This window comes from Canis lupus, chromosome 5 (assembly GCF_048164855.1).
Source record: "Canis lupus baileyi chromosome 5, mCanLup2.hap1, whole genome shotgun sequence".
NCBI lineage: Eukaryota > Metazoa > Chordata > Mammalia > Carnivora > Canidae > Canis > Canis lupus.
In genome coordinates this window covers 82,706,924-82,810,708 of record NC_132842.1, presented here as the reverse complement: position 1 = coordinate 82,810,708, position 103,785 = coordinate 82,706,924, and the positions used below count along the sequence as shown (strand labels likewise).

The following is a 103,785-nucleotide window of genomic DNA, read 5'->3' as shown; positions in this document are numbered from 1 at the left end:
AGCCCAGGGCCCAGAACACGCGGGGGAACACCTGCTGCCCCCCCAGCAGGGAGCTCCAGCGGTGCTGAGCAGGGTCTAACCTCTGCAGCTGCAGCCCAAGCACAGGGTCTGTGCACGGCAGGTGCTCAGCGAATGCGGGAGGGAGGGATGGCGGGCCGGCCGGCTGCTAGCTCCACGACGTGTCAGCACCTCACAGACTGCGCAAGCAAAATAGTCAAGTCTTTAATCAAGTTAATCCAAGGGGCCCCTGGGTGGCTCAGTGGTTGAGCATCTGCCTTTGGCTCAAGTCGTGACCAAGGGGTCCCGGGATCGAGTCCTGCGTCGGGCTCCCTGCAGGGAGCCTGCTTCTCCCTTTGCCTGTGTCTCTCATGAATAAATAAATAAAATGCTTAAAAAAGAAAAAAGAAGTTAATCCGGGAAATCCACTCCACAAGGCTCCCCTCTGCAGATATCGACAACCTCCACTCTCACCCCATGGCGGCGTCTTTAGCTTTGGTTACCAGCACCAGAAAATCAGGTGAGCCACCCACATGTCACGGCCGTAACTTAGGCAGTTTGGACCACCGGAGTCACAGCGTCCGCTGCATCAGCACCCAGCCAGCGGGGGCTGGCACTAGCCACACACACACCCAGAGGGAGCACCCACTTCGGCCCAGTTGCTCCCAGTGAGAATGCAGTTTTGTCCCTGGCTACCCCTGGGCACAGCTAGAGATGCCTCCAAGGCCCAGAGAAGGCTCCTATGAGCCACAGAACATTCCCCAAAGTCTCACTCCGTCACTCAGCGTCACAGAACCTGACAGAGGATGGGCCACAGCCAGGGCTGATGGATCCATCCACACCGCAGCCACAGTGCTGGAGCCCACGAGACCTTTAGGGCCTGCAAGAATCTTTTGTTTCTTATAAAATCAGCAGGGAAAGAATGAATACAATCCAGGCTTATATTACGTGATACCAGCTTCGATTATATTAGCCTTTATACCTATGCGGTCCTAAAACAGGCTTTTACATATTTTTTAATTTAAATTAAAAATTAATTTAAAAATTTAAAAGCCCACAAAGGCCAAAGGGCCCAGTGACGTCCGGACTCCAGCTTTGTCGTGAGAACCGGACAACAGGAAAGAATAGCAGCTCCCTTACGTAGAGCTTGGCGTATGCCAGGCACTCCCTGCAATAAGAGGCAGACGGCATTTTTTTAAAAAGATTTTATTTATTTATTCATGAGAGACACAGAGAGAGGCAGAGTGAGAGAGAGAGAATGAGAGAGAGAGGCAGAGGGAGAAGCAGGCTCCATGCAGGGAGCCCGACGTGGGACTCGATCCCGGGGCTCCAGGATCAGGCCCTGGGCTGAAGGCAGCGCTAAACCCCTGAGCCACCCGGGCTGCCCCACCCCCCGCTTTTTTTTTTTTTCTTTTTTTTGCCCTCATTTTATCGATGAAGGCACAGAAGCACAGAGAAGTTGAGTCATTAACACAAGGTCACACAGCCAGGAAGCTATGGCCCTGGGTTTTCCCTCCTTCAAGAGTGTGGCCCAAGAGTGGGCAAAGCACACAACTTCCCGTCTTCAGCATGTGAGGCCGATTAGGGTGACCTCGGCTCTCTCCACGTGCCATTGCTGGTACTGCCTCGCATCCAAGGCCCCCGGTACAGGCCTCGAAAAGAGGAAGCGCCCCTAAAGCGGATGCTGTCTACGCCTCCAGAGCAGCTGGCTACTTCCCTCCAAAAAAGGGTCAGTTTCTCTGTGAACATTCCAAAAAAGAGAAAAGAAAAAAAAAAAAAAAAACAACGACCTTTCCCCTTGGAACCTCACCGCTCGTGTGCCTGAGTGTTTGTGGCCATTTCTGTGTCTGGGCACGTGTTTGAACGTGGGGCGCGTGGCTCTGCAGGTGGCCCTGTGCTTTATCCATATGACATCGGTGCGTGCGTGTCTGTGGATGCGGAGGGGCGTGTGTGTGTGCGTGTCTGTCTGTCCCTGCGTGCTGGCGTAGCTACGCGCCCGTGACTGAGATGGGCGCCGGGAGGTTGCTGTATCTCTGAGTGCAAACCAGCAAATTCCCACACGTAGATGCCCAGTGAATCATTTCCCCCAGGTTGCTCAAGGGAAACTGAGGCCCAAGAGCTTGCTCAAGATGCAGGACCATCCAGCAAGCCGCCAACGGAGCCTCGCCTCCTGCTGTCCGGGCCCTGCGGCTCCCAAGGTCCACCACGAAGTCTGCATTTCCGTGTCCGACAAAGTCTGCAGGCCGGGCTGACCCTTCGCAGAGCCTGGCAGCCATCTGCTCTGGGTCGGAGGTGGATCGGCCGTGGCCACTGGGCCCGCCGTCGGGACTGGCCTCTAGAATGCACCAGAAAGTTCCCCATGGCCTGAGATGCCCAAGGCCCAGGCCCCGGGCCTGAGATCATCACACCAGGACAGACCACCCCCCCTTATCCATACCCTCCCTGTCTTTATGTCTCTTTATCAAAATTTTCTTGATTTCTATATTATCAAAGTAACGCATGCTTGTTTCTAAAAAAGAATGTAACCTGTATAAGCCACGTAAGCTAGAATCCTCCCCACCCTCAGATACCCCCCGCTAACAGCAAAGTGTGGGGTTTTCTGAATTTCTTTATTAGGAGATAATCCCTAGGGTGAGCAGAGGGCTCGGTTCGAGGGCACGCGGGTGAGTAGGAAGGGGAGGGAGACGGGGCCAGAGTCGGGCCTTGGGGCAAATGGGCTACTGCAAGGGACGGGCTGACCCCAAACTGCCGGGGCTCCGGGTGGAAATTCTGGACACGTGGGGCTTTGGAGCCACAGGGAAACCCACCACGAACCCAGATCTGTCACTTGACCCTGACATTCAAGTCATGGAGAGCCTGGGCGCTGGAAGGAGCCTGGGATGTATCTGGTCCCATGCACCCACTCTAGAGGCGGGGAAACCAGGACTTTGCAGGGAGATAACTGGGCTGGCTCTGGGGAGGAATGTGGCCAGTTGGGCACCTTCCCGAGGCTCCGTGGACCTCAGCCTCCATCCACGGCAAGAAGGCAGGGGGTACCCCAAGACCAGACCATATTAGCTGAATGAGAGAGAGAGAGAAGAAGAGAGAGAAGGAAACAGGGTGTCCCCGCAGGATGAACCCCAGACTGGGGTCAGATGTCCTGACTTCAGATCCTGGCCCTGGTGCTCCCACTGTGTGGCCCTGGGCGATCGCCGACCCTCTGAGTCCCGGCTCCCACCTCTTTCCTGAGTGGATGAAAATGTCTCCTTCATGTTGTCGGGACTACTGAGTGACCACAAGAAGTACCAGGCACACTGCCCGATAAATGATAACTAAACAGGACGAGTTAGGGAGAGGGGATGAGAACACGCTCCGGGCAGAGAGGCGGGGGGGTCCCCCAAACCTGCCAGCCTCAGAATGTGCTGTCTCAGGAGATGTGGGGAATCCATGCCTCTGAGCCAGCCTCATCTCCCGCCCGAATTAAACAGTAACCAGCCAAGGTCAGGGAAAAGGCCTTGTCAGAACAGGTTTCTCCCCAAGGGGCGGCTCAGCCTTGAGCGGGTGGGCCCAGCCCCACGCCTGCCTATAAGTGTGTCCCCACCCGGCTCAACAGCCACTCCATCCTGAGCCAGTCCCACTTGCAGCATGTTGGGTGTCACGGTCCTTGCCGCGCTCCTGGCCTATGGTAAGCGGTGGGTTGGGGACCAGCAGCAGCAGCAGGCCGTGAGCTCAGGCTGGGTGTGGGGGGCAAGGAGAGGAACAGGGGCCCTCTGCTGTCCGGGGCCCCAGGTGAGGGGTTTTGGGGTGACCGGCTGCTTGTCAGACAGGCCCACCGCCTGCTCTCAGCAATTCTGCTTCGGTATCTGCAAAATAGGGCTGATGACATAGTAACGGCCCATCCTGGCCTCCCTCTGGGGACCACGAAGGCCTAGCCTGCCCAGGGCTGGCATCTCTCCCTCAGGGACTGATGCTTTGCGCACCCATTTGGGGGCCCATCTCCCAGACAGGAATCAAGGGGCTTGGCTTGAACATCACTTAACACTCGGTGGGACCTTGACAAGCCACGTCACTTCTCTAAATGTCACTGGCTTTTTTGACAAAGGGGAGCACTTGATTAGGAGTCCTTCCAGCCAACAACAACAATGACGGTCATAAATAGCAACAGCAGCTCCTGTTTGTTGCATGGTTACTATGCGCCAGGCGCTGTGCGAAGCCCTTTATGTGCAGGGGCTGATTTGATCCTTGACAGGCGGGGCCTATCAACACCTCCCTGAGAAACTGAGGCTCAGGGAGGCTGAGGAGCTTGCCCAAGATCCCATGACTGGTTAGCGGTAGAGCCAGAATTTGAGTCCGGGTCTGTCTCCACGCAGAGACCGCTCCCCACAGCCCCCAGCTACGACGGCCTGGACCCCTGGACTCAGTGCTCTCACACCCCCACTACGGGAGCTCTAGGAAGGGACCACAGGGGAAGGAGGAAGGAGCAGGTGCAGCGGCGCGCACACGCCTCCCACCTTTTTATTTACTTCAGTGTATTAGACACTCACTCTGTTCCAGGCCCTTCACTGAACTCTGCAAGCCGCACAGTAAAACCCGAGCCTATGCCCTCCCAGCCCCAAAGTCTGTGCTCTTCCCACCTGCCCCCTCCCCGCTGGGGACGCCAGCCCCTCTCACCTGTGCGCTTCGGGTCCTGAATCCCCCAGCCTCCAGCTGCGGAGTCCCCACCTTCCAGCCCAACCTATCTGCCCGAGTGGTGGGAGGAGACAACGCCAGGCCCCACAGCTGGCCCTGGCAGGTAAGCGCGCTGCTGCAGGGGTGGGCGGCGGGCGGGCGAGGGTGGCGGGCTCACGGTCCCGGGCTGACACGTGGCCCTCCTGCGCCTTGCCCCAGATCTCTCTCCAGTACCTCAAGAATGGCGTCTGGAGGCACACCTGTGGCGGCACCTTGATTGCCAACAACTACGTCCTCACGGCTGCCCACTGCATCAGGTGAATGGGGGGGCCCGGGGACCCCCCCATTGCCCTGGGGTGGGAGCCTGATCAGCTGCTTTTATTGAGCAGCTACTACACACTCCAGGCACTGGGAGAAATAAGCTACTCGTAGCTGTTCACGTATTCATTCAACAAGTCTTTCTTATGCACCCGCGACGGGGCCCGGGGAACACAGGAGCAGGACAAAGCCTGTGCTCTCGGGACCTTACGTTCCAGCAGAAGAGCAACAGGCCGGGAAGCAAGTAAACGTACAACGTATCAAGTGGCAACGAAGAAAAATAAGGCAGGATAAAAAATACAAGGGGTCCTATTTATTTATTTTTTAAAGATTTTATTTATTTATTCATGAGAGACACAGAGAGAGACAGAGACACAGGCAGAGGGAGAAGCAGGCTCCCTGCAGGGAGCCTGATGCGGGACTCGATCCCAGGACCCTGGGGTCACGCCCTGGGCCGAAGGCAGATGCTCCACCGCTGAGCCCCCCAGGCGTCCCAGGGGTCCTATATTAAAAGAGGTGGCCAGCGAAAGATCTCTCCAAAAAGGGGATACTCGAGCAAAGACGTGAAGCAAGGAAGGGAAGGGTGTCCTGGGCAGAGGGAACAGCCAATGCAAAGACCAGGAGGAGGGAGCCTACTTGGTAGGTTTGAGAAATAACTGGGAAGCGGGTGTGGCGGGAGCCGAGTACGTGAGGGGAGCAGGAGGTGGGTGAGAGGAATGCGAGATCACGGGGCAAGAGGGGTGCTGGCGTGGGCTAGCTCACCTGGCGGCCGCCCTGGGAGGTAAGTGCAACGGGCTCCACCGTACAGATGAGGGAACTGAGGCCCAAGGCCACCCACCTAGGAATCAAGGCAGACCTGACTCCCACAGCAGGGTCCTTACCCTGCGCCCTGGGGGGCGGTCAGTGCAGAGAGGCACCCCCTTCCCCTCTGAACGATTCCCACGGTGGCCTCGGGCCTGGGTCACCGAAGCCCTGAGTCCCCTCCCTGCCCCACTGGCCGGCGAGGGGAGGCAGCCAGCCTGACCCGCCCCCCGCCCCCCCCACCCCTGCTCAGCGACACCCTGACCTACCGTGTGGCCCTGGGGAAGAACAACCTGGTCGTGGAAGATGAGGAAGGCTCCGTGTTTGCAAACGTGGAGTCCATCGTCGTCCACGAGAAGTGGAACTCCTTCCTGGTGCGGTGAGTCCCCACCGCCTGGCGGCCCCCGGGGGGAGCACGCGGGAAGGAGGGGTCCCTAACGTGGAGCCACAGAGCCTGCTCCCAGCCTGTCCCTGGGCCCCGTCCTCACCCTCAACAGCCGCCAGACGACCCCCTTATGCCACATGGAACAAGGCTAAGTGGAGACGGACTCCTCTCCCATCTCCCTCGCTGGCCAAGTTTCCCAGAGTCTCCGAGCCAGGACTCCCCTTTATGGAGCGCCTACTGCATGCCCACATTGCAATAAACACTTTATAGGCCGAGACTTATCTAATCCTCACGTCAGCCCTAGACAAGGAACCGGGGACTCAGAGAGGTTAAGACATAGGCCCCAGGTCACACAGCCCGGTGTGTGGCAGGAAGAGCAATCAAACCAGGTCTGTCTGGGGTCACTTAACATGAAATACTAAACATCGCAGCTGCAAATGCCCCTCTTGGATCTTTCCAACGGGCTCTGGCTTCGTTTCTGGCTGACACGCAGCCTGCAGTGCCTTGGAAAGCGCCTGCCTCCCGGCTGTCGAGCCCTTGCAAGCACAGGAGGCAGAGGCTTCCACGCAGGGGAGGGCCGGGCCTTAGAAGGCAGATCCTTCGTCCCCTGCCATCGCCGGGCCCCATGGAAAGAACGGGAGGCCTGAGAGCTTCGCGGAGGACCCCTGGCCACCCCAGGCCCGGCTCCCAGCTAACTGAGCGGCCTAGCGTGGACCCCAGCCAGGGCCCTCCTACACACTCACCACCTCCACTTTGGATTCCAGCAACGACATTGCCCTCATCAAGCTGGCGGAGCCTGTGCAGCTGAGTGACACCATCAAGGTGGCCTGCCTGCCTGAGGCGGGCTCCTTGCTGCCTCAGGACTACCCCTGCTACGTCACTGGCTGGGGCCGCCTCTGGAGTAAGTACAGCCCCCACCCCCCACGCCCGGCGTATCATGAGAGCCTTCCTGGAGGAAGCAGCTTCCGCAAGAAGCATACCACCCACGTTTGCCCATCACTTGGCCTTTCTGTCTAAACAGCTTAACACCATTTTTTTTTTTTAACACCATTTTTTTAACTTTGTGATAGTAACGGTTAATATTTATTGAGCATACACCACGTGCCAGACGCTCTAACACGTGCATACAAGGGTAGACTTTGTCGAGTGCTTAGAACGGTGCTTGGGGCATCCTTGGTGCCATCTAAGTGACTACGAAATAAAATAAGCCATTGAGGGTAGGGGACTAGAGCGTACGGTACCCCCGTATGCCTATTAAAAGGCTGCATGCAAATAAGCGAAGGTAGGGAAGACCTAGAGGAAAATGCACATCGGTACTTGGAAAATCTTGGGGTGAGAAAGATCCTTACCGATGTGACACCTAAGCAGAGACCCACAAGGAAATGCCTGACCATGGAAACCCCACAATCCAAATTCAAGAGAGAATACTGTGGTTATCCCGTGAGGGCTTTCTACAGACCAGCCTTGCCCCCCCCCCCCCCAGTGCCCCCTGTCCCACCCTCAGAGGGGTCCTGAGCCACACTTGGGGACCACAGGTCAAGGTCGTGCCTCTCGATTAAGGGCCCGCACGAGGTCCCCATCCAGCCCCCTGCTCCCTGAAGGCTCGGGGCCACCTGGCTGAGTCCGGGCCCCCCTCTGTCCTCCCCACCAGCCAACGGCCCCATTGCCGACGAGCTGCAGCAGGGCCTGCAGCCCATAGTGGATCACGCCACCTGCACCCAGAGAGACTGGTGGGGAACCATGGTGAAGGACACGATGGTGTGTGCCGGGGGCGACGGCATCATCTCATCTTGCAACGTGAGTGCGCAGGCCCCGCGCCCCGTCCCTACTGCAGGTGGCCGAGGGGAAGGGGGCAGTGAGGAGGGTAAAGGAGGGTGGGAGCGGGTGACCCACACGAGCAAACCCTTAACCTTTTCCCTGGTCGGGCCCAGGAGGCTTAGGGGCAAGCAGGCACCCCCAGCCCTCAGCGCCGTGGCGAGGGCGGGAGGATCCGGGCTGGAGTCCCAATCCCACCACGTGGTGGCTGCGCAGTCTCGGGCAACCTGCTCACCCTCTCTGCGCCTCCACCTTCCCACCTGTAAGACGGAGACTCAGCGAGCACAGGGTTGACGTGAGGACCGATCTAACAGGCATAGAAGACACTTAGGTGACATCTCTGCACATGCTCCTTCACACCACCAGCTCCATCCAGCTAGGGAGGCAGAGGACCTGGGGAGTCTGACACAGGAACATCTAGAACAGTCAGAAACTGTCCTGTTCCCAAACACACAGCCCCTCTCCCCACACCCACCTTCCCCACTGTCTCAGGCCTCTCGGGTCTCCCGGCACCCTGGCCTCTCTGGGCAGCTCACAGAGCCTTATGCACGGAGACCTGAACAGCAAGGGAAACTGAGGCACAGACAGGGTTATCGTTAGCCCAAGATCACGCAGCAACCTAAGAGCTAGCCTGGCACCCCCACGCCGCATCTCCTCTGCCTCCCTCGCCGCGGGGGGCTCCAGCCCCGTCCTGCCGCCCCCGCTTCCCCGGCCTGCCTCTGGGGGAGGCCCTGCGGCTGACGACCGCCTGCCCTGGCACAGGGGGACTCGGGCGGCCCGCTCAACTGCCAGGCCGAGAACGGCACGTGGGAGGTGCGGGGCATCGTCAGCTTCGGCTCCGGCCTGGGCTGCAACACCCTCAAGAAGCCCACGGTCTTCACCCGCGTGTCCGCCTACATCGACTGGATCAACGAGGTGGGTGCCTGGCTCCGGGCCCCTCTTCCCGCCCCCGCCCGCCCCTATCCCCGCCCCGGGGTCGTGGGGTCACACGTCCACGTGCCCACCCGGGGGACGCTGAGTGCCGAGCTGGGTGCGGCGAGGGGCACAGTGACGGGCGTCATCCACGCCTCTGCTGGTTCCAGTAGACCCGTGTGGCCGTGTCCTAGGCACCCCCCTCAGGGCCCCAGAGTGACACGTGGCCCCAGGACAGTGGGGCCGAGCCGGGCCCAGCAGGGGCGAGGGGTCATCGTGGGTGGCCTTATCCACACCAGAGGCTGGGGGACCAGAGGCTGGGGGTCACTCTGCGCTACGAGCCTTCGTGCCGGTGGCACAGTGTGTCCTGAGCCCCATTTCCCCGTGGTCGGAAGTGCCCCAGGGGCTCAGGCCCCGAGAACAGGGGCGACACTGGCTTGTCAAGACCCAGGGCGGCCTGCCGTGCCTCCCAGTCCCCTCGTCGGGCAGCATTCGCTCCCGGCAGAGCCTAGCGCTGCCCCAGAAGGGGACACACACCCCTCCCACCGAGTCCCTCACCCTGTCCTCTGCTCTTCCAGAAAATGCAGCAGTGATTCATCGTTGGGAACCTGCCACCCCAATAAACCTGCTTCCTACCCCCCAGGCTGCCTGCATTCTTGACGTGCGCCTCCCCTGCGCGGTCCCGGGCTCGGCAGGGCTCCACGCCAGGGGTGCAAAGAGAGCCCCTCGGCCAGCCTGGTCAGGCTGTGGAGGAAGTGGGGGGGTCTCCGCAAGCCACATGGTAGCCTGAGAGGGCAAGAGTTAAGGACGCGCCAGACACTTGCCCCCCAACATGTCACAAGCTGTGAACCACAGGGGCCTGATGAAATCACCCCCTTCCTGATCCTGGAGTCCTCAGGCCCCCCCAGCTGCAGGGGGGGGCTCCCCAGCCTAGAAAGGATGGCCACAGGGGGATGCCCGTTGCTCAGGGATGACCCCTGGCTGCTGAGAAAGAGGCACCCCCCGTCGGCCCCCACCCCAGAGCGGCCCCCAAAGCTGCTGTCAGCCTGGCCTCTCTGAGCCCTGACCTTACGCCAGCCCCGTGCTGGGCACCATGAGGCAGAGGGGGCCCCAGCGCCTCCCTCAGAGGGCACAGTTTTGGAGAAAACAGTGGGTCAGAGCTGGAAACGCTTGCACCACATGAGACAGGCAGGGAAACTGAGTCCCAGAGAGAAGAAAGAGCTGGGCCAGGTCATAGGAACGGATGGCCAGTGAGTAACACGGGAGCCACAGAAGGGAGCCCTCCTGAGGCCAACAAGAGGGCAAATGGGGACAAAAGAAAGGGCGATCCAGTGTCCTAGTGGGGCCCCAGACCCCTGACCGTGGCGTTCCTGGGAAGGCTCTCCTCTGCGGGGGCGGGGGTGCGCCCACACCGGCTCTGGATCCCTGTGAGGAGAGCCCCCCACTACAACTGCCTCTGGTTGGTCCTGAGCTGTCAGGGTCCCCCCATCAGAGCATAGAAAGGGGATGCTGCAACCAGCGTCAGTTGGCAGGAGGACTCCAGGATGGCTTCCTGGAGGTGGTGATGCCCAAGCTGAGTCTCAAAATTTGAATAGCAGGGTAGCCAAGGATACAAGATGCTGCTGGGGGCTGGACACGAGGTGTTTTACAGATGAGAAACTGAGGCTGGTGAGGGCTGGTGACTTTCTTTTTTTTTTTTTTAAGATTTTATTTTATTTTATTTATTCATGAGAGAGAGAGAGGCAGAGACACAGGCAGAGGGAGAAGCAGGCTCCATGCAGGGAGCCCGATGTGGGACTCGATCCTGGGTCTCCAGGATCACAGCCTGGGCTGGAGGCAGGCGTTAAACCGCTGAGCCTCCTAGGGATCCCGGGCTGGTGACTTTCCAGGGTGACCTAACCAGGAGGGGATGGGGCTGAGGTCCAGAGGTTGGTAATCTGGCTCCAGAACCCACGCTCTTGACCACGACGCTCTACTGCCCCACAAGAATATGAATACGGATGTGACGCACGGAGCTGAGGCAGCCACTTCATGGCCAAGAGAACCACAGACAGGAGCTCCACCATCAGCAAGCCGCAGACCCGACGCCAGCAACCCGGCTCTGAATGTGTTCTTAATGAAGAATAAATAAATAAATCCGCGTTTGTTCTAACCACCATACTCAGGTTGTCAGCTACCTGCAGTTCAACACGCCCCTAACTGGTACCCTGGGGGATAACATAAGGGGAGGCTTTCCTGACCGAGAGAAGGGCATGAGCAGCGTCGCAGGAGCTGCTTGGAAGACATCCCTAAGCAGCAGGTGTTGCTAGAACATAAGGCGCGGGGCAGAGCTAGAGGGACCAACGGTCCTGCTGCTGAGGAGTTTGTAGGATGCGGGACTTGCAGAGCTAAGCCTGGGACAGTCCCGGGCAGACTGGGATGGCTGGCCACCCGAGCAGGCAGTGGCAGGAGATGTGGTGGGAAGGTGGGCAAAGACCCTTCACGGACAGCCCTGTGGCGGGGGCAGGGGACTGCAGGAATCTATCCCGAGGGCAGGAGGGAGCCACAGAAGGGTTGTAGACAGAGAAGGGACCGCTGGCTTCACACGTGTACACAGGGCGTTCATCTGACAGCGGCATGCGGGGCGACTGGGAGCAGCCAAGAGCGGAGGCACGGAGGCCAGCCGGGACGCTACTGCAGTGACCTAGGACAGACTCAACAAGGCCCGACCTAGGCAGTGATGACAGAGGGGCTCAGCACTTCAGTAAGAGTTCGCTACTCATTTAAGAGGCGAATATAAGGGGCGTATTGCGTAGCTGCACCACCACCACCCCCCATCTGAAATCTATATAAACTCCCCCATGAAAAAATAATAAATAAATAAATAAATAAATAAATAAATAAATAAATAATAAAATAGATTCCCATGGGTGTGATTGAATTATCAAAATTACTTTTTATTAGCTAGTAAATGATAAAACATAAGCCACGGTTCTGTTTGTCCAGCGAGAATGTGAAATTCTCAGACTCCGGGGACGAGAGCCACTGTCGCGTCCCGGGCCTGTCTGTGGTTGGTAGAATAGGAGCCTCCGGAGACGCCCACGTCCTGATCTCCAGAACCTGCGAATGTGTTTACCTTGTGTTGCAAAAGGGATTTTGCAGATGGGACTAACCTGTGACCTCGGGATGGGGAGATGATCCTGCGCTGCCCAGCTGAGCCCAGTGTCCTCGCAAGGGAGGCAGGAGGTCTGGCGGCAGAGGGGAGAGAAGGGCGGCAGCGGGGGGTGAGGGTCCGATGGAGGGTTGGAGATGTTTCGTTGCTGGCTTGGCAGGTGGAGGAAGGGGTCAAAGCCAGGGAGGGCCGGCAGCCTCCAGAGGCTGGGAAAGGCTAGGGAAGGGGCTCGGCCCTAGAGCCTCCACACCGGACCCGCGCAGCTGGAGCCGCTTGAGACGGACTGCGGGCCCCGGCCCTGGAGCCTTAAGGTAATTCCTCTCTGTGTTTTGATGCCGCGGCATTTGTGATCGTTGAAGCAGCAAAAGGAAATAACTACGCCATCCCTCCTCCCTTCTGGCAAAATCTAGAGTATGCTGCAGGAGTGCAGGGAGGGGGAAGGGAGGGGTGCCAGGGACCCCCTTGGGGGACAGCAAGGATCTGGGGCCTTTGTCAAGAGGTCACAAACCGATGGCTGGAAGCGAGGGAAAGCGGGCAGCGAGGCCCTGAGCCTCCCACCTCCCACCTCCCACCCCCAGCTGGGGGCCGAGAGCCCACGTGCCAATGACACTGAGCGCCGCTGGGAGACTCCTGCAGCCGCTGAGTGTTAAGCACCGGAGATCTCTGGCCAGTGGCCACCCCCGGGCAGCACGTGCACAGTCTCTTAATCGTCGTGACGACCCTGAGTATTATCCCCCTTTTACAGACGAGGAGATTGAGGCTCAGAGAGGTTTAAAAACCCTCCCAAGATCACACAGCGGGTAACGGGCTTGTGTGACGAGCAACTACATTATTCTATTAACCCCAAACCTTAAGGACCCCCTCCTGTCCTGCGGCCTCCCGGCGGCCCTACCAGGGACAGGAGCCACGGGGATGTGCGGACACGCCTCAGGGAAGGGAGTCCTGACACAGAAGACTGAGAGGACAATTATAGGCAACAGGTGCTCGCGAGCAGTTTGCACGCGGCGCATCAGCTAGGCCGGCGGGGATCACAGCGCGTGACAACCGGCCGCGCCCCCGCGTGCACCGACGGCAAGCATTTCTGCTGGTCTGACAGCGTGTTCGAGGTTAGCGGGGGTGGGGCCTGAAGATTGTGGCTGACGCCACTCCCACCCAGGACTCTGCTGGGGCAGCTCGGCTCCACGTGTCTCTCACCCCCCTCCCGGGAGGACACGGCCAAAGGCGTGAAGACAGGGAGCGGTGAAGAATCAGGCCCACGTCGGCCTTCCAGCCCACCCACGGTACCTCTGGCACAAATCAAGAGCACAGGAGGGCACTCACTGGGCCGGAGCTCTGAACTCCACCACCACTGACAAGCAGGGTCAGGGGCCGAGTCGCTTCACCTCTCAGAGCCTCAGTTTCCCCGTCTGTTAAATGGGCCTCTGTGCTCCTTCCCTGTCGAGAGCCAGAGAGATAACAGCCGCTTGTGGGAGGTGTCATTAGTACTACTGACCTCACACCTGGGCCCTATGAGCAACTCCTGCCTCTCCCTTTTGTTCCTTAGGAGACAGAGCCGCGTTCCCAGCAGGCCTGAGGGCCCAGGTCCCTGTCACCAGGCTGGGGCATGGGTCTGCAAAGGTTTGCTTCGTGGCAGACCAGGGTGAGGGATGTTAAAGGCAGAGAATAAACCCAGAGCTTCTTCCCAAAGCATCAACTTTCCCTGAAGATTGGGTAGGAGGGAAAATAAAATAAACCCACCTATGCTGTGAAGGAAGCTGCAAAATTCAGATTCAGCTTTCTGGATGAAAAGATGAGACTTCTGAGACATTTCGCGATCTGATGACTCCTGAGTGCTAGACCCCAAATCACTGCTCTACTGCAAACCCAATGGGTTTTGTAAATAAAGTTTTATTGGAACGCAGCTACGCCATATGGCTGCTTTTACGCTGCGACAGCAGAGCCGACTGCTTGCAGCAGAGACCGTATGGCCCTCAAGCCGAAAAGTATTTACAATCTGGTCCTTTACAGAAAAAGTTTGCCAACCTTGATCTACCAGGATTCTTTGATGGAAATGTTTGAGGAATGCCTGCTATTCTAATACTTGAGGCAGGTCTGGATGCGAGGGTCTGCATTTCTAACCAGCTCCTAAACCACGCGCTGCTGTGCTGGTCCAGACCACCCTCTCTGAGGCTCAAGGATCCAAACCATGGAGTCAGGACCCGGCAGCACAGGGGTGTAAACCCAAGCCTCTAACCACCCTAGGATACTGCTTCTCAGAGGAATCCTTTCGAATGAGTCATAAACCCCATGAGAAGTTCCCTTCTGCATCTGCCTGCCTGCAGGGAGACCTCCAGGACCCAATCCAGTTTAGAAGTTTCCAGATTGCCTTGGTGTCCAACAACATATAAATGAGGAACTAAGCCCCAAAGGGGAGAAAGCAGGCTGTGGGGTCTCTTGCTCTCTACTTGCCTAGCTTCCATACCCTCTCCGGAGGCCTGGAGTCTCATCTCCCAGCCAACCCGCCCCTACCCCTCCTACACCCATGGTCTGGGTGCAGCCTTATGCCCTGATGGAGGGGCGGGACTTGTGCTCCAGGCCTGGCCAATCAACACACTGCATCCCCTTTCCCAGCACCACAACTGGTCCAGGGATGGGCAAGTGACCCGAGGCAGGTCCAATCAGAGAGCGGCAGGACTTCCGTGGGAATCCTACCAGAAAGCTCTCACCCGCCCCTCTGCTGGGGTTGAGGATGAGTAGGTGGGAGACTACAGGAGTGAAATGGGGGTAAAGAGGAAGAAAGAGTGATTTCACACTCCAGGTATATTTGACAACGTGTGGAGACATTTCTGGTTGCCATACCTGGGAGGTGTATGGGTAGAGGCCAGGAATGCTGTCAAACACGCTACTGGTGCTTTGGGCGGCCCTCATAACAAAGAGTCGTTGCCCAAAATAGAGCCACAGTTGCAAATCCTAGGCCAGGGATTCTGTAGCCCTCTTGTCCCTGTGGGAGGGAGAACCTGGAGCTGCTGCAGGCCCCTCAGAGCCTGAGAATGGCCCCTCACACTGGAAGGAAGAGCCAAGGGTGGAGAGAAGCCGAGTCCTGGATCCAGCTTTGCCTGAAGCTGCTAACACTGCTCCTGGACTTTTGCATTTTGTGGCCCAGTCAGTGACCGGCTTCAGCCTGTTGGATGAAGTCCTCTATCACCTTTAACCCCTCACAGCAACATGGAAGCAGACTGGCCATATGTCCCTGTCTCTGTTTTACAGATGGGCAACCCCAGGCCAGCGAGCCCATGGGACTTACCCAAGGTCACACAGCAAGCCCCGGGGCATATGCCAAACTGGTGTTTGTTCGGTGACCTCACACGGGACAAACCTTATTTTTATACTAAACACAGCTCCGTGGAGCAGAATGCCAAATTCACATTAATTTTTGAGATAAATAGAACATTTCAGAAATAGTCTGTCGTGGTAGCGACTGCAGCTGAGCCCAAGCTATCAGGAGGAGTTAGGGGTAGCGTTGGAACTAGGACCCCAGTGCTCTGACGCCCAGTCCAACCGGATTTTGCACCCCAGCCTCCCTCACCTTCAAGTGACCCTCGGGGGATGACAAAACTCTCTCTAACGTGGCTTTTCTCGGCCTTACGGCAATCCTGCAGGCCGGGCTGTTGCTGGACCAAAGTGGGCCCGCTCCTTGTGCGCTAGAGGCCGACGACACCAGGTGGAGGTCGCTGGGGGATAGTTTCCAAAGCTGGGGCTCCCCAGCACTCCTTTTATTAGGGCTTGAGACGAATATTCAGAGGGAGCTTTAACAATCTGTTGACGCTGAGGTAATTGTCGGGGAATTTCTGATTCATCTGGGCAGGCGTGCTTCTCAAACGTTTCTTTTCCTGTTCCTGTAACTCATTAGTTGGTTTCTTTTTTTTTTTTTTTTTAGATTTTTTTAATGTATTTATTCCTAAGAGACACACAGAGAGAGGGAGAGACACAGGCTCCATGCAGGGAGCCCGACGTGGGACTCGATCCCGGGACCCCGGGGTCACACCCTGGGCCGAAGGCAGACGCTCAACCCCTGAGCCACCCAGGTGCCCCATTAGTTGGTTTCTAAAAGATGACATCGACAGGCAGAAGTTTCGAGGACTCTTCTGAGCTTAGGAGGTCAGTTCTGAGTTCAAGGGATCCATCCTGAACTCAGGGGGGTCAAGGGGTCTCAGTGGTGACAGGGCCCGGATGGCGACCAAGAAAACTCAGGCCTGGGAGTGTCTCATGTCCGAGACACGACGTTCACTTGAGCCCGTCTTAATGGTTAACGTCCACTTTCTTCTCTGCCTTCCGGGCTGTGGTCACAGAGGAAGGCTGTCTCCGCAGAACCTGGCCTGCCTGGCCCTGGGCTCTGACCGCAAGCAAGGAGACTGAGAGTCTGAGGACGAGTGAGGAAACCGTTCATTTTCTCCACCCTTCCCCCCACCAAAAACAAGGGGTTGACTGCAGGAGCAGATCGCCAGTGGCATCAAGTAAAGGGACTTTGAAAACAGACCAGCCTAGGTTGACATTCCCGTTCTGCCTTAGAGGCCGTGTGACCTTGGGCAAGTCACTCTACCTCTCTGAACCTCCGCTTCCTTGTCTAATACGTGGAACCCTCTTGCAGGGTCTTGTGAAGCATAAGTAAGCCCTGCAAATACATCTGACGTATATGCGGTGTTTGGCAGGTGTCACCCCCCTTTCTAAGAAGGTCTTGCCTTGACCCCATTTGGAAGACAGAGTTATTGGGGAAGGTGCAGACTGCTGTTGTCTTGGGAGCAGACGGTAAAACACCCGCTGATCCATCCCATCCAAGCCCTCCCCTGCCAGTGCTCGCTCTTCCACCCCATGGCCAGAGCTGCCAAGCCCCAGTTGTGCGGATCATCCTGTGCTCCTCTTGTGTAAGCGCGTTCCCTGTGTGCTTCACGTCCTCACCACCATGACGGGCAGGCCCCGGGGCCAGAGACGTACGTGACTCATACAAGGTCACACAGCGAGCCACAGCAGAGCCTAGAACAAAAGTCTAGGCCTTTTGTTCTAGAGCCTAGAGCAAAACTCATAATCTCAACCTCTGCACCATTGACATCAGGACCAGGATGATCCCTTGTGAGGGGCTGCCCCGTGCATCGTAGGATGTTTAGGGGCCCCTCTCGTCTCTACCCACTACGTGCCAATAATGCCCCAGGCCCCACTCTGACAACCAAGAACGTCTCCAGACATTGCCAGGTGTCCCCTGGCCGGGAATGCCAGCCCCACTGAGGACCACTCGGCCTAGAGTGCTGTTTGTTCAGCACGCCAACCCGACCCTTTCTTTGAAAACACAACTCCAAGGACCAACACCAATATTTCTCTTCTTTCTTTGATACACAACATAATCTCTTGAAAGCAAATAGAACCCATATTTCAATATCCACGTTTGGCATCTTTTCCAAAGCCTTTCCAGGGTGACAGGTGGGAAAAGAAATGGGAAAAGAAAACATTTGAACATAGGCACATCTTTTCTATGTGACTTTGAGAAAATCCCCGTCTTCTGTCCTCCTAGGACCTCTCTGGCCTATAAGCCCACTCACAAAGCCCGAGCCTTGGGCAGATCCACACACACACGGGACTCCTAAAGACACACCGTGACCAGGGCCCAACCGCTGCCTACCGTGGTGGCTGGAGGTAAGCCCTGTCACCCAGAGGCACTTTCCCAGTCCCCCAGTGGGTTGGGGAACCCCTCTGCCCACACTGGACTCAGTCCTGTGGTTATAAGAAAGCTGGATTAAAGTCCAAAGAAATAGAATAGGATTCTATGATTTCTTGGGATCCTTTCAGAACAAGGATTTTTTTTTTCTTCTTTGGGGTTTGGGAATGCAGCAAGTGTAGGTTATATTGTCTGGATAGGTCACTACTTCCTGAACCCCAAACCCTTTCTCTTTTTAGACCTCTTAAGCTGTGGGCTCCCCACTTACGGGCCCTAACTGCCCAGGGTGGTGGGAGGTGAAGATGTGAAGCCCAGCAGCTGGCCCTGGCAGGCGAGTAAACCCACTCTCCACTTCTTCCCTCCCGGCACTTACCTACCTCACATCACCCCTTTGCTTCCCCACCACGGGGTCTAGGACACCGGCGTGGATGAGGAATAGTGGAGACTCGGGAGGGCGGGATGGGAAAACTCACGGAGAAAATACATTTCTGTGGCTTTGGACAATCTTGGGGATGGAGAGAGAGGCGCCTTCTCCGGCTTCCTAGGGCACCGCCCGCACTCCACTCCCCCTACTACACAAATTCCCAAGTTAGAGGCCTACCCTGGCGACCAAGCACAGGCACTGCTGTCCTGTGAACCATTCACACCACCTATGCAACCGTCCCTCGCTTTAGGGACCCTAAAGGGACTTAGGATCGGTGCTGTTTATGCAAAGGACTTCTCGACTACAGGCAAATCGGTGTTACCAGTTGAACATAAATGTTTCCTTGCAGGTGACATCATCATAGTGATACGGAGGCTACAATGCGAGGAGCCGTGGACACTAGGTACTAGGACCTGTGGGTGGTGGGACTCCCCGAGGGTAGATGGAGGCTGACACTGATGTAAATAGAGTAAAATCTCGCTCATCTGACATGATTGGGACTGAGTAAGTGAAAAGTCGACAAGACAGAAATTATTACAAATTACATGTATTCTTATGACATTTTTTAAAGATTTATTCATGAGAGACACACAGAGAGAGGCAGAGACACAGGCAGAGGGAGAGGCAGGCTCCATGCAGGGAGCCCGATGCGGAAATCGATCCCAGGACCCCGGGGTCACGACCTGAGCCCAAGGCAGATTCTCAACCACTGAGCCACCCAGGTGTCCCTCAATGTTTTGTTTTAATTTAAAACTTGGAGACACATGTGTTCCCCCATCCTTTGAGTTCTTCATTATCTGTGCTCCGTAGACCACCGCCATCATATATCACCTGTGATTCCACTTCTTCAGCACAATGACTGCGGGACACTCAGGAAGCAATGTGCGCCAGCCCTTCCAGATTTTTCCAACCTTCCTTCCCAGGCTTTCAGCTTTCTCACAGACACCTAATCCCACAGCAATCTGTTAAGGTCACGGTTATCCAGTCTCTTCCAAGCGTTTCACTTCGTTTCCGCCTAAATCACAACTCACTTTTTGAACTCCCGTTTCATTGGCTCCGCGCTTAATCAATTTACAGAATGACAGCGTGAGCACAACTGCCAGAAGCCACTTGGGGACCGAGGGGCCGAAAGGGGCCGAGTGGACAACCTCCACTCAATTAACCAGCCTCTCAATTAAGAGAGCCTCAGTCTCTCTTAATTGAGCTGATGCCTCCCGGCGCATCACCTGGCCCCAGGGCCTGCGCCAGCTCTCCTCTTCTCAGGCCCCTGCAGTAATTCTTCTCTGGGAGGTGGGGAGAGGAGCCACCTACCTGCCCCTCCACCCCCAGAGCAGAGGTCACCTTTGTGCTGAGAAGCCCCTGGTGCTGCCTGTGACTATTGCCCCACCCCCTGGAGCAGCTGCCACGTACAAATGTGTCCTTGCCTTGGGAACCAATTAGTCTTGGAAGAGTCTCTCTCCAGTCCCTGCTTCTGCTGCCCTGGGAGATTTTTGTTTTTTTCTGTGGTGGGTGGGCAGGTCAGGCGGGGTGGGGATTAGGATGAGTTAAGCGAGACACTCTGGGGCGAAGTTTAAAGCGGTACCACCCAACCCAGTAACCAAATGAATAATACTAATGTAGGTTTTTTCTAAGATCTTATTTATTAAAAAAAAAAAAAAAAAAAGATTTTATTTATTCATGAGAGACACAGAGAGAGAGAGAGGCAGAGACACAGGCAGAGGGAGAAGCAGGCTCCATACAGGGAGCCCAATGCGAGACTTGATTCAGGAACCCCAGGATCACGTCCTGGGCCAAAGGCAGGGGCTAAACCACTGAGCCACCCAGGGATCCCCTAATGTAATCTTTAAAATCAAACTTGATGCAGGCAGCCCTGGTGTCTCAGCGGTTTAGCATCACCTTCAGCCCAGGGTGTGATCCTGGGGTCCCGGGATCAAGTCCCACATCAGGCTCCCTGCATGGAGCCTGCTTCTCCCTCTGCCTGTGTCTCTGCCTCTCTCTCTCTCTCTCTCTGTGTCTCTCATGAATGAATAAATAAAATCTTTTTTAAAAAATCAAACTTGATGCAAAAATAACCCGTGATGAACAAAATGCCAATATTTTAAACAAAGCCAGGATTCATAGAACTTAGCTCAGCAGTTCCTGAGAGGCCTCTCTATTCCACACTCACCCAAGATTGTGGTCCTAGGTTACAATCCACCAGGCACCCGAAAATAAGTGCTGGGTGCTTGAGAATGAAAGTAAGGTGCATGGTTTCCAAACCACGGTGCTGGGACCAGACAGTCTGGTTTCAAATCCCTCCTCCACCACGAACCAGCTTTATGACCAGGAGCAACTCAATTTGACTTTCTCAGTGGGTCATACTAAAAATATCTAACAGCCGTTCTGGCACGGACTATCCTGCACAAACTTTTGTGGGTTGCCTTGAGCTTACTCATCTGTGAAATAGGAATAATGATAGTGCCTCACGGGTTGGCTGTGATGATGATGTGAACTGACCCACATTCTGAGCTCAGGACGGTGTCTGGTACGTGGTAAGTGCTCACATGAGCAAAGCATTAGCTTTGGTTTCATCATCCTGAGAGCCCTGCACGGTGGGTATCAGGATCTCTGTTCTCCAGATAAAGTAACTGGGGCTCCCCAGGTCACCCAGTTAGCCTGAGGGAAAGCGGTGATTTACATTTGGTTCAATCCTTGCCCTTTTGGCCGCACGTTGCTGCCCACAAATAATATCTTCACAGATTATTTCAAAATTTCACATCTGTAGGCTGGTTTCAGCCTGCTTCCTTTCAGGTATCTTTTTTTCATTTTGCCTAATTTTAAGCATTTTTTTTTTCAAAAGTCAATTCACATAAAGCCCCTTAATGTCGAGCAAACAAGAAAATAGTAAGTGGCAAAAAAAAAATTCTTTTAAAGGAAAAAATGACAAGTGGCTAATCAGAAACAAAGATGCTCAGAGAAAAGCAGGCATCATTCCACTTTCCCTCTGTAGTCCCAGGAACGCTGTCGAAGCAGGGGACGCTCGGCTGTCACCTGCTTACACCTCCCTCCTCTCTGCTTGGCCAAGGCGGTGACGTGAAGGGAAAGGAGACGGGACGGCTTTGCCAGAGACTTTAACGGTGCCAAACGCAACTGCCTTAAAGCTCCATCTCACACCCAATAAACGACCAAATCTAAACGTTTGGTTCGAGGAGCTGTACGAAGTCGGGGACACTCCCGCTTTATGTTCCTACAGTGGATCAGTGTGCGGGGAGGGGCTAGAGCAAGAGGCGACGGCATGTGCGGGAGAGATCAGACCCTGGCCTTGGTGACTCTGCTTTCATTCATTCATCCGTTTACTCACTCACTCATTCATTTGCCACTCACACACTCGTTCAACCGGTTGAGTATTTATTAAGGATCCACCATGTGCCGGGCACCTGGAATGCAGCGGTGGAAAAAATCACAGGGCCTATGGTAAAGGGGGAGTGAGACACAAAGCAAGTGAATGAATCAAGTGATAACATGCTAGGTCATGACAGGGACCATGATGAAGAGTAGAGCAGGACGAGAGGACAGGAAGGGGTGTGTGTGTGTGGACATGAGTGTGCCCCTGTGCACACACAGGCTGTTTTTCAGATGACGGTGGTCATGGGAGGTCCTCGGGGCAGGTCACCTTGAGCAGAGATTTGTAGGCCGTGAAGGAGAAAACTGGACTAATACTGGGAAAAGAATATGCCAGGCTGGGGATCCCTGGGTGGCGCAGTGGTTTGGCGCCTGCCTTTGGCCCGGGGCGCGATCCTGGAGACCCGGGATTGAATCCCACGTCGGGCTCCCGGTGCATGGAGCCTGCTTCTCCCTCTGCCTGTGTCTCTGCCTCTCTCTCTCTCTCTTTGTATGATCGGAGATTAAAAAAAAAAAAAAAAAAAGAATATGCCAGGCAGAAGGAACAGCAAGTACGAAGTCCCTGAGGCGGAAGCGGGCGTGACGTATCCACAGAACCTCCTGGAGGTCAGTGTGGCTGGAGTGGGTGCCAGGGAGCTCATGGGGGGCGGGGGGTCCTGTAGGGCCTTGAAGGGCAGCAGACAGTTTGGGTTTTACACCGTGTGAAGGGGGAAACCACTAACGTCTCAGAGCAGAGGAGAGATGGAATCAGACTTACATTCGAACAGGATCATGCTAGCTGCTGTGTTGGGAAAACACGGAGTAAGGGATGGGTTGGGGTGAGGGCCAGGAGACTAGGAAGCTAAGATGAGGGGTGAAGGGTGTGGCATGAAGATGGTTGAGGCCAGCAGTTGAGGTTAGAAAGAGGGGTACGGGGCACCTGGGGGGCTCAGCGGGTTGAGCATCGGCCTTTGGCTCAGGACGTGACCTGGGGGTCCTGGGATTGAGTCCCGCATTGGGCTCCCCGCAGGGAGCCTGCTTCTCCCTCTGCCTGTGTCTCTGCCTCTCTCTCTGTGTCTTTCATGAATAAATAAATAAAATCTTAAAAAGAAAAAGACAGAGGGGTACCGTTCTCTGCACATATTCTAAGGGTGGAGCTGGTGGTGCTGGCTGCTGGACAGGAATGAGGGCTGCAGAGACAGATGGGCAGCAAGGACAATGCCAGGGGTTTTGGCCTGAGTAGCTGGTAAAGTGAGGTCACCCGTTACCGAGACGGGAAAGCCTGAGGGAAGAGCAGGTTTGGGCAGGGCACCAAGATTGTAGTTTTAGACATAATTAAGTTGGAGGGATCGGCCCTCAGGTAATAGCTCCCACGAAGGGGAAAATCCCAACCATTTAAGTTGTGGAAAGGTGTTTGAAGCACTTATTTTTAAATAGTGTCTATTTACATTTTGGATATTTTGTTCATCGTGGATTTTTATGTTAATTTTTTTGAATATTGCATTAAAATGTCATTTATCCGATTACCAAGTTTCTTGGCGCTCCCTTAAATCCTGCCCAGGAAGCAGGTGCCTCGATCACCCCACCCTAGGCCTGCTCTCAGGGGCGGGCGCTGAAGACCTGGGAGGCCTGCCCTCGGCTGCCAGAGCACCTGCAGCACAGCTCTGGGCCCGGAGCGCCGCCTGCTGCATCAGGTGACGCCAGCCGCCAGCCCCCAGCCCGCCAGGTGCATCTCTGCAAGTTGGAACCTGGGCAGGGCACTGCGGGGGGCTGTGGGGAGGAGAGACCCATGTCCTGGCCTCTTGGGGGTACTAGATGTGGCTCCCGGATCTAGAACTGGGTTCCCATTAGTGACTTGAATGACTTCTCTGAGCCTCAATGCCACCACTGGCAAAAAAAATGTTTAAAAAGGAGACAATTTAGTGAGGATTAAATGAGAGGATGTGTTAAACGGCCTGGCACTTGCTAAGTGCTCGGTAAAAGTGAGTGGTCACCATTACAAAGACCCACAGAGTCCGGGGGCACCTGGGGGGCCCCAGTCGGGTAAGCATCTGAGACTTGATTTTGGCTCAGGTCATGATCTCAGGGTCCTGGGATCGAGCCCCACATCGGGCTCTGCGCTCAGTGTGGAGTCTGCTTGTCCCGCTCCCTCCCCTCACTTGTAGTCTTTCTGTCTCAAATAAATAAATGAATAAATAAATTTTTTTAAAAAGACCTACAAGAGAAAGAAAAGGCTTTGTGATGTTCATTGTTCACCTGTCCTCCTCCCTCTCTATGAGCCCCTCCCGCTGGTGTCAAGGTCCCCAGGCTTACAGTGTTCGGAGGGCTGGAACTGCAACTAGCTCTGCAAAGAGCACCTCCCATGCGAGGGCACTTGCAGGGTAGGTTGGTGGGAACACAGATGCAGAGGAGAGGCCAGGGGGGCACTTCTTGCAAGAGGCAGTGCGTGCAACCCCTTGCCCTCCCTTGCCTCTTCTGTAGGGAGGGAGAAGGAGGTCTGACCCCTCAGAGGCAGAGCCAGCCCCCAAAAATGCCTGCGGTGGGAGTAGGGGTGGGAACCAGGGGAGAGAGAGGCAAAGACCCTCAGAGCCACCTGAGCCTCCTGCCAGCTAAGCCGGAAGGTTCCCCACTCGCCCCGGGAACTCGCTGACCATGTACATATCCCATGCCAAGACCTGGGGACCCAGGGGTGAGTCTGCAATCCCCACAACTGTCGGAGGATAGGACACAGTCCCCCCTGCCTGGCCTACCCAGCAACTCCTCCCAACAAGACCTTTTACACTTTCTTCTTTTAAAAGATTTTATTTATTTATTTGACAGAGAGAGCCCAAGCCAGGGGAGCGGAGGAAGCAGGCTCTCCACCGATCAGGGAGCCTGACTCGGGGACCCTGGGATTGTGACCTGAGCCGAAGGCAGATGCTTAACTGACTGAGCCACCCAGGTGCCCCAACCTTTTACACTTGCAAAGATTCCCCAAAACCCTGCAGGGACATCCCGGGGTAACGTGCCCAGGAGGATGGCTGCTGTCTGAGAGCCCCGCAAGGCCTCCCAGCAAGCATTGCCCACCCCGCAGGGCAAGGGGCAAGGGCCCCTGCCCACCTCTCCTCTGAGACAAGCGCATGCCTTCCTGTGCTCACCTGGCACCTTTGCTGACCACGCCCTCGCACCGTATGCCAGGCTGGGCTCTGGACTCTGGGTGCTGCACACACACAGAGGCCCAGGCCCCCCCGCCAGCACACACGGAGCTCGGGATGTAAGTGTGGCCATAAGTGTGGCACTTAGGGGTGGAGCTTCTAGAGCCTGGTGTCTTAAATCCAAATGATGACCGTGTGGCCCCACGTGAGGTCCTCAGCCATCCCGGGCCCCAGTTTCCTCTTCAGTAAAATGAGGATGATGGTAGCACCTGCCTTCAGGGACGCTGCGAGGATCAATGAAAAAGTGCACACGAAGCACACGGAAAGGGGCCTGGTGAGTAAGAGAAGCCGCGCACGGGAGCTGGTGCTGCCGCAGTAATAGTGCTGAACGGGTGTGTCAGCCCTGGGGGTTGGCTGAGCCGCGGAGAGAGTGGGGGATGACCCCGGGAAGTAGGGGAGAGGAGAGCCGGGGTGGAGGGGAAAGGTCCTCTGCCCAAGAGAAAATTTGGGCAGAATCAACCACTCCCTCCGGTCCTTTCCCGCTGTCACGGCACAGACCCCATCAGGGCACATAGCCCGCCGCGGTGGAGAAGCAGCCAGGACTTTTTGCAAGGCCTGGGCTGTGCCTGCCTCAGCCCTGAATCTCTACCCCTAACTCAGGGAGGGACACCGAGTAGGGCCAGGGGATTCCTGCTGGACCATCAGGCTTCCTCTGTGATCGCTAGTCCTGAGATTTGGGTGCACTAAACAATGCAGAGCCGTGGGTTTGCTCACGCCTTCATTCTGTAAATACCTGTTGAGCCCCTACTATGTGCCAGGCCCCGTTCTAGGCATCGAGGAGACAGCAGTGAGGCACACGAGGCCCCCATTCCTGTGAGTTTAAGGCCACCCCTAAGCCTGAGCAGCTCGTTGCAGCTCAGGGGACACCCCTTTCTATTCCCATGCTCCTAGGACCCTGGCATCTGCGCCCAGCCACCTGGGTCTCCCATTAGGATGGTCTGGAATGTCAAGGTGGCCGGCCCTCCAGATACCCTGCACTCCAGGATGCCCTTCCAGGGCGTTCTCTGTCCACCATACAAACTAACAGCACTTCCCCTGTGCCTGGCACTGTCCTAAATGTTTTCCCCAGCTAGTAAACCAGCTTATTTACTCCTCACAGCAGCCTTCAGCGAGAAGCAGTATTATCATCCCCATTTCACACGTGCGGAAACCGTGACCAAGAGAAATTGCAGAACTTGCCCAAAGTTACAGATGTAGAATGGAGCCTCAGGTGAGGCGTGATGTAGCAGGCGGGCCTTCAACACCTTTACCATCGTGAACATCATCTCCCCGCTGGAGTCAGAGAGCGATCTTCTCTTTCCCCTGCCTCCCCAATGCCTTCCTGGAACCCAGAGCTGCCCCCTCTCCCAGTCCAGCGAGCGGGTCTGTAGTCCCAGAAGGGCCTCCAGCCGTCCCTTCAGATCTGCATAGTTCACCCACACGCACAGCCGCTCCTGCAGCCCCAGATGCCGCTCCTGAACGGCTGCCCAGAGAGCTCACTCTGCCAAACCTTCCAGAAGACTCCTCACCCCAGACCCACAGAGAGCAGGACACCCTGTGGCCGTAACCCTCAGCCTCCCTTCATCGAGTCAGCCTGCAGGGATCCAGCACTCACAGAAGGTACGGGGGTCCCCGATGCATAAGTTGGCCCCTGCCTTCAAGGGGACTTGTCAACTGGGTGAGACACACAGACAAGACACAGGAAAGCTATGAAATGACCCAGCGTGTGTCAGGGAAGACCTTGAGAGATGGGGAGGAGGCGGGGGGCAGAGAGTGGAGAGGGTGCTCTCCAGGTCAGGTGCCAAGACAAGGGACTGGGCACAGCAGGGACAGTGGTCCTGGGGCAGTGAGCAGAGCAACCCAGTGGGAATAGAGGTTATATGAGGTGTCACTATGGGAGGGATGGCTGAGAACGTGCATCAGAACCGAGGAGCCCACCAACACTAAGGACCTTCACTGTCTGTCCCATCCATTGGCGTCACTCTTCTGGTTACCTATTGCTGTGTAACAAATGACCCAAAAACGTAATGACCAAAAACTGAATGGGCTCAACTGGGCGGTTCTCACGAAGGGTCTCTTGTGAGGTTGCAGACACACGGTGGTGGCTGGACTGCATCATCTGGAAGGTTTCCTCCCTCACCTACGGGACCCAGGAGGAGGGGTCAGCTGGGGCTGTTGTCCAGACCACCTAGGCGTGGCCTCTCTGTGTGGCTTAGGCTTCTCCATGGCTCAGAGGCCTGGAGAACAGGAATCCCTGGAGGACCAGCCCGGAGGTGCCTCGCTTCTCATGACCTGGTCCCAGAAGCCACATGGTATCACCGGCTCCTGGACCCCAGCTCTCGGAGGACGGAGTGCCCATATCACATTGTGACAGCACCTATGGGATGGGAGATGTCGCAGCCATCATGCAAAATACAACGTGACAATCACTAACAGCTTCCCAGACGAGAGAGTGACACAAAGGAATGAATGGCAGCAGATGTCAGGGTGGAAGAAAGAGTAGAGGCAGAAGGGTTTCTGATGCGAGCATCTCCTTCGGTCTTCTCTGCCAGACGCAGAAAGTATATGGCCGGGGCCGACATCACCAAGCAATCGTGGAAATTTTTCCCGACCCTGGACAGAGTTTCAGAATCCTCATCAGCACAGCCAGGCAGCCGTGGCCGATCCATCACAGCAGACGTAGCAAGACAAAACCGTATTGCCTTTTCTCTTCTGAACAGTCCCATGAAAAGGCTTGGAGGAATCCAGGGCTCCGAGCTCCACCAGGGACAAAGCACAGCCCTGGGGTTTGAGCCAATCCCTTGTGGCCCCAACAGAAGGAAGATTCGCAATCAGCCTGGCCGCGGAGCGGGTTCAGTGATGCCAGCGGGAGCTAGATCAGAAATAAAACTGGGGCAGGAACAGTCAGCTCTCTCCTTGTGCTCTATCTGCCTCTTTACCGACCCGGTAACGACACTGCCCAGCTCCAGCTGGCCAACCCTGACCCACAGGAGCCAGCTGGGCTGTTTTCTACCCAACAACTATGCCTGTTACACGTCACGGACTGGGGAAGGCTGCCGAGTACGTGGGTGCCAGGAGTCCAAGGCTCGGGAAGGGAAGGAGGCCACATCACCCCCATCCACTCAGGGGCTCTCTTGACATCCACCACCCCAGGGTGTCTGGAAGGAGTGGTGGCTGCCTTGGAGAGACAGGAGAGCATAGACTGATAAGAAGTCAAACTGCCTGGGTTCGAACCCCACCTACGTTTCCTCTTCTCTAAAATGGACCTGAACCAGACCAGGACTCTTCCACAATTTTAGGAGCCAGAACAAGGGGGGGTTGCGTGTGGTATTTGCGACAGAGCCCCAGCCACCCCGCCCGCCAGAAAAGGGAAAGCTAGCCTGCGATTTCATTATTTTGTTTATTTTGCAGAGAACTGTTCAGTGGCATCAAACCAACACTCTTGTTTTAAAATCAAGTATGAAACCACAGCCATGAGCAGGTGGTCACAGGAGAAAAACTACACCGTCCAACGGGCACTGTCAAAACAAGCAGGTGGCTGCCTCGGAGTGTCACTAATACGCGCCAGCTCCTTGTTCTTTTGTCTGTCTGCTGACACCTCTTTACTGTTGAGTGGTCATGGGCACCGGAGATTCCAGAAAAGTTTGTTGGGAGAAAAATGTAAAACCAAGAAGAGTGTGGCCCACTAATTCACAGTGGTTTTCGTTTGCTCAGTTGGGGGAAAGCCATGATTCCATTCGGGCAGAGGAAAATCCGAGTCCAGGTTTCGAGGTGCCCAGCCCAAGACCGGCCGGACAGAAGGTTGCTTAGGGCCTTTCCAGCCCCAGCTGCTGCGTGAGTCACCGTGCAGCTGGTCCTGGCAGCACCTGGGGGACCCAAAGCAGGGGCCGGGGGCAGTTGTCCCTTTTTGTCCAGCATTAGCTGTCCCCAGCCACCGACGCAGGCACAACAGAGCTGGCCACGGCCGAAAGCATGGCCAGATGACCGAGGGGATCAACGGGGAAGACAAGCCCGAGGCAGCTGGGCTGAGGCCCCTGCTCGTGTGACAGCAGCCAGGACCGGCACATGTGCCCAGTAAGGGGCTCCGGGGCCGGCCCTGCCCAGCAAGCAGCTGTCTTCCGGTGCAGGCTGCCCCAGCAGCTGCAGAGGGCTGGTGAAACCTTGCGGTGCTCCAGGGGCGTGCTGGGTGCAGCCTGGAGCCACCCACCGTGCTTGGGAGCACCCGCCCGCACAAACCCAGACCGGGGACGAGCCCAGGTCAGGAAGCTGCCAACAAAAAGCACGAGCAGGGAGGTGATGGGAGACAGCTGGCCAAGGGCAGTCATCCTTTCAACAAATGTTCACGGAACGACAGCAACACATGCGTCTTCGGCATCTACCAGCTTAATGTTTATTTTTATCTTAGAAAGTAATACGTTGTCTTTGTAAGAATATTAGAAGAGCAAAGGAGTGTATCAAGTAAAAAAGTAAGGTCCGCCTCATTTTACATCTCCAATTCCACTTTCCAGAGATAATTACCATTAACAGCATGGGGGATGGTCTTCTGGACTTTATTTCTATGCCTGTATCAAATACCTATATATGTACATTACTATAGAATATATTCTAATTTCAAAAAGAGCATGTCACTCCTCACATTGTCCTGCAACTGAGCCTTTTTACTGAACATTGCACCACCTTTTGCATGTCAGTCCCTCCATCCAGGTCATCCTTTTGGACTGCTCAATAATATTCCATTTTAAGAATATAACGAAGTGATGCTTTTCATCCGTTCCCTGTTGCCCTCTCTCACGTTGCTGCAGCCAAGCCCCTCGGGGGACACACGCTCGTGCACGAGGGCAGAGTTCCTGCACCGTAGGGCTTCAGCAGCATCAGGGAATGACAGAGCTGGCCCAGTAAAATGTCCAACAGATACTGCTAGGCAGCCTCTGAAAGCACCACAGAAACGTGCCTTGCAAACAGCACCGGCAGTTAACACTTTCGGGGGCTCTCGGTCCCTTTGAGAAACAAATGCAATATCAAAACCTGCCCATCCACATATGACTTTTAGGAGTTCGTAGGCCAGCTGCCCGGAAGTCCGAACAGAACTCTAGGCTGAGTGCCCTCCGTACACGAAGCCCCCAGCAGGTCAGTGAAAAGCTGTGATAACACCTCTTTCTCCAGGGCACCTCAGGCGAAGGCCCCCTGATTCCCAGGGCCCCCCGACTCCCACGAGCAGCGAGCGCAGAGGCTGGAAGGAGAAAACCCTCCTCTGCTCTGCTGGGCCAACCTGACCGTTTGCTTGTTCGTGTCCTGCAGGTGACTGCAAATAACTACCCAGAAGTCCCGGGGACTATTTCAGACTTAGGTCACAGGAGGGAAATAATAATGAAGGGACAACCACATGAACCACATCTTGGTGAGTCTTAGCAAACAAGCCTCACGTCCAAGGCCCTTAAAAGCTACAAATTGGCCAGTGTCAGGATAGCTTACAAGACCCCACAGGGGCCTTACCTGTGCTCCCCTGGACCCGTGACTTAACTTCCCCGAGGACACAGCTCCCAGCCCAGTCACCTTCCTGGGATGGGGAGGGGTTCAAATAAAGAAGTGGGGAAATGTTTTTTAAAAAGCAAAAATCAGAGGTATGTGGGTGGTGCAGTCGGTTGAGCATCTGACTCTTAGTTTTGGCTCAGGTCATGATCTCAGGGTCATGGGATCAAGCCCAGAGTTGGGCTCTGTACCAGTGCGGAGTCTACGTGAGACAAAATGAGTGGGGAATAGGCAAAAAAAAAAAAAAAAAAAAAAAAAAAAGGTGTCCATATTTACTTAAGTTTTTTAAGAATACTAGAATATAAGAAAAATTGGTAATTTTTATTTTTTTAATATTTTATTTATTTATTCATGATAGGCGCAGAGAGAGAGAGAGAGAGAAACAGAGACACAGACAGAAGGAGAAGCAGGCTCCATGCCAGGAGCCCGACGCGGTACTCGATCCCGGGACTCCAGGATCGCGCCCCGGGCCAAAGGCAGGCGCTAAACCGCTGAGCCACCCAGGGATCCCCAAAATTGGTAATTTTTAGAACTTCATTCAGGATCCACAGATTCCAGCTGACCGGACTCTAGTAGCTCCAAACTGGCTGATCTAAGAGAGAGGCTGGTTGGTTTGTAACCAAAATTTCCTACAGATCACTAGTTCTCAAGTTGGGGTCCCAACAGGGGACATGTGGCAGTATCTGAGGATGGTTTTGGTTGTCACTGCTCAGACCAAGGTGCTACTGGCAGCCAGTGGGTAGAGGCCAGGGACGCTGCTACACACCCACCCCACAGCGCACAGGACAGCCCCACAGTGAAGGATCATCTGGCCCCAAATGTCAACAGTGCTGAGGCTAAGAAGCCTTACTCCAGAGGGTGGTGGGGTCACAGGCCACAGCCACTGGCTGGAGAAAGGACCCCTGGTAAGAGTCCCGTGGTGTCCTTGGAATCCTTCCGCTCCTCTTCTTCTGTCGCGGGTCATCTGTCCCCACTATGGAAGCTGCTAAGAGCCTGTCTGTCACTGGGGGGGAAGAGCAGACCCACCGCAGCCACAAAGCCCTTTGAAGAGTGACAGCCGTAGTTACAGGAAGGGCCAGGCCTCAGCTGCCGCGGGCCCAGAGCAGGAAGGTTTTGGGTGAACGGTAGAGCAGGGTGAGAGGGTGAGGGGCCTCATTACATTTTAAAATAGAGTTTTTTCCGGAGGAAATTGAAACAACCGGGAATCTGTTTGTAAACTCCTTTCTGCGAAACAGCATTAGCGACCTGTGAAAACATGAGCACAGGGAAGCCTGAGGTCTCTCCATGGAAGTAAGAGCTCCAGAGGGGGGCTGGGGGGGGGGGGGGTGGCCGCTGGACCAGCCCTGTCACATCTCCAGCTTGTACCCTGTGTCTCTGAGTCTGTCTCTGTTTGTTTGTTTTGTTTTTTGGATTCCACGTAGAAGTCAAATTATACTGTATTTGTCTTTGTCTGACTTATTTCACTTTGCATAATACCCTCTAGCTCTATCCATGTTGTTGCAAATGGCGAGATCTCATTCTTTTTTACGGCTGAGTAATATTCTAATATATACGTGCCGCATCTTCTCTATCCACGCATCTACTGACGGATGCTTAGCCTGCTTCCGTATCTTGGCTGTTGTACATAATGCTGCAGGGCAGGGGAGCGGGACGATGGGCGAAACAGGTAAAGGGGATTAAGAGGTACAAACGTCAGGGCACAGCAAGTGCAGCATGGAGAATGGAGTCAATGATATCGTAATAACTTGGAGCGGTGCCGGATGGCGACTACGCTTCTGGCGGTGAGCACAGCCATGACGTCACTGTGCTGTACACCTGAAGCTGATATAGCATCACTATATATGTCAACTATACTTCAATAGATACACACATACCTATAAAGATACATAACGAAAAGCTTAAAACCTATTTTAAAACCCTGCGGCCTCCCTGAGTTGGAAGGGAAGGTGTTTAAAGAAAAATATCTCCAGTTTAGAAAACTCAAAATTTCGAAATTCAAAAATTCACCAAGTTCAAATCTGATTGAAAGGTCTGCTTAAAGAAAAGTTGAGAGATGAGATCAGGCCCAGAAGCCAAGTGCCCCGCTTGGCCTTGACGGACTCCCCCCCACTCTCCCTACAAGGCCTCCGGCTGCCTCTGAGCTCACCTGCCCATAGCCATGGCACGTGGCGCCCACTGGAGTCATGCTAGGTGGTGGCCCTGCACTTGCTTTTCCTTTCTCCTCTGCTCTGCTCAGCAAAGCACAAAGCCAGAGCCTCCCCAGGAGGAAGGCATAGTCCCAGCTTTCTAGACTCCTCTCATAACACAAAACACCTGAGCGCGTGGGAGAGACCCGTGTGTGCTCTGAGACCCGTGGAGGAAGCAGCTGCTCTGAGCAGGATTCCGCTGAGGGGGTGGGGCCCTGTCAGGCCATCCTTCCCTCCTCTCTCTAGGGCCCCCCGAAGAAGGGCATATACTGTAGAAATAATTCTCAAGGGTCAAGAGTAGAAGACTACACAGTGGGGCAAAGGGTGCGGGCCCCACGACCTGCCTTCGGGAATGCCAAGCTCTGGCCCCTGAGCCATGCTGCCCCAGCACTGGGGACCGGCTCTGCCAGAGGGGATCCCAGTGTCACCTGGGGCCTCAGAGGAGCCGGGGAAGGCAGCCCTTTGAACAACAGGCAAATGTCACTGTAACAGTGGCACCTCGCAAGGAAGAGAAGCAAAACTCCCACGGCAAGCCAAGGTGCAGAAGAAACCTGACTCGGGCCCAGGCCCCCGCTGGCCCCCCCCACCCGACCCTGAGGGGACGCACTGCCGCTCCCGGCAGCCTTCCCGCTCCTTCCCGGGGGAAGGCCATGCTCACCCTGAGCAGGAGGGTCTGCAGGTCTTCAGCGTGAGCCCACTGCTCAAAAACACCATCCAAGGTCTCCACGTACCAGGAGCCGCTCTTGGTATTTCTCCAGGAAACAAAGCCTTCAGAACAGACGGGCTGGACTTCACCGGGAGCCGCTAGCCGCGCCCCCCCCCCCCCCCCACTCAGGCTGCAGCCGCCCCTGGACTTGGGCCCACTCACAAGTCCCGCAGTCGCCGCCCACATCCCTGCACTCCGTCCCGTTCAGGACCCCACTTCCCCCTCACCCCTGGACTTCGGCCGTGATTCCTGCCTTCCCAGCAAGGAGAATAAGGCTCCCAGAAGTCAAGTGACTCCCCAAGGGCTCAGAAAGGAAGGAAACTAACGCTCATCACACCTGCTGTGCGCCAGGCACTGTGCTCGGTGATGGACTGGCCACCCCGCCAACCCCAGGGCAACCCCTGAGGCAACTGCAACTGCAGCAACTGCTGCCTGTGTCTCTGCCCATTTTAAAGATGAGAAGACCGAGGCAGGACCAAGACAAGGGTGGGGCACACAAACCCAAGAGCAGGTGCCTCTTAAATTCTGTATCCAAGTGCCTCGCCTGCTCGCCCTGAGCTGAGGCCCTGAGAGGCGAAGTCATTTGCTCAGGGACACACAGATGGCAAGAGGCGGAGCCAAGACTCACACCCAGGTCTTTCTTTCCCAACACACCGCTTACAGGGGGACCCACCCGCCAGCTGGGAGGACGAGGTCTCCTGACACGCTCACCTGGGAAGGTGGAATAGGATACAAAGATATCACTGGGAGTGGGCAAACTAGACACGGCGTCCAGCTGGTCAAAGGGGCCTGGGCCTTCCTGGAACGGGACAGCGTCTGGCTCAGAGTCACTGCCAGGGCTCCTGTCTTCAGGGGAAGCGGAGGCCACCGCAAACCCATGGTCTTTCTGCTCTGCAGGAACCAAAGACAGACACATCACTCACCACTGATGACACAGACCAGAGCTCCCAATTCCTCACTTCCTAGCCACATCCGGCCTGCCCCAGCCTGAGACCCCCTGATTCCCCTGGAGCCAAGGTTCCAGGGCTGAGCAAACATCAGCAAGAAACAGAAACCAAGGCTTTATTTAAAAAAAAAAAAAAAAAGATTGATTGATTTGAGAGAGGAAGAGAGCGTGCGTGTGCAAGTCGGGGAGGGGCAGAGGCAGAGGGGGAGGGGGAGCATCTGAAGCAGACTCCCTGCTGAGCGCAGAGCCTGATGCAGGGATCTATCTCACGACCCTGAGATCATGACCTGAGCTGAAATCAAGAGTCGGACCAACCGACTGAGCCACCCAGGTGCCCCCAAAGCTTTACTTTTTACTCTAAGTTTTACACGTTCATTAAGCAAAACTGGGGGGAGGGGGTGCAGAATTTTTTTTAAAAGCTGCAAAAACAAGTTATCAGGTATATACCCAAAAGGACAGAAAACGGGTGTCCAACCAAAACCTTGCATGGCAGTTCATGGCAGCATCATCCACAACAGGCAAATGGTAGAGATGACCCGAGTGTCCACTGACAGACGAACGGATAAACAAAATGTGCTGCACACACCCCGCGGGATTTCATTCAGGCTCAAAAAGGAGTGAAGTACTGGCCCTCATGCACTTGGTGGGAGGGAGGGCTGGAAACACACTGAGCCAAGAACCAGATGCAGGAGGCCACGGAGCAGGTTCCATTCATGTGAGAGACCCAGGACAGGCAAATCCACAGAGAAGAAAGGGAGGCAGGAGGGGGGAGTGAGCACCGATGGGTATGAGGTGTCGTTCAAGGTGATGAGAAAGTTCTAGCATGAGGTAACAAGGATGCATGCAGGTACTCATTGCCATTGAATTGTATACTTTAAACTGGTTAAAAATGATCAACTTGGGGATCCCTGGGTGGTTCAATGATTTAGTGCTGCCTTAGGCCCAGGGCGTGATCCTGGAGACCCGGGATGGAGTCCCACGTCGGGCTCCCTGCATGGAGCCTGCTTCTCCCTCTGCCTGTGTCTCTGCCTCTCTCTCTCTCTCTCTCTCTCTCTCTTTCTCTGTGTGTGTGTCATGAATAAATAAACAAAATCTTTAAAAAAAAAAGATCAACTTTATGTCATTTGAAAACAAGGCACATTATGGCCTTAAAAGGCAAGGACATCCTGACACACGTTGCAAGGGACAAACCTGGAGAACATGACGCTCAGTGAAATAAGCCAGTCACAGAAAGACACACACTGCCTGCCTCTAAGTACGGGAGGTACCTACAGTAGTCAGACGTATAGACAGCAACACAGCAGTGGTTGCCGGGGATCCCGAGGACCCGGGGTGGGGAGCAGAGCAGAATGGGGAGTCACTGAGCAGCACTCTGGAGGTGGATGGGGGACACGCTGCACACCAGTGCTTAATGCCACTGAGCCAAACACTTAAAAATGGTTCAGAGGGTAAATCTTCTGTGTGTCTTACAACAACACTTCTAAAAAAATTTTTTTTAAAAAAAAGGACACAGGCCAGTACACCAAGTGAGACGCATTCAGCATAGATTCATCGGACGGAGAGGTGAGAGCTGTCTGGGGGGGAGACACAGCGGTCGTTAAGAGGCCACCTTGGAAGAGTGGGGGTGAGCAGAGGACGTTTACTTTTCAGCTCAATCCACCTCAGAAGGTTTGATTTGGTTTTTCTCTTCCTGGTTTTTTAATGATCATGAACTACTTTTGGTCTCAGGAGGTTACCGACCAATATTCTCATATGTTGACCATTTTGTAGCCGGTTGCTTTTTTTTTTAACCGTATTCACGGCCTCTTCTTTGACACACATGAAGTCTCAACATGATGATTCTAATCAACATGAAGCCCGGCCACATGGGCAGCAGCCAAGGCCCACTGGGGTGGACGGTGCGCTGTGTCTCCTTCCAGCCCTTTGTAGATTTGGCCTTACTTGGTCATTTGCAGGTTCAACGAAGTACGCTGTATCCCCTTATCACATCACGAGGACTTGCCACAGGATATTACAAAGCCTTCTTTAAAATCCTGGTTTATGACCCCAACAGCAGGTGCACACACACACACGGAGTACCCCTGGGGCACAGAGCGCCCACACGGGTACCAAAGAAGACACAAAAGAACAAGATGGGGTCCTGCTTTCTGGGCAGCTGAACACCCAAACAGAAAAAAAAACCTCAGAAAAAAAAAACTCAAAAAAAAAAAAGAAGAAAAAAAACTCAATGTACACGAAAATTTAGATTTTATTTTTTTTTAATTTTTTTTTAATTTTTTATTTATTTATGATAGTCACAGAGAGAGAGAGAGAGAGAGAGAGAGAGAGGCAGAGACACAGGTAGAGGGAGAAGCAGGCTCCATGCACCGGGAGCCCGACGTGGGATTCGATCCCGGGTCTCCAGGATCGTGCCCCGGGCCAAAGGCAGGCGCCAAACCGCTGCGCCACCCAGGGATCCCAAGATTTAGATTTTAAAAAATGATATAGAACTGGGACACCTGGGCTGTTCAGCGGTCGAGCATCTGCCTTTGGCTCAGGGCATGACCCCGGGGTCCTGGGATCGAGTCGCGCATCGGGCTCCCTGCATGGAGCCTGCTTCTCCCTCTGCCTGTGTCTCTGCCTCTCTCTCTCTGTCTCTCATGAGACATTTATTTATATAAATAAAATCTTTAAAAAAGTGATATAGAACTCTTTTCTCTCCTTCTTGGCAGGGGAGCTAGGGGCAGGCAGGGACATAGTCAAGGAAACTATCCGTTGTTATCAGCGTGCCCTCCCTTTCAGACAACCAAGGGAGAAAAATTGCCATTCTTGGCTTCCGTCTTCTGAATACCAATAAGGTGGATCTTTGTCACCTTGCCTCGGCCCCTCGAAAGCACAAAGCCAGATACGGGTCACCTCTAGCAGGCACGCAGGATGTCACAACATGCATTTCTAGACTCCAAATGTACTCTTCTCCTGTCCTCGTGTCTCCACTTCCTCCCTCGTTATTTTGTTCTACTAAATCCCTTGTATTCGCTAAACTATCTCAGATCTTTGTAGGGCATCAAAGAAGGCATCAAGCCATAGGTCACGGGATCTGTGGAGACACTTACACCTTCTGACCCAGTACTTTCCTGAGGAAATAATTCAAGTGACGCCAACGCCCTCTACGTAAAGACATTTGTGGCCATGGGAGCCAAAAATTCGATATCCACCTCAGCGGCCAACATGAGGGAAATGGATTAGTGAGTGCATGTTACTAAGATAGAATATTATAAAGCCATTTGAACTAATGGTGATGAAGACCATGGAGATGTGAAGAAATGCTCACGGGCTAATGCAGGATGAGAAAAGCAATGTGCCCGAGGGCCACGATCCACAGGTAAGAAGCAGAAATGAGACAGCTAGGTCAGGCTTGCAAGATCCTGGATGATCTCTGCACTCACATTTTATGTCTTTTCAATTTCAAAATCTGAATTCCTCCCAAAGCAGTGGCAGACTTGGAAACCAGAGGGGTCAAGGCAGGACTTGGGCCACATACAGCTCCACTGTACGGGGCAGTGACATGGTGAGAGGTCGCCTGGGATGAACTCCAGGGAAGCAGAGCTCACTGCAGGGAGCAATGGGCTACTCCAGAGAAAAAGCAGCTGTAAGGAGCTTCAGTAGGAGCAGAGGGCAGAGTGACACAGAGAGTTCCTTAGGGAATGGTTTCTGGGACAGATGACTGTGACCCAGGCTCCGATAGGAGAGGAACAGTCCTGACGGGAGAAGCAGCACATCAGGCAGGCCCCGGAAGGAGAGCAGAAGGGTTTATGTGGCTGGATCTGTGGTGGGCAATAGCAAGGAGGGGAGGAGGTCATAGATCACCCGGGGAAGCTGGGGTTCCATCTTCAGGGAGCTAGAGATGGGACAAGGAGGGTTCCAGCAACCTCATATCATAGCCCCAACGTCTATTGACCTCTCACCCCATACATCTGACTCAGAAACTGGGCAATTTGTCTTTGTTCTCACAGCTGACCTCAGGGGCCAGGATCCTGCCCTACATATGTTGTCTCTCAGCTATGCTGCCTCTTCCATGGAGGCCCCCGAGCTTGCAAAGGGGGCTTCTGAGACCTGTGAGGGCTGGACTGTTGCATACTTACTCAGGTCCCTGCTTCTGGTTTCCTTGGCCGAGATTCCAGCCCTGGCTGTCTGGGACCTGAGGTGTGGATGGCTGGGGTCGGGGGCACTGCACTGGGGGGATGCTGTAGGAATGCCCTAAGGAGGCAGAGGGGGGCAGAGGGACCACCTGGGGAAAGCGGAGAAGATACAGTGGGATCCAAGAGGGGACTACAAGTGGGGGAGAGAGAGAGAGAGAGAGAGAGAGAATGAGTCACACAAGGGATGTGAACCCGTCTCCATTCACATGTCCTCCTCATTTGACAAATCTGATGTGAAAGCCTCGCCCACGGGTTATGGACGTGATGCACAGCTGTGTTCTTAAAGAGACTCTCGAATTCAAAACCCCTTGGAAGGCAGGCTAACTTCCCCGAAAGAATAAATGCACAGCCGGAGGAGAAGCTGTCCCCTCAGCACAGAAAATCTACAACCACACAGAACATTGTGCTTCCTTCTGTCTTCTCAGCAAATTTCTAGAAGTCTGAAGAGGGGTTGCCCCAAAATGCCCTCACAGAGGCCGCTCAGCTCCGGCCAAGGGCATCGTGCCGGGTCACGCCGTATCATGCTACTTACCCAGTGACTTGCCGCACCAGCGCTACCAACGCTGAGGCGCCTGTTTCTGCCCTGGGATGTGCACTGCCGCTTATGAAAGGGGTGCGTGACTTGTCAAAGGATTTTAAAATTGTTTGAAATTGTTACAACAGCGAATTCTGCAAAAGCAACACAAGTGCCACCAAAATCCAGGGCAGATGTTCAGATGCCAGTAAACAAGAGGACACTCGGCCCGAAGGGGAGGCAGACAGTGGGCAGCTCAGCATTTCTGTCCTCGGCCGCAGTCCTGCCCCCAGGTGGCTCCAGTGTGACACACAAAGTCAACAGCCACCCGGGGGGCGGAGCAGAGACCACAGTTCCAAGGGCAGCATCATAATCACTGCATTCCAGCTCTGAAATCCCTGTTCCCATCGAGTTTTTTCTTTTTTCTTTTCTTTTCTTTTTTTTTTTTTTTTTAGTGGAGGGGATCTCTATCACTTAAAATCTTGCTCACAGTAATTTTCACATGGTTCTATTTCAGAATCAAATCATTAGAATCCACAAAAGATACAAGCATCCTGTGAGCTTTGTGCCAGGCTGGGGGGACCTGGGTGAAGGACAGACGGAACTAGCCCTGCCTTAGGAAAGCTGACCAGGGGGTGAGACCATCTCAGTACAAGGAGAAAGAGCCAGGAGGGGAGAACAGAGGCTGCAGGAGACAAAGACCAGCTAACCCTGACTCTGTGCAAGGAAGGGGGGGTTTACGGGAAGACTTCCTGGAGGCAGAGACAATTAGCTGTAACTAGAAGGATGGGTTAGCAGTAGGCCAGCAGGGGTGCCTGGCTGGCTCAGTCATTGAGCACGCCACTCTTGATCTCAGGGTCAAGCCCCATGTTAGATGTAGAGATTACCTAAAAAAATAAAATCTTAGGGGCGTTTGGGAAGCTCAGTCAGTTAAGTGTCCAACTCTTGGTTTCAGCTCAGGTGGTGGTAATCTCAGAGGCGTGAGATCAAGCCCTGAGTCAGGCTCCATGCTCAGCACGAAGTCTGCTACAGGTTCCCTCTCCCTCTGCCCCTTCCCACCATGTACATGCTGTCTGTCTGTCTCTGTCTCTGTCTCTCTCCCTTTCTAAATAAATAAATACTTTTTAAAAATAAACAAGTAAAAAAAATAAAATCTTAGAAAAAAAAACAAAACAGAGTAGGCCAGGGGTCAAGGCAGAGGATGGACATGGAAGGCTGAGGAGCAAGCCAGCACCTGTGATACCCTCAGAGGGTTGAAGAGCGCTGGGGTGGGACACAGCATGCCAGGCTGGGGGACGAAAAGTGGGCTAGGCCAGATCCCCAAGGACCTGGTGGGCCCACGAGGGCGTCCAGAATGTGACCCTGTAGACCCTCCGCGCTGCTGAGAATGGACAACGAGGAGGCGTTGAGCTAGCTGTGACCTTCCCAGAACATTGACGTCCCAGCTCACCCTTCATCCATGGTTCCCTTGCCCGCATCACCTTCCATTCTACTCACACAAGAGAGAAGAGCCATTTGCTTCAGGGTAAGAACACCTTACACATTCTGACCACACATTCTGGATCATAAGAAAAACAATGAGCTGGAGAGGATTTCTACAACCCCGAGAGCAGCAGCCTTTCCACTTTCCTAGTACCATAACTCTGAGGTAACTGTGCCGAGGACAGCGGGATGGGGGGGCTCCTATGTGACACAGGGTCCTTTGGGGTCAGAGGAGGGGGAGAGTCCAGGTTTGCAGTTCCAGAAATGAACCGGGCACTATATTAAGTGCTGTACATTCACTGGTTCAAGCGCTGGATATTTCACAGTGACGCTAGAAGGTAGGCTCTGTTATCATCCCCACTTGCCAAGACTTCTAGAGATTAACCGGCCACTGTTCGTGCAGGAAGGAAGCAGCCCACCAAGACTGAACCTGGTGTTCCCAATCACACATGGCCAAGTTATGGGCATGGGTCGTGACAGTGAGGTGATACAGTTCCAGTCAAATTATAAATCCCCAGCACCTAACACACAGCCCGGTGTATACAGCAGATATTCAACAAACACTTCCCAGATGTCATGCGACCAGACAACCCACACTCCCTCACCTTACCCCTGCCAACGTGGAACAGTACAGGGCAGAGGAACACGGTCAGAAGAAAGTGCTACTGGGGCATGGGGAGGGCTCAGTCAGTTAAGCATCTGACTCTTGGTTTCGGCTCAGGTCACGATCTCAGGGTCCTGGGGTCAAGCCCCATTTAGGGCTCCCCACTCAACAGGGAGTCTGTCTCCCTCTCTCTGCCCAGCACCCCACCCCCCACCTGCCACTCACATGTGTGCACATGCCCGCTTGCGCTCTCTCGCTCTCTCTCAAATAAATCTTTAAAAAATAAAGAATATGCTACAGGTAAAAAAATAATAATTAAAAAAAATTTTTTTAAAAAGAATATGCTACAGGTCATGATCTCAGAGTCCTCGAATGGAGCCCCATCTCAGGCTCTGCGTGCATACGGAGCCTGCTTGGGATTCTCTCTCTCTCCCTCTGCCCCACCTCGTGCTCTCTCTCTTTAAAAAAAAAAAAATATGGGTAACCCGGGTGGCTCAGCGGTTTAGTGCCACCCTCAGCCCAGGGCATGATCCTGGAGACCTAGGATCGAGTCCCATGTCAGGCTCCCTGGTGGAGCCTGCTCCTCCCTCTGCCTGTGTCTCTGCCTCTCTCTATCTCTGTGTCTCTCATGAATAAATAAATAAAATCCTTAAAAAAGTAAAATAAAATAAAATTAAATTAAATTAATATATATAAAATATAAGAAAATTTTATACATATAAATATATTTATATTTATGTATAAATATATTATAATTATACATATATATAAAATTTCTAGTACCTGGCCCTTAGGAATTCTAATACTAATTTAGCTCTGGCCTCCCTTTCACCGCAACAGTGAAAAGAGGGTCTAATTGAAGAAGGTGAGGGGAATGATAAGGAAAACAAAAAAGATTTTTCTCTCTCCTCTGCTCTGTGCTTGCCAAGTGTCTGGAGTTGAAGCTGCCGAAGCTGGGTGAGCCCAGGGGGCTCCTATACCGTGAGCCGGAAGGCTCTGACCTCTACAGGCTGGACAAAGCTGAGCAGGTGCTGCTGCTTTGGACAAAGTGGGCATGTTTGGGACCCTCCAACTGCCTGGACAGACCTCTGGGACATCCAGAGGGGTTGGAGATGGGGGCAGGGGCGGCTCTGCCCACTAGAGTCATCTGTGGGGAGCCTGAGGATTGCACTTACCCCCACCACAGGCCTGGATAAAGAAGAGCTTGGGCTTCCCTCCCAAGCTGGGGCAGCCAGTTCCATTGAAGATGTTCACAATTTTCTCAATGGACACAGGACATCCATCTGTGCCATAAACGGCCCCTGGGAACTGGCGGTGGCTGGCCTGGAAGACCAAGAGAATCCTGATTACAAAACCAAGAAGTTGGGGTGGGTCCAACACACTGCTCAGAGGCTTTGTAGGGCCAAGCAGTTAGAAGGCCCCAGCCAGGGGCACGAGGCTGCTTTAGACAGAGGGTGGTTCTGGATGGGCCCCGGGTCAGCATCTAGTCTAGAGGTCTGACTCATGTGCCTCCAACAGCCTAACTGGAGACCGCTGGCCAGCTGCTTCTAGATCGGTGGTTTTCAAAGTGTGGTCCCTGGACCAGGGGCATCAGCATTGCCTGGGAACCTGTACGGCGTGCTGATTCCTGGGCTCTACACAGACCTACGTCAGAAACCTTGGTGGTGGGGACCAGAATGTGGTCTTTCAGGAGCCTCTGATGCAGCTGAGCATTGAGAAACACTCTAGATCAGTTCTTCTCAAACTTTCTGCATATGGGGACCCTGTCAAAGTGTAGGCTCTCTGGGAAGAGGTCTGGGGCAAGGCCTGAGAGTCTGAATCTCTCAAGATTTCTTGGTGAGGCCCGTCCTGCTGGTCCAGGGGTCACACCATGAATGAAAAGGAGCCATACAAAAAAAAAGAAAGAAAAGAAAAGGAGCCATATAGGCCAGAGTTTCCCTCTGTGAGGATGTGGCCTAGTAAGACCAGACCACTGTGGTTTTTCAAGAGAAGCTGGAAATCTTGATTTCTGTGAGTAAATTGCCAGTCATGAAAACACTGTGCCACCCCCAGGGGGGCTGTAGGCCTTTAGCTTGGAGCTTCTGATCTGTCCAACCCTCAAATGAAAAGATGAGGAAGCTGAGGCCCAGGCAGTGGAAGGGGCTGGGCCACAATGACCCAGCACATCAGTGGCCAATCCCAGAGTAAGTCACAGTGTCCTGACACCCAGCCAGTGGCAAAGGGCTGGGACAGCGCCTGGTGGGACCAAGGCAGGAGCTGGGAGCTCCTGTGTGCCGTACCCGGCTCTGAACAAGATCCAGGGTAGGAGCTCTGTGAGCAGCACCTGTGTCCTCCCTGCCTCTCCCACATGGCCTCTCCCAGGAACACCCCCCCACCCAGGGGGAACATCCAAGTCCTCAGAGGGCCTGAGGACTCCCAGGAAAACAACAGGGGCTAGACAGGGCCCATGGCTCTTCTCACAAAGCCCAGGGTGTCGTGGACACAGGAAGGGACGGGGCTCCTTCCCGGCACCTCAGAGCAGCACTTCTGGGTGGCTGCCCAAGGAGCCGCCACCTCTACCTGCCTCACAGCCGTGGGAGAGAACGACCACCACGCAGCAGTCCAGAGCGCTGTGGTCCCGCCGCGCCAGCTCCACCAAAGCCTGGACCATTTGCTACAAGAGAAGGTTGCAGATGAGCCATCGTGTTGATGGATCGGGTCCCCACGCGGGGCCCCCATCGGGGCAGGGCACCTTCCCCGCTCCCAGGGCCAATGCTGCAGTGATGACCGTCCTGACAGTCACAACCGCCACCGGCCTCGGGGACAAGGTGCGGCGCTCGGCCCAGCTCAGACCCTCCTCACACTGAGCCGAGGACGTGAGGACCACTCCTGCCATCTAGACGAGGAAGCGACGGCGCAGGGACACACCGCGGGGAGCGGGCGACACCCTGAGTGTGTGGCCGGGCCTGACACGGCCCCTGCAGGCGCTCCGGTCGTCGGGACCCTGTCGGGGGGTCGCAAGCCCCCGCCCCCGCCCGCCCCCCGCCCCCTCCTAGGCCAGGGGCCTACCTTGGCCGTCAGGTCCCACTTCACCTCCACCGTGAACCGCAGCAGACAGAAGCGTCGCTGCAGCTTCTCGCAGTCGATATTGGAGCCGCCGCGGGCCGTGAGCCTTGACTCGGGGCAGAAGTTCACGTTGTTGATGATGAGGCAGTAGCCGCAGGGGTCTGCGTTCAGGGCGTACGCCTGCCCAGCACAGGGACCAGGGTCAACCGGGGCGCCGCCGCGCTCCTCAGGACAAAAGGAGGGGCCCCTGGCTGCATGCATGTGGTGGGCGGTCTGGAGAGATGGGACAGCAAAGGGGGCCTGGGGGCGCCTGGGGGGCTCAGCAGTGGAGCATCTGCCTTCAGCTCAGGGCGTGACCCCGGGGTCCTGGGATCGAGTCCCGCATCAGGCTCCCTGCATGGAGCCTGCTTCTCCCTCTGCCTCTGCCCTGCTGCTCTACCAACTTGTCCCCCCTCTCTATCAAAATAAATAAAATATTAAAAGAAAGAAAGACAGAACAGCAACATCTACGCCCCACATTCTAGCACCAAAGCAGACTGTAAACCAGGTGGGCATGAGCAGGAGTGGTATGACGTACAGACAGCTAACGCGGGAGGGAAGACCAGCTCCCACGGCAGGATCCAGCTTAGGAATCCAACACCCAGAGGCACTTGCCCCCAAAGGAGCTGATGGATTGCCCCACCCAGGGCAGCTCCTGAGAACCCTGTGGGTGGCTCCGTCAGCAGACTCCTGCCCAGGCCCACCCGCGGAGCGCGGATGCCGCTTCCCAGCCAGGCTCCCCGTCCCCTGGGAATCCTCTCTCACAACAGCCTGCTCTTTTTTTCACGACACTTGACACAATTTAGACTTAGGTATTTCTTGGGCAGCCCGGGTGGCTCAGCGGTTTAGTGCCGCCTTCAGCCCAGGGTGTGATCCTGGAGACCCGGGATTGAGTCCCATGTCTGCTTCCAGCATGGAGCCTGCTTCTCCCCCTGCCTGCTTCTCCGCCCCTCTCTCTCTCTGTTTCTCAAATAAATAAATAAAATCTTAAAAAAAAAAAGATTTAGGTATTTCTTTGGGTAACTAGCCTCTGCTAGGCTGATGGCTCCACAGGGATTAGAAACACAAGGGGTCTGCTCTCAGGTATCCTGGCCTGGAGCCCAGTACTGGCACACAGGAGTCACACAGCAAATGCTGTGAACGAGAGGGAGTGACTCGGTCCCAGGTCCAATTCGGATGCCCACCTCACGTTAGGTCTGACCCCTGACTTCAGACAAGGAAAGAGGAGGGAGGCTTGGACAGCCTGCTCCAGGAAAGCTGTGCTAGAGGCAGGGAGCTATAGGGGGCCTGGGACCCTCTCTCAGGGCTCCGTTCCCTGGGCTCCAGAGGCAGCTGCAGAGGGAAGGATCTGGAAAGTGCAGAGCATTAGAGTCCAAAGCCAAGTCACAGGAAGACTCACCAAATCACCATTTCCCTTGGAAATCTCCTGAACACCTAGAGAAAGAGGGAGCGGGGGAGGCATGAATGGCTGGCCCCTTGGGGGGGAGGCAAGGGTCTTTGAATACAAAAGAACAAGAACCTGGGAAACATCAGGCAGTGCTGGTGGGAGTCTAGGGGCACAGCCACCTTGCAGAACTGCTCAGAAGTTCCAGTGAGGGAATCTGGGTGGGGATCCCAAAGTCATGGGATCAAGTCCCGCATCAGGCTCCCCACAGGGAGCCTGCTTCTCCCTCTGCCTGTGTCTCTGCCTCTATCTCTGTGTCTCTCATGAATACATAAATAAAATATTTAAAAAACAAAAAGCAAACAAACAAAAATAAGTCTCCAATAAAGTTAAACACACACCTATCGTCTGATCAGCAGTTCCATTCCCAGGTTTCTACCCAATAGAAATGAGTGCAATGGACACAAAAAGACCTGGCCATGGATGATCACTGAGGCCTTATTCTTTTTTTTTTTTTAAAGATTTTATTTATTTATTTATTTATGAGAGACAGAGAGAGAGGCAGAGACACAGGCAGAAGCAGAAGCAGGCTCCATGCAAGGAGCCTGATGCAGGACTCGATCCCAGGACCCCGGGGATCACGCCCTGAGCCGAAGGCAGATGTTCAATCACTGAGCCACCTAGGTGTCCCTCTTTTTTTTTTTTCTTAAATATTTTACTTAGTTATTTATTTGAGAGACAGAGAGAACACATGCGCATGCACACATAAGCGGTGGGGGGGCTGCAGAGAGAGAGAGAGAGAGAGATGGAAGTCTGCTTCTCCCCGCTGAGCAGGGAGCCCAACGTGAGCCTCCATCTCAGGACCCCAGGATGATGACATGAGCTGAAGTCAGACAGTTAACCGACTGAGCCATCCAGGCGCCCCACTGAAGCTTTATTCTTAATGCCCAAAGCAAGAAACAACCCAAATGTTCATCAACAAGTTGACGGATAACAATTTATGAAAAAAGCCATGTAAGGGAACACTCCACAGCCTGAAAAGGAACGAGGTACCTACACATACAATGCCGTGGAAAATACGGAACATTATGCCAAGGAAAGAAGCCAGAGAGTATACGTGGTGTGATTCCATTCAAGTGAAATTCTAAAACAGAAAGGCATAAATAAGGGAAGCTCCAGGAGAACAGACGCTTCCTGTCTCTAGAATCCATGGAGCCCAGCACCCAGAAAGTCCTCAGCAGATATTTGCAGAATAAATGAGTCAAGGTGGTCATTTTTTCCATCAGTGTCAAACGAGTTTTCATTTCAATTCATTTCATCTCAAACAAGTCCCCTGACCACCAGCCTATAATATAGCAGGACTTTTTTTGTTCTTTAAACAAAAAGAACTTGGTGGCTACCTCTGAGTTCTGGTGCGAGTTTAGTTGCACTGGAGCCTATTCTTGTGATCCTACAATGGTCCCATTCATTGCTTACAGAGGGCCGGGACCCCTTGCTAGGAACTAATCCCTGAAGAGTTTAAAAGCCACGCCAGAAAAGCATTCACATCTCATTTTTTAATTGGAAACGGTTTTACCTATCTGACGAATCCTATAGTTCATAGCCTCAATCTGAAACTGTAGCTCATTTCCAAAATCCCACTGCACCCCCAAAACTATAACTATTACCCACAACTGAAAAATTCTTTCATTCCCCAAATTAGTAGTATCAATCCACAAAGTGAGAGACGGACATCATCAAAATGGCACAATAAGAGGGGCACCTGCGTGGTTCAGGCAGTTAAGCATCTGCCTTCAGTTCAGGTCATGATCCCAAGGATCCTGGGATGGAGCCTCATGTCCAGGCTCTCCCTACTTGTCCCTCTCCCTCTCCCTGCAACTCCACCTGCTTGTACATGCACACACATGTGTGTGCACACATGCTCTCTCAGTCTTTCTGTCAAATAAATAAAAAAATTTTAATGACAAAATAAGAGTTTTCAACTGCCTTCCCAGACAATGAACACCAATTCTGACAATCATCCACAAGTGAGAATGACTTTGTGTAAGTCCAGGCATTGAGTAGAGAAGTTCCAAAACACTGCTGGTGCAAAAAAAAATCTGAGATTGGATGCACTAAAGAGGTCAGTCAGCAAGGACTGGAGGAGCTGAGTCTTCTTCAAATGTGAAGCCAACACATGACTTCAAAAAACATGAAAATCAAGGAAATAGGACACCACCAAAGGAGCACAATGATTTCCCAGAAAGCAACCCCCAAGAAATAGAAACCTGCAATGTGCCTGATAAAGAATTCAAAATCGCTGTCTCGAGGAAGCTCAGCAAGCTACAAGAGTATATACAAAGACAATTCAACAACAGGAACAATTCAACAACATCAGGAAAACAACATATGAACGAAAGAGATAGAAATCCTAAAAACGAACCAAATGGAAATTCTAGAGCTGAAGAATGCCATGAATGAAATGAAAAATGCAACAGACAACATTGACATCAGACTTAATCACACAGAAGAAAGAATCTGTGAAGTAGAAGACATATCATTTGAAGTTACCGGCAGAGAACAAAGAGAAAAGAACCAAGAAGATGAAGAAAGTCTACATGAATCATGATTTATCTTGAAAAGAAACATCTATGCGTTACTGGAATCCCAGAAGGAAGGAAGAGAGGGAGAAAGGGGCAGTGGGCTTATATAGAAAAATAATGGCTGAGAACTTCTGGGGAAAGATCTGGATATCCAAGGTCATTAACTTCATAGGTCCAGCTACCCACCAACCACTCTCTTGGTACTCACAGACGTCACTGAATCGTCCAGAACCATTGTCCGTTGGCCTGGGCACCGATGGTCTGACAACCTGTGGCTGGAGCTCAGCTGGCCCCAGCACCACCGGAGCGAGTTTTCCTGGAGTCAGCTTTGACGGATCCTTCCCTCTGAGATCCTCTGGTGTGAGTCTCGTTGGTCCAAGCACCACAGGCATGAGGTCCAGGGGTCTGGTGGCCTCTGGATTCTGCTTTACTGCTTGCCGACTCATTCTCAGGCACGAAGCCAGCGCATCCTGGCCTGTGTCCTCCAAGCAGGATATGAACAAAGAAAGGGCCTGACTCCCTCGGGTCTCTAGATCTATGACCAGCTGCCTGGCCTGGTCGCTCCGAGACCCCGAGCCTGCATGCTGTTTGAGAAGAAAAACATGGCACCATTACCCATACAATGTCCTGTGACTTTCCCCCTGTCCTCCCGCCCAATTTCCCACCTAGCATAAGTCTACAAAATCAGGCACATGGACAAAACTTGAGCCTGCACTCATAGTGAGTGTGTCCCACTAGCCAGCCTCTGCTTATCTACTCATTCAGCATTTTGGAGGCATCTCTTATGAGCCCAACACCATGCTAAGAGCTGAAAATACAGCAATAAACATGATCAGTCCTTACGAAGCAAACATCTCGTGGGGGATGCAAACAGACAAATCAGTGGTGACACACCAAGGAGAGAAGTGTCAGATGGGAAAGCACAGGGGCCTAGGAGGGTCCAGGGGAATCCACCTCAGCCTGGGGAAGCCAGGGAGGCCTCCAGGAGGGGGTGTCTTTACAGAGACCCTAGGGACCATTAGGAAGTAAATAATGAATTCAGAGAAACGAGAAATCTAAGCTGGAATGGGAAACAGTCATGAGGGATGAGACCTTTGTGCGGTCATGCCAAGAAAGCTGTGAGGAGCCAGTGAGGAGTTTTAAGAAAGTGACAGAGTCAGATCCACCTTTTAGAAAAATCATCCAATGGGCAGGGTGGACAACGGACAGGAGCGAGCCACAGCCAGGTCAGGTGGTGGCAAAGACGGTGTGGCAGGAATCGAGAAGCGAGGGGACGGGCCAGAAAAATAAGTGAAGGAGAATGCACAGATCTGTGGGCTGATGGGGTGGACTGTAAAGTGCAGGAATGGCTGGGGTTAGTGAGTGGCAGGATGGTGGGGCTGGTCACTGATACAGAGAAAAGAAGAAACTGCGCATCTGCTCGTTGTCCTCTGAGACCCACCTCTGGCCAAGTTCCTCAGGAGCCACAGGGACGAGACACCACCCTAACCTCAAATATCCTACAGCAGCTCTGTCCAAGGGAACTTTCTGTGCTGATGGAAATATTCTTTGCCTGCGCTGTTCAATGTGGCGGGCCTTAACCACACGTGGCTACTGAGCACTTGCACCCTTCAACTGAGGAATCGAAGGTTCTATTTTGTTTAATATTAATTACTTCAGGGCGCCTGGGTGGCTCAGTTGGTTAAGCATCTGCCTTCAGGTCATGATCCCGGTGTCCCAGGGTCCCAGGGTCCCAGGGTCCCAGGGTCCAGTCCCACGTCCGGCTCCTTGCTCAGCAGGGAGTTGGCTTCTCCCTCTGTCCTTCCCCCCTGCTCATGATCTCTCTCTCTCTCTAATAAATAAAATATTTAAAATATATATTAATTACTTCAAATTTACACTTGAATAGCTACATGTGGCTAATGGCTACTATACTGAGCAGCACAGACCTATCATTTCACGAAAAGGTAATCCTAATGAAACGGCTAGCTCCGTGCCGCATCTCAACGTTTATGAGACACTCGGAGTAAGACAGGCAACGTGTTAAATGCTTCGTTTCATCTAGTCCCCCTCAAAAACATTAAGGGGTTAAATTACCATTATCCCCACTTTACAGACGAGGGAAACTGAGTCTCAGTAAGGCACTGCTAATACGTAACAAAGCCAGGAGGAGGCCCCAGATCCACGTGTGGCGAAATGGCAGCCCTGCCTGAATTTGTTGCTAACATTTAACATCAGGGAATTTAACATCAAAATCAGGGTTTTCAGCTTCTCTTTAAAAATCTGGCAACGCAAGGCCAGCGTTCTGGAATGACCACGCTGAGCTGGAGGGCTGTCTGCTGCCTCTGTGGGCATCTGAATCTCTATCTGCAGGCAGGGGTATGGCCTCAAACCACTTCTACTCCTCAGTGCAGGCCCCACAGCAGGTGCTCACGAGACTTCTTTTAATGTCATTATTCATTAGTAATTTTTCATATGACACATTCTATTAAAGCCTTGCTCACTAGGTTCAGGCCAAGCTCCTGGATGATGAAGAAAAGGGACATTGGGTCTGCAGGCAGGCCCCGGGGCCCGGCCAGGGGCGTCCCGGAAGCCACAGACACAGCCCCCGCGCCTGCTGGTGGGAAGGGCCTCCTGGACCCTCATCTCACAGGCCTGCGGGAGGGTCCAGTAAGAAAAAGGCATAAAACTGCTTTGAAAGAGAACCTCACCACCTCCGCTGGGCCATCGTGGGCTCGAGGGGGAGGGGCCCCGGCGGGCTGGGGGCCGGGCCGGGCCGGGCGGGGAGCGGAGGGCAGCGGAGGGCAGCGGAGGGCAGCGGAGGGCAGCGGAGGGCAGCGGAGGGCAGCGGAGGGCGGGGGCTCGCCTGGCTTCAGCACCGCGCCGGGCGGCCTCGCGACTCGGCCTGGGGTCCGCGCGGCGGGGGGGGCGCACCTGCAAGTCCTCGACCATGGCGGCCGTGAAGAGCTCGCGGCTCAGCAGGGCGTCCCAGAGCGCGGCCACCTGCAGCTCGCGGACCAGCCGCACCCGGCACCGCCGCAGGGCCCGCCGCTCCGCCTCGTCCATGGCGGCCGGACGCCGGGCACCCCGCGGCCTCGGGGCGCTTCCGGGCCTCGGCCTCTGCGCCCCGCCTGCCGCCCCCGGACCCGCCCCGGACCCGCCCCGGACCCGCCCCGGACCCGCCCCGGACCCGCGCGGCGCTGACCCCGCCCCCGCATCCCCCCCTCCGCCCGGGCCCCGCCTCCGCCCTGGGGCTCCGCCTCCACCCGGCCCCGGACGCACCCCCGAGTCTCCTCTCCGCCCCCGGGCACACCCCCGCGTCGCCGCTCCGCCCCCAGGTCACCGCCGCGCCCCCAGGAACCCCCCCCGCCCCCCGCCTCCGCCCTGGGGCTCCGCCTCCGCGCCCGCCCCGCCCCGCCCCGGGCACACCCCCGAATCTCCGCTCCGCCCCGGACACACCCCCAGGTCTCCGCCCCGCCCCGGGGACACCCCTGAGTCTTCCCTCCCCCGCCCCCAGGGCGTACCCCGAGTCTCCGCTCCGCCCCGGACACACCCCCAGGTCTCCACCCAGCCCCCAGGACACACCCCCCGCGCCACCGCCCCGTCTCCGCCCTGGGGCTCCGCCTCCGCGCCCGCCCCGCCCCCAGGACACACCCCCGGGTCACCGCTCCGCCCCCCAAGGCGTACCCCGGGTCTCCACCCGCCCCCAGGGCGTACCCCGAGTCTCCGCCCCGCCCCCAGGACACACCCCCAGCCTCCGCCCCGCCCCTAGGGCGTACCCCGGGTCGCCGCCCCGCCCCCAGGGCGTACCCCGATAATCGCTCCGCCCCAAGGGCACACCCCCGCGTCGCCGCCCCGCCCCCAGGACACACCCCCAGCCTCCGCCCCGCCCCTAGGGCGTACCCCGGGTCGCCGCCCCGCCCCCAGGGCGTACCCCGATAATCGCTCCGCCCCAAGGACACACCCCCGCGTCGCCGCCCCGCCCCCAGGACACACCCCCAGCCTCCGCCCCGCCCCTAGGGCGTACCCCGGGTCGCCGCCCCGCCCCCAGGGCATACCCCGGGTCTCAACTCCGCCCCCCAGGGTACACCCCCAGGTCGCCGCCCCGCCCCCAGAACGCACCCCGAGCCCGCACCACCACTCGGCTTTTGCAGGAACTCGGAGGGGGTCACAGTGCTGGCAAGAGGGACACCGTGCCTGGAGCCAGGGAGGTCTCGCGTGGTTGACTGCTCCAAACTCGCCCACGTTAAGTCCCCCGCTTCCCTCCCTCCCACCCCAGCACCTCCCACAAAGGAGAACAGCAGAAACCTCCCCCGGACTCCCAGGAGTAGCGCTCGCGCACGTTTCAAGAACAACTGCTCCTGCTTGTTGAGCACTTGCGGGGTCCCAGCCACTGCGCCGGTCTCTCTGCGCTGTCTCGCCCCGCCTGGACCACGACCCCACCAAAGGAAAACCAAACGGCATTCTTTCCCCCCGTTTTACAGACGCGGGGTGGGGACGCTGGGGCTCAACGCAGTGACCTCGGCTCAAGGTCCCGGAGGTAGTGAGTGGCATAAGGCAGCCGAGGCGCAAACCTGAACCTGCCTCCAGTCCGCCTTGAATGCATCCTCCAGCGCATCCACACCTCGGCTCCCTTCGTTATTGAGTCCACAAATACGCATTAAGATCCCGTCTGCGGGATCCCTGGGTGGCGCAGAGGTTTGGCGCCTGCCTTTGGCCCAGGGCGCGATCCTGGAGACCCGGGATCGAATCCCACATCGGGCTCCCGGTGCATGGAGCCTGCTTCTCCCTCTGCCTGTGTCTCTGCCTCTTTCTCTCTCTCTCTCTGTGTGACTATCATAAATAAATAAAAATTAAAAAAATATATTAAAAAAAAAAAGATCCCGTCTACTCTGAGGTCCACGCAGGCACCGAGAACACACAGTGAACAACACACAGGCCCTACCCTTAGAAGCTACTTTCCAGTGGGAGGAGACAGACGATGAACAATATAAAGAAATAAAAGAGGTTAGTGATCAATGCAAAGGAAATTTTTAAAACGACAATAATAACAACAAGGTGGGGGTGGAATATTAAATCCCCTTTTTCGTATCCCCAAGGAACCTGTATCATTGGGTCAGTGAAAGTCTACCGCATTCGCCTGTGACTCTCCCCCGCCCTCCCCGCCACACGCACATCCCTCTCCCGCGCTGAGGGCGGTCCCAGGCACATCCTATGGCGGAGCTCGCTTTGGTAAATAAAAGAGTAGGAATCCTGGATTCCACGCCTTGGGCAAGTCCCTGCCCCCCTCCGGGCCTCAGTCTCTCCATCACTATAAGGAGAAGTCGGACTAGAAAGGCTCCCCAAGGTCCCGTCCAACTCTGAGGCTCTAGGATTCTATGAATAGGGTTAAAGAGAGCAGGGACCAGCGATTGCCTCCCCACCCTAGCAACTGTTGCTAGACGAGGGCCAGCTCCAGGTAGGAGTGGAAACTCCTCCCTGGACCGGGGAGGTCCCCGAGGCATCCCATCATGCATCGGGACTTCGCCTCTCTAGAAGGCACGTTTTGGCCTCCTTGGTCACGACCATCCCTTTGGCTGCTGCCGAAGTGCGCGCCTCGTTCCTATGGCAACCGCGCCTGGTCCACGCGCAGACGGCGGGTAGCAAGGGTCAAAATAGATCCGAGACGCAGACGTCCTCGACCCGTACTGTCCGCGCTTTGGGTGAGCGGAGCCTTTAAGTGTCACGTGACTTGCCTCGCTCGTCCCCGCCCCCCTCCCCTCCCCAGGTTCCGGCCGGCGCTGGAGCGGACCGGAGGCTCCCCGCCCGGCGGACTCACTGGAGCTCGGACGCTGCAGCCGGTTGGGCCGGTGCCCTTTCCCGGTAACTCCTTCCCGGCGTGACGCGCGGAGCCGCGGGCGCGGCGGGGCAGGGCAGGCTCGGGGCTCTCCCGGCAGTTCCCCCTCGTTCCCGGTTCCCCCCCCACCCCCCCGCCCCGGGCCCGGGGGAAACCGGGAGCCGACAGGGCCCGGCCCGGGGCTCGGGTCGGCGGCTTGCGACCTCCGGCGGGAGCTCAGACCTGGAGCGTGCCTCCGGGGGGGGCCGCTGCCTGGACCGCGGGATGCTGCCCCAGGGCGCCAGCCTACCTGTTGGGCAGGTGGTTTCCAGCCCCGAGGCCCGCACGGCGCAGCTCGAGACTGGCAGCCAAAGAACTTGGCAGCCGCCCACCTTCGGGGCCGCTCACTGGAGGTGGAATAAGGCCTCGATTGCACTGAAAAATAATAAGTATCACCTTCTGACTGTTGACCCTGTATGTTCAGCAAACCCTTTACAAACACATTTAACTCCCCTGCTGATCCTTTCAAGCTGGGGTTGGGGGTGGGGGGTATGGGTCACCTCCGTTTAGGAACGACCCCGAAGGCTTAGCAAGTTTGAGTAACTTGCCCAAGGTCACAAAGTGGTGGAGGACAGATCCCAGTCTGAGTGTTTGCAGAGCCTCTGTGCTTAACCAGTAGCAGCTACCCACCACCCCACCCCACCCCACCACCCCCGAGTCTTAGCGCTCTGTACAGTGTTGCATAGACCAGAATAGGTTATAGGTTGTCTTAACAAGGAAAAAAAAGAAAACTGATTTGTTTTAGGGTTTTGTTCAGCGTGCATGCAGCCCTACAAATTGGCTGTCAGATGAGTCCCATTTGGTGAGCGCTCCAAGGCACCAGTTCGACTTCCACTTGTCAAAATCCGCCGCTGTCACAGCTTTGCCTGCCTTAAGTGAGGTGCCCCCACTGGACCCTTGAACCTTAAAACTTGAGTAATTCATGGGAAGTCAAGATAAATGTGACCCTTGAAAACTCACTGTGTGATAGGCCACAAAGATCATAAATCTGGGCCGTGAAGGTCCATGCAATCTAATACAGCCCTACCTTGTTCATCAGCCAACCAGGATTATTTCCGAACCCGCAGTGAATTCAGTTACCACGCTCACCAGACGTGGATCTTTTAACACATGGAGACCCTGCCTGGTCTGCATCCTTTGCCATTAGTCTCCCTTCAGGTGGAAAACTAAATTTTTTTCTCGCCAGCTTTTCCTCACCTTTGGTCTCCATTTATAATAGCCGTATTATTGCTCATGGTTAAATTAAAGAGCATTGTCTCAGTTTCCTTGGTCCAGTGGGTGTGGTGAGAAAGAACAGAATTGGGGTACACAGTGTCATAACCGGTTTGTTTTTGTTTTTGTTTTGAGTATCTCACTTTCGTGCTTATGCTTATTTAATCTCAAGAATGTCACCACTGTTTAATTTCATAGTTTTGCCCTTGGCAAATCTTACGATCTCGTGGGTTTATTTAGCCATGTACTCAGGGAAGTATTCTTAAGCCCTGTATTTTTTAATCTAAAGTATGATTGTCAGAATTAAGTGAAATATAGAGTATTTGAGATGTAGTTGCCTCGATTTTCCTATGTATGTTTTCCCACATTTGCTTATTATTTTCTTCATCTCATTCATTTTCAATCATTTCTAAAGCTTTTCGAATCCAAGGAGTCTGGAAAGTTGCTGTTAATTCTTACTGCTCATCTTTTCATCTATGTAGTTCTTATTTGTGATATATTCAAAAAATAGTAGCAAGACTGTTGATTTGAAAAGACCTGATCAAACAGAATGACCCTTTTCCTGCCAAATAGCTTTTGTTTGTTTTGTTTTTCATCTATATATCTTATCCCTTTACCTAATAAGGAAGACTGTCTAGGTTTCTACTGCTGAAACTCATTGCCTCTTCAATCATTTCAGCTCTGGAGAGGAAGAGAAATGGAAGTGAAAAAGTTGAGCATTTCCTGGCAGTTCTTGATAGTTCTGGTTCTGATCCTGCAAATTCTGTCTGCGTTGGATTTTGACCCATACAGAGTCCTAGGGGTCAGCCGAACAGCCAGTCAGGCTGATATTAAAAAGGCTTATAAGAAGCTCGCCCGGGAATGGTAGGTGAAACAAAGAAATAGCAGTTTAATATAAGCTAAGCAGTTTTAGTAGGGAAATGAAGCCTAAATTATGCTTAGCTTTTTTATTTGTCTCTGTTTCTATGTTCAATAAATATATACCTGTCTAAAATATTTTCTCTAGGAGAACTAATGTTCATGTTATTCTGTAATATTTAATGATAAGATCCAAAGCCTGTGTTGCTGTGAAACCCCCTTTTCAGAATTCTTTGGCCTAAAGGATTACCCTAGATACTGCTAGCATATTTAAGTAGAAGGGAGCTTTAGTTTTAAAATATATATGTGGAAGGCAGCCTTAGTTTAAAAATATATACGTAATCAACTATGGATCAGCTAACCCGTCCCCATGATATGTTATTCATAAAGTAGCTCTTTACAAGTGTCATTGCTAAAGGGAACGCCATCCAGTGCTGTTTTCTAAATTACTAATTTTAAGCTTTCAAGAAAATTTAGAGTGAAAGCTTTTTGCCCTCAATTTTATAATATTCGGAAACTGAGTACCTTACTTTTAAAAATCATCCAATAGAAAAATCGTAATTTTGGGATCCCTGGGTGGCTCAGCGGTTTAGTGCCTGCCTTCGGCCCAGGATGTGATCCTGGAGTCCCGGGATCGAGTCCCACATCGGGCTCCCAGCATGGAGCCTGCTTCTCCCTCTGCCTGTGTCTCTGCCTCTCTGTCTCTCTCTCTGTGTCTCTCATGAATAAATAAATAAAATCTTTAAAAAATAAAAAATAAAAAAATTAAAAAAATAAAAATCGTAATTTTACTTAGATAGGTTTTGTATTTGCTAAAGGGTATACAACCGTTTGTGAATTAGCAGGATAGTAATAAATTTAAAATTTATGGACAGATGTCATCAGTTTTTTCCACCAATGCTTTGGACATACCAAAAGTATCTGGATCATATAGCTGGAGGGGAGCAGCCGAAGAGGAAAGGATGGAAGGGGCAAGGGTGACTAGAAGCTGGGGGAGCCAGGCACAGATAATGAAAGGTTTGGGATGGGAATGATTATTATGCACCTACTGCATGCTAGACTCCAGGTTCTATGCTTTTTATCTTATTTAAACCTTATAATTACCCTATGAAAGAGTTATTGCTGTCCCTCTTTTACCTGTGGGGAAATCTGGGCTCACTGTTACTAAGTCTTTAATAACTCTGGGCTCCACAGCTTGACCTTCAGTGCCAATAGGTAGTTTATTGTTTTTTACTTTTTAATCACCTACCCATCAGAGCAGAAGTAGGAGTGAGTGGGTTAGTGTTGGGCGGGCAGGAAGTTATGCAGGAGCAAAGCTGCCACATGCAGATGACATTGCAGGCTGTGCATGACTCTGCCTGACACCATTATTCTTCCAGTGAAAGATGTATCTTAGTTTTAAACTGGTTGCAATAAAGGTAAAAGATAGTTTAAAATATGTTTTGAATACATAAATATTTTAAACCAAACTTCTGTCACAGAGAATCCAGAATTTGATATTAAAAACACAATCTGATTATGTGTGGCCTCTTTCCAGGGACTCTCTTTACAGCAAAATTGCTTTCCACATCGTTTCAAATTCTTGCCTCTTTATATTTAAAACAAAATACATAAATCTGCAATAAATTCATGAGGTATCAGCATTCCTTTGGACAGAGTACAGGCCTTTGGCAACATTTTAAAAGCAGAAATGATTGCTTGAGTATGTGGGATTTTTTAAAAATGTACAGCTTTGACTTTTCTGTCTTCCAGAGCTGAAAAGGGTATTATGATATTAATTAAATGAGTCATATGCTTCTCTTACTTAATTAGATTCTCTCTAGGAGTCATTCATCACCTTAGAAATACAGAGTATCATCCAGGGAAAGTCTAAAATTTTACTTCACCTTTATATTTTCACTGTGTTGTTCCTCGTTGCTGTTTTGGCTGTGGCAGTGTTTTATCCCTCAAATTGTTGGTTTCATTTCATGATGGCTTCATACCCACTGAAAATAGCCGTGCTTCCCAATTTGACTTTTCAGAATGAATTGCAGCTGGGGGAAGCGGTTAATCATTGAATTAGATTTGTAGCTCTCCTCTCCTAGGTTTTACTACCAAGTAATGTTTCTTAAGCTTCTCAAGAGCTTCCTTGGTGAAACCATTTAAAGTCACTTTTTCTTTCAGGAAAACTATGTTTCTCTCCTAATAATTAAGTTTTGGCGTAAGTTGCTTTTCTTTTATCATTTACGTTGGCAAAAATAAACACCCTCACGTCCCAAGAATAAGGCATCCTAAAATTTGATCGGAAGCAAATGGGTATAACATAGTCCCTGGAACAATGAAACAATTTGTCTGCTACTTTTCTGTGTTACTTTTTCTACAGCCAATAGATACCCAGTACAGTATTTTCTTCACTTCCAGATTTAAAGGACGTGTATCATATTGCAGTTGGTGAAATGTTTCCTACACCCTGAAAATAGTATTGGGCAGTACTTTCCTAGAGCCAGATTTATCCTTTTCTACATGTTTGCCACCTCGTGGTAGCGTCCTGCAATTAGGAAAATATTCCTTATAACCTGAAACTGTCTTGTGGTTTCCTCCCTGTTCTCTGGCCTTGGTTTTGTCTGCGTCAGGATCTGTGGTTCTAACCCAGCCTTCCTCACAGCCCTCTCCTTGGTTTGGTCTCCTTCAAAAGCCCCCTTCCAATCCTTCTCCCCCTACTGTGTTCTCTACGTTAAATCTTCATTTGTGTGATTGCATAATTTTTCTCTTTTCAGCCGTTAGCCTAAGTTTGAATATTTAAAACACTTTTTTTTTTTTTTTGTCATCCAGAAACATGCTTTGGAACCACCATCTTATTTCCTTACATCATACTTTTTCATTATTACTCAGCTGAGTTGTTTTTTTTCCCCACTAACACTCATAATAAGGACTAAATAGTTAGGGGAGGAATGATGTTAAAACTCAACAACCAACCATTTGCAATTTATTTTTAGAGAAATCAGAATATGTGGTATAATTCATTCAAATGTAGTTCCTGCCAGAATAAGGTTGATCAAGTTGTAAATTTTCTTTATCCTGTTGTACTTGTGCTGGTTTTAGTAGTCATTTGCTTCCCATTGGATTGTTCTCTTTCTTGAACCTTTGCTAGAGGAAATTTACTTAAAGTTACCAGAAGTGATTACATAAAGAATATACTCTATAATAGAGTCTCTTAACAAAAAAAAAAAAGAAAGAAAAATCAGTTGGTAAAAAAACACTGATTTAGGTCTTGAGGGGTTCTAAGGAAGCAAAACCTAGCCCCTACTTTCCAGGAGTTCAAAAATCTCCAAAGCTGAAATTAGCATAAACATGGGCAGATTACAGAATAATGTATGTCTGCAAATGGATATAGTTAATTGTCAGCTGTGTATAATACCAAACATTAGTTTAAATCATTTTGGATAAACTGTAGGTTTTTCTCACCTCTTAAAACATGGGGCTTTGAAATCACTATCCATTTATAGGTAAAAAGGCCATTTTAGGCAAAAAGGGACAAGCAGAGCAATAATGAAACTGCAGTGTTCTCATCTGAACAACAATAGTCAAATGCTATTTGGAACATGGTTGTCACTAAACAAATTCATGGTGCATCCGAAAGACTATTTCCTGCATCCACCTGAGTTGTCAGAAGAAATCCCTTCCTCTATAGCATTCTAACATTAGGATGAGTTGCTCCCACCTGGGAAGAGAAGTCGGTTCTTAAGGCTCAGTAACATTAGCCTGGAACCAGCTTCAGCAGTGTTTAAGAACAATGTAAAGACATGCGTGTAGCACACTTCTCCTCAGTGGGACCCTGCAGTACCTCTGGAGCTTTGAAAATGTGTGTTGCTAAAGTGCTTTTAGTAGAAATGGCCTGTTTCAAAGTTTCGCTTAATTATTATGGTTATGTGAAGCAATTGATTGCTTCTACCCTTTATTTTTAAGAAACCATCCTAACAAAATGGCCTTTCGTTTGCCTTTGATGTAGTAAACTGTGTGTACGAGATGTTAATTGTATGCAAAACATTAAATCCAGTCTCTCTCCCTGCCTGCCCATTTGTGTTTCAGGCATCCTGACAAAAACAAAGATCCTGGAGCAGAAGACAAGTTCATCCAAATAAGCAAGGCTTATGAGGTATCATGTCAAACTTGTGATGCATCCATTAGCTCGTATTCATTAGGTGGCCAGTTTTGTAAAGACCGCTCAGAAAGGGCACGCTCCCAATGCCCTTGACCCAGTTTCTAGATGATGGTAGAGAAAACATATTTAGCCACATCCAGTATGTCGAAATTGGTGCCTGAAAACTGTAGCTCTTAAAAAAAAAAAAAAAAAACTGGCCTATTTTAAAGGCTTTAATTGGAATTATAGAATTCTCAGAATTCCTAAATGTAGGTCTCTATATCCTTTGTAGAAACTTATATCACATGCTTACCTCAGCAACACAAATTCTAGAACTTATATTAAAGAAAGACTGATTTGCCTATATTTATTAAAGTGGCACAAGGTTACAAATACATTTAAACACAAGATTTTCAACAATTTTCCAACATGTCAGCTTAAGGAGCTTGGCCTGGAATGTGCATAAAAGATAAGTCTGTGGCTTCCTGACTTGTGTAGGGTAATGTTCTTCAGGAGACAGTGCTTGGCTCATGGAATGGCACATCATCCTAAAACACCTAAAACAATTTTAAACTTCAGAGTTATTTCTAAGTAAAACAAAGCCAGCTAACATACAAGACACTGAACTGAATTCTGTGGCTTTTTTTGGCGGGGGGCGGGGGGGATTTCACAGCTTTTCATGTTTTGGTTTGAGTTACTCCAACTAAGTGGCATGACCTATTTTTCTTGTGGTCAAGCTCTGGTGATCAAGATTATGTTAAGTTTTATTTGTTTTACCAATGTGTCGAATCTCTTAAGGCAAAATGAGAACTCAGAATCTCTAAAGCCAAGATGAACATGAGTATCTCAGTGACCAAAGTCTTTTGGTCTTGAAATATTTAATCATTTCTATTGAAAGAGGAGTTGCCTTGGTATATTGAAGACTGCATTCAGAATATCTAACCGTGTTGTAGCTTTACATCTCTTTTCTTCCTGTGTCTTTGACACTGCTCACACGATAGTCCTTTGGGTGAAACTTTTTCCATTTTATAGATTTCCTTTTTTTTTTTTTCTTTCCTTGTAGATTCTTTCCAATGAAGAAAAGAGATCCAATTATGATCACTACGGAGATGCTGGAGAGAACCAGGGCTACCAGAAGCAGCAGCAACAGCGAGAGTATCGCTTCCGTCATTTCCATGAGAACTTTTACTTTGATGAGTCTTTTTTTCACTTCCCTTTTAACTCTGAGCGGCGGGGCTCCATTGATGAGAAGTATTTATTGCACTTTTCACACTACGTGAATGAAGTGGTGCCAGATAGCTTCAAGAAACCCTACCTCATCAAGATCACCTCAGATTGGTGCTTTAGCTGCATCCACATCGAGCCTGTTTGGAAAGAGGTAGTTCAAGAACTGGAAAGATTAGGTAAGATAACTTTATTTGCTGAAGGTGTTTATGTTGGAGAGGCTAACATTTGTATCTTGGATTTGATGGGTTACTAGGGAGAAGGAATAGTGAGGTTTCTCTTCACAAGTTCATGTCAGCTTAAGGAGCTGACATTAAATTTTCCAAGGACACATTTTCAGAGGGGAGAAATGTGTAAGCCACTTTCATTTCGCACTACTAATTTGAAGCCTTATCTGTATAATTTCCTAAGATCTAGTTGGGGGCTTGATACATAGGAGAAGCCTAAAAATGACTGGTTGAGCAAAGCCACCCTCAAGCATCAGTTTTGATGCTGGTGGGACCTGCAGACTATTTTCAGCAGTGTTTATGATTTCATTCTGTGATTAAATTTGCTAGAGCTACCATAACAAAATACCACAAAAACAACAGAAGCGTATTTTCTCACAGTTCTCAGGGTTAGAAGTCCAAGATCAAAGTGTGGGCAGGTTTGGTTTTTTTTCAGAGGCCTGTCTCCTTGGCTTGCGCATGACTACCTTCTCCTTTCACATTCACATGGTCATGTCTCTGTGTGCACATTTCTGCGCGCTGTGTCTCTTGCTCTTTCTCTTTCTCTTTCTGTGGCCTGATCTCTTCTTATAAGGACATCGGTCTTACTGGATCAGGGCCCATCCTAATGACCTCATTTTAACTTTAGCACCTTAGTAAAGACCCTACCTCCAAATATGATTATATTCTGAGGTACTGGGCATAAGGACTTAAACAGATGGACTTTGGCAGCAGGCACAGTTCCATCCATAACACCAATGGTCATGGGTTACCACTCCTGATCACAGGTTAGCCTTTCCTGTGTTCATAGTTACCACTTAGTGCCAGGAAAATGCCAGCAATCCAGACAGAGTATTTATTTTAATGACTCTGAAAAGTTGGAATTACTGAATTGTGTGTGTATGTTGTATTTTGTAGGCATTAGCAGACCTATTCTTGAATAATTAAAAAAGGCCAAACTCAATCATAGGGGCCAAGGGACTGGATTTCTCTGGAGAGAACGTACCAATGAAAACCATCAGTTCATTTTTCTGGTTTTTTTGTTTTGTTTTGTTTTTTTAAGATTTCATTTATTTATTTGATAGAGTATGAGAGAGCATGAGCAAGGAGAGAGGCAGAGGGAGAAGGAAACTCCCCTCCTGAGCAGGGAGCCCAATGTGGGGCTCAATCCCAGGACCCCAGGATCATGACCTGAGCTGAAGGTAGACACCTAGCCGACTGAGCCACTCAGGCAGCCCCAGTTCATTTTTTCTAAAACAAATTTTCAGCTTGTTGTTCAGAAGCACTCAGGTTTGCCAAAATACTTTTGTGAGGTTAAGTAAAGAAGCGCTTGGAGGAAGATGAGGAAATAAGTTTAACACTCTCGTACATGTGGTGAGCAGTCGCAGATGCTTGCTGGTGGTGTGTAATGAGTGGACAAGAGGTTAAGATCAGCTGGAAGCCCTTGGGTTGAACAGCTTCTTTGTCGAAAAGCATAATGCATTTTCGGTCACACCAGGCGGTATACTGGAGACTGTTAAACCTCATTCATCTAGAAACTGACAGCAAAATATAAACCTTAAACCACCGCATAAGTTAGGGCACCAGTGCATTTATACCAAAGTCAGATCAGAGCCAACGTTATATTTAAACATGCCAGGCAAACAATATGAGGCAGCGAAGCACAGTGGTTACCTATGTTCCATCCCTGGGCTTTAGAGTCAGACCAGTGTTCAGTATATGTGCTGCTGAAGCGAGCACCAGATAGACCAGTGTGCAGAGCTGAGCTCTGTCATTTACTCTTTGTGTCTTTAGACAAACTACTTAACACAAATTTCTCCATCTGTAAAATAGATGTAATAATGTCAAACCAACAGGACTGATACGAAGATTTTATATAAGTTTCTGTTATATATTAAACGCTAACATAAAATGAGCCTTAGGGAATTTCTGATTAGGTGTTCTGGTTTACCAAAGTAAAAAAAAATTTAAGCACCTATTTTATAAATTTTTTAAAATCATTCTCAAATACATGAGTCTACTTTCTTCAATTCACTGACGACCAGGCACTGACCTTTGACTTAGGTTTAGCTAAGTCTTGCAAGGTAATTAGAAGTTAGTTGAAAGAAACCCAGGAGTAACATTACAGGCCAGGGGAACTGTGCAGCCAGAGAAACAAAGAGCATCCAAAGGAGAGTCAGGCACAGGGTGTGACTCAGGTATAGCCAAGAGGGAGGAAGCAGTAAGAGCACGCAGGAACCAGGTAGTAATAAGCTGGACTTTATTTTATAGTATGTGATAAAGCCAAGAAAAATTGCCACATAGAGTCGTGATTTAGTCCCATCTACACTTTAGAAAGCTATAGAGCCACATGAAGGGCAGATTGAAGAAGATAAGAGAAGCAGGGAGGTCACCAACCCTGGGAAGACAGCAGCCACTGGCCCAGACTAGGACAGAAGGAATAGAGAGGTGTGGACAAGTATAAGATATCTGAGTGGTAGGAGCATGGAAGTCTGGAGGGACCTGGCTCCTGGAGACCATCTGAATGTGAAGAATGAGGAAAAAGGGGGGGGCGGGGCTCAAGATTGACTGCATTCTGACTGGAGCCAGTGAGTGGGCAGGGAACCGCAGGGAAGAGCTGGATTTGAGAAATTGTTCTGAATAGTAACTATGTTTGGACTTACTGCACACGGTGACATGAAAATAATAGTAGCTTGTATTGATTGAGAATTTAGTATATGCCAAGCACAATTGTAATTTCAACTCATATTAAACAACAGCCATTTAAGGCAGGTGCTGTTGTCATCCTTCTTTTACAGACACTTAGCTCATTCTTGGGACCTCATCAGGGTCCCACAGTTGATGTTTGGCAAAGCTGGGATTTGAACCCCGGTAGTCTGGCCCTAAGTCCATGCATTGCACACCATGCTGTACTGCCTTTTAATATCCTCAAATCTTTGATGATTAAAGGTCTTGCTATTCTTTTGAGTGGTCATGCTATTTAATCGTAGTAATTCAGTGACAAAAGTGGAAGAAGCAGAATTTAGATCCATAGAAGTGACGTTTACTGAGGGTTCAGTCCATTCCCCCACTGCACCTCCAGAGTTCCCTGGAAGGCAGATTTTGTCCAAATGTATTAGATTAATTTGGTTTATAAACCATTTTCCTCTTTGGACCATGCAGGTTAGTTGAAGATTCCGACAGTCAGGCTCCACTTTGTTACAGTTGGGTGGCAGTGCGGTGCGATCCTTACAAAGCATCCATGGCTATTTCCCTGTCCAGGTGAGGCAGCACTACCCTTCAAGATCGATACTGCCAAAATTGTGTCTTTGCCTTTTTTTTTTTTTTTTTTTTTAACATTTTTTTGAAAGATCATGAGCAGGGGCTGGACAGAGGGAGAGGGGGAGGGGAGAGAGAACCTCAAGCAGACTCCACACTGAGCACAGAACCCGGCGCAGGGCTCAGTCTCACAACCCTAAGTTTAATGACCCAGCAGAAACTAAGAGGTGGATGCTTAACCAACTCAGCCACCAAGGTACCGCCTGCCAAAATGTTCCTATTCTGTATTAATAGGAAGAGCAGACTAGGGCACCTGGTGGACTCAAGTCAGTGGAGTGGGTGACTGTTCATCTCAGGGATATGAATTCAAGGCCCACATTTTGTGTAAAGATTACTTAATATTTATATATATATATATATATATATATGTAATATTTATATGTGTGTGTTTATATATATATTTTATATATATATGTGTGTGTGTGTATATATATATATATATATATACACACACATATATATAAAGGGAAGAGCAGACTATTTTAAAGATCAGCTGAGTGGTGTAGGGAAGCTTGGACCCTGTGTCTTGGACTATTGTTAAATGCCTGACTTGCCCTGGATGAATGAAATAGGACAGTTCTACCCAGGGAGAAATGTGGCAGCTACTTAGGTGGAATCTGCAGCCATGCAGTGTGCTGACAGCTAGTGTGCAGAGGCCGCCCACACGTATGGACAACGCACTGGGGAGAAGGACCAGAAGTAGTCAGCACTGCCTTCGACCTCAAGGAACTATTTAGCCGAAGAGAAAATACATACCCAGAGAATTCACACTTGACATTTGCAAGTACAGAATCACATTTGCAATTACCAAATGATGTAGCACTGCAGGAGTAAGCAGAGGATGAGAAAGAACTCGTGTTCTCATTTAAAACTTTCTTCTTCGTGAACCAAGTCCTGTGTTAGACATTAATGTATAAATTATCATTGTTTTTGTTGAGTCTTTTGGTTGTTTTGCATTATGCTAGGGGCTTTGTGAGGCCTATCTGTATCATAAGAGCAACTCAGTGAGGGAGAGATACTATTGTTTTGTTTTGTTTTGTTTTGTTTTGTTTTGTTTTAAGATTTTATTTATTTATTCATGAGAGACACAGAGAGAGAGAGGCAGGGACATAGACAGAGGGAGAAGCAGGCTCCCTGCAGGGAACCCGATGTGGGACTCGATCCCAGGACCCTGGGATTCAGCCCAGGGCCTGAAGGCGGTGCTAAACCGCTGAGCCACCTGGGCTGCCCGATACTGGTTTTTTTTTAATCTGCTTTTGCACTATGTCCTTGATTTTGTTCCATTTCACATTATTTTGCATCTTAGTAATTTCTTTATTGACAGGTTCGTGTTTAGTCAGATTTGAAAGTGGCCCCTTCCTCCAGTTGGCTCTGTACCATTCCTTAAAACATATGCAAAACTTGAAATAAAAATGAATGTATATATGTTACAGAGGAGAAAAAGAATTTCCCTAAAAGATGCGATACACATTAAGGATTGTATAATGAAAATGAATACAATGATACCTCAAAATAGAGGCGCAACATGGACACGTTTGGTACTGTACAGAAGGAAGACTTCTCACAACCTCAAAGGAGAAGGGAATGTTCATGTTTTTAATTACCCAGGATCTACAAATTAGCCATAAACATCAGTCTGTATCACAATCAAATAATGTTTCTGAAAGAGGTCACATCTGCTTTGCCTTTCTTTTAAATCCAAATGTTTATTTGGACTTCGGGTATATTGACCGTCCTGTAGCCTAGCTGTGCTGAATCAAGATACAAACACATGGATAGTTTTATTCGCTATTGTGCTAACTGAGCTTGCTTTATGGACCCTGGACTTTGAAGTGTAGAAAATTCGAAGGCAGAAGAGGAGACAATGGAGCCTGTGTTCTCTGACTCAGAGACCCCAAGTCACCACCCATCACTGGTCATTTCCCAGCCTAAGTTTCTGTGAGATAACAGTGCTGCCAGCTTTTCTTACTCTTCCTTCCAGTTTGGGAGGGAAGGGAGATGGGTTAGATCTGAATTCTTCCCCCCGCCCCTTTTTTTTTTTTAATTTTATTTAGGGATGCCTGGGTGGCTCAGTGGTTGAGCATCTGCCTTCAGCTCGGGTCGTGATGCTGGGATCCTGGGATCAAGTCCTGCATCAGGCTCCCCACGGGCAGCCTGCTTCTCCCTCTGCCTGTGTCTCTGCTGCTCTCTGTGTCTCATGAATAAATAAATAAAATCTTTAGTAAAGAAAAATTTTATTTATTTGAGAGAGAGAGAGAGCATAAACTTGGGGGAGGGGCTGAGGGAGAGGGACAAGCAGACTCCATGCTGAGCACAGAACCCAATGCAGAGTGCTATCCCAGGATGCTGGGATCATGACCTGAGCCGAAGGCAAATGCTTAATCTGCTGAGCCACTCAAGTGTCTCTAGATCTGAATTCTTTTTTTTTTTTTTAAGATTTTATTTATTTATTCATGAGAGACACAGAGTGAGAGAAAGACGCAAAGACACAGGCAGAGGGAAAAGCAGACTCCATGCAGGGAGCCTAATGTAGGACTTGATCCCAGAACTCCAGGATCACACCCTTAGCTGAAGGCAGATGCTCAACTGCTGAGCCACCCAGGCATCCCTAGATCTGAATTCTTATTAAATATCTTCTCAGGAGGAAAAATAATACCAATTGAAAAACCAAATATTTATCATTCTTTATTCTAATCTGTATACTAGTTAACCTATAGAAGAGAGGTAAAAGTCCTCCAGAATTTAGAAGTGGGATTATGATAGTAACAAAGTCCTTTATAGAAGTGATCCAAGAAAATGGCCTTTATAGATTTGGAAATACTTAACATTTAATGAAGGTGATGTAGGTAAGGACTCGTGGTAATTTAAGTAAAAGAAATGAAACCTAACCACTGTATTCTGTTCTGAGAAGGAAGCTGTATTGATGGGAGGGCAAGAAAGGTGGGGAAAGGACGACATAGAGAGGGCGAGGGTTTGCTGTGTATATCCTGCTCCATAGGAGAAGACCAGCTCCTCAAGGTGAAATTCCCACCCACAGAGACATCTCGGGCTCAGGCTTCATCATGAAATAATACTTCGTAATAACAGTTGTAATTAATTAGGCACCTATTGTATTCCAGGCTCAAGGTTAGATTCTGTTGTAACTTTCTTTTTTTTTTTAAGATTTTATTTATTTATTCATGATGGCGGGGGGGACGGGTTGTGGAGCGACAGAGACATAGGCAGAGGGAGAAGCAGGCTCCACGCAGGGAGCGCAATGCGGGACTCGATCCTGGATCTCCAGGATTACACCCTGGGCCGAAGGCAGTGCTAAACCGCTGGGCAACCGGGGCTGCCCTAGGTTCTGTTTCACCTTATGTCTTTAGTCTCAACAGAACAACTTGTCTCCATCTTAAAAATGAGGAAACAGACAGCGAGGTGAAATGACTTGCCTGAAGTTACACAGCTACCAGGGAGCAGAGCTGGGCTTGAATCTGGATCTGACTGATTTTTAATACCAATTTTTTTAAGACTTTATTTATTTATTCATAGAGACACACATAGAGAGAGAGGGAGGCAGAGACACAGGCAGAGGGAGAAGCAGGCTCCATGCAGGGAGCCTGATATGGGACTCGATCCAGGGTCTCCAGGATCACGCCCTGGGCTGCAGGCAGCACTAAACCGCTGCACCACCGGGGCTGCCCTAATACCAATTTTTAAATCATTGGTTTGTTTTTTAAAAACCAAGTGCCTACTACATGTCAGGAACTGTTCTAGATACTAGGGATGCAGCAGTAAACAAAATAAGCAAAACTCCCTGCAATCATAGAGCTTATGTTCTAGTAAGTACACACCACTAAATAAAATAGAGTCCATCAAAGGGCACCTTAGCTTGGTAAAGCCAGGCAGGTGCCAGAGAATGCCAAGGCACAGTTACAGGCTAAAATTGGGCAGGGTGGGCCTTTCTGAGGACGCAGCCCACACGGGGTGTTACAGGGAGCTTCAGGGGTATCTGGAGGAATAGTAGAGTGAACAACAAGCCCAGAAGCAAAGTCCGTTTCCCTTTGGTCTCCAGGACTGCATCCCTCATCCCAACTCCAGGCCCACAAGCCACCTTTCTGATGACTAATTCTGATCCACATGTGTCCTGAAACCTAGCAGAGGGCACCTTGAATGGCAGAGTTACTAAAAAGGTGTCCTTCCTGGGATTAGATAGTAAATTGGCATCTGGTCTATGTAAGATCCTTTGGGGTGAGTCAGCCTCTTAAGAAATTGATCCCTCTAGTATTCAGAACCAAAGGTGGAAGAGGTCATTCTTCGAAGCCAGGGAGGAGCCAGGCTTCACACTCAGGTAGGCCTGGGTTCAAATCCTGGTTCTACTGCATGCTACCTGTGATGCCAGGTCAGCTGTCCTCATCCTGTCCAGGCACTGGTAACATGGAGGTATCGGCACTGACCACTCAGGATGTTGGGGAGTGTGAAGAGTGATAATTCTATAAAGCTCTAGCCATGCTGCCTCAACTTTAAAAATGTTTAAAACATGGCCCTTCCACCCTTGGGTCTTTGCTGTATAGCCACTTGACACCCCACCCCCACCCCTGCTAGGTGATGTCCCTCTGACCTTAAATGAAACCAAACGTCTCAGTGTATATGCCTGCTATATTCTTGTTCTTCTCACAAAATGTTTACATGCACTTCCATTTGTCGACATTATCCCGTAGTTGTTTGTCATGCCTGTAGTGTGAGGTAATGTGCTAGACCTGGCTCTGGAGCATCCAGTTTGAAATCTTGTTCTACAGCTCCGCGAACTGGGATCACGTAATCTCTCTGAAGCTTGCTGTTTGTAAAATGAGGGGGTGATGTCTTCCTTACCTGCCCTTGAGATACTCTAAGGGACATAGTAAGATAGCCTGCAAATAGATTTGTTTTGTCTATTTAGCAGTTTTAAAGTATTAAGCCTGTGATCCTGCCGTTTACCCAGCAATTGCATTTTTGGAATTTAATTAGGAAATCACGCAAGTGCACAAAGATGTGTACACAAAGATCTATAAGGATGCCCATCAAAATACCCCATGTAATAGTGAAAGCTAATCACCAGAAAAAAGGAAATAAGTTAGAAGATGGGAAGTGCTCTGGAAGAAAGATGGGAAAGTGAATAGGTTGAGGAGGATGCCAAGTGTGGGGAGTATGGTTTCAAACATGGTAGCCAAGTGGGTCTCAGTGAGAAGGACTTGGAATTGGCAAAGGAGGAACTCAGCTTCACAGATGTCAGGGAGTTATCCACTCCGGGCAGAAGGGACAGCCAGTGCCAAGGCCCTGAAGCAGGAACATGCTAATGTGTTTAAGGAAGAGGAGAATGCTGGGTGCTGGGGCAAGGTGAATGAAGAGGAGGACAGGAAAGGTCAGAAGGGGACCAGGGACCAAATCACAAAAGCCTGGTTGGCCGTTGTGAAGATTGGCTCTTATTTTGAGTGACATGGGAAGTCTTTGCAGGATTTGGGCAGAGGAGGGCCGTGATCCATGTTTCTGTGTTAGAGGAGACAGTGAGGCTAGTATGTTGAGAACCGGCCGCAGGGAGACCAGGAGAGACAGTAACGTTAGGCGGGTATTGCACAACCAGGGGAAGAGAGATGGTGACTCAGAGGAGAGTCTAAAGAAAGTGGAGACAAACAGATTCCTGGCGTCTTTTGAAAATGAAGCCAACAGGACTTGCCAACAGATTGGACGTGGGGTGTGAGAGGCGAGAGGTGGAAGATGACTCGAGTCTTCCGTCCAAGTAACAGGAAGGAAGGGGCCCCGTTGGTGACCAGGGAAGGCCTGCGTGGGATGGACCTGGGGGAGGAGAGCAGGAATTGGGTTTGGGAAATGTTAAGTTGGGAAATCTATTGGGCATCCAAAAGAAGACGAGTCCTTGCTGGCTGTGAACATTTCATGTTCCTCCAGTGTTTAGCAGAGGAACCGGCTCTCTAGATATACTGGTCAAAGGAAGGAACAAGGAAAACTATTCAAGTATTAAGTGAAATGGGTATCAGATGCTCCTGTGTTGTTTTGTTTTGTTTTTCTTTTTTATGATAGTCACAGAGAGAGAGAGAGAGAGGCAGAGACACAGGCAGAGGGAGAAGCAGGCTCCATGCACCGGGAGCACGACGTGGGATTCGATCCCAGGTCTCCAGGATCGCGCCCTGGGCCAAAGGCAGGCACTAAACCGCTGCGCCACCCAGGGATCCCCTGTTTTGTTTTATATGTAGGTGTGTGCGTCCACACACACATTTGTAAGAAGAGGTACAGGAAGATACCAACACGTCAACAGGAATTATATGGGATTTTGACATCTGAGTGATTCTAACTTAATTTCTGTCTCCTTTTCAAGAATGTGTACTTTCTAATATCTGTCTCTACACATAACTTATATAAAAGGGAGACTTGGGCTAAAGAGTGAGAAGACTGAATTCTATCGATAAATCATAGTTATTTTTCCAACTATTGCCAAGTTGTTGAACTCTGGAATTGTTCCCAGGTTTGTTTGTTTGTTTTCCTTGTGAGTAGAAGCACTGTAGCAGATTGCTTTCTTTTCTTTTCAAGTATTGAGACTAAAAGTATGGAGACTAAAAGATACAAAGATTTGTAGCTCTTAAATATAGCCAGATTATTCTGCAGAAAAACTGAACCAGTTTAGAGTATCAGCAATGAAAAAGTGCTAATCGATCTATTAGGAGAGATATCCTAGGTCAGGAGTTCAGTTACACACCAAAAGATCACTTATCAGCATTTCCTTATCTACCGTGGGGTGGTGAAAAGGCTTCATGGAGGTCTTCCATACTTTTCAGGTGTAGGAATCGGTGTGGTCCATGCTGGGTACGAGAGACGCCTGGCCCATCACCTGGGAGCGCACAGCACTCCCTCTATCCTGGGAATCATAAATGGAAAAATCTCCTTCTTCCATAATGCAGTTGTCCGTGAGAACCTACGACAGTTTGTAGAAAGTCTCCTTCCAGGGAACTTGGTGGAGAAAGTAAGTACCTGGTGGAAAAGTAGCCTGTGAGGTACCTGGGTCCCCCAGCCACCCTGAACTCTATGGTCATCTCAGACCTGAGTTTCATTTTGAACAGGGCAAGACCTATGTTAATTAAGTAATAACTCAACTGAAGTCATTTAAGTGAAGTCTGAAAAACTTCAGACTAAGACTTTCAGTAGGAGACTGAAAAACAAGGGAGAAAGACTAAGAATCTGTCCCTGTTGGTAACCACTGACCCCATTTACACTGTGGTGGGGATCTGAGCCTGGAATGACAGTGGCTCTCATTTTCTAAACAAAAAATTAGATCATGATGTAGAACGAAAGATTTCTTTCTGATTCATGAATTTGTTCATTTGAAGGTATCTGTCTTATGAAAGGATTCAAAATAAGTTACATTTGGCTATATTTTTAACGATCACATCTGTGGAAAACACAAGATTCCATGAAATCAAATATTTTTGGAATTTTCAGAACTTAGAGTAATGCAAAGATGAGTAAATTTCACAAACAAAAATTATGCCAGAGAAACCAGGCACAAAGAGTTCATACTAGTTTATGATTTTTACACTTAAGCGGCATTTTTTCTCCAGTATCTTAGATTAAGTGTCACAGGAACTAGAACAGGATTCGTGTGTGCTTTAAATAATTCATTCCTTTAACTATACCAGGGGAGTGAACATACCAGCATTTCCATCCTATTACCACGTGCACTGTTCATAGACTATGCCGCCGGGATCATTATCTACAGAAGAAATATTTGGTGGAGCTAGAGAGAGTATGGTAGGCTACTAGAATGATCGTAGGTTTCTGGATGGGTCCTCAAACATTTATGAAATGTCTGTTCTATGCCAGTCACTGTAAGTGTTGAGGACGCTTTTCAAGGAGCTCCCAGCGTAGCAGGTGATTATTTCCATCTGATATGCTGAAAGGCTGTCTGAGAGAGTGGGGAAAGGCTTCCTGGCAGAAACGGCCCATGCACTGAGTTTGCCAGGTGAAGTGAGAGGTAGGGAATGAGGATGGGACGTGAAGCATCCTGCTCTGCGTGAAGTAGTCGCTAGTGAGCAGGAGAGGGCAGGACTAGAGGGGTTTGTAGGAATCTCGCTGCCTGGCCACCCGATAGAGGAACTTGGGTCTTGGCTTGCAGGTGCTGAGGCCAATGTAGGGGGCTGAGCAGAGAGTGAAATGATCAGATTGAGGTTTAATATAGATCATTCTGGAAGCAGAATGGAAAGATAAACCTTTTTTAACTATGAAAAATTTCTAAGTAGAATTTTAATTTGTTAATGTTTTGGGGTTTTATTTATTTACTTAGAGTGAGCATGAGTGGGGGGAGAGGGAGGAGCAGACTCCCTGCTGAACAGGAAGCCCAACTTGAGGCTCCATCCCAGAAGCCCAGGATTGTGACCTGAGCTGAAGTCAGACGCTTAATCAACTGAGCCACCCAGGCACCCCTTATTAATGTTTTTTATATTCTCTCAGTAGGATTATTTAAAGCATAATCAGGGAAGCACAAGAGTAGCAATTCAGATGGTAATAAATGAAACTATGTAATATATAGACCAAGTGGGCCCCCTTATTTTTTTAAGACCTTTTTAAAAGAGTAATCACTGTGTTATCTTCCACAGGTTAATAGACTAAGAAGTACAGTGTATAATAGGTTAAGAAGCATGTCTATAATTCAAAAGTTCACTCTTGTTTTTATGTGTTAAGTAATTGTTCCAGAAAAGACTGTGATTTCGATCCGTAAGAGTGGGAACACATGAAAATACGAAATCAATAAGTCTGTTCTTTTAAACCATTTTAGTCAAAGACAAAAAAATTAGTGATCGGCGTTTTTTATTTTCTACGAAATACTCTTTTACACATACTTGATTTTGTTTAATTATCTCCTGACTACATATACTACAGTTGTTGAGAATTGAATACTGAAACTAACATCCTCTCTTCAATTTAAGGTTACAAATAAAAATTACATCCGATTCCTCTCTGGCTGGCAGCAAGAGAATAAACCTCATGTCCTTCTGTTTGACCAAATGCCCGTTGTACCACTGCTCTACAAGGTATTATGTGCTGGGAGAATGTTTGCTCTTTTTTTGGTGGAGAGAACTTGTGGCTTGCTTGTCCTTTGTGGGTAAGAGCTTATCCAAAGAAATGTTTGAAGACCAGAAATTTGCCTCAACCACCATACACTGGGTTGGTGCTTTCCACACACATAATAACATTTGATCTTTAGAAGAGCCCAGTGATAGAAATATCATCCCTGTTTTATAGACCAAGACTTTTGAAGCTCAGAGAGGTTGTACGACCTCCCCCCTTGGTGACTGCGTGATTCCCAGACCCATCCTCTGGGTGACATCCTCTGCAGCACTTCCAGCACCCATCTGGTTAGCCCTGTGACATGAGACGGGAGAGGAAAGTGTCCTGCTTATTACCCTTTGGCGTGGCCACTGCCATCTTACATAATTGAGGTGATTCCTCAGATACTCCATGCCTCCAACCCAGCGTAGATCTCAGTAAAATGAATAGTTTTCTCTCTGTGTGAGAAAAAATAAAATTCCCTGTGTTTAGCTTTATTGGTACAATTTTCGGGCATGGGACATCATAGAATTCCTTGAATTGCGCAGAGGTCTAGCAGCCCGAGTGGGGCTATACACGCTGGCATTCATCACCACTGGTGTGAACTGGTCACGCTTGGTTTCTGTGATCCTGCTATCAATTTAATTTCTTCCTCTCTATTACACCCTAACAGTTGACTGCTTTTGCGTACAAAGATTACTTGACATTTGGGTATGTACGCACCGGTTTGAGAGAGGCGGAGGAGATGAAAAGGCAGTACAATGTCAATGTCTATGCCCCCACCATCTTGATCTTTAAAGAACACATAAACAAGCCTGCAGATGCTATTCAGGTACGTGACAGTCGCCCTATCTTGAGGTTGCCCTCGTGTTGTATCTTGTGCCTTTATGAATAAACAGCAAAATTGAACAGAGCAAGTGAGAAGGAGAAATTCATTTTTTAATTTCTCCCTTCAGAGGCACAAAATTTAAAAACAAGTTTCGTTTTCATCCTATTTGGTACTGTTTTGCTCAAAAAATAATCTTTTGATAGAAAATAGGATGGTGGTGATGCCAAGGGCTGAGGGAGGAGAATATGGGGAGTTCATGTTTCATGGGGATACTTTCTGTTTGGGAAGATGAAAAGGTTCAGGAGGTGGATGACAGTGATAGTTTTACAACAATGTGAATGTACTTAATCACAGAATTAGGCGCTTGGAAATGGTTAAAATGATCCATGGTCAGTTAAGGGTCTGCCTTCGGTTCGGGTCATGATTTCAGGGCCCTGGGATCAAGCCCTGCATCGAGCTCTCTGCTCCGCAGGGAGTCTGCTTCTCCCTCTCCCTCTGTGCTCTCTTTCCCTCTCTCACTCTCTCAAGTAAATGGATAAAAGTCTTTTTTTTTTTTTTTTTTTTTATTCATGAGAGACACAGAGAGAGAGAGAGGCAGAGACACAGGCAGAGGGAGAAGCAAGCTCCATGCAGGGAGTCCCATGTGGGACTCCATCCCGAGTCTCCAGGGTCACGCCCTGGCTGAGGGTGGCGCTGAACCGCTGAGCCACCCAGGCTGCCCCGATAAAATCTTTAAAAAAAAAAAAAATGTCCATTTACATTATATTTTGGCACAAAAATAAAATAAGAGGGTCACCTGGCTGGCTCAGTCAGTAGAGCATGTGACTCTCATTCTCAGGGCTGTAGGTTCAAACCCCACATTGGGTGTAGAGATTACTTAAAAATAAAATCTTTTAAAAATTTGTTTTAGAGCAGCCTGGGTGGCTCAGCAGTTTAGCGTCCCCTTCAGTCCAGGGCGTGGTCCTAGAGACCGGGGATCGAGTCCCATGTCGGGCTCCCTGCATGGAGCCCGCTTCTCCCTCTGCCTGTGTCTCTGCCTCTCTCTCTCTCTCTCTCTCTCTCTCTCTCTCTGTTGTGTGTCTCTCATGAATAAATAAATAAATAAAATCTTTTTATTAATTGTTTTAAATAAAATAAGAAATAATCACCTTTTCTAAAGTGATCCTGTCAGAAGATCAGTAATCTTATTCTAAAATAAATTACAAAGCACCTTGGTGGCTCAGTTGGTTAAGCGTCTGCCTTTAGCTCAGGTCATGATCCCAAGGTCCTGGGATCAAGCCCCACATTAGACTCCCTGCTCAGCGGGGAGTCTGCTTCTCCCTCTACCCCTCCCCACTGCTTGTGCACTTGCACCCACTCTCTCTCAAATAAATAAGTAAAATCTTTTAAAAAATAAAATAAATTATAAAAATAAATTCAAAACTTAAATATAAAATGACAATAAAAAGAAATGAAAGAAAACCATAAACTCAGAACTTTTAAGTGAATATCTGATAAAGATAAGAGCTAAAAATCTTGTTGAAAATCTTAATTATAAGTTTAAAATTTGTATATAAATACTTTAAAATTTTTAAGTTAAGCAGTAAGCTAAGGGAAATATTTACAACCAATCTAAAAAAAGATTTTTATCTTTAATTTCTCTTGAACTACTTCTAATCAAAGAGATCAACACAAAACCTCCCGAAAGTGACTGCTTAATGGGTAGAGAGAGTTTTCTTTCAGGGTAATGGAAATGTTTGGGCCCAGAGAGAGGTGATTGTTATAGAACACCATGAATGTATGGAATGCCATTGAGTGATACATTTTTAAATAGCTAATTTTGTGTTACATGGATTTCATATCAATAAAAAAATTAATAAAACTTCCCAAGAGGACTAGTCTGGGAATATGAACAAAATTGTGAAAAGAGATTCAAGTGACTGATAATCACTTTTAAAAATTAAATCTCACTAGGGATCCCTGGGTGGCGCAGCGGTTAGGCGCCTGCCTTTGGCCCAGGGCGCGATCCTGGAGACCCGGGATCGAATCCCACGTCGGGCTCCCTGTGCATGGAGCCTGCTTCTCCCTCTGCCTCTCTCTCTCTCTCTCTCTCTCTCTCTCTCTGTGACTATCATAAATAAATAAAAATTAAAAAAAAAATTAAATCTCACTAATCACAAAAAGCCAAGTTAACATTTTGTTCTCCCATCACATTGTTGAAGATTTTCAAAGTGAAGATAGTAGTGTTGAGAGTAGAGAGAAACAGGTAGTCTTTCGTTTTGCCTAGCTGGAGGAGGCTTTAGAGTTTTCAGAAAAGCAATTGGGTAATAACATGTCAGTTGCCTGGATTCATTCAAGAAAAGCATACTCCTGAGTCCTGGGGGGAGCCAAACGCTACCCTGCGTACTGGGGATGAACAAAGTCACCTGCATTCTCTGTCCTAGAATCCGTCCTGTATTCCAATGGGGTTGACAGACAACTGGCATAACATACTCCATGGTGGCGTGTGGAGGAGAAGTGCTATGGAGAAAAAGAAAGCAGGAGAGGGGAATGTGGAGTGTCAGGAGAGCAGGTTCACATTTTCTAAGGTATTGTGGCCAGGAAGGGCCTCCTGAAGGTGACACTGGTGTTTAAAGACCTCAGGGAGATGAGATTACCTTTTAGGAATCTGTCCTCAGGGAATAGGAATTCAGCCAAAAATTATATACAGAGACATTACCATTTGTAGCTGGTTTCACTGGGGGAAAAATAGAAGTATCCAACAGTAGGCTAATTATTAGTAAATCCCGAATAGGGATGGCTATATAGCCGTTTAGCCATTGAAACAGCAGTTCAAGGACACTTAATGATGGGGATAGTTTTCAAAACATAATTATTAAAAAAAGCAAGCAGGATGCAAAACTAAGGTGCCTCACTCTGTGGCAGGTCTGAACTGTGTGGCCATCTCAGGCCTGAGTTCCCTATTAATTAATAACTCAGACGAAATCATATAAACACAGTGTATAAAAGACTGAAAATTGAAATAAATGAAGCACAGAGACTAAAGGATCTCAATGCATATCAATTATATACACAATTTAAACACTGATCTCAGTTCATGTGTATAGGTACATGCATACACATAGGAAAAAGCTGGAAATAGATACATCTCTTGATGGTAAAATTAGGTATTATCCTAATGTTTGGGTTTTCAGAAATCCCTCTCATGAACATGTCTTATTTTATTTCTTTAATGTCATTTTTATTTTTTATTATATTTTTTAAGATTTTTTTAATCTCTGCACCCAATGTGGGGCTCGAACCTACAACCCCAAAATCAAGAGTCAACACGCTCTACCAGCTGAGCCAGCCAGATACCCCTATTTTTTCAAAAAAGCAACGAGAACTCTTTGACTCACCTCTCTTAAAGGAAGCTAGAAGTTCTATAAAATCCTTTGTTTCAATTCATTCAGTAAATGTTTCATTGCCTGCCTGCTGTGTAGTAAATACAGAGGAGCTCTGAGGAGCTCTGAGGAGCTCTGACATCTAGTTAAGCCTTTGTCCTCACAACTCTGTCCGAGGAGAGAGGCCTGAGGGCAGTTTCCATCCACCGGCATAAGTGACTCATTCAGATGTGAACGGAGAGGAAAGACCCTTGAGCCTGGGGCTAAGTGAGAGGAAGAACCAGATGGGAGAAGTGGCAGTGAGGAGAGAAGAGCAGGTTAGGAAGCAGGTAATGGATTCGGTTGTGGATGTGCACAACGAGAGCTGCGTGCGGGAAGTCTGAGAGGAGGTGTCCATTGGACAGTGGAGCGTAGGGACCGAGGTCTTAGTGAGCTGGGGAGAGAGATTGGTAGCTCATCAGTGAGGGTTGGAGGTGCCAGTCCTCACTGCGGAGTGATCTCCCAGGCATCCACAGCAGGTGAAGTAAGGAGAGAAGGGAGCCAAGGACAAAATTCTGGACAGGCGCCAGCAGTTAAAAAAGGGGTGCCCTGTCCAATGGCAGCTGAGTGGCTGAGAGAATCACGAAGAAAACATGCCAGTGGTGAAGAAGGAACAGAACTTCTCAGTTCAAGATTAATCTATGAAAACTTCCTAAACTGTTTTTCAGTAATAGCTTCTACTCTGGAGAATGATTTATTTATCCCTTGGGAAAAATTGTAGCTCAAATACATTTACAGAATTACTGGCATAGGAGAGCCTCGGTGGCTCAGGCGATTAGGTGTCCAGCTCTTGATTTCGGCTCAGGTCATGATCTTAGGGTCATGAGATCAAGCCCTGCAACTGGCTCTGTGGTGAGGATAGAGCCTGTTTAAGATTCTCTCTCTCCCTTGCCCCTACTTACCCGTGAGCATGCACATGTGCACGCCTGCTCTCTCTGACTCTCTCTCTAAAAAAAAAAGTACTGGCATGATGAATGCTTCACCAGTTTGTTCCTATGGATATGAGAACGGTACCTCCCAACAGCAGGTCACTTGGTAGGTGACACTCGCAGCACCACTTGTTTCATGGAGTCCTGCTATATTTGCTTTCATTTGCTGTGTAGTATTTATGGCCACAAGGTAACTTCTTGGCTCATTCTTCTGGCAGTGGGCAATTTCAGCGCTTTAGGGGCAATGTCGCCATGAACATCGTGTGTATCTCAGTCTATGTGGGTTTCTCTAGGACAGCAGTTTTCAGAATGAGATTCACAGACCCTGGGGTAGGAGTGAGAAGTGTGTGAGATCAAAACTGTCTTCATAATAACACAGAGACATAATTTGTCCTTTTCCTCTGTGTTGACACCTGCGCTGATAGTGTGAAGGCCACGGTGGGTAAAACTACCAGTGCACAGCCCAGTGCACAGTCCAGTACATAATCCAGGGCCCAGGCCCCAGACCATCAGGAAGCATCTGTTTTTCACTCCTAAGCACTCACCATGAAAACAAACAGAAACAACTCTCATGTATCACTTAATACCCTTGATGAAGCAATAGCAAGTATTAATTTTATTAATGAATTAACCCTTGAGTACGTCTTTTAGATGTTTTTAATCTGTGTGACAAAATGCAAAGTGTACAAAAAGCGCTGCTACATGGCAAAGTATAAAGGTTGTCTTGAGGGTAAGCATTTTAATTAAATCACAATTTAATTCATGAGTTTTAAACTAGCCCCCTTTTTAACAGAACATTATTTTTACTTGAAAGAATAACTGACAGACAACTGTGGTTATTCAGACTCAGGCTTGGGGCAGACATTCCCCAAAAACAGTGAGCCTACCACTTGAAGGGAAACAACTGACCGTATTTGTTGCCAGTGATAAAACTTAGGCTTCCAAGAAAATTAGAATTTTGAAAAATTTGTATCGGCTATGAGCTTCTCAAAACTTTGTGATGAGATTTGTTCATCAGCGTGGTGCACTTTTTTTTACATGTATAATAAAATTTGTCAGCATTTGGAAGATCAGTGAACCAGTACTTTCCAAATGACCAATGCATGATTTTAAGAAATCACACCTGAGTAAAAAATCCGTTTTAAGTGCAAAGTGATCAGTGAATTTGAATTTAACAAAGTATTAAAAGTTCATTGAATCCAGGGACACCTGACTGGCTCAGTTGGTAGACCCTGTGACTCCTGATCTCAGGGTCATAAGTTTTAAGTCCCACGTTGGGCATGGAGCCCACTTTAAAAAAAAAAAAAAAAAATGTTCTAAGACCAAAAAGTTTTGAGAACCATTGCTTCTAGAGTATGTCTGGTTGCAGAACTGCTGGGTCGTGGGGTCTGCACATCACCAGCTTTTCTGGGTAACCTGTTTTCCAGAGTGATGTTACCAGTTTACATTTCCACCAGTCGTGTGCAAGTTTCATTGCTCCACATTCTTGCCAACACCAGTTCAATTTCGTTTTTTTTTTTTTTTAAGGTTTTATTTATTTATTCATGAGAGACACGGAGAGAGAGGCAGAGACATAGGCAGAGGGAGAAGCAGGCTCCACGCAGGGAGCCCGATGTGGGACTCGATCCCAGGACCCTGAGATCACGCCCTGAGCCAAAGGCAGATGCTCAACCGCTGAGCCACTCAGGCATCCCTCAATTTCGTTTTTCTGAGTTCTCTGAATAATGGTATCTCATTGTGATTGTGCTTTGCATTTTCCTTAACCACAAACTGATTATGGGCCTTTGGATTTCCCCTTTTGTGACATGACTGTCAAGTGTTTTGCCCATTTTTTTTTTCTATTGAACTGTCTGCCTTTTTGCTAATGATTTGTAGCCAGTTATTTATACAACTGAAGTCCTGCAGTGTATACCTCTATGTCTGGCTTTCGTCAGCTGATGTTTGGGGGTTCGTACACGTTGTCTGTGGAGTTTGGCATGAATATATTAATTAGTTTGTCTCTTCCAGCTCCCGCAGGCAGTCATTTGGCTCTTCCCAGTTTTTAGTGATTTGACCAGTGATGCTGTGAAGATATTCTTGTATTTGGTATCTTTTTGATGAACATATGTTCTTACTTTTAATGTATTCATTCATATCAACATTTTTCTTTTCTGATTGATTGGTTCTGTTTGTTTACTATTTAAGACATCTTCCCCTAGGTCAAGACAATAAAGATAATCCCTTCACGGGGCTTCTTTATAATTTGCCTTCTATACTTACATATTAACTATTTGGAAATGGTCTTGATAAGTCACAGAGCAAATCCTCCTGCTTTGTTTTCTGGATTTTAGAAGGATGGGAGTTTTTTCAAAAGCATCTTGGCTGCTATTGTTCTTTTGTGCGTTTTATATACATACTACATTCTGTCAGTCAAGTTCCATCAAAACAAACACACATGTTGGAATTTGATTGGATGTGTATTGACTCTTTAAATCAGTTGAGGAGAATACGCATCTTGACAAAATTGAGCCTTCCAACCTATGAGCGTCGTGTATCTGTTTTCCTTTGTTTAGATGCTCTGTAATAGGTTTCTATAAGCTTTTATCATTTTCTCCATAAAGATTGTGCTTTTTTTCCAATTTATTTTTAGGTACCTTGTTTGTTTGTTTGTTTTTTTTAATGCTGTTGAAAGGTATCTTTTTTACTACATTTTCTGTTTGTTGGTATTAAGTATCACAATTGATTTTTTTTTAAGATTTTTTTTTTAATTTTTTTTTTTAATTTTTATTTATTTATGATAGTCACAGAGAGAGAGAGAGAGGCGCAGAGACACAGGCAGAGGGAGAAGCAGGCTCCATGCACCGGGAGCCCAACGTGGGATTCAATCCCGGGTCTCCAAGATCGCGCCCTGGGCCAAAGGCAGGCGCCAAACCGCTGCGCCACCCAGGGATCCCTATTTATTTATTTTTAAAGAGAGAGTGTGTGCTTGTCAGTGGAGGGAGGCACAGAGGGAGAGAGAATCACCAGCAGACTGCCCCCTGAGTACAGAACCTGACAGGGGTCTCAGTCCCAAAACCCTGAAATCATGACCTGAGCCAAAATCAAGAGCTAGACACTCAATTGACTGAGCCACCCAGGCGCCCCAATACAGTTGGATTTTTTTTTTTAAGATTTCATTTATTTATTCACAAGAGACACAGAGAGGCAGAGACAGAAGCAGAGGGAGAAGCAGACTCTATGCAGAGAGCCTGACGCAGGACTCGATCCCAGGACTCTGGGATCACGACCTGAGCCAAAGGTAGATGCTCAACCACTGAGCCACCCAGGTGTCCCTACAATTGGATTTTTTAACACTGACCTTGTGTCCAGCAATCTTGCTAAACTCCTGTTACTGATTTAAATAATTTATCTGTACCATCTTTTGGGTTTCCTAAATACACAATCATATCATCTGAGATTAATGGCAGTTTTGCTTCTTTTTTATTCAGCCCTTATTTTATTCCTTTTTCTTACTTTACCTGACCTCTGGTGTGACATGGAATAGAACTGTAGTAATGGGAGAGGAGTGCCTGGGGGGCTCAGTCAGTTGAGTGTCTGACTCTTGATTTTGGCTCAGGTCATGATCTCAGGGTCGTGGGATTGAGCTCCATGTCGGGTCCCATACTCGGCAGGGAGTCTGCTGGAGATTCTCTCCCTCTTCCTCTGCCACCCCCCCCCACCCCAGCTCATATGTGCAAGCACACGTGCATATTCTCTCTCTCTCTCTCTCTCTCTCTCTCTCTCTCTCTCTCTCTCTCTCTCCCCCCCTCCCTCCCTCCCTCCCTCCCTCCCCCCCCCCCCCCCGCCAAAATAAATAAGTGAAATCTTTTTAAAAAGAAAGAAAGGTAGTGATGAGGGAGGGCATCCTTGTTCTTGATTTCCATGTTCCCAGTAAGTATGATGTTTGCAGAAGACCTTTTGCAGCCACCCTCATCCGGTTAAGGAAGTTCCCTTCTATTCATTGTTGACCTAAATGATACTGGTTTTTATCAAACGGTTTTTTCCACAGTTGTTGAGATTATCCTGATTTCCTCTTTATCTTTCATCTTCTAAAATGTGCTAAATAAAAAAAAAAATGTGCTAAATACAATAATTCATTTTCTAATATTAAACCTAATTTGAGTTCATCAGATAAGTCCAACAGGATCGTAACTTGTATTATGCTTTCAACAGATTGCTGAATTCAGTTTGCTAATAACATTTTGTTGAGGATTTTTTGCATTTGTGTTCAGAAGTGAGGTTGACTTCTGACTTTTCTTTCTCCTGATGCCCATGTGAGGCTTTGCATCATGAAGGGAGGTGGGTGCGTTCTCCCTTTTTCTATTCTCAGGAAGACTTTATGTAAGATTGGATTGTCCTCTTGAAAGTTTCATCAAAACCATCTGTAACACCATCTGGGCCTTGAGTTTGTGTTTAAGGAAAGATCTCTGCCACGGGTTCACCTTCTTTAACGGTTACACAACTATTTAAGATTTCTGTTTTTTCAGATACTGCTCTATTATTCTAGAAGTTTTTCTATTCATCTAAATTTTCAAATCTAAATGACTTTTTCTTTTAACTTTTACAACACAGATGGTGATTCCTGCTTGTCATCTTTGATAATGGTTATTTGTGTTTTCTCTCCTGTTTGTATGATGGGTTTTACCAGAGGTTTGTCAATTTTATTAGCTCTCCCAGAGAGCCAGTTTTGGCTTTGTTAATTCTTTGTTTCTTCTTCTTTTTCTATGTTTGTTTTTGCTTTGTGGATCTCCGTTTTTATCTTTATTATTCCCTTCTTCCCCCTTTCATATTTTTTGCTATTTCTTTTTAACTTCTTGATATGGGCATCTAGGTCATTAATTTCTGTTTTATTCACTGTAACATTATCCTCCAAGTATGGCTTTATTTTCACTCCAGGGTTTATAAATAGTACTTTCATGGGTCCTTCAAATTCATGGAATGCCTGAGTGGTACAGTTGGTTAAGCATCTGACTCTTGGTTTTGGCTCAGGTCATGATCTCAGGGTCCTGGGATCGAGCCCCGTGTCGGGCTCCATGCTCAGCAGAGTCCCCTTGAGATTCCCTCTCTCTCTCCCTCTGTCCTTCTCACTTGTTCTCTGTCAAATAAATATTTTTTTAAAAAATCAGAGTATTAATGTCTGATAGGCTCTTCTTAGATAAGTAGGTTATTCAGAGTGTGTTCCTTAACATATAGGGATTTTCTAGTTAACAGTTGATACAGACAACCTACTGTATATATAACTTCAGTCCTTCAAAATGTACAAAAATTAGGAATAACAAAGTGGCCATCATAGTTTTGTAGTCTGCCTTTTATACCTAGTAATTTTGTTACTTTGGAGTTTTTTAATTATTCAGTTTGCTGCCAATCATAAGTGGAAATCAGTTTGCCTGAAATTGAAAATGACTTTTTAGGGATGCCCGGCTGGGCTGAGTTGGTAGGACATGTGACTCTAGATCTTGGGGTCATGAGTTTGAGCCCCACATTGGGTGTGGAGCCTAATACTTAAAATCTTTTTTAAAAAATGACTTTTTAAAGCTGCCAGCATAAAGCCATATACAAAAATTCTGCAGTGGAAAGGGCACTTGATTTTCCTTTGACCTGAAATAGCTCCATCACTGCTTCCAATCCTACACTGTGGAAAGAGGTCACCAGTTTTATGTGTCCAAACAGATGTGTCTTATTTGTTGTATTGTTGACTGTAGCCGGGGTCAGCCACATTTTTTTCCTGTTCTTTTTTTTTTTTCATAATTTTTTTCTTTGAGTCTAGTTTACATACAATGTGACATTAGTTTCGGGTATACAGGATAGTGATTCAGCTTCTCTATATCCTGTGCTCACCACAAGTGTGGCTCCCATCTGTCCGCATACCAGGCTATTACAATATCATGGTACAGCTACATTGTTTTTTTAAGCTTCTAAAGTAAAGCCGATTTCCAATGAGAAAAGTGAATAAAAATCAACTGTTTCTTGTTTTTTTTCCTGCAGGCCCGAGGTATGAAGAAACAGGTCATTGACGACTTCATCACACAAAACAAGTATCTTCTGGCAGCCAGACTCACCAGCCAGAGATTGTTCCATGAACTCTGCCCCGTGAAACGGTCTCACCGGCAGAGGAAGTAAGGACTCCAGGCTTTGCCTCTGCTTGTCACTGCAGTGAGAAGCCACGTCGCATTTCTCTAAAAGGGCAATGAAAAGTCTACCTGTGACATCAGAATTCACTCTTTACTAGTAGTGGGGGGTATAAATCCAGGGTGCCAGCCTGGCCCAGGGGCAGAGAAGATTTCCCTAATTCATAAACTTTTTAGCTGAGGCCAGAAGGGTAAGTAGCCTTTAGCTAGCTGTTGGGGAGAGGCTGGCTCACTTTAAAGAAGCATGGATCTGAGCGAGTCATTGCTCCTACTAGAGTGTCCCAGGCAGGCCAAGCCTTCAGAGGCCAGGGATGAGAGCTGGGAATGTGCTAACCCTAGGGAAGTGTAGGACACCGAGGAAAGGTTCAAATGATTAGCTAGAAATGGGAAGGCTGAGGCATATTCATACATAGTAACTAAAAAGTCTAGCAATGCAGGGAAAATATTTATTAGAGATCCTTCAGATTAATGAATCAATGGCTTTAAATGTAGGGCTATTTTTTTTTAAGATTTTATTCATGAGAGACACAGAGAGGCAGAGACATAGGCAGAGGGAGAAGCAGGCTCCCTATGGGGAGCCCAGTGCGGGACTTGATCCCAGGACCCCAAGAGCACAACCTGAGCCAAAGGCAGACGCTCAACCACTGAGCCACCCAGGTGCCCTGAATATAGGGCAATATCATTGTGAAATGTGTCTAGATTTGGAAGGAAGGAAAGCATCCTGGTCATCTTATTTGAAAAATATAACTAAGATATTGTTTAAAGTGAGACATTCCCCATGTTTCCAGATTTTTCTGATGCCTTTATAAGACCAAGAGAGAAGAAAGACTTTAATTTGATATAAAGAAGAATATCAGGGACTCTAAGAATTGTGATGAGCACGGCCTTCAGAAAATAGCCCAGATCCATTGCAGTTCTCACCTTTTTTTTTTTTTTTTTTTTAACCACTGTCGCCTTTGGAGAGCGACTGTGCTAGCCTTCTTACCAGACTCTGCTTCCATTCCATTCCCCTCTTATGCCTTCCAGGCAGTTCTCCACACAGCAGCCAGTGAGCTTGCTAGAACATGCATTGGGTCCAGTCTCTCTCCATTGATGGGTCTTCACGCTCACAGTTCTCTCTGCCTGGAACGCCCTGACCCCTTTCCCCGTATGGCACCCCATTCAGGTCTTTGCTGTCTGAGAGGTGACATGTCCCTGAGCAATCTGTCTGATGGAGCAGGACTCCCACCCCACCCTGGACTCTTTCTCCTCTTCTTTTTCATAACACTTGTCACTATGTATTTATTTGTCGTCTGTCTTCCCTACCAGAATATAAGCTCCACCAGGGCAAGAACGTTGTCCGTCTTACCTGGCACATAGTAAGCGTTCCCTAAACATTTGGGAAACTGAATGACTGAGTGATTAGCTAAACTTGCCTTTGCAAAGGAAGCCCTTCAGAGTGAGGTTCAGAGACCTCTGGCCCAAGATAGGATTGACCAGCCCAGTCTGTGATGGAAACAGAATAACAGGTGGCTTCTGAAATCCCTTCTGCATCAAGGATTCAGAGGCCATTGCCTACAAGAAATTCCTAAGTGTGATAAAGTTTGGTTTGGGGATGGCATCACCAGTCGGGAGAAGAAGCAGGTCATTGATGATTTGGAAAGCTGCTCTCGTGAGAGACTGCCACTGTGCAGCTTCCATCAGTAAGATGTATTCACTTCTCTAGAACAATGCGCCTCCTCTTCACCTTCTCTTACCATCAAGGGGTCCAGCCTCGGCCTCGGAGACTGATTAGAAAGTCTTCTGTCGTTGTGCAGGTACTGTGTGGTTTTACTGACTGCCGAGGCTGCCAAGTTGAGCAAACCCTTTGATGCTTTCCTGTCCTTTGCCCTGGCAAACACAAAAGACACAGTGAGATTCGTGCACGTGTACAGCAACCGGCAGCAGGAGTTTGCCAACACCTTAGTACCAGACAGTGATACGTTTCAAGGAAAATCAGCGGTGAGTCATGGATTCTCTTCTTCCAAGTTCTTGACAAGCTTATGGCACCTGAATGCTGTTTCCTCTTTCTTTGGGTGTTTTGAGTACAGATTTCAGGAAATCCAGAAATGTCTGAGCCTGTTTTGAAAGCCTAATCTTGAAACAGGTTTGAAACCCTGGTGATTTCACCTCCTAGATTTTCAGCCTTCGACCTTCACAGAAAACATCTTTCCTATGAGTACCTAGTGTGTAAAATCTTCCTTCGGCTACCAGTAAAATCTCTCTCCTTTACTTCTGCTTCTTTCATTTCACTTCATTTTGATTGCTCTCTCCTTCCCTTCCCCTCTTTTGTCATCTCTCTACAGAAGCATTAAATTCTGTGTCTTTGTCATCATTTTGGTAATCATGGAAAATCTCTCTAAAACAAAAGTTCCTTATAGATAATAAGTCAGAGCTTGTAGGGAAAAGTCTTCTCATAAGAAAGAGCTTTAACTTTTAGCAGAAGCTTTGGAAAGTCATCATAAACATAGTTTCCTTTGTCAGAAAATAACTGCAGTCTCTTGCGCGTATTTTATACCCATCTGTATTTGTGCTCAAGCTTATTGCTAACTGCATTGGATCCTTTTTCCCATCCTCCCCGAAGAAAAAAAAAACAAACTTAAAGACTTCTCTAATGGTTTCCTCTCTTTTCCCCCTAGGTGTCGATCTTGGAAAGGCGCACCACAGGAGGAAGGGTGGTGTATAAAACCCTCGAGGCTCCCTGGACAGGGAGTGAGAGTGATAAACTCACGCTTTTGGGCTATCTGGACCAGCTGCGCAGAGACCCCGCTCTGCTGTCCTCGGAAGCCGTGCTCCCCGACCTGACCGATGAGCTTGCCCCTGTAAGCATGTGGCCCGGGAGACGGGGCGCCAGGCAGGGCTGCTGAGGCGGGCGAGCCACCGTGTCGGGCGAGGACTTCTCCCACCTGGGCTCGGGGGCTCCATCCTGACCGGCATTTTCTCCCTCAACAGATCTTTCTCCTCCGGTGGTTCTACTCCGCTTCGGACTACATCTCAGACTGCTGGGACAGCATATTTCACAACAACTGGTAGGAATATTGCTAGACTGAATTTCTTCCTCCTCTTCTTCTTTCTTTCTTTCTTTTTTTTTTTTTTTTGGTGAGGGGAGGTCCCTATTTGAATTTCTTCTTCTCCATTGATAGTAGAACCACAGTTTTTCTCTTGAAAAGAGTCTAGGTTTCTTTGATTTCAGTGTCTATGCAACACAGGCAAGTGGAAGAATGTTTACACATTTTCTATAACCGGTCCTTTTTTCTTTTTTTTTTTTTTTTTAAGATTTTATTTATTTATCAGAGAGAGAGCACGAGCCGTGGGGGAGGTGAGGCAACAGGGGGAGCGGGGCAGAGGGAAAGGGAGAAGCAGGCTGCCTGCTGAGCACGGAGCCTGATGCTATGCAGGGCTCGATCCCAGGACCCCGGGATCGTGTCCTGAGCTGAAGGCAGACGCTTAACCGACTGAGCCAGCCAGGCGCCCTTCCTCCCCGCAGCCTTTTCTTTCTTTCGGTAACTTCATTTTTTACATAGTTGCTAATGGACCCTCTCCCCCTGGGCCTGTCCTCTTCATCAGAGCACCCCTGGCACCCAGCCCAGGGCCTGACCCACATGGAGGCCAGTGCAGAGGTGTCCAAGCCAGTCGGTGAGCTAGCCAGACGAGGGAGAGCTATCCCACTCCCACCCCCAGTGATACTGTGAGCTCCCGAAGGGTAGAACCGCATCTGGTTCATGTTTGTGATTCCTGGCACCCAGCACAGCTCCTAAAAAATAGCAGGCCTTTGATGCATGTTTATGGGTGAATAAAATTTTAGAGCCCCAGTCCTAGATGGCACTGTGGAAGGTCAGCTTGTTCTTCCTCCTCTGCCCCCAGGGCCATGTCTGATTTATTCCAGCCAGGAAAAAAAATCGAAGGAAATAATTCCACAGACTTTTTAATCACTGAAACCATCCTTGACGTCAGAATGTTCTTTCACATTCACAATGTAAATCCTGTATTTCCTTCCATGGAACTTAAGCACAGCCTATTACGTTGAGACAAACTTCTAGAATAAGCATAAGCAATCTGAATGAAAACAGTGAGGGAAAAGCCTCTGCTTCCCCCACCACCACCCTCACCCTCAAAGAAAAACCTTTATTACATGAAACTAGAAAATGTTTATTGATATGAAAGCCTTTCGGTTTGGGTTCTTGGTTTTGTTTGAGCCAAAGAGAAGAAACCTAATGTCATCAACGGACAGACCGCAGCAGCGTTTCTAGAGCTGACCAGAGCTTAACTTCGTTTCAGGCGGGAGATGATGCCCCTTCTCTCCCTGGTCTTCTCCGCCCTCTTCATCCTCTTCGGCACCGTCATCGTTCAGGCTTTCAGGTAAATGCCTCCCTGGCTTCTCAGAGCAACTTCTCAGGGGCGGGCCCCAGGCCTCGGGGTTGTTGGTACTATTTCTTTTATAAAACACCTCGTTTCTTACTTTAGTGACTCAAACGATGAGCGAGAATCAAACCCTCCAGATAAAGAGGAAGCCCATGAGAAGGCCGGGAAGACCGAGCCAAGCTTCGCCAAAGAAAACAGCAGGTTGGGATCCCTGGGTGGCTCAGCGGTTCAGCGCCTGCCTTTGGCCCAGGGTGTGATCCTGGAGTCCTGGGATCAGGTCCCACATCGGGCCCCCGGGATGGAGCCTGCTTCTCCCTCTGCCTGTGTCTCTGCCTCCTCTTTCTCTCTCTGTCTATCATGAATGAATAAATAAACAAAAAATATCTTAAAAAAAAAAAAAAGAAAGAAAGAAAACAGCAGGTTTCTCTAACCACACACCCACCCGCAACCCCATGGGGCAGGAGAGCCACAGGCGCGCAGTCAGATAGCGTGGCCTCCACGAACCTCATAGATATGAGCACGCGGGTCACCTCCTCGTGTGTGACATGTGAGGGAAAAGTCAGCTGCTGGTTAGTGTTTCTGAGACCCTGTAGGCATCTAGACACAGGACCTCCTTCTGTTCTCCTCAGTACCTTCCGCCTCGCAGTCTCAAACTTCCTGATGGGGACAGGAAGCAGAGCCTGTCAGAGACGCTAGACGAGCCAGAAGCAGAGAAGGCTGCAGCCCCATAACCGTGTGGACTACCTTCATCCTCCCCTAAAGCTGCTTCTACACCTACTGAACAGCAGCATCTGAAAGGGTCTTTATGGGCCCAGGACACCAAGGGGGAGTCTAGAATATTAAATAACATAGCTAGTCTGGTTGAACATAGCATTTTCTTCCCCTTGTTTCTTTTCAAAGCAATGGCATTCTCCTGTCCTGATAACATCATAATCCCTCACCTCTTCTCCACAGCAGGATTCCTAAAAAAGGCTTTGTGGAGGTAACTGAGCTCACAGATGTCACATACACCAGTAACCTGGTCCGCCTGAGGCCAGGCCACATGAACGTAGTCCTCATCCTGTCAAATTCCACCAAGACCAGCCTACTACAGAAATTCGCTTTGGAGGTCTACACGTTCACTGGGTAAGCTCGGGGGCGAGCGAGGGAAAGGAGAGAACGTGCACATTTGGGGGAGGAGGGGACCAGAGGAGAATTATGTTCTTTCCTCCTTGACCATGAGGGGCTTTCTTCGCACATGCGGTGAGATGTTGGCCGTGGCCTTTCAAACCCAGAAATCTTAGCTACCGTTGGGGGGTCTTTCTCCCCCTGACTTCGTGTCCCTGTGCCTCTGAACAGAAGACCTTGACCTCAGTCCTCTTCCGTGAGCCTCTCAGGGAACTCTCACGCTAGCTCTCAAGGGTTTCCTGAAGCCAGACACCAAGAGTGGCATAACTGGCACCCGGCAGGGACGGGGAGGGAGATGGGTGAGCAGAGTGTTACAACTGTTACGGAAGCCCTCACGTCCCACCAGAATCCTCCATCCTTTCCATATTTGGGCCCCATCCAGCACAGAGCCTCCCCCTAGTGCTGGAGGTCTGACTGACGGGTTACGTCCCCTGCAGTTGAGCGTGCGGGCTCTTCCCTACATCTTCACTGTGTTCTTCCGACAGGAGTAGCTGCCTGCACTTCTCCTTCCTGAGTCTAGATAAACACAGAGAATGGCTGGAATACTTACTAGAATTTGCTCAGGATGCAGCCCCGATCCCCAACCAGTATGACAAGCATTTCATGGAACGTGACTACACAGGTTACGTGCTGGCTCTGAATGGCCACAAGAAGTACTTCTGTCTCTTCAAGCCCCAGAAGGCAGTGGAAGAGGAGGAAGCCCTGGGGTCGTGCAGTGATCTGGACTCTTCCCTCCATCTGGGCGACTCGCGAGGGAAATCCTCCTGCGGCCTTGGACCCAGGCCCATCAAAGGGAAGTTGAGCAAGTTGTCCTTATGGATGGAGCGCCTGCTCGAAGGCTCCTTGCAGAGGTTCTATATCCCGTCGTGGCCTGAGTTAGACTGAAGGAGCTCAAGAGAGACTTTAACTCTTCCGGCTTTTTAATAGGCCCCCGGGAACAGGTCTTTTCAGGACTCAACCTATCACCACGGACAGAGAATAGATTCTAGATTATTCTTCCAGAACAACGGCTAGAAGAATCTTTCCTTTGTCCCATTCTAACCTAGGAGTGAAAAACACCTCAAGCTGAATTCCCTAGATCGAAATATTTTCCTTTGGGTTTTTTTCCCCCTCGTTTGAATGCCGCACTATTTAAAGTAGACTGCTCATTCCCCCTTCCTTTGTCATCCCTGTCACGTGCTCACGTCACCCTGCCCGGTCCTGTCCCTGTGCTGTGGGAGAAGCACAGGGCGCTGGCCTGCAGCAGGAACCCCGCGAGCCTGGAGTGCTGGTGGGGACCCCGCCCCCGCTGTGCTTCCGCCCAGCGCATGCTGTGTCAGTGGGACGGCCCGCAGCAGCTTCCAGGCCCTGCATCCTCATGGGGCCTGCTTCCAAGCAATCTCCCATTTGGTAGTTTTTCTGGTAGTCAGTGGCTAAAAGTATATTTGGGGAGTATCCCCCTGCCAGCAATTTGCCAGCCACAGTTTAAAAAAAACTAGGGATAAGTGGGGGTCCTGCAAGGGAGTGTGGTTTTCTTCCCAAGAGAACAGAGGGCTGGGTGGTGATGGAGGTGACCCCGTAGCGGCCCAGCAGCCGCCTGCCCCAGCGCTAAATGTAGCCCGGAACGGTCTGCTCCGCAAGAAGTACTGTAACGACTTTGAGCCATTTACGTGTATGTTTTCACACGCCTTTCTGCCTCTGTCAATTTTAGGGTATGAATCTTAGGAGCCATAATTTGTAATCTTGTTCTCTGGACGTAGAGATAAGCTGCTATAACCCAGTAGATGTTAAACCGAAGACACCTTTTCCCCGCCTGCCAGGAGTCAGGCTCGAGGAACCTCTTCACTCCAGTGGTGTCTCTTTAGTAAAATACCAGACATGTCTTTGTATCAAGGAACTTAAAAATTTCTCAGCAATTGTATTTTGAACACTGTTACCCCAAAAGTGCTGTAACTTTGAGCCCTCTTTTGTGACAAGCGAGCCAAGACTTGTTCTAGAACCCTGTTTGGCAAAAGGCTTCCTTTGAGCTTCTGGCCTATATCGTGGTATCTCAATTGCTTTCACTCTCAACTCCCAGCCGCCCTACCACTAACACGGTCCGATCTACCAACAGCACCCCAGCTTCCAGAACTCCAGTGCGCAGTGGAGCACACCTGCCAGTTAGAGAGTTTGCCTTTTTTTTCTCTCTCTTTTTTTAAGGGCAAAACCACCAGTGGAGTTTGAGCAGCTTCAAAGAGTGGTCGGTTCAGATGTCAAAGAAAATTGCCCTTTTGTAAAGCAAAGTGTCAGAGTCAGTGATGGGACATCTACTAAGTTAGTATTTCTTTAATCATCATTGCTTTAAACTAAGCCATTTGGATCCTGAATAATCCAAATATTGAGCTACAGTGGCAAGTAATAAATCATTTAAGCCCAGGAATTCCTATGGTTTCCATGGAGTCTATAGCTTTATTTAAAGAAAAAAAAAAAAAAAGAAAGAAAGAAAGAAAGAAAAATCACTGCCAGGCTTCCCCCACACACACACCCCCACACCCCCACCACATGATCCTCTAAAAATTGGACACTTACTCTGAATGCCATGTCTCCTGGCACCTGTCCTAGGCAGGCGTGATTAAGGGATTCATTTGGCTCCTTGATGCACCAGCCTCAAAATTATTTTCTTGGTCTTTGATGGCCAAGTTGCTGATGTGAGTAGTATTTTGGTTCAGTGGTGGGTTTTTAATTTCTAGTACTAATGGGATCCCTGACCTTAATTTATGAAAACCAGCCCCCCCACCACCAGATTTGTTCATTTCAAAAATGTGTCTCATTAAAATAAAAAGCACCTTCAGACAGACAGCTGCACCCTCCATTTGTACTAAGAAAGGAAAGTGAGAATAGATAGGATTAAAAACATTCCTGGAGAATTTTTCAGTCCAAAATTTCTTCCACAGGTCTGTTCAGGGCTGGGAGAGATGTCCCCCAAGAGGACACTAGGAAGGTTCTACTTTACATTGAACATGGCCCTTGACCACCCAAGCCTTTCCTCCTGAATGTTTCCATGAATTTGTTTACTGTTGTGTCAAATGTATGAGCCATCGTCATGCTCAGCCAATGCCACCATCTCTCCTTCTCTTGTGTGGAATCACACAGACCTAATTTTGGTTTTAAGTGAACCTCCTGGTCTTTGAATATCTTGAGTCTGACAGCATTGTTCTGTCTTTAGAAGTAGGCTCTTCTGGTTGGTAGAGCCCATGCATCCTATTTAGCAGATGGGGATGAAAATTGGCCTAAAACAAGTCTTTGTAGAATACACAACTACTTACAAAGTTGTTTTTTTGTTTTTTGGGTTTTTTTTTATCATCCAGGTGCTGGTGGCATAATTTGTCTAAGAGATTGTCAGGTCTGAGTCAGCAGCATTTCAGTGAGCAAGACTGCCCTGACCTCTGTTGAGGCACCATGGTCTCTCTCTGCCATCAGTTACTGACCCTGAAAATTTGGTCGTACTTTTCAAAGTAATGGGTTTATTTCCTCCTCATCCAGCACATGCATGTTTTCCTGTTTTAAAAAAGCAATGAAATCTGAATGTGTTTTTTAATTGACATGCTTTGTTTGGGAAAAGAGATGAGAAGCAAACACTCAAACTTTTTTCCCAAGTAAAATTCTTTAAATGCCGATGCAGACTATCTTTGCAGATGAAATATTGCTCACATCCAAATGCCTCACCTTGTCCCTTGAACACAAATGCAGTGTGGCAGCTGCTGAATCTGTCCGTTGAGCTTGTCGAGGAGAAGGATGGAGCTTTAGAGACCGATCTGAAAAGAAGGTGAATATTTTGCACTTTTGATACTCTTAGGAACAAATAACTTATTTGGCAAATGGTGTCTTTTTTATGTTGTTTTTGTTTTGTATTGTGAACAGGCACTGAAGCTGATGTTATTTTTGTTTTAAGAATATTACAGACTGGAAACAAATAAACTATTTTAATGTGTGATGATTACACGTGGCTCTTGCATTGGGAGGTGATGATTTGTGGACACCTTAGCAATGAAACAATTTGCACATGACACACGCCTCAGTCTTCGCTGCAGATTTCAGGAGTTGCCTCAGGGAGGATGTATCAGCTCCAAGAGGAGAGAATGCGAAACTGAGACGGGGAGTGGGTTAGGGAAGTGTCACCAAGGGCTCTTTGGAGGCCACCTGATGTCTGGCTGAAAAGACATTTCATGCACCCTCCTGGGCTTCTAAGTGGCAAGTTTCTTTATTAGGATCTGCAAGTTACTTTCATTCAAACTTTCTATGTTCACAGTGGTCCTAAAACCCAGGTGCAGCCCTGAGTTCCTCAGGAGGAGCCACAGTGTAAAGGAAGAAACTAGAGAAATACAGGATGTTTATACAGTATTATGTCACAGGGCTTTTTTATTCCATTTCTCCAATTTTTAGATCATCTTCGTGAACCAAATGCTCCTTGGCTCCCTGCCCCCCCACCCCCGCCCCGCCCAATCCTCCACCATCTCATCAAAACAGCACAAGTGCTTCTCTGTTTATAGTTGACTCAAACCCCACAGAAATATTAGCCGTTGGATTAGAATTCTACTGAACGCCCTGATTTTACAGCCTCTAGGGACATTTCTCAGCAGAAAGTTGTACTGGCATAAACTCCTGAGTACTCAGAGTTGCCTAGGACTCAGCTTGCGCATAAATCCTTGAGAACTGTCATCAACACAGCCTGTTGTATCTCGAAGAGCCCGAGGTTCAGACGACTGTCACTTTGGGGAGAGCACACAGCATCTCAAACAGCAGGTTAGCAGCCAGGAGGGCCGTGTTTCCTACAAAGAAACAAAACCTAAGGCTGGAGCCTCTCAGTACTCCGCCCTCTTCCCTTTCCAGACTCCCCAGCCCACTTCCATGCTCTTCTCTGGGCCACCCAGCCACCCTGTGGATGTGCTTTCCCTGATATTCTCCATCAAGCATCATTCAGAAATAGTTTTCTGAAAATCAGACGGTTCTTTGTTCTACTCTGAAAACAGATTCGTACCCCCCAAAGGAAAACCTATAATAAATGGTGTCTATTGTATTTAATCGCCTCCCCTCTGACGTTAATAGGCCCAAGTCTGTAAGCTTCTCTACGTTGAAATTATTGTGATGGCATCTGCTTCGAATACCTCTCCTAAACCACTTACACCTCGACAATTCACTTTTCAATGAAATATCAAAGGGGGATGGAACTATGCCACCCTACTAATAAACTGCAGGCTGGTGTTCTCTTCTGCTGCTGGGCGGGCAAACCAATAACAGCCACCTCCCCGGGGTGTTGTTAATTAGCTCACGTTTGGAAGGTGTGCGGTAATAGGTTTATTTTCTCCACTGCAGAACATACTCGGCAGGCTCCCGAGTTATACAAAAGGACCCATCCATCTTCTACTTACCAAGTAGATGAATATAATTTAAACTAGGAGCTGCCCACATATCCTAGTATTCTCATTTACTCACCAAAAGGATCGTAGGGCGGTGAAACTTCCACAAGGTCACAACCCACCACGTTCAGGCCTTGACAACCCCGGATGATTTCCAGCCCCTGTCCAAGACGAAGCCTGAGTTGTCCACAGCAGTAACCATCCACGAGGAAAAGCAACCACAGAGGTTCCAGTGGATCTCTCCCAACGCATGCCCACCCTTTGACTTGGAACTGTTGCTTTTCCTCAGTAAATATTTATCGACAGCCGGGCACACAAATGGCCAAAGCACAGCCCCTATTCCCAAGGGCTCCATTGTGTGTTGATGAGACCAAGCAAACCAATTGTTTCAACATCGTGCATTGAAGGCTTCTAGAAAAGCAAGTGTAGGGGAGCCTGGCTGGCTCAGTCAGTAGAGCATGCAACTCTTGATCTCGGGGTTGTGAGTTCAAGCTCCATGTTGGGCGTAGAGATTACTTTAAAAAATAAAATCTTATGAAAAAAAGTTTTTTAAAGCAAGTGTAGAAAAGTATACCATGAAACAGCCCAAAGAGCTGGGGGAAGTCCTCCCTCTCCAAGATGGAAAGAGCCCAAGGAATAGACCAAGCAAATAAGTAGGGGAAGGGCAGCCCAGACAGACAGACACACGCAAAGTCACCAAGATGGAAAGAAATACCAGTAGTTAGATGTGGCCAGAAGACAGAATAAGTGAGGGGGATGGTAGGAAGAGGTCATTTTGTCTAAAAGTTTCCACTCTGCCGGTGAAAAGCCCAGAATGATAAGCTGAGGAATGAGGACTGTGTGTTAGAAATCTCCCTGAGGGGAACTGGAACTTCAAGAATGGCCTTGAAGAGGTAGCTGCGAAAAGGCCCCTTTCTTAGAGGAGGTGAGATAACTGATCGAGTGGAAGTGGTCTTCACTCACTCACACCAACGCCCAGGAGTTCCTGCTCTGTGCATCAGGCACTATGCTAGACTCCGAGGATAGGGGAGTAAATGAAAGAAAAGAAAAAAAAAAAAAAAGAAAGAAAGAAAGAAAAGCCCTGCCCTCCCGGAGCTGGCCTTCCAATTACAACCACCCTCCAGTTCCCGCCTGTGTTTAACTCAGCACACCTCAAGGGAGCTTTATTTGGATGTTTCTAAAACTCTTGAAGTTCCATGGTAGGTGGTTAATCCCATCATGAGCAACCCCAGAAAGCTAAGTCTCGTGTTTCTAAGAGGGGATGCTGTAATGTGTCCCCAGGAACCAACCACAGGTGGATCAAGGGCAGAAAGCTCCAATAACAGACTATCATAACCCCAAGAGGAAACGAGAGTCCTTGCCCACTCCTCACCCTACAAGAGTGGTCAGCGTGCGGGAAAGGCCTACCCGTGCCCCTTGCAAAACCCTGTCCCGATCCTGAAGACCCACCCCGAGTCCTTGGAATCGTCACCCTCAGGAGTCGTCCCGGGTGGAACCTCCTCACCTGACTCGGGGTGAGCCCCGCAATTTCAGGTGTTCCTGTCCCTGGGGCGTAGGCAGGATCCAGGCCATCGATGTCAAAGCTGATATAAAGGGGCTTGCCCCCCATCTGCCGCCTCACGTCTGCCATCAGCGGGACCAGCGACTTCATCCAGCAGTCCTCGGCCAGGACCACCCGGAAGCCCTGGCGGGGAGGGGAGCGGAGCGCTGGGCACACGAGACCCCGATCCCACCAGCAGGGAACCATCACCCCCACTTCACCGCTGAGTTAGGGAGGAACGGCTGGTGGGGAAGAAGCAACGAGTGAGTCCAAGCTGACGCCGCCGGGGCCGGGGCCGGGCCACAGGGAGGCTCCGCCGGGGCAAGCTCCTGCGGGCGGCTCCGCACAGCGTGCAGGGCACAGGCCTCCCCACCCGGAAAGCGGGGGTCGGGGCGCCGGGGGCTCAGCCGTGGAGCGGCTGCCTTGGGCTCAGGCCGTCACCCCGGGGTCCCGGGATCGAGTCCCCATCGGGCTCCCCGCGGGGAGCCTGCTTCTCCCTCTGCCTGGGTCTCTGCCTCTGGGTCTCGAATGAATGAATGAATGAATGAATGAATGAATGAATAAATAAATAATCTTCAAAAACAAAAGCAGGGGTCTTGAGTCTTTCCTGGTGGGATCTTGTCCTTCGTGGTTACCTAGAAGCCTCCCTGCCGATCGGGAGTGAGGACAAGAACGAGAAAGGTGGCCACTGGCCTTGGGTTCAGGCACTTGCAGGCCTTTTCCCAGGCAGCCACCGCCCAGAGGCTGCTGTGTTCCCGCCTGTCCCCCCAGCCCAGCGATGAGAGGCCCCCTCGGCCTCACCAACTAACAACACCCTCTCTCCTCCACGCGGTCCTCTGGAGGCAAACTTGCCCCCCGCCCCCCAATTTTCTGAACATGGTCATCAAAGCTCCTGTTGAATCCACACCCGCCACGGAACGGGCACCGGAGAGAAATGCACTTTGCAGGCCGGGGGCACGGGAGGGCAGAGAAATGCACTTTGTCACCTGGCTCCGGCTGTATCTGTAGGGATCCAAGGTCGTGGCGGAGCCCCGGATGCCGACCTGCACCACGCGCTCGCAGTCCAGGAGGCCCTCGTCCACGCACCGGCGGAAGGGCGTCCCGTGATAGACCTTCTCTCCCAGGGCCTTGTCGGCCGTGTCCGTGTGGGCGTCCACATGCAGCAGCCCCACGGGGCCATGCCTGGTGACAACAGGCAGCTCAGTGGCCAGGCCTCCTCGGGGACCTGAGCACGGCCGCCCTCTGGGCCACCCGAACTTCCAAACCTGACAACTCATAGCCACGGGACACCTGGCATCAAGAACCAGCCTTGCTAGTGGTTTCTGTCCTCAAATCACTTAGCATCTCAGAATAATAAAGCCAGAGAAGTCCAGCAGAAGATGGGCACGCGCTTTGCTTTAGCTGCCAGCCACGACCTACCACCCAGAATTTTCTGCACTTAGAGATGGAGAGGCCCCGGGGCAGATAAGAATGAAGGACTGAGGCTCAGGGGAGCTTGCAGAACTAATCAGAGCCCCGCTTCTTCCCGCTGTGGCACCAAGCAGCAGCTTCAACCCAGCTCTCTCTCCATAATCTCCGATGACCCCGCCAACCACCCAAAAGAAACATACAATCTAAATCAATGCTAAGCAAGCACAGCTTCCAGAAAAGACTTGTACCCAGTACCCACCCACCAACAGCCACAATGCTACCCACATATCCGTCCCATATTCTGGATCTGCCAGCGCCTTGGACCTTCTGCCTCTTTTTCAAACTAATTAACCAAAGTCAGTTAATCCCTGGTAGACCTTCTGCGACTGGAAAATCCATTCTCTCGTTCTCTGGGAGAGGGACCCTTTCAGGAAGAAACAAGGCCCTCTCCTCAGCAAGTCACAGCCTTGTTATTTGGTCTTTGAGGCAAAACAGAAACTGAAGTGAACTGGGGTGGAGTGTCTCACGAGGGCCCCATCTTCCAAAAACAGAGACAAACGCTGAGCATGCACACCAGAGCAGAGCTAGGACAAGCAAGGGGAGCCACGAGTGTTAATAATAAGTTGTCTTGGCTCCCAGCTGCTGACTGACAGAGACACCTGGAGCTCGACCTTAATTTTGATCCACAGAAGCGACTCAGTCGGGAATTTCCTATCACCCCAGATAACCTGAGCCAGCAGACGTCACTTGATACCATCTAGCAGCAAACAACTCAGCTCCTGAATTTTGAAACCCTTGTGTACGCCCAGACACTTGAGACTTACTTTTTTGCCATCGCTTGCAATATAGGATATGTGATTGTGTGATCTCCGCCTGCAAAGAGGAAGAAGAAAATATCTGGAATGTGGATAAGATGAGAGGACCGTGTATTCGATAGAGCCATCTTCCACTGACCCAATGGTGCCACCCTTTCGATTAGACCGAAGAGCTATAACCTCACCTCCACGAGATCTTGTTCAGTGATATGAAAATGACCACTGGATGTTTGGGATTACATTGTCATTTAAAAGAGGAAAATGAAGCACCGGGGGGTCTCAGAGGTTGAGCATCTGCCTTCGGCTCCAGGTGTAATCCCAGGGTCCGGGGATCAAGTCCCCCATTGGGCTCCCCACAGGGAGCCTGCTTCTCCCTCGGCCTGTGTCTCTACCTCTGCTCCTCCCCCTGCTTGTGCTCTCTCACTCTCTCTCTCTCAAATAATAAATGAAATCTTAAAAAAAAAAAAAAAAAAAGGAAACAAAGCTTACAGTTAAATGCCTGGAACAACTCTGTCCAATAGAACTCTCTGCAATGAGGGGCATGTTCTCTATCTGCACTGGCCAGCATGGTGGCCACTAACCACCTGTGCCTACTGGAATATAGCTCATGCCATGCAGGAACTGAATTTTTAATTTAATCTAATTTTAATTAATTCTAATTTTTTTAGCTATACGTGGCTAGTGGCTACTGTACAGGACAGCTCGGGCCTAGAAAAGTATTACTATGATCACTATTAATAGCAATAATAGCTTACAATTATTGAAACTTAAAATATGCAAGTCACGATGCCGGACACTTCATATGCACTTGCACTGTACGCCCCTCACACGAAACAATGAGGGAGATGCTGCTAGTGCTATTCCCATTTTACAAGAGAGGAAATGAAGCATAAATAGCTAGTGAGAGGTGAAGCTGAGATTTTCAAACCATGCCATCCAGAAATCACACTCAGCACCACGATGTTCTTCTGCAGGCTCGGCCCTCTCTTTTGGCAAAAGCACCCTTGGATATTTAGAAAAAGGCCTGTGTCATTTTAACTATTTGTGAACTTGAAGAGAAAGAAATGTAAGAGTGGGGGGGAGGAGGGGCTGGGGAGGACAAGGGGAAAGTTGTTCTATAGATTGATAGAGACCTTGATGAGGAGAAAACACCCTTTTGCAGCTCTCTCTCAAATAAACTCATTTTTAATGAGATGTCCTTGAGAGGCCCCTGGGTGGCTCAGTCAGTTGAGCGTCCAACTCTTGATCTCGGCTCAGGTCATGATCTCAGGGTTGTGAGATGGAGCCCTGAGTGGGCAAGGCTCTCTCTCCCTCTGCTCCTCCAACCCCCACCCTGATCTCCTGGTGTGCATGCTCCATCAAGCTTTCTGTCTTTCTCTCAAGAAAAGAAAGAAAGAAGAAAGAAAGAAAGAAAGAAAGAAAGAAAGAAAGAAAGAAAGAAAGAAAGAAAGAAAGAAAGAAAGAAAGAGAAAGGAAGGAAGGAAGGAAGGAAGAGAGAGAGAGAGAGAGAGAGAAAGAAAGAAAGAAAGAAAGAAAGAAAGAAAGAAAGAAAGAGAGAAAGAGAAAAAAGAAAAAAGAAAAAGAAAAAGATGTCCTTGAAGTAGTTAAAAATTCACAACGGAGCTCCTATTGTAACCCTTCCCCCGGCCTGGAATCAAGGGATGGGACAAAGGTGAAGTAGGTAGAGGCACTTGCCAAATTTAAGAGACATGAAAAAATGCAGTCATTAATACAAATACTATTTTGATGTAATACTTTTAAAAATCAAGGTCAATGCAAAAAAAATTCCATGGTAATTTTTTTTTTTTTTAGATTTATGGATTTGTGTGAGAGAGACAGCACGAGTTGGAGGAGGAACAGAGGAAGATGGGCAAGTGGACTCCATGCTGAGCCTAGAGTCAAACACAGGGCTCGATCCCAGGACCCTGAGATCATGACCTAAGTGGAAACCGAGAGTCGGATGCCCAACGGACTGAGCCACTCAGGCGCCCCTCTGTGACAAATTTTAAAGACAGGACCAGTAAGAGTGCTATTCTGAACTATACTGGAGCCTGAGGCCAAAGAGAAACGACCATCATATTTATTGTTGACCTTTTGGCAACCCCCCCACGGTGAACCCCTCACTTGCCCCACCCTAGTCCATCGCTGTCAGTCATACTAGTCCAAAAATGAAAACATCCTCTCCCCAGGGGTTAAAACAAATAAATTAAAAACATCCTCTTTCCTTCCCACTGTCTCCATACTCATAGTGGCTTGCCCTGAAGGAGCAGCTACACCCCGGCCCACGATAAACGAGCCCTCAGTGCAGAGCTGCACCTGTCTACGCAGATGCCATTACCCAAGGTCAGGGGAATACAGCCAGCCGCTACAATTTTCTCATAGGCCTCTCGAATTAGACGGCAGCTGTCCTGAAGGTTGTAGAGATTGACATTCACGTCGCCTAGGTCTGCAACCATGAGGGACTGGAAGGGGAGGGCCCCCGTGCTAGGGTTGGCTGTCCGAAGCAGCACTGACTCTTCCCGGATCCGCCGGGGGCCAAATCTGGAAAAGGAAGAATCATCCTGTGAACCCCAGGATTTCTCCGCCTCTGCATTGCTCCCACTCCGGGCTGGATGCATCCTTGATGTTGGCGGGAGGGGGGCGCTATCGGGTGCCTTGCAGGATGTTTCCCCTGATGCCGGTAGCAAGCTGGGATAACCAAAAAGGCCTCCAGATACCATCAATGTCCCCTGGAGGCAAAATCACCCCTGGTCTCGAATCACTGATCCAGTCTGTGTACTTGAAGAGATTAAAGGCACAGATTTAGGAGCCCGCCCATCACCAATTTACTAAATGGCATTGGATAATTTCTTAATCTCCATGAGCCTCAGTCTCCTAATTTTACAGATTACAGATTAGGAGGAATTGAGTGAGGTCATCTACGCAAAGAGCCTTGCATTTAGGAGACATTTAATAAATGATGGCATCTATACTTCAGACTCTTAGATGTAAAGTGGCTGAGCTGAATCAGAAACAGCTGATGCTCCTTGAATAAGAAAACAGGTTTTACTTTGATCCTAGAAAAAACACTTTGGGGTGCCTGGCTGGCTCAGTTGGCAGAGGTAGAGCGTGGGACTCTTGATCTCGGGGTTGTAAATTCGAGCCTCATACTGGATGTAGAGATTACTCAAAAATAATAAAATTTATTTTTTTAAAAAAAGCCTTGTATATGAGCAATTCTTTATCAAGTGGCATCTAGATGGTTTGGGGAAGGAGCATCCAGTTTCCTCTGTTCTCAGAAATGATGTCCCCTGCCCCTGCAAGCCCAAGCTCCCGTCCCAGGAGGCTCAGGAAGCAGTGCGTGGAGAAGGCTCCGGTCACCCACGGATGACACAGGTGTCGAGCCCCTCCCTCCCCCCCATGGGAGCTCTGAAGCCCGCACCAGCTGCCAACCCCACCCTGGGTGAGCGCAGGCGCCTGTCCCCTTGTCTTCCGCCCCCAGTGGCCACGGGCGGTGCAGCCACGTGCCCCTAATCCTTGGGACCTTACCTGGCCCCGGGCCGGTTGGAGGTCCCAATGTCCAGGGGCACCCCGACGAAGGCGGCGTCCAGCCCCTCGGGGGAGGCTCGCACCGGCAGCCGCATCATGGAGCAGACGCCCACCGGCCGAGCCAAGAACTCGGAGCTGGGGGGCTGGTTCCGGGGCGCATCGGGGGACCCGCTGCTGGCGCTGCGGCCCGGGGGGCTGAGCCCCGAGGCAGGACGCGCGCCCCCGCCCGTGCCCAGAGCCCGGGCGCACCCGGCCGCCACCCGCCGCAGCATGCTGCCCGCACCCAGCAGCCCCGGGTGGTCACCTGCCCGCACCCAGCAGCCCCGGGTGGTCACCTGCCCGCACCCAGCAGCCCCAGGTGGTCACCTGCCAGCACCCAGCAGCCCCGGGTGGTCACCTACCAGCACCCAGCAGCCCCGGATGGTCACCTGCCAGCACCCAGCAGCCCCGGGTTGCCCCCTGCCCGCAGCCCGCAGCCCCGGGTGGTCACCTGCCAGCACCCAGCAGCCCCGGGTCGCCCCCTGCCCGCACCAGCAG

General features: G+C 49.9%; 4 protein-coding genes and 1 long non-coding RNA gene across 15 annotated transcripts; 2 read left to right on the top strand and 3 right to left on the bottom strand.

The window, feature by feature from the left end:
• Nucleotides 1-3,502: 3,502 nt before the first annotated feature.
• LOC140634387 (chymotrypsin-C-like) lies at nt 3,503-9,517 on the top strand. The gene is made up of 8 exons (XM_072828245.1): nt 3,503-3,661; nt 4,677-4,768; nt 4,864-4,961; nt 6,017-6,142; nt 6,913-7,049; nt 7,800-7,945; nt 8,726-8,878; nt 9,454-9,517. Exons 1-8 carry the CDS (start codon nt 3,622-3,624, stop codon nt 9,466-9,468), a joined length of 807 nt encoding a protein of 268 aa, XP_072684346.1. The 5' UTR covers nt 3,503-3,621; the 3' UTR covers nt 9,469-9,517.
• On the bottom strand, nt 7,811-50,945 carry CASP9 (caspase 9). Of its 7 annotated transcripts, XM_072828238.1 has the most exons (11): nt 50,778-50,945; nt 48,073-48,448; nt 45,298-45,332; nt 43,863-44,039; nt 43,378-43,467; nt 41,990-42,137; nt 33,802-33,981; nt 33,043-33,152; nt 13,347-13,460; nt 12,028-12,102; nt 10,721-10,987 (listed from the first exon to the last, which is right to left on the bottom strand). In XM_072828238.1, the coding sequence occupies exons 1-11, from the start codon at nt 50,907-50,909 to the stop codon at nt 10,736-10,738; spliced, it is 1,689 nt and encodes a 562-aa protein (XP_072684339.1). In that variant the 5' UTR covers nt 50,910-50,945; the 3' UTR covers nt 10,721-10,735. The 7 variants fall into 7 exon arrangements, with proteins under 7 accessions (XP_072684344.1, XP_072684339.1, XP_072684345.1 ...); XM_072828244.1 differs by lacking the exon at nt 45,298-45,332 and having other exon boundaries at nt 50,778-50,938; XM_072828239.1 differs by lacking the exons at nt 10,721-10,987; nt 12,028-12,102 and adding an exon at nt 11,804-11,974.
• Nucleotides 50,946-53,557: 2,612 nt separating this feature from the next.
• Nucleotides 53,558-94,538, top strand: DNAJC16 (DnaJ heat shock protein family (Hsp40) member C16). 5 transcript variants are annotated; one of them, XM_072828224.1, is made up of 15 exons: nt 53,558-53,705; nt 55,610-55,794; nt 59,857-59,923; nt 60,972-61,311; nt 71,463-71,647; nt 73,608-73,712; nt 74,402-74,560; nt 84,891-85,021; nt 86,830-87,013; nt 87,691-87,873; nt 88,004-88,080; nt 89,330-89,410; nt 89,516-89,614; nt 90,371-90,538; nt 91,066-94,538. In XM_072828224.1, exons 2-15 carry the CDS (start codon nt 55,628-55,630, stop codon nt 91,463-91,465), a joined length of 2,346 nt encoding a protein of 781 aa, XP_072684325.1. In that variant the 5' UTR covers nt 53,558-53,705; nt 55,610-55,627; the 3' UTR covers nt 91,466-94,538. The 5 variants fall into 5 exon arrangements, with proteins under 5 accessions (XP_072684325.1, XP_072684324.1, XP_072684326.1 ...); XM_072828223.1 differs by having other exon boundaries at nt 90,368-90,538; XM_072828222.1 differs by lacking the exon at nt 53,558-53,705 and adding an exon at nt 53,986-54,132.
• LOC140634377 (uncharacterized) lies at nt 88,989-91,672 on the bottom strand. Its single transcript, XR_012031883.1, has 2 exons — nt 89,918-91,672; nt 88,989-89,765 (listed from the first exon to the last, which is right to left on the bottom strand). It is a non-coding gene; the product is annotated as an uncharacterized lncRNA (long non-coding RNA).
• Nucleotides 94,539-95,028: 490 nt separating the features above from the next.
• AGMAT (agmatinase (putative)) lies at nt 95,029-103,535 on the bottom strand. Its single transcript, XM_072828226.1, has 7 exons — nt 103,249-103,535; nt 102,059-102,261; nt 99,730-99,778; nt 98,482-98,677; nt 97,460-97,639; nt 96,032-96,116; nt 95,029-95,367 (listed from the first exon to the last, which is right to left on the bottom strand). Exons 1-7 carry the CDS (start codon nt 103,518-103,520, stop codon nt 95,294-95,296), a joined length of 1,059 nt encoding a protein of 352 aa, XP_072684327.1. The 5' UTR covers nt 103,521-103,535; the 3' UTR covers nt 95,029-95,293.
• Nucleotides 103,536-103,785: the final 250 nt, after the last annotated feature.

Bases quoted from the DNA above. Each gene is read 5' to 3' on its own strand.
- CASP9 (XM_072828238.1), bottom strand. From the start codon at position 50,909: ATGGACGAGGCGGAGCGGCGGGCCCTGCGGCGGTGCCGGGTGCGGCTG. The intron at 42,138-43,377 runs GCAGGTAGAGGT...TTGGTCTTCCAG, and splicing joins TTCTCTCCCACGGCTGTGAG to GCCAGCCACCGCCAGTTCCC. The intron at 33,153-33,801 runs GTGAGCGTGTCA...TCTGTTCTGAAG, and splicing joins ATCCTATTCCACCTTCCCAG to GCTTTGTTTCCTGGAGAAAT.
- AGMAT (XM_072828226.1), bottom strand. From the start codon at position 103,520: ATGCTGCGGCGGGTGGCGGCCGGGTGCGCCCGGGCTCTGGGCACGGGC. The intron at 102,262-103,248 runs GTAAGGTCCCAA...TTCCTTTTCCAG, and splicing joins TCCAACCGGCCCGGGGCCAG to ATTTGGCCCCCGGCGGATCC. The intron at 95,368-96,031 runs GTGAGTAAATGA...GTTTCTTTGTAG, and splicing joins ACCGCCCTACGATCCTTTTG to GAAACACGGCCCTCCTGGCT.
- LOC140634387 (XM_072828245.1), top strand. From the start codon at position 3,622: ATGTTGGGTGTCACGGTCCTTGCCGCGCTCCTGGCCTATG. The intron at 4,769-4,863 runs GTAAGCGCGCTG...GCCTTGCCCCAG, and splicing joins CCCACAGCTGGCCCTGGCAG to ATCTCTCTCCAGTACCTCAA. The intron at 6,143-6,912 runs GTGAGTCCCCAC...TTTGGATTCCAG, and splicing joins TGGAACTCCTTCCTGGTGCG to CAACGACATTGCCCTCATCA.
- DNAJC16 (XM_072828223.1), top strand. From the start codon at position 55,628: ATGGAAGTGAAAAAGTTGAGCATTTCCTGGCAGTTCTTGATAGTTCTG. The intron at 87,014-87,690 runs GTGAGTCATGGA...TTTTCCCCCTAG, and splicing joins CGTTTCAAGGAAAATCAGCG to GTGTCGATCTTGGAAAGGCG. The intron at 88,081-89,329 runs GTAGGAATATTG...ACTTCGTTTCAG, and splicing joins AGCATATTTCACAACAACTG to GCGGGAGATGATGCCCCTTC.